The following is a 122,767-nucleotide window of genomic DNA, read 5'->3' as shown; positions in this document are numbered from 1 at the left end:
TTCCCAAAATGTCTCAGTTAATGGTAGTCTCGAGAGTTTGTAATGCGAACTTGGTTTCAACTACTGCAATCCTATGTACATTTTTGGTAAAACGACGACATCTTTCAGTTAGAACCTTTTACTAACAATGTTGTGGTCTATTTCATTCCATAATCATTGTCTTGTAAACGGTATAATCTTCTCTGTGAATCCTCAATAATTTGACCTCCTCATTCAATGTAGCTTGATTCTGGAGAATGAAGGGTGAAGGTAGTCAAAGCTTTTTAGCTTGACAGCTTGATCCACATCTTTCCTTCCGTAAAAAATCCATCATATTGTAATTGTTGGGAGAATAGATGTCCACCGCGGCACTGGACATAGACGAGGACAACGAAACCAATAAAGTCTCTGCTTTTGAATGTTCCTAGGAACAGTTTTCCCTGTTCCCGCATAAAAGGCTTAGTCATGTAATCTCTTCTCGGTCAGCTCGATGACTTGACCTATTTGGCTTACGTAATCAGATCTTCCATCTTCGTGTCCTATGCAAGCGCACTTACATAAATAATATGGGTAGGTTGCTTTCCTAGCCCTACGTTTCAGCAGTCTAGATAACTCCTACAATCCGTACAAATCTTCTTGTGAATATTAACGTAAGCAAGCCAATAGCATAGCATGCTTCCTTCTACAAAAATAAAAACGGAATTATTTTGTCTTCAGAAGACAATAGCTAGGCGCGAATCTATCAGAGGTTGAGAATGTAAACGGAAAACTGATTCACAAGATTTAAGGGAAAGAAAAATAATCTGAACGGGAAATCAGCACAATTTTGCAGGAATGTAACTCAAGAAATACTAATTAACACATCTTTCCATCGAGCGTCTTCTGTAGTAGTTAGCATTGGAGGCACCTTCAAAGGCAGCTTAGGCACTCTCTATCTGAGCTTCCAAGTGCATTTAATTGAGTTCTAAACATCGTTTTCAACAAATTTTGTTTGAACTGTAGTTTTCCTTCCAAACATCTGTAATTTTTGGGTCTTGTCACAGCCGACTACGATTACGTTTCCTTTAGAAAATCAGTGTTGAGAGAAGGAACTCCTTCCTTCAGCCCTATACCCAACTTCGCTCTCGTGTCAAGTCATTCAACGAATGAAGGTGTGTCTGGTCTGCTCCGACACCAACGCTCAACACCATTATGGTACTATATGCTGCCCGTAAGTTTCCTTACAACAAACAAATAAAACAGTTTTTGTAGAATAATTCAGAAATGAATTTTTTTTCTAAAATAGACAGCTAAAACTACATCTAAAACATTTCAAGTGTCAACTACTGTCGATTTTTTCTGATATATTTCAGAAGTTGCAAAGGATTTTTCCGACGTGTTTATCTCTCTGCAAAAAATCTCGAATGCTATACGGGAAACTGTTGTAAGATAACAAAAGGTACACTATCGGATTATTTACAAATAATCTCATTACATTTGACAGCTTATTCATTTATCCTTCATCCAAAGGACTTTTCCGACATGTTTATCTCTCTTCAACAAAAACGTCTGGTAGCGGGTGTAGCGCAGTCGGTTGGAGGTTCCGCTGTCTGCACGATCGATCGGAGGTTCGAATCCGTTCTAGTGCTCACCAAGCTTTTCATCTCTCCGGGGTCGATAAATCGGTACCAGACTTATCTGGGGGGATAAAAGCACTGGTTTGACCTATCTGCAGGCCCCTGCAAGTCATTGCATAGCCAGTTAAAGATTCCTAAACCTCAAACGATTATGAATTGAAGTAAACGTGGTGGCGCATCCCAAACGGCTTGATTAATGCCAGACACTTTATCCTTTTTATTTACACTTGACAGCTACTGTGGCCAATGGTTGCAGAACAATGTGCGTTATACACGTGCTCAAGAATTCCATAAAAACTTAGTACGTCTAGTGGAGAATAAATAAGCTCAAGATATTACTTAGAAGTCATGCATGTTCAAGTTGCGAATGTCTAGAAATCATTTCATTTCATAAAGGGCAAACGTCTAAATCCACAGCGTTGATCAATCCCCAAGGGAGTACGCCAACGCGTTCGACTGGAATTCGGAATCGTTTTAGGTTTTGTGAATCCGTATCTAGCCTACATAGTGACTTTCAAGGAGAAACCATTGTGTCAAATCAGTATTTTTATCCTCTCAGGCAAGGTTGGTGCCAATTTATTGACGTTGAAAGGATGAATGGTTTGATCGGCACTAGGACGGTTCCTAGCAATCGATCGTGCAGTACCCGCTGAACCTCCTCCCGACTGCGCTACACCCGCCCATATTTACATTTATCATAGGTAAAACAATTTGTTGATGTGTTCTGTCTATTGCTCACGTCCACGCACGTACGTGCAAGTTTTCCCCGTTTATTAATCGATTAAAGTCGTTGCCCATGTTCGACTGTCTTTGAATCTCGGCATGTTGAAACGAAGTTTTTTATTGATTTCCTTGAGCTGTAGCCAAGATTGGTATTGATCGCCTTTATGAATGAGATAAGTACTAGTCAATGTGTTGCTGTTTGAGTTTGCCTACCGTTTGGATGCTTTCGGTAGGGTGATGAGGCGCTTGAGGGGATAAATCACTAATGGCTTTGAACTTTCCAGGCTCTGACGAAGGCGATAACGCCGAAACGTTAGCCGTTGTTTAATAAAGGCGATCAATACCAATCTTGGCTACAGCTCAAGGAAATCAATAAAAAACTTCGATTAAAGTCGTTTCTATGAGAATTTCCCGTTTGCCACGCTGATTTCGTTTACTAATGGGCATGGATTCTATAGTTCCAAAGACAGGGGCGGAACGTAAGTAAAAAGCAACAATAAATTAAATAATTAAACAAAGAGCAACGATAAAGAATCGCCAACGCTTTCTACAAATGAAATCAGCTAGCAGTTTTTTCCCACGACGTAGACGAACTACTCAGTTCAAAAAGTCTTCCAATCAATCAATATGCTTTGCATATTAAAAGCAGCATACCACGCATCTGAGGTGGTGCGAATTTCAGGTGGAATATCCAAATATGGGGTCGTAGATTACTGAGACGGGGTGGTTCCGCTCATCTCTCCCTACATCACTGCAAACAGCCGCCTCCAGAATGCTGTTTTGTACGACACCATCCATTGCAACGCTTCACCCTTTGCGCCGCCTCCGCCCTGCGATTCGTCGAAAATCAATTCGGACTGCTCCTGATAGGCAGTAAGGGACGCTGCGCGTGCAAGGGTGGCGCGCTGCAATAGAAGGCATCGTACAAAACAGCACACAGAGGCCGGCTGCTTGCAGTGATTCAGGGAGAGATGAGCGGAACCACCCCAGTATCCATAATCTACGACCCTGAGTACGGATACTCCACCTGAAATCCGTACTACCCCAGATTCGTGGTATGCTGCTTTAATCATAACTTGTTTGCCGTGGCTTCATTGTGATTTGGGGGTTACTAATGTTCAGATCTCCGTTGTTATCCAGAAAAAGAGAAAGAAACGTGGACGTATGAAAGAGGAAAACAACACAAACTAATAGAATCCTTTTAAGCTTCACGAAACGCATGCCGAGCGTGTCGTTACAAGAAATGCGTGCAAGTGGGAATGAATCCGAACGGTACCGTAATTCATCATTCAATCGTGGTTTTTAAGCTGCTAACGTTCTTTTTATCTCAGAAATACGTGGACGAGCGGATAATTCATCGCCTAATGCTCTTCCAGAAGTGGATGATGACATCGCCCCTTGCTCTTCTTCATCTAACGGACAAGTCTATCTAAGACTTAACGTAAAAGAAAAACAATCTTGAGAAACGAAGAAGAGTGAAAAGAGTTTCTTTTTCCAGGTAGAAAATGCAGTTTCTTTGCCGAGTGAATTTTCTGTGCTTGACGAGGCCGAGCAGCTGGTCAACCTCTATATGAATCTCGATAGGTCGGTAGGTTTTTTAGCAGAATGAAGAGAAAATTTCGATCTAGACTGACGTATGACGTGATATTATATTAAGTCTATGGAGAGGATTAAACACTATTTTAAAATGCTCATAATAATTGAATTTGTTGCTTTTTTGTTTTCTGTTTGTTGAAGAAAACTATGTTGTCAATTTCTTTTTGTCGAGATGTGGCAACGGTACTCAAATCCCATAGAGTTAGCCTTCTTGGATTCCGGGACTTTCCTCTCCGGGACCGTCACCCCAGCGTGCTGCGCGTTGACGTAGTAGCAGGGAAGTTCGTTCGATTACTTGTTGACACTGACTTGAACCAACGAACAACCGCAACTGCTGCAGTTCGAACATAATCCGGATGTACAACATTGTTGGAGGTAGTTACTTTGGTAAGACAAGGCGCAGTGGCAAGACATTTTTGCTCAATTTCGCCATCGATGATACCCAGTCTATGTCCTGTCGATGTCATCTCTGTATCGTTTCTCGACTGATCTCGAGTACGCCGACGACGTTGTAGTATTCGTAATAGTAGGAAGCATGACAAGTTCAACTTGTCGTCGATCTTGATATTGGTAGCCTTACACGATCCCATTGGCTACGCTCTACCGTGCCGCTATACACCCATACGTCGATAAATGCTGATCAGAGAGAATAATATAAGACTTCCATGGATTTTGGCTTATGGTTATTGTCGTTACTTACTATTAGTAGTGTCCAGTTTCGCTAACACCATTGATCTACTACTACCTAAGTGGACTTTAATATGGTTCACCGACGTTGTTTTCTAGCATACTGTTTGTTGAGTCCAACATACCTCGAAACTAACAATGTTGGGATCTCTCCACGAAGTAATAAGGTTTGGAGTGCAGATCACGAGTGTAACCGTTACGACATCCCAACCTCCTCCAAGAGTCTTGAAAAACGGCATGGGAAATGACGTTTTTCTGTGGATTCTTCCGGCGAAGCACCTTATGTGCCATCCTCGTACACGAGCCGGTTCCTTCAGGAACATATTCATGGGTTTTACCTGGATAAACTACTAGCACTACTACTATCATTGATTTTTGTCTACTCGCTCACGGAAGTGGTGCGTGGTCAAGGATGGCTCCTTATGAGGTGGGCAGTAGGAAGAATGAAAAGCATAGAAAGCCCTGTATGAGCATGATTACGCTCAAACTCGTTGTCTACACACTTAAAAGCAGCATACCACGAATCTGGGGTGGCACGGATTTCAGGTGGAGTATCCGTACTCAGGGTCGTAGATTATGGATACTGGGGTGGTTCCGCTCATCTCTCCCTGAATCACCGCAAGTAGCCGGCGCCTGAGTGCTGTTTTGTACAATGCCTTCTATTGCAGCGCGCCACCCTTGCACGCGTAGCGTCCCTTACTGCCTATCGGGGCAGTTCGAATTGATTTTCGACGAATAGCAGGGCGGAGGCGGCGCAAGGGGTGGAGCGTTGCAATAGATGGGGTCGTACAAAACAGCATTCTGGAGGCGGCTGTTTGCAGTGATGCAGGGAGAGATGAGCGGAACCACCCCAGCCTCCATAATCTACGACCCCGTATATGGACTTGGCACCACCTCAGATTCATGGGGTGATGCCTTTAAATCAATCTACTCCTGAAGAGATTCCAAAGTCTTCAACCACTGTGGTATGTGGTTTTCAAGTCACATCTTGCTGACTGGCTGATACTTTGGCGAGTTAAAACACGCATGTCTTTGATTTTTCTAGACTCTAGAGAAGAAGAAGACCCTGAGAAGATGGCCGTAACTAAGTTCAATAGCTATTTTCGTCCTGTGATCAGAAATTACTATATATTATTATATTACAAATATATTTATGATAACTCAGTTCGAGGTTGAATAAGAAAAATTAAAAGCGGACTTTAGGGAGAAAACCAATTCTAGTAATTGCTGCGCGAAAAAAAATTTTGGTTGAAAGTATAAATCACAAAAACAGCCAAGTGGTTGTTAACGTCTCAGCTTTCGGAGAATTCTGTTTTCCAGGTTTTGTGAAAGTACGTCTGTGAATTCGCCCGATGTGACTACAACTGAAGAGGATGCCCTAATCACGCTTATGCTTGATTCAACAGTCAGAGAACTCATCGAAAAGACATGTCCTCAATGCCCTAGATTTGCGGTAAGCATTTCATACTTACAAAATTTCCTTCTCGTAAGGATCTTAACTGAATATGATAAATATGCGTGTACTTTTATAATAATTATCCATCAGATTCATAATCATCGTTGGATGATTTTATAACGTGTGAGAGATGAATAGAAATAAGTGTCTATCACATATGAAGGACGGAATCAACCACAAAAATTCTCAACGATCTCACATATGCGAGCAGAAATGAAGTGCAGTCAGTTGTGTTGCAAATAAATTCGATCAAGTCGGGCCTTTACATTCAAAAACAGATCTTCCTGCAGTTGTTTTGGATAATTGGTGATTTCGAATGGACCGAATGTTGCCAGCCTGGGTAGGACTTTTGCTTTCCACAGGTTGTCCGTGTAGCGATAGTGCCTATAATTCTTTCACTTTGTCATTATGCTATGTAGTCAAATATTGTAATTCTTAATAATAGTGGTTTCATTTTGCCTGAAAGAATGTCAATAAACAAAGCAGTTGTTGAATTGACAGGACACAAAACCGTAGAAGTTTACCCCCTCCCTCTACTTCTAATAGTGTCCGTGTTCCTGAGCTGGAGAAGCTTAAACAGAGATGAGATGTGGTTATTGAGTGCCGAATAAGCCTCGTACAATGGAAAGCTATTCTCCTGCCCGTGTGTATGCCCAACGCATCGAAATCTGCGTTCCTCTATCCAAGACGTTTCACAAGCCATTGCGATGGGGTAGATAAATGCTCAGTAATAAATGTGAAGTCAAGATCGTTAACACCCTTTATCACGGCTGATGTTTCGGCGTCGTCGCCATCGTCAGAATATGTAGAACCAGAACTTTTGTTACATATCCTTTCAAACGCGTCATCTAGAACAAGTTATTATCCATTATATCCGGAGCGAAGAACCAAAAGAGCTCTAAATTGTTGTACTCGCTCCAGTAATTGAGTCTGTCGTGATATTAGCGGACCATCGTGTGATAATATCGCTCTAGTAATGGTTTTTGGGATGCGATGTCGTATACCAAAACCTGGAGAGGTCTTGCTAAACGGTCAGCTGTTGGTCTTCTTCACATCTATTACAAACAAGTTGCAGACAATGTGGCAAAATTCAAGGAACGTCGAAGTTACACGTTGAACTATGACCGCCATAGTTGACATACAGTGGAGCGAAAACGCTGGCTTCACCTGCCACCTTGGTGGAATGTCACTGGATGACGCTAATTTCCTAACTTGTTACTGCTGTTCCATCCTTATCCAGTCGCTCCTGCTCAAGTGCACCTTCCCAATCCTGTGCACACCTTCCCCCTTGATTTTTAATTGATTGAAGTGCATGAGATTATTGTGCTAGCCAGTTTTCTCATGGCACTCATTCATATACGATCACATAACAGGGAAGCTTCGAAGATCATGCCTTCTTCATAGCTCGTTTTCTATCTGGACTCATTAGACTCCTGGAAATCGAGAAACCTCCACAACTTACTAGATTAGTTCAATCGGGAAATGCATGTTATAATTTTATTGTTTCTTCGTTCTCGCAGTTCAGGCTTTGCATCTCACTTCTTCTCCTCAAAATAGCATGGCATTACTCGAGAGTTACGCGGTTGTCTGAGCGCTTGATGGATCGGTCCTGTGACCACATGGACGATACAATGATGGATTGGAGTTTGTCACAAAATGGAATCCTTGAGTTTATTCCTTCAGAGTTGGAGTATACTCGAGTGGATCCATACCGATCTTGTTGAAAAATTTCTGATTCCTTGTACTTTCATGAACTGACTCTGCTTGCAAAAATATATTATCCCCATACAAATGCTGGTGGCTTCGGAATGTTAATCACCCACCAAGAGGAGACAACATCGTCGAATATAGATTTAGAAGGTAGCCTTTTGGTGTTACTGCTTGTCCGAGGATACTAAACATGGCTATTTTGTCCTACATGGGATGTCAAAACTTGGAAATATCCACGGAAATTGTTGGAAATCTGTTCAAAATATGTTGTATGCTGAGACTCTTGAGACTTCTCAAGAAATACATCGATCAACCCAGGAAATACTGGCGGTTCAGTTGTAGATTTATTGTCGCAGAAAGACGGCCACACGCTACCAACAAATGACTGTCGGTATCAAGCTAAAAGTTAGAACAGAAGGGCCACTCGCAAATACTACTTGAGTGGCAGTGAGGACGACTGGCTATCATCGCGGAGATAACGACGTCTTTATCATTCCAGAATAACGAATGTAACTTTAAAGGCAGCACACCATGAATCTGAGATGATGCGAATTCCAGGTGGAGTATCCGTATACGGGTCGTAGATTATGGAGATGAGGGTGGTTCCGCTCATCTCTCCCTGCATCACTGCAAACAACCGCCTCCAGAATTATGTTTTGTACGACGCCATCTGTTGCAACGCTCCACCCCTTGCGCCGCCTCCGCCCTGCGATTCGTCGAAAATCAATTCGGACTGCCCCGATAGGCAGTAAGGGACGCTGCGCGTGCAAGGGTGGCGCGCTGCAATAGAAAGCATCGTACAAAGCGGCATTCAGGGGCCGGCTGCTTGCAGTGATTCAGGGAGAGATGAGCGGAACCACCCCTGTCTCCATAATCTACGACCCTGTATACGGATACTCCACCTGAAGTCCGTACCACCCCAGATTCGTGGTATGCTGCCTTTAAATACATGTTATCATAGACGTCATGCACAGAAACGGTAAACTCGCTAACCGAATTATTACTTCATTGCGGGGTGCCTCTAAACCGACGTAACCAGGAAAGTAAACCTTCACATTATGTACCCATTGAAGTAGAACCTGAAACCTTCTTTATCTAATTTGTTATGCCTCGTTCTCATTATACATATAAATTCACCCTTGTAGGATCCAGTATGCACTTGGTATAATACCCTAAAGGTGTCGCTGATGTGTTGCGAAACACAAGTGTTGGCAAATTTTTACTAAGTGTTTTTGTCCCCTTAAATAGTTCTGTTTATTGCAAGTAGCGTGATTCTAAGCGCTGGATAACTCTTTCAAAATTACCTCATAGTTATCAGGAGGCTTTCTTGTTCGCAGTACAAATCGAGGGGTAAACTTTATCATACCAATATTGTTCTTTTCACCCATTTTCTTTCTAAATTGTTAGATATGAAACAAATTTAACAATCTTTCATTGGAAGAAGTTTTTTCTTTGTTAGGAGAGAATGGACGAACTATGCTTTCCAATTATGGCACGTACAATACGTAGTCAACAAGCCTAATTTTCCCCAGAGGAATTATTCTTTCATCCAAATCGCCAAAAATAGAATAACGAGAGTGATGGCGACTACGTTGCAGGCAGTCCTGGAAAATTTCCAACTTTTTCGTGGAAGTAAAACATATTAGATGGTTCCCTTTTTGAAATTCATACATTTCATTTTCCTTTCTCTTAGTTGCTTCTTTAAGTGAATTACCTGTACGGATACATGCTGCCAATCCTCTGGCAGTCGATCTTCTTCCTGACGAAAATACACTACTTCTGCTTCTCCGTTTTCCACGTAGTCATTAACAAGCTGAATTTTAAAAAATTTAAAATTGTAGCGCAATCCTTAAATGTCTGAAGAAATTCTGTGAGCTGAGGTCCAGTTGTTCTTTAATCAATTTCAAAGAAGGCGGCTGCTGGAAAGAGGGTCTCGTTTGTCCCATAGGTCCACAGTGTTTCTGCCCAGGACTGGCGGCAGAAATCGTCTACGCGAAGCATGATGGGTTTATGCTTAATAATCTCTCGCAGACGCCATACTCGGGACCAATCTGCAGCGAAATAAAATACTTGGTGTTTTCATTGAAACATTAGCTGCCATCCAAGTTATGCATAATGTTTCCTGAGACAACCAAAAAGATTGTCCCAGGGAAAATTTCCAGGCATAACCTGGACTATTACTCATTGAAGTTGGCTTCAGGAGAATTTTAAACACGAATAACTATGACGTATTTCTTCTAATGATACCTTTTGTGAGTATTGGTCAATATCTTTAATATAGAAATAAAAATGTTCTACTCCTTGCAGTTTATAGTGCTCGACTAATTCAGCTAACAGCAACCATTTGCTCTGGTTTCCATACAGTGCTGCGAGACATAATGACAGAGTATACTGAGGTTCTAGAAAGATAGAATTTATAAGCACCGTCTTGGAGCAGCTGACAAGCACACGTATATTTGAGATGCAGCGATCTCTAGAAATAAAAAATTGTAAGATACCTACTAGCAGAGATCCTGTCTATGATGCGCGCTGCAACAGTTATCGCCTGTTCTTTTTCTTCGCTGACAGTCATGTATTCGGCCCGAAGATGTCTACAACAATGTACAGCAAACTCCGGAAAAACTATTGATGCAACCGGTTCGGTGAGCTCCTTCATGTGTCGATCGAAATATCGACAGTAAACTTTTTCTCTGAAAAACCTTCTACAAGAGAAAAATTTTTAATGACCAATTCAATACAGGTCGCAGTGACCTACCCGTACCATCCGTCTGCTTCAATGGTCACTACGGAATAATTAGGGTACGCATAAGCAGCCACGACAGACAACCTGTTTCTTTTGAAGAACTGATTGCCGGTATTGATGGCTACATGATGCCGCATCAACTCGTAAAAGGGTACACACGTAGAGATGTTTTCAGGCAGGGAATTTCTGGTGCAGCCGGCTAAATCTATATGACGAACAAATGGTAGGAAAAGGAGGAGTGAGTGAAATATCTACGGGTCGAAATGCAGCTTGATTCCAAATCTTTACCTATACGTGATACGTTGGTCGAATCATTTAAAGGAGTGCCGGTAAACAATCCGAAGAATATACTGCACACAAGAAAAGCGCAAAATAGAGAGCAGTAGAGGTGCTTCTGTGCTTGGTAACTCTGCAAAAAAAGTGATAAGAAGTAGAAAGTTAAGGCTGAAGGTTGCTATGCGATGGAAAGCGCTAACTTGGGAATCGATTTCTTGTAGTAGTTGATGACGATGTTCTGGATTGAGAACCACAGACATATCGAGCAGCCTTAACTTAGACACTTTACGCACAGTAGTGATTTATCGCACCAACTTGTAAACTTAAATTATTGGTTGTATCTCACGGCAGGTCCAGACATTTGCGTTGTGTGCAATAACAAGCTATATAGCCATGAAGAGACAAAGAAGCATGAAGCACGGTGCAGTTGCGAAAGCGGCTGCGCTCGAAGCGACGCCATGCAAATAGCGGCTAGGATTGAAGTGGGAACATTGTGATGTGTAGCGATGAACGGTGCTATCAAGAGTCACCTTTTGATCCAGAGCACCACGTTTTATCGCAACGCTTCCAGCGCAGTCACAACTGCACCTGGCACCAAGTTTCAGGTTGTTTTAAAACGACCACAGCTCCTGATCCTTTAGTCCTTCATCAGACACAAAATACCGCATTATCAGCCTATGATTCGAGAATACGGGCTAAGAATGCAAGAAGCTTATGTTAAATCCGGCCTACATTAGGGTTCAACCATACCAAATCTTGTCATTAGATTTAATGAGATGCTAGTGTATTAGTGATATTTAAATTAGTTTTTCTTATTAGCATATTATCGGAAGTGATTCCGATTATTACTTTTCTGATGAAGAAATCGGCGAGAAAACTTCTAGAAAGAACTAGTAACACAAACTGTTAGAATTCAAACCAGTCCAATGCGCTTTAGCATTGTAGGTGACTGTGTACATCTCCGCAGGTTTTGCTGCAGTCGGAAGGTTTTAACATTTATCTCCGAGGAGATCTCACGGGAAACATTAGAACCTCAATTAAAGATTAGATTATGAGAAAGAGATCTAACTAAAGATACGCGTTTTGTAAAACCAAAGAAGGAGAAGGCGTGGAAACGGTGTTTGCTTCTACGGGGTCCATTAGAACCCTTTCGCACGCTCAGTTTTCTTCAGAATTCTCTTCATTGGCTGTCAACGAGACTTCATTGATTTTCAACCGCTCGTTCGTGGACGAGGCGAGCGCATAAGGGAAGAGCGTCCTCACGTACCTCATAGAAACAAAGGCTGCTTTCCAGGCAGTTTTCAGGACGAATAGGGGGAATTGAGCGTGTTCCCACTCATACTAGTGATCTACACCCCGAACCATACCTTTCCGTGGAACGATCCCAACATCGTCGATTTCGTGGTATGCCTGGGATATTCTCGATCACTCATTTATGTGAGGATAATCAAACAAGGAGTGCTTCCCTGTGAAATAGACGGGTGAGAGATGCGATATGAATTTGCGTGGTAAATGTCAGCCTCATTCGACAATTATCAGATAAACACTGTTGGCTGTCAGTCTAGTGTTTGTCATAACCTAAATGTAATCAACAGAAGATAATCGGCTGATTCAAGAAAGCATTTGATTCATTTTCTGAAGTGACTTACATTTAAAGTAAATATTTCTTAGCAGTTTTAGAGAATATTCCATGGTTCACAACATATTGTGTAAAAGTTCTCATAGCTCTGCTTTGAAAGACAGTTCAACGAAACTGTCTTTCAAAGCAGAGCATTCATGCATGTAGTGCTTTTCCAATTTCTTGCATTGTCCACATCATTAGTTCGATGTTGCGCACTCGGTAAGAGGTTCCGTTGTGGCTGCACGATCGATGGGAGGTTCGAATCCACCCTGGTGCCCATCAAACCTTTCATCCCCTAGGGGTCGATAAATTGCCGCCAGACTTGTCTGGGAGGATAAAAACACTGATTTGACCCATCTTCTGACCCCTGCTAGTGTGAGGCTGTAAGCCCGTTTATAAACATCAAACGAAGTCTGAATTGATTTCGACTCACCGTCTAGTGTGTATTTCCTCTTCAACGCCACTTAGCCTTCTCATAGAAATGCGCCGTGGCTGCTGTCCTTTGGATTATCTATATTTTCCTTTTTGTGTGTTTTTTCTTCGATTCATATGTCTCCACGTCCTGCCTTTGATTCTTTTTCTGTTCTTCACCTCTTTAAATCTGTATCCGCTAAAAATGTGTAAAAAGTAATAGCAGAGAACGTCTCATCTCTTACTCTACAATGGCTTATGAAAATATTCTCAGGGATCCTTTATGCCATCGAAATGGCTGTTGAACTTTCTACCTTTTTGACACTTTTACCCTACAGTACGTTTACAGTATCTTTTCTCAAAACGTGAAATTTTACAGGCCAAATACTTGGAAAACTGTGTAGGACCTTAAGATACTATTGCAGAGAAGTTGGAAGCCGTCCGCGTTCCTTGATACGTATAGCTTTCGAAGGAGTTGGGCTCGAGACGTCGTACATCTATTGGATTGGGCCAATCACTTTCCTCCATTCAAGAAGCTCTCACCAGAAGATAGAGTGAGTGTGAAAAAATAGAAATTTTGAAGGCATATTTGTGTCCTGCAACTCTCCGCTTCTCTCAGTTAGGAGCAAATGAGTTAGGAACAATCAGTAAGGTATCGAGCGACAGAGACATTACATTTGCCAGCTCAAGAAAATCAGTTAAAAACTACGTATTCATTTCTATGTACATTTTTTATTTTGGAAGAGAAACCTGAGAGAAAGTGCAGATAACATTCTGCTCAGTAAGATAAGAGAGATCTTGCCGGGTGTGAAAGAGTTCAATATTCCCAAAAGAATGAAAATTCTAGAAGAACCAAAGTTCGAATCAGTTCCGTCGCTTTGGATTGACGTAGTCACATCGTTCTTTAAGGAAATTTGCAAATAATCCGTAAAAAATCGTAAGTATCGTAATCTGCTCCGGAAAAAAGTGATCCATGCTTTTGAAGTGGCTCACCTCCTAGTTCGAAGCCAGTGAGAACTTCTCTAAGCAGTCTTCCAAATACTTGCTTGATTTGTTCTGCTGCTATACATTTAAGGAGGAATGGGATGACACTGTGAGAAATTGTAAGAACAGATCATTCCAAAGAAAAACGATGTCTGTAGTCTCGGACTTTGTTCCAAGAAATCTTATCATTTTTCTCCAAATGTTACATATTACAGTGTTCACTATTTATTGAGTGAATGACAAGATTTTACGCGGGCTCGATTTTTTTTCTTTGGGATGTGAACACAATCAACTACGGAAATAATAGGAATGTGTGCGACGGTAGAAAAGAAGATTGTAAATTTTCAAGAACTTTTCAAGATAATGATAGTGAACGATAATCTCATGGAAATATGAGCCTTCATGCTACTTCTTACCGTACACTTTACGTTTATTTTACATATGACATTTTGTAAAAAAAAAAGAAAAGCAGAAATAATGGGGTGGGAAACAAGATGCCGTGCGCGAAAAAACGACGAAATGAGCAAAACTTTGAACGGAATCCGATATCATCGTGAGAATCCATGATGAAGTAATTCCTGATTTTATTAGTCAATTTCTATCCAGGGACTGCAAGGAGCGATTAGTATCATTTCCCAGAGTTTAATAGTATAGCCCGAAAGGATAAACATTGTATTTCTGAATCACAGAGAACCTCTAAAACCTTCCTTTACTTTTGAATCATGATTTGAGATCAGAATTGGTCTGATCGCTTTTCTTCGCAGGACTCGGAGAGTTTCTGGGATTGATGATTATCACATGGCCTCCATAGTTAAAGGCATCACCCCACGAATCTGAGGTGGTGCAGATTTCAGGTGGAGTATTCGTATACTGGATGGGAGACTACGAAGAGAGGGGTGATTCCGTCCATTTCTTCCTAATTGCCGTAAAAAACGGCCCGAAAGATACAGCTTCAGGCGTTTTGGCGCACTATTTTCCACGGGGAGTTCGACTGGAGCGCGGCAGCCTTGTGCGGCGCCGCATCTTCCGGGCCGTTTTTTACGGCAATTAGGAAGAAATGGATGGAATCACCTCCTCTCCATAGTCTTTCATCCCGAATACTCCACCTGAAATCTGCACCACCTCATATTCGTGGGGTGATGCGTTTAAAGCGGATTTCAGGTGGAGTACTCGTATACGGGATAGTAGATTATGGAGAGGGGTGTGACTCCGTCCATTTCTTCCTAATTGCCGTAAAAAACGGCCCGGAAGATGCGGCGCCACACAGGGCTGGCGCGCTCCAATCGAACTCGTTGTAGAAAATAGTGCGCTGGAACGCTCAAAGCCGTATCTTCCAGGCTGTTTTTTTACGGCAATTAAGAAGAAATGAACGGAAACACCCTCCTCCCCATAATCTACGACCACGTATACGAATACTCCACCGGAAATCCGCGTACCACTCCAGGTAGGGTGATGCCTTTAATCACATTGTTGTTCGTAAATGTGTAAACGGAGCAGGCAAGGAACAAATAGCTTAATATAAACTACAAAAATATTAATAATAGTATGCAAATACATTATTTAATACAATAAAAAAACTTTAATTGCTTGGTTGCTTTATGAGTCCGCTAACACCTCCCTTGAGTACTGAAAGCTTAGTGGGAGTGAGAATCTTCTTGGAAATAATCAGGTAGTCTGAGCCAGCTCTGTTAGCGAAAGGATATTGCTTTACTGACGATCTATTGGTGGTGAAGCTAACTTTGAATATCGCACCACATGTTGTCGATTTTTGATTAAAGAAGGAATCAGTGATTTTAAGGCTACACTAGTAATAGAGGATTTTATGAACTATGGTAAGATCATCTCTCCTTCGCCCTAAGGTAAGAGGCTCTAAATCAAACCAATCAATCACCATCAGACTGATCAACCATTCAGTCTACTCCTGGATGATCTTTTTTTGGATTGTTTGTACAACTATGTGACTGTCAAGATGTCATAGTAGAAAAAGTTTTGCAGGTAAAGCTATTCGTCGGCAGATTCACTCAATTTTCGTTGTTCACGAAGTGTTATCGGACATATCGTGAGAGCTGCAGCGGATTGTTGCTGGGATGCGGTAATGTGTTTCCGTACGAACAAGATGCTAGAGTTAGAGTTGAAGACGAATAGTGAGTTCTTGCTTTTCCTCGGCTTGAAACCACGAACGGTTGTCTTACTTTCTTCTTGTGATTCACGTCTAGAAAAACCTAACTCGATACGTTTCTTTTTCTAATAGAAGTGTACTTGTTATAGACGCAAACAGCACAGATCAGAATAAGCGTTCTAATTCGGAAGAATTCTGGATATATAGACCCTATTCTTTGTGTTATTTACCCCGTAATGCAGTGGAGATAGGCTATAGGAGGCCGCAAAGTGAAAAAGTATAGGTGCAGTTTTGAAGATGGTGACCACAGTTGGTTGCTAGGGATAATTACCGTCTCCCATGCTCTAGAATTGAAATCAAAGCACTAAAAAAACTGATGCATACTGACTAGGGGGTGCGTGTAACGAGGGTCCCGGCGGAATTTCGAGCATGCCCCGGTTATGCCTCTTCTGACTCTGCTTACCTCCCGCTAATCATGCGCTGGATCACCGGCTAGGATATAATTCACCGTCTGTTAAGTTGTTTTGGAGAATTAGACACATCCGCTGCAATTTTGTGATGTGATGTGAACTTATAATCGTACCAGAAGCAAGAGAAGTCCTCACGTGAAAAACGAGATAAGGATGTATCTAATAGTTTCAAACTACGTATGTAAAAATTTCCGTTAAAACGGAACATTCCAGCTTTCAAAAGTAACAGTAATGTAATACAGCAATGTTGTCATTGAAAATGAAGCACCTGAAAGGAAACTTTGCCGACGATGTACATCGTAGTGTAGTCATATGAGACTGAACATAATTCTCAAATTGTAAAAAAAAACGAGCGCCATGAGTGCAAACCATGTGTAAGAAGCCATTTTATGCGGGAGATTTTTGCAAGATAATTTTTTTCTAACTTACTCGGCGACTTCTTATTATATCATAGCCTTGCGCAGTTATTCGCAACTTTGCCGAAGCGTTTAGTCTTTGTACACAGCTCTGCCCATCCTTTTTGATCCACAACAAAGGTACGGACAAAAGCAATCCATTCATCATTGCTCCAGAAGCTGCGAGACTTGCTCTCTTGCGTGAATTGCCTATCAACCGGTAGTGACCGTGTTCTTTCAAGTAGACAGCGTCCGGAAGTTCAACGTAGCGGAACAGACAGTTATTGCTAAAGACTCCATGCTTTTTCTAGTTATTTTACCTGCTTAAACGCATCACCCCACGAATCTGAGGTGGTACGGATTTCAGGTAGAGTATTCGTATACGGGATAGTAGATTATGGGAAGGAGGGTGATTTCCTCCATCATCGAACTCTTTGTAGAAAATAGTGCGCCGGAACGCTCGAAGCCGTATCTTCCGGAAGTTCAACGTAGCGGGCCGTTTTCTACGGCAATTAGGAAGAAATGAATGGAATCACTATCCTCCCCATGATTTACAGCCCCGTATACGAATAATCCACCGGAAATCCGTACCACTCCAGATTCGTGGGGTGATGTCTTTAAGTCGGGCTTTTGTGGTGTGCTTAACGGCGGCACCATTCCACAGTATCTGGATAACTTCCGTCGTATAATTGTGCAATTGTTTGATTGTATATAGCATCCTACATAGTAGACACAGTTGGTCCAGTATCACAGATATGCCATTAGAACTCTAATCTATACAGGCATAGCACTGGGGCGGTGGCGTACACTAAGAAACGATGTGTTCGACGAAAGACGAGGCTTTGAATTTTTTTCTTTAACTATTAGAATATTCCAAAAGTTCCTGAAAGCAGTGGTTGATATTTTCATCATTGCGTCCGTGTTTCTGCTCAGTCACAGTTTTCCAGTGATGTTTCTTACTTTCTTTATTTTTTTTCTTAAGTGATTTTTTAAAATATTAATTATGTTCCGTGGATTTTTATGCAAAATTTTCACGTAGACGTGATACGAACATACTTTTGACGAGACTGTTGACGAGAAATACATCTGATAAAATAGTTTATTTTCGAATATGAAGACGATTTCATCATTTCATGTATCATTTCTGAATACTTTTTACTATCAATTATTTTTGAAAATTTTCATCTGTCCTTATCATTACCATTTTTAGTCTACGAAGGCTATTTTCACGGGTATGCGATGCACTCTTCGCAGAAATCATCTTTCCGATGGCTCATCTACGCTTAACCGATTCGACTTATGTGCTTATGAAGGCGAACATCTTTCTTTTCGAAGGTGAATTTATATGCTCATATTGCGACGAACTGATCTCTGTATGGATAACGGTTTTGTCTAATTAATGTCCTCTTGGATTTTCCTAAGCCATGATTTTGTTGAGAATTTGCTCTGTTTGGTCTAAAGATAGCTCTGATCCGACGGAGCACTATGAAAGACTTTTGAATTCATCCTAAATCTTTCTCACTACTAAAATTAAATGATTTCTGAAGGCTCAGTCCGCATATTCTACAATTCTCAATCTACATGGACAGAAATGAAACCTCCTGGTTTCCTGCTATCCCCAGTGGAGAAGAAAAATTCTTGTAGACGTTTCTAGGCTTCACCTATAGCAGCATGTCCCCGGAAGCGAGGTCTATTATGGCACAAGAGAAGAACAAGCATCGGGCGGCTCTTCTAGCTTACCTCAATTCAAAAAAGGATGCGTTTGATGACAAATTAAATCAGATTGTTCAGATACAGCATATTATGACCAGTATCGAGGTGAGGAACTTTAAAGGTATTCAAAAACAAAACCGATACTCCCATTCGTTATTCTTTTCAGGCAATCTCAAACTTTATGGATAAAGAAATTCAATTTTTGGGAGTATTTGGGATTCTAGAAATGGATCGAGTGCTGATAAAAGAATGTCATGTGGATAAATATAAATTCGAATTTGCGTTTCTATAAATAATATGTTGAAGACATTGAGAATTGCATGTAAGTACTAGACTATCGAATAAATTATTTCAAAAAAGTGCGTTTACAAACAAATTAATTAACTAATGGGAAGTGAGTTGGAAAAAATTCTTTCAAATAGAAGAAATTAAAAACTGCAAAATGAAAAAAGGTATTACAAACCAGGTGAAAATTTGAATGGATTCTAAGTTTATCTGAGATAAATTGAGAGGTTTTTGAAAAAAAAATAAGAGACCGGCCAAAAGGACTTATTCAGTCTGAGAATATCCATCAAGTAAAGTGACTTTTGCCCATATTCGACTGTCTTTGAATCTTGGCATGTTGAAACGTAGTTTTCAATTGATTTTCTTGAGCTGTAGCCAAGATTGGTATTGGTCGTCTTTATTAAACAACAGCTAACGTTGTCGCCTTCGTGAGAGTCTGGAAAAATCAAAGCCATTAGTGATTTATCCTCTCATGTGCCTCATCACCCTACAGAAAGCATCCAAACGGTAGGAAAACTCAAACAGCAACACATCAGCTAGTGCTCACTTCATTTTCTCGATCTGGTTACACAACGACCACCACGTACCACAATTACGAGTGACAAAGGTTTTTTTAGGGACCCAAAACCGCAAGGAGACAATACCATCATCCTGTTATTTTCTCGCAGCCGCTCACCCACGGGACATCGGTGCGAGGGGGCTTGTAAAGATTAGTCACGAAAAAAAAAAATAAATAATATTTTTTTCTACACCTCAAAAAAATTTATTTAAAGTGACTTTTATTATTACCCGAGTTTATTCTCACTGAAAACATACATAGAAAATCTTTGTAGATGTTCCCATGATATTAAATCACCAGGATTAACTGGATAGCAAATCTTTTTCCCTTGCTTTCAGGCACTTCCTTGAAAGTGATGTCCATGAGCAACTATAGGCTGATTTTGTTTAAAAAATCGCGATGAATTAAAACAAAAATTTATGCAGTTTACAATTTATACATATGATACAAGAGTTGAGTTTGAAAAAAAAGTTTACTCATTGATCGGGTACAACTGTTTTCAAATGCAATAGTAACGTATTGTTAGGAAATGTAACATAGTTAATGAAGATTGGAAAAAATTGAAAAAAAAATGAAAAGAAAGTTCGTATGGCAAGAGGAAATCGAAGTGTAATGATATGCGGCAAATAAAAAATATCATAAAACAAATGAAATGAACAATAATAAAAACAATAAATAATAAATATCTCTGCTTTTCTCATATACTTATGGATACTTGATGTTTGAAATTATATGTGTTTTAAGCTACACCTGGACGCAGAAAATACTCAGTATTGAGGAAAATTGCAAACAACATCTTAGTCACGGAAAGAGAGACACATTCAGGATCATTGTTTGTATAAGACCTTATCAAAACTGCAATATTCTGATATTGAAACAAAAAAAAATCAAATAAATTATATTTTTCTGAATGAACGAAGGAAATGCAATTAAGACTAAACATTTTTCTACCAACTGTAACATCAGAAATGGGCAATTTTTACCTAAAAAAAATCATTTCAACTCGTCTTTTGGTTATTTTTGGAGCGAATGAAATGAAGTAACTACTGAGAAAAAAAAAACCAAAGAAGAAATTCTCCATATACAAACAAAAAGATAAACAATAGCACCTTCCAGGATAACTAGCGATGTGACAAAGGGAAATCACCAGGCCTCTCCCAGGCCGATCCCGTGGCCCTTTCGAGATTCTTGAGCGGGTGAACGTGGATGCGTTCAGCCGTGCGCACGATCCTTCAGCTCAATGTCACCGTTCACTTTCTCCTTCCCCACCTCCTCTCCTTCCTTATTTTTCACTGGTTCCACATGACGAACGCTGAAATTACACAACATATCACATAAAAGTGTTTTCATAGTTATTTTTTCTTATTCTTAGGCATTCTTTTTCTTTGTTCCTCACAAAAAGCGGCTTGTCCTCAAAGCTTTGACATATTTTATGAATACCAAAAAGTTCAACCTTCAGACAGCAGTACACTTCACAGAAACGGGAAGACATCCATATCTGTTTCCCTTTTCAACCGCAAATGACGGCCTAGTGAAGACAGAATCATAAAAAGCTAGAAAATGTTCCTGTACTAATGCATTTCTTCTTTTTCATGTATTTTTTTTCATCTCCAGTGATGAGTCCAGGAGGCGATGGATACTGCGGAGATATTGTAGGATGAAGAGAGGTAGGTGATTTTTTGCTCTTAGTGGATAAAAATGAGAAAATGAAGCAACTTTTTGACCGGAACTGGAAACCATCGCAGTTCTCACATGCAATAAATTGCAGATGGTTGTTTAACCGTCGAGACAAGCGGCACTTTGCCCAAGTATTCATTTTCAATGCAGAATCGTTCAAAATTTATAAATACGTGTGTAGCCTGCACATTGTTGCAGAAGCCAGCGAACCTATAAAGTCAGTTTTCTTATTCTCCCAGACAAGTCTGGTACCAATTTGTCGACCTCGGCAGAATGACGGGCTTGGTTGGCAGCAGGACGGAGTCGAAACTCCGATCGAACAGGCAAGCACAACGGAACCCTATGCCGACTCATCCCATCAGAATAAAGGATAAAGGATAAAGTGTCTGGCGTTGATCAATCCGCATATCAATCCGTTAATCAGTCAATCAATAGAAATACAAGACTTTGCGCTCCATACTACTTCTTACTCTACGCTTTACTTTTATTTTACATATTATATAAAGGATAAAGGATAAAGTTTTTGGCGTTAACAAATCCACGTGGGATGCGCCACCACGTTCGCTTCAATTCAGAATCTTTAGAGGTTCACAAACGTGTAACTGGCCTCTACAATGACTTGCGGGGGCTAGCCGATGTGTCAAGTCAGTGTTTTTCTCCTCCCAGACAAGTCTGGTACCAATTTATCGACTCCGGAGGGATGAAAGGCTTGGTGAGCACTGGGGCGGATTCGATCCTTCGATCGATCGTGCAGACAACGGAACCTCTTGCCGACTGCGCTACATCCGCCCTTCTATCAGAATAAAGTTTATAAAGCTTTATCCGGGTTTATTCGGAAGTCCTACTGGGTTATACTTCACCAAGAGTGGACCTATATCGACATCACTCTGAGATCAGCACACTTGTTTATTTTTGGGTGATTTTTGGGAGCAAATTAGCTTTTCTGGATAGCACAGAAGCGCTTACCTGAAGCACACCTTGTACCGGATATCAAAGAATGCACAACCATGGAAGCAAATGTTCAAGAAAACTCCGCAATACTCACAGATTGCAAATACGTCATAGGCTGTAATTTATACAGTACGCAAAATATCAAGAAAAGAATAAGCACTTATAAAAACATAACACTCACCCCATGTAATACATTTTTTCCAATACAAAATGAAAGCACCCACTAGGACCGGAGCTGACAGAACGTAAAGGGATGTGAAAATAATTTTCAGATAATAAGAAAGCCGACCCTGAAGTGAAAAAAGTGGTTTTTTAAGTACTTAAAATCTGAGAGGAGGGAAATTCACGAACGTAAGGGTTTATGTAGTAGAGTGAGTGGGCATGGCAGAAAATATTGGAGAACATATGGGCGATGCCGCAGAAGCCGAAGATGTAGAAGAAAATGACGTGCATCTCTGAAATGTGACAGTGTAAGAGTTCAAGAAGTGTTCAGGAGCAATTATCTAATCTCTGGCATAGGATTAACGTTGCAGGATCCATAAAATTATATTGACATTAATAATTATACATCTTTCAGTAGATGAGAACATTTTTAGTTGTAATATTTTTGAATAAGCACTCAAAGTAGTATAATGGTAGCGACTTCAACAATGTTATAGATTTAAACGGTACAAATAATTTCTTTAAGTTGCTTAAAGGCATCACCACACGAATCTGAGGTGGTACGGATTTCAGGTGGAGCATTCGTATACGAGATGATTCTTAATAGTCGCCGTAAAAAACGGCCCCCGAAGATACGGCTTCGAGCGCTCCGGTGCGCTATTTTCTACAACGAGTTCGATTGGAGCGCGCCAGCCTTGTGCACGCGCCGCATCTTCCGGATCGTTTTTTTACGGCAATTAGGAAGAAATGGACGGAATCACCCCTTCTTCATAATCTACTAGCCCTTACAAGAATACTCCATCTGAAATCTGCACCATCTCAGATTCGTGGGGTGATGCCTTTAATAATTTAGTCGCTAGTTACATCCTGAATGCTGAGTATTTCTACATAGTCTTAATTTTTAAATTTATTATTTACACTTCGAATAAATCAGCAGAAAAGTACTGTACAGTTGGTGTCTTTCTCTGCTACAGCTTTTAGCCCGAGGTGATCGATCCTGTTCAATGATAACGAACAAATCCACGAAAAACCCACGTATGTTCTCCCTTTCTCCAACGATAGAAAGCGCTGAGAGAAAGACCAGTTCAGCTAGTCCAATATAGAAATAGCCGTATCTTGCGAGTTCATAGAGTCGAGTGTGAGTGTAGTGGATATTCCGCAATCGTTTATATCGCGAAACTGTAATTGGAAGTTATTTCCGTGCAAATAATATTATTTGAGAGTGATTTGTGCTTACTTACAGCCTGTGACAAGTTCGATTACTCTTATAGGCACGTGAAAGAGGAGGAACAACTGCCAGAACGTTCTTTCTACGGACAAATTGATGATACGAGAAAGAGAAGGTAAACGAGCTCGCTGAAAATGAACACTGAAGACGAATCAATCAATTATTGTTTATTTCTCTGGAAAATTCTAGGAAACTTACACCACATTGCCAGTTATAGTTGCTGATCTCGTCATTGTGAAATATCAACGCGATAGCGATAGCTGAAACGGAACCGACCAATGGTGGAATGAATCCGGCGAAGAACACCTCGACTGCGTTAAACCTGAATAGTTGTAGTGAAATCCTAGCGAAAAAAAAAACACCGAGCCGAGAGGTTCTGACCTCAATATCTCAGTGATTCTTTTCCCGTCCTTCTCGTAGGTCTCGAAAAGTCCTTTGGCATTCAGTGGAGGTGTTGGTGACTTTTCTGTTTCACCTTTTTCTTCCTTTGACATATTTTATACTGTGTCCCAAGAAGTGCTAAAATAACAAATACATGGAACATTAACCAAAGATTAATAGCAGCACGGACTGTACGCGCAAACATCCAGGTAAAAGAGGAAAAATAGATTTTCCATAGAAACATGGCACTAAGCAGCACTCAGATATCTATTTGTAACTTCTAATTAATTTCTCGGATGAGATTTATGCATAAAAAATCAACTCTCGAAAAAAAGAAAACAAAGAAGAAAAAAAAAAGAACAGATTTTTAAATAGTAAGCAAAATGTGCCAAACGTCCCACCCTCACTGAAATATGTACATTAAAATATTCCTTTCGTGCCTTCAAATAAGGAAGCGAACGTAAAGCTGAAAAAAAAACTTGACGCTAAAAAGTTGGAGGAGAAAATTCGCCATAAGCTGATACGAACAATGTACTGAAAATCCTGAAAACTGCTTAATCAGAGCGACGAAAGAGTGTTTTCGTGAGAAGAAAAAGTGATGATGACGAGGTTTCAATGATTTTTTTTACGTTGGAGGAGGTAATGCACTCGTACCTTTGCCGCTGATGGCTGCTGGAACAAATCGTCTTAATGAATTTGTTATAAAAAAAACCCGCTAGCTGAACTGACGGCTAGCGCAGCGCAGTGGTAAAAGGTTTGAAGCGGAACTATACCAACCACGTTTTCATCCGTTCGGAGACGATGAATTGGCAAAAAATTTCTCTCAAAATGGTGGAACACCTACTTGATACATAGTCAGGTCAAAGCGGCATGAAACTCGGTGGATTCGCGCAAGCGGCTGCGCTCGAAGCGATGCGATGGAATCTAGAATAGGAACCATCGCAAACTGCAACGATGAATGGTGCTAGAGAGGGTTCCTCATCGATCCGTGCCGCTGCGCTCCACCGCACCGCTTCCAGCGCAGCCGCTTACACAACTGCACAGTGCCTCATGTCGTTTTTACCCGACTATATCTACTGCACTAAAATTCACTTTATGGGTTGCATAGGCGAACCTAAGTTCGATTCTGAGTTGAACGCGTAGAAACACCGCAAAGGGATTGGTTAACGGGTCCAGCATCTTCTTATTAAAACTTCTAACTAAACCTCTAGAGATCAGATAAAAATTTTGCGGATAACCAACATTTACTTAGATAGTTACATGTAGATATCTGAGTACTTATTTTTCACACTTCGAAAAAAATTTCAGAAAACGCCTTTTTCCTGACGGCTCAGGTAGAAGCTAGGTGGTTCTAGACGCTTTCTAGCCAAAAGTATTTAAGGTCCCATACTTTTTATTGACCTCTATTGGATTAAAGGTCAGTAAGAATTAGGAAATGGAAACATATTCTACTGGTGCTGCTCATTTGAGAAATCTATAACGAAAAAAAAACAACTTAGCCAGAAAGAAGTGGTATGCTCTTTTAAAAGATTGGAACAATTGTAAATCATTCTTAAGATTGCTCGGATTCAGGGATACACATCCCTACAGCACATCATAATGTAATTAAAACTTGGAAAATCTACTCTTTAACAGGTTGTTCCTCTAACCTCAATCATAACCATAATCACTAAGGATTCTAAGACCAGAATCCCTTGTTTACCACCGTCAGTGAAAGATACAATGTATGGAAAACGATCTTCAAATTATTAAGCAGTTAGCCATTATAAGAAGGGTAAAATCTCCTGCGTATCAATCCACTTGGGATCTGACAACGCCTTTTACTGGAATACGCAATCTTGGAGAGATTCTAGAACGCATTTGGGCGTATAAAATGGCTTTCAGAGACCAGTCGATGTATCACGCCAGCGTTTTTATCCTATCAGACAAATCTGACAACAATTTATGGAACCCAGAGGGATGGTCGGCACTAGGGCGGTTTCGAACCACGAACCTTGCGACCACAGTGGACCTCTTACCGACTGCGCCACATCCGCCCTTATAATTTCAGCTCAATTATAGAACTTAACAGCGAAAAATCAACAGTAGATATGCAGGGGAACGAAGAAAGACATCTTTCTAGAAGTGAGCAAGACAAAAAAAAATTTGAAAAAACATGAAGATGTGACTCAAGTAGTTTTTACGGAAATGGATGTCGAGAATAAAAAAAGACAGTACGAAGCGATCGAAACAATTTTACGCGAGGATCTTTGGATATTGCGAGAAAATTCCTGCATATGTAGGATGTAGAAGCCTCAAGAATGAGTGCAATGTGTGTGTTCCACCATTTCTCCGATAAATGTCTCCATTTGCAAACTTCTTTTTCCCCGAAAACCACAATCGGCGCTGCGTTGTCATGAAAAAGCAGTGCTGGACCTTGCAAAAACGCTTCTCAGCGATCGGAGGGGAAAATGCCTGGCTCGCAACGTTTGAAAGGTGGAAAAAGTTGAATGTGTTAGGATTTGCAGCAATTTCTTGACAAACCAAACGTGGATTATTCATTAATCGTAGCAAACCATATAAAAGGGGTTCCAGCAAAAATTTACAATAAATGAAACTTTTTTAAAATTGATTTGCTTGAGTTGTAGCCAAGAGTGGTATTGAAATAAATGAAACGTTAGCACAATTTTAAGCGAATGCTAGTTAAACTAATCCTTTCTATCGGTAATATAATTATAATAAACTAATAATAATAACTATAATTTAGAAATGGCAAATATGAGCGTTGAAAACAGTTAATGTTTCCATCTGACTCATCCTCAATTTTCTGACAAGTCTGGATAATCGCATATCGTTGACACACTCAAATCTCTCGTCTTCCGCTCTTTCTCCTGTATGTGGGTGCATTCGCCGTAATTAGTTCCGTAAGATGTAGATTTTTCAAGGAAATAATTGTGGTGGTTCATCTAAAACCAGTGAAAATGATCACATGTCATTTCTGCATGAAGGATACGGTTGCGCAGAAAGTTAAACTCTCGTTAACTTCTCCAAAAATGCTCAGTGTTTTGGCAGAATATATGGTGGATTTCAGTCTGAAATCAGTCAGTCTGAAAGCGAAAAAGAGGCGGGGACGACGGGGCGGTCTTTTTGTAAACCCAGCGCTATTCTACTGTGATAAAATGAAAAAAAGGAAGAATAGCAGAAATAAGTACTGAAAAGCTCTACTAGAAATGTCTAGAAAAGAAAATCATGAAATGACAAGGTGTAAAAAGGAATCTAGTGATTTTTGATTTCATTCCGTTTAAGGATCTAATCACAGATACTTCTCTTCGTAAAAGTCATCTCACCAATGTATAAAAAGAAAACACCTTCCGTGGATAATTTTTAGACATACACTGAATGAAAGCAATTTTAGCGCAGGTTGAAGCAGCATAGCTAAAGTAAAAAATATATGACATATTTAGCTCTTGGGAGAAGTGAAATACACCGCAAACCACAAAAGAATTGGGTCAAAAGGAGGGACGCAATGACTCTCGCCGATCACAACTTCAGGTGTAACATGCAAATAAGGCCTACATTCAAGGATTGATTGATATTGAAAGGATTTCGACCACGGAAAAAATAGCAACACAAAAAAAAGAAGCTCATGCTGAAAGCCTGCGAAGAAATAGCTGAGGATATACTACATAAAATTTTGAGGCGAAAGAGGGTGTTGTAGAGGAATTCACAGAAACACAGAGATTTTACTTAGACATGAAGCACGCTTGTTTCCACATTCTCCATATTTTCCATATGTTTCCATATTTTCATTTTTATAGTGGCAGTAAAGCTTGTTGAAGAATTTCTAAACGAATATCGAAATATTCGAACGAATATCGGAATAAATGTCGACGGAATCCATTACGACTAAGGGAACAGGCCCCACTTATACATTTAACGGTGATTGTGGAATGTACCATGAAGGATATAGAAGTACAAGGGCACTTCGGAGTGTCCATAAAAATGTATCCTGTTCGGTCTCATCTAAACACGAGCACCGAATTAGCCGAGCGTTTCGTCGCTCGAGAGCGTCTAACACAACCCGATCCACAAGTCTTTTGGATGAGGCTGTGTGTTCGCACGAAAATGTCATTGTTTGAAGAGAAATTAGTTGAGATAGAAGCCGTAATGTCACATAAATGTGACCGCAACTTTCTGACTTTTTTCATGGATCATTTGAATAGAAGTAGTAGTGCAAATCGAAAGTAGAGCTGAAAGAAAGCAAAATTATGGTTCGTCTTTACTTTGAACCTTTGTTGAAAGGAACTGCAAGAATTTACTAAAACAACCAATAAAACTGTGGTCAGGGAGAAATCAAGAGCCTTCTTTAAGTGTTTACAAAATTCTTCCTTTGACCCCGTGCAAGAGTTTGGAAAGGCCTCGACGAATTAAAACATTAAATCGATTTCTGGACATTTGTTAGGTATTTTATACAAAATATATACATGTAAAACTTATTCAGAAAGTTTCAAAACGAACCAGTAATAATAGAAGTAAAAAACCTCTTGATAGAAAGGACACAATTAATTTTTACTTTCAAGATATTGTGTAGCCTCGAAGAATTTAGGAATCTATGGTACTAAATTAAAAAATTTGGCAAAAATCAAATTAGTATGAAAAACCAAAAACACTATCTTGTAGAGAAAGAAATGCTCCATCATGAAACAATTTGTTATATGACGTCAAAGTTTTTTTTTTCTGGGCGCTAGAATAAATTTAGAAAAAAACGCTATTATTTCAACTAGATACAAGAAATGTCATGTCTATGATTCTAATATTTCTAATTCCAAAATTTTTATTACTCATTACGTCACGTGATTCCCTTCCAGTTCGGAAAATATGGTCAGAACAGTTAGGAGATATGTTCTGGTGGAGATAGACAAAAATGTTGCCCACTTGATCTACTTAATTTACAGAATCAGAGTGGGAGCAATTTGGCTGCTACATGTACAGTCGGTCGGATGCGAAGGAAGAAGAATCGATCTGGGCTGGCTTTAACGATCTGAGTATTCTCGGGCTGAAACAGGAATCCGTCGCATGAAGATACTCTGGATTGCTTTTCTATGACGCTTCTGAACAGTTTCAACGATAATTTGGGCGGTCACAAAGGTATTATGTGAACTAATTAGCTATAAAGAAGCTAAGAAACTTCCTAACTTTCGCCTTGTGGTTGAATGTCAACCCTCGACTCCCATTTACTGCAGTATGTTAAGACTTTTCTGTTTAAGAACTGATTTGAAAAAAAAATCCAAGCTTTCTTATGGATCAGCTGATTTCTTATGGATCAACTAATTTCTTAGAGAACAGTGTAAGCGCTAAAGGCAATCGCTAACTGTTCTACGTACAGTCAGAAGATCTTTTCAGAACACAACAATTGTCCCGTTTTGGGGATCATCAACATCTTCTTTTTCAAAGATGGAAAAAAGAAACAATAAGAAAATAGCAATAGTCCGAGGATCGCATATTATCGAGGTACACCTGCGAGGCAAAAAAAGTGACGGTGAATAACCGTACGGCTCCGTCGGCCACCGTAGCCCGCTCTTAACTACTCATAAAAGGGAGATTTCGGAACAATGTATAGAACAGTGAAAACCTTTCCTCAGGATCTGTCCGACATACCGTTAAGAACAGATGAGAAGGAAAAGAAATTCCGCTAAACATTCGTAAAAAAAGATAATAATTTTAACATAACATAGCCTGCGGTCACAATTGGAAAAGTGTTCAAGAAGTCCAATTTCCAAATTTTATCTATACATCAAAAAAATGTTGAAGGCAACTATAACAACCATGAAAAGCTGTGGTTTAATTTGTTTTCTTGCTGAAATGTGCTCTTCCGATTAATTATAGATTGTAAAAATGCGGTTCAACCTTACTTTGAACCTTTCTTGTAAGAAAAAAATTTACCAAAACAGCCCATAAAATCACAATTAAGACTAATATGTCAAGATTTTGCGACACTTTTATTTCCCATATCTTTTTTTTTACTAATTCTTTTTCCGGTAATTCGGCTGCCTAAGAACAAAATTGAAGGATCACCGAAGGAGAGTAAGAACTGCCACCGTATTCTTGAAAAAGTATCCATTAGAATTATCACGATGTCCGAAATTGTATAGATTTTTGTTCGGCTCAAGCATCCGTATCTCTACTGTAAGTTATTTTGTGGACAGCTGCGACTCGAAGAAAAGTGTAACGAAAAGAGGAACAACGGGAATATTTGAGAATGAAAGTGACAAAAATAAAAAAATAACGAGAAACTACATAATGTTCGAAGAGGAGTGACTATTGAAAGTTAGATTCTGTTTCCTCGAAATCCATACAAAGTCGAAGTAGCTACAACAGAATTGCATGTCTTATTTTCTTAATTTGAAGAGTTTCTTTCTGATGAATGAGCAGTTCCGATTCAGCCATCCATAAAAAATGAAGAAAGCCACATCTACGAGTTACTAGCAAGAATACGGCCAACATTTTCACTAAAAAAAATGATGCTCCGAATTAATTGCAGCCAAAAGTGTAGTTCTTGAGAAAAAATAACTGGTGGAAATTGGATCTGGGAATTGATTTTAAAAAAATAAAAGAAAAATATTGACAAAGAATATATCTTCTATTTGTAAGGGCTTTTTGAGATGCTGAGCAGAGATGGAAACCATCAACTTCCAAGCATCCTAGAGATACTGAAAGTCGATTTCGAAGAAAATATCATTTGATAAAAAATCTACGAATAGTAGTTATAATGATGGAGATTTCTATCCAAACTTTTTTTTTCTGGATGAAGAGCAAATGTGTCATCAGAAAGAAGTCCCAGGTAGAAGAACAAAGAAGTTTTGTTCGAAAAAAAAGATCAAATAAAAGTCGATTGTGGGAGATTTTTGCTCGAATTTGCACGAAATCAAGTGTCGAAATTATGCACGAATTGAAAATATTCTCCACAGAAATTTTGTGATCAAGGCTTTCATTATTTTCTTTTCACAAAAAGCATTCGAGAATCCATGGGGATAGGAAACGTTCCCGTTGAAGTGGATAACCACAATCCCGATATCCAAAGGGAACAAGAATAGTCATCGGACGATTGGATAGCTATCGATACGGATGTCGCAAACAGAAATGGACTCCTCCCGGTGAGAGATAGAAACGATGAGAGGATCCTTATTTAGCCATCTTTTTTAGGACACTGTAAAGGTTAAAGTGACTATAAATAAACATTTATTAAAGCTCTATCTATTGATATTTATTATATAATTTTGTTTAAACTTATTTAAGCGTCTAATTCCGATTCTTTAATTCTATTTATTATATTTAATTTTGACTGCTATATGAGCGACTGTATAGGCTCCCTTGTATCTTTTTAGGACACCATGCACCCAAAGTTTCAAAAAAAAAACAATAGAAAAGAAAAAAAGAAGGTTAGATAGGAGAAAACAGAGTCAACTCTAACGACCAACTCATAACGAACACCAAAAAAAAACCGTATGGAATTTTTTTTCGATATTAATGAAATACTAATGACTTTATCCTTTAATTAGATATGTGAAATTAAATAGGTTTCACTCTAATAGAAACAACTACCGGACGTTCACAGTGAACGTTTTCAAGTAGCTAAACCAATATACCTTATTATCCAGACATTTGTGGACACAGTAAGAAGTAAATCATCCACTCTAATGTATAGATGTATATACTCATCTTTATAAGATGTTTTATCCCGACAACAAAAAAAAACGCACAACCCTTAAACCATGAGACAAATAAATGTGCATAAAAAACCCGATGAAGGTATTTATTAATGAGCTCCACATCCAAGAAACAAGACCTTTTCCTGATTTAATCACCTGCTTGGTGAAATTTTATTTCATAGCTGAGTAAGGGAAATTGTGCAGATAATCCCTACGTATAAAATTCCTCACGTTATTATCGATCACAAAAATGACCGAAAGTTTCACTGAGATTTCCAAACGTAAATCGGAGAGGTGTCCTATTCATTGTGAATAATTCTAGATTGCTGGATTCTGTTCAGTCAGTGCGCGAAACAGGAGTAATGCATGATAAAAACGTCACGACATTGGCACCGTAGATAAAATTCATGTAAAATCTTTTTTCAGTTCAGTCTCGTTTTTCCAGATTTCTGCCAATTCCGAACTTTTAACAGAAGACAACCTTATATTTATGAGCCTAGTCTGATCGTTTGGAATAAACGCTATAAAGAAAAGTAAGTGACGATGTTGGGGTCTCTGTATACAAAATTAGAGTTAAGGATGTAGAGCATATGTAGGAGTTAAAAGTTAAAAGTTCGGAATTGGCAGAAATTTGAAAAACTGACAAGATTTCACATGAATTTTTTCTATGCTGCCAATGTCGTGAGTTTTTATTATGTCTTACTCCTGTTTCTTGCATTTACTGAACAGAATCCAGCAATTTCATGCGCAATGAATGGGTAGCGCAGCCGCACTTAATTATTAATTAGTTGAATTGTCCGGAAAACCGGAGTGGGAACGACGAATATTCCTACGAAGTACGTGAAAACGAACTACCGTTGTGCACGCGTTGCATCCACGAGCGAGCGGTTGAAAATCATTGTCGAGTCTTCTCGACAGCCTATTCGAGTAAAAGCAATGAATAGGCCGCTGAGGTAAACGTAATGTGTACAAGTGTAGCACGTTCTAACGTACCTCATGGGAACTGAGCCGGTTCTCACGGCGTTTTTGAGGACGATTTGAAGGGATTGAGCGTCGTCGCGCTCATACTCGTAATCTACATCCAGAATTCAACATTTGCATACAGAGACATCAAAATCGTCAGTTTCGTGATATGCCGCCTTTGAAGTTCCGATCGGTTATGCTTCCTTGGGCAGTGATCCTTGCGCCAACATCTTCCATTCACAGGTAACAACGTTCAAAACCCTATTTGGTTTTCAAGGCATCTTAGCATCAAAGGAGACTCACTAGCTCTGTTTAAAATCGCTTCAGGTAACCACACAGAAAAGATTATCGAAATTTTCACGTCTAAAACTTTTATTCCGAGCAGCAGCTACTGCAAAGTGCAAAGTTTTTGCAGAGATTTTCAACAGAAATTCAAGCAGCATATAATAAATACGCTGTTGCTATAATATATGATTGGCAGACAAAAAAAAATGTAGTTAATCCCAACATTCATTTTGTACGGAGATAAGAAAAACGGGAAAAAGAAGATAAAACAATAGGAATAACCGAGAAGGTACTGCGCTGAAATTAACGCCCGACGCCTCCATTCAGTGAAGAGAGAAATCAATTAAAATCTCACCACCCACAGTGGAACCCAGAAGCATTTTGTTAACATTGATGCACACTAATTTTGTTGATCCCAGCTTATCAAGGAAAATGTGCTATGTGCTCTAATAGCATGCCTACGAGGTTTTTAGATGGAACCTTTATTTGCCTCATTCTTCGGATTTTTCGCCGTTTTCAGAGGCCTTAATAGAGGTTGATTGGAGCAATGCTACGCTTATTCCATATTGGAACATTATGTAAGATCATTTTCAATGTATATGGGGTCTGTTCTAGCTACTTTGAACGAAACACTGACTCAGGGTAGTGTGGTACTTGACGGGATTACTCCAATCAACCTCTATTTAGGCCTCTGAAGACATCGAAAAAGCTGAAACGTCAGGCAAATAAAAAAAAATAAAAGGCAAATAAAAGTTCCACGTAAATACCTCGTAGGCAAACTATTAGAAAACATAGACGGAAAATGCTGAGGTTTCAAGACAACAGAACTTTCGAACTACTCTTATGTGTGTTGTTGCGGAAGAGTGGACTACCTCCTGATTTTGAGTAGGTTCACAAAATCGGGAGATCCTTCATACACACACTAACAAAAAAAAAAGAGGAAAGAAAATAAGGAAGTTTTTTTTTGCGGAAAACAGTATTGTTTGTGTTTCTAGATACCGAACCTAATTTTTTTTTTTGCTCTGAGAGCGTTACGAAAATAAAGAAACAGGAACTCTTCAACGGATAGTAGGATCAAATATTCGGCCGGTGGACATCATACCAATCAAATGATGATGATGATCAAGTAGATGTTACCTTTGATGTTTAGGAAGCTTGGATATTTTTGTTTCGCTCTGCGACTTCAACAACGTTAAGTATCCGTAAAAAAACGATCACATAGCAACTGAGCGATTTCAAAATGTTACAGTATTGCAACTCTACACAATAAAATCAGTGTTGTTGATTGCATATACAGTGAATTCGAAAAATTGATTGATCGATTGAAAAATTGATAGAGAAAAATCAATTGTAAAAGAGCAATTTAACCAATAAGAACTTTGCGTAGAATTCAACCAATAAGAACTATGAATAGACATAATTTAAAATGAAATTTTATAGCTATTTTAGGCACATATGGTAGATATTGATTGCAGAATACGATCAGGCGTCACGCATGGATCATTGTGTGGTGAGTTCTTGCGGCTATGCAGTGGATTGAATCGGCGAAGAGAGACAATCCGAACGGAAGCAGGGAAACAAGCGCCTGCGCGATCGCTCCACGAACCTTTTCCGAATCTGGGACGCGACCTATTCGCTTTCTATTTACACGTCGGGATTAGCAACGGAATTTTGCGGAGGAGAAATCCGACACATCAATGCAATCTTCTTTTGTCACTTCTCACTTCTTGACGCCCCCTCTAGCTGGATATCGGAAGTTCAGTTCATCGCTAACTATGTTAAAGGCGTAGCACCACGAATCTGGGGTGGCACGGACTTCATGTGGAGAGTTCCTATACGGGGTCGTGGATTATGGAGAGGAGGAAGATCCTGCTCATTTCAGTCTGTCAGCCTTGTGCACCCGCCGCATCTTTCGTACCATTGTTTTACGGCAATTAGGGGGAAGTGGACGAAATCACCCTTCTCTTCATAATCTACGACTCCGTAAAGGCATAAACCACCTAAAACCCGCACCATCCTAGATTTGTGGAGTGATGCCTTTAAATCAATAATGTCCATGTTCGCATGCCTCTGAATATTGGCATGTTGAATACGTAGCTTTTTTGTTGATTTGCTTGAACCAATAGCTAAGATATTTGGTATTATTCTATAATGATAATCTTTCTTTATTAACAGCTTACGTTTCGGTGATATTACCTATTATTAAAGTAGTATTAAGATTTTATTAAAGCGTCTGGCGTTAATCAAACCTGCTTGGGATGCGCCCCCGCGTTCACTTCAATTCAGAATCGCTTGAGGTTCAGGAACGTGTAACTGGCCTACACAATCACTTGCGGTGGCTAGCCGATGCGTCAAGTCAGTGTTTTTATCCTCATAGACAAGTCTGGTACCAATTTATCGACCCCGAAGAGATGAGAGGCTTGTTGAGCACTATGGCGGATTCGAACCTCCGATCGATCGTGCAGGTAGCGGAACCTCGTACCGCTACACCACACCCACCCATCCTTACCTTGGTAAGGACCATAGAAGAATCAAAGCCATCAGTAATTTATCCTCTCAAGCGCCTCATTTCTCCACCTTTACCTTGTTTATAGAAAATAATTCGTTAACTCTGACAGATGCGGAAACGATTATTCGCCTTGAACAATTACAAATTTTTGAAATCATTTCTCAAAAATGCAAAAGCTTTTATACTCCATGTTGCTTGCTTTAAAGGCATCACCTCACGAAACTGTGGTGGTGCTGATTTCAGGTGGAGAATTCCTATGCGGGGTCGTAGATTATGGAGAGGAGGATGATTCCGAATGCGCTCCAATCGAACTCGTTGTAGAGAATAGCGCCCGGAACGTTGTAGAGAATAGCGCCGGGAACGCTCGAAGTCGCATCTTTCGGACCGTTTTTTTTTGCGCCAGTTAGGAAGGAATAGACGGATTCACCCTCCTCTCCATGCCTTGCTTTGATGCCTTTAAACAAGCAACCGATTATTTGTTCTAACAAGGTTAGCGTGCAATTGCGCTACATTGACTGTAACTACAAACAGTACTTCTTACAATCATTAATTGTTGCTACAGATGATTATTAGAACAAAATTATTATATTATTATTTTATTATCGTTGGTGACTTTAATTCCTTACCTTCTCAGTTGGTATGATAATGATTTCGCGGCGTTTTCGAAATATTTCCCGTTCCTCCTATATTTCCTATAGTCCGAGGAAAAACTGCAAATGTTACGTTTTGTGCTGTTGAAGCGTGGAATCCATTGTGGACGAAATTTGATGGATTCGTCCATCATATTAGTTTTTGACATTCATAACGTTTTTTTTCCTCTCATTATCTTCCTCAAAAATTCAAGTGTCGTTTTGTAACCATTTGCTCCATACGAACCTGTAAACTATTTCCTCCCGTGAATTCGTATGGTTATGTTAGGGCCTTCGGGACATCCTATGCTGGAATTAAAGCAGTCACAAGTTTTAGACTCTGAGCTGCAGAAGTATAACTGAAAACGTAAACGTTTTTGAGGTGACAACTACTCAAATCAAATTAAGTAGTGCCCGCTTTATAATTAAGCAAACGCTCTTCAAAAATTCCATGACTCCCATTCAAAACAAGGCACTGAATTTTGATCGAAAGGAAAAAAAAACTGGGGAAAAATTTTCCCAATTATTTCTGCTCTGTTGCATTGAAAATTTCCACCAGCGAATGAGATCGATTGCACCGAATTAATTCTGTTTTACAATAAGGTGAAATCTTGTCAAAATTAATGCGAGTGACACTCGCTCCCTGTGTTTATCATTAAAAGAAGGAAAAACATCTCCAAAGTTACTGGTTCACAAGAAAAAATCCGTTTTAAAATATTTAGAAGCCGCTCCTAAATTTTCTTTGCTTTCATTTTCGAGAGCTCACCTCAAGCACCGATACAAATATGAGAACTGTGGGGATGTAATTAAGTAAGCAATAATTAATGTAACAACAGCGCACCATATGTTTAAACTGGATCTAATACGGATTCTCTCCAGTTTATCATCACTTACCGCTGCTCTATGTTCCCAGCAATAAATAATTTCTCGATACCGCTCCTCTATTACTTTTAGGACAAATAACAATTTAAAAAGTGGTATTCTACCTTTTACAATGATTAAGAGCAAGGATATGGTCTTTTTTATTTTCCTTCTATAACTTCTCCTCCTATCCACGCCATCAATTCGTGAAAAAACAGGAGTCACGGTGATCAAAGTGTCATTCGCAAGTTGCAATTTCGTTTTATGAGGTTTGAACTAGAAAATGAGCGATAACGGAGCAGTGTGGATGGGTGGGGCAAAAGAAAATGACAACTATGATCCATACCTTCTAACACATAGGGCAAAACGACATGAAGCACGGTGCAGTTGTGAAAGCGGCTGCTCTCGAAGCGGCGCGGTGGGGCTAGCGGTTGAAATCGGGGTGGGACCATCGCAAACAGCAGCGAAGAATAGTGCTAGCAAGGGTTCTCCCTCGATCCTAACATCTAATTGCGTAAGCGATTGGATCTAGGAATATATCCGGGGAAAAACGTAGCTGGGGGGAGGGGGTGCACTCAGTGGCATCCTTGTTTCTGGACGTTCCAACTTACTTTTTTCTCTTACTAACTTTAGCTTATATGTCATAGATTCTCTAGGACTGATGCTTAAGTCTTAGGGCTCGACTGATTTAATTATTTATTTCGAGAAATAAAGGCGCCAATGAGTGCTTCGACCCAACTACATTTCACCCTATAATCTACATCTCGAACTCTCTATTTTTTCACTATGTTTTCTCATTACGTCAGTCTCGTGCTACGCTGTCATTAAGCGTAAAGAACAAACTTAATAAATTGTGCTAGCATTACCGTGGCAACCTTAACAATGAACACGGCCGTAGGAGTGAAACGTAGTCGTACCTCATGTACCGTAAAGCTCTGGTAGGTTAAGTGTGTTCCCAGTATTGTACAAAGAGCAAGCCTGGCTACAGCTTGAGACGATGCAGGAGAAGATGGAAGAACTACTACTGTCACGGATATCCTACGGATTGGGATTCAGCAACGAGAATGAGCGAGTGACAAGCGTTGTTATGCTGTGGTGGTAAGTATTTATTAGTTTTTTTTGGCTACTTCAACAACTTTTTTTTTTTCGAAAATCTGCGTGGTTCCATCTCCCGTCTTTTGCGCGTACGATTATTAAGAGTTAAAGGATAAAGTTTCTGGCGTTAATCAATCAACTTGGGATGCGCCCCCACCTTCACTTCAATTCAGAATCATTTGAGGTTTACGAACGTGTAACTGGCCTATACAATGACTTGCGGTGGCTAGTCAATTCATGTCAAGTCAGTGTTCTTGCCCTCCCAGACAAGTCCGGTACCAATTTATCGACTCCGGAGGAATGAAAGGCTTGGTGAGCACTAAGGCGGACTCGAACCTCCGATCGATCGTGCAGGGAGCGGAACCTCTAACCGCTACACCACATCCGCCCTGAATGACCATCAACCTTTGAATAATCCTAATTTTTTGCAGCAGATCGATCCCCATACATTTGAAGTGATTTATTATTATGTTCATAAACAAAAATAACCGTAGCAGATAGATGATCTTAAAAAACGCGAAATTCAATGCAACAATTACGACCATTGTAGCCTTTCCTCCCGGGGAAATCCTTGCTTACATCTAGAAATTTAGTGAATTTACGTCCAGCACTTACAACTTGTCTGTACTCGCATTACGATAGACTCCACTCCTTAATATCAGTCATTTTTTCCATCAGAGATAGGAATTTAAGACCCTGGGAGCGATTGGCGCGCTCCAATGCTACAGTAATCGTGTCTTTTCCTTTAAATCGTACTATTTCTTACTTTTCATTTTGATATGTCTCATTGTTTGAGCAGCAACCATCATTATTTCGTACTCGTGCTAATTAAACCTCTTGAAGAGACTTCCGCATTTATTGATCAGATTCAGCACCATTTCAGATGGAGCGAGATGTTGATCAATCATCTTTGGAAGTGGATGCAACGTATGATCGGTTCAGTATGCAGTTCAATAGTACAGCACTTGTCTCAGGAGAAGAGACCGCGGATCCATATAACTCTAATTTGAGCAAAAAGCCAGGTAAGATCTTGTCGATTCGTTTTTTCCTACTTTATTATTTATGTAATATATTATTGATATCGTTGGTTTTATTATTTTCATGTTAATTTATTGATATCTTTGGTTATCTTCGAAGAAATCGTTTGTGACTTTGTTGTGATCCATTCTTTTCTTTTATATCCAGCTTGGAGCGGTGTAGCGCCGATATCTAGCTTGAGTACAGTTGTAGATTTGTTCATGTACTTCACTCCCGATCTACGTACAAGGGTGGTTAGAGGGAGCTAGACCAAATTTCTCAATTTCTTAAGGTTTGAGCCATCCGGGACTAATTCCTGTGTCGTTTCACACAGAAGAACGAATATGCATCAATTATATCTAAGTTATCAATTCATAAATTAAATAGGTGAATGGTCTTCGAAAAAAAAAAATCGAAGTCAGACAACCTGCTTTATTGGCTAAGGATTCTTAAATGGAAATCCGTTAGAATTCAGATAACTGAACCCTTACATATCTTTAGATCTAGATTTAGATTTCTTTAGATCTTTAGCTAAACGTAACCCAATGTCCTTCTTCAGAGGCTTTTAGTGGCTGACCTAGAGTTCAATTGTAATGAATTAATAAAAATGGATTTGCTTCGTAAATTTTTCTTGCAAAAATTGCGTTAGGATTTAATTGCGTATGTTAGTGTTATGTTCACGTTTTACATCTTAAATTCTATCCATTGTTGAGGTCATTGGGGCCTTAGCTCTCTGAATTGTTTATTGAGTAACATTAAGCGTCTTCGTGATTCTTAGCAGGTGTTGTTCAGACCTGAAACTATCGCCAATCCTCAATGACAGTGATAGAAGGACGGTGTATAGTAGGCGTATGGCGCAATACAAATCTCGTGGCGAAAGTCCTCTCGTCAGATATGATCCACCACACCCGCTTAGCGATATTTCCGAGATTTGTGCGGAAAAGGTGAGTTATTTTGGATTTTTTCGCTTGTGTCTCTCATGATTCTTCTGTTAGTGTTAGTTTTTCTGATTGTTCTTCTCTGTAGAGTGGTGAGTCATCGTCGTTATCTCGTTCCACTGACCAGGCGGGCATTTCGAACAAGGAGAACGAACCGCACGGTACTTCAACTCCAGAAAGGTTAATTTTGTAGGATCTGATTTCTCTGTCACTTAACCTAAGATCGCATTAGAACGTATTCACATGTGGTCTAGTTGCGCTCGAAGTAGAGGGGTGGGACCTTCGCTCAACTGCTCAGTACGATTGGAGGTAGCAAGGGTCCCATCGCGAGGAAACATGGGACACGTTATATGTTCTCGTTAATGTCAAATTTAGTGGTAGTAAATATGTTATTTCCAGAAATGCAAGTTTAGCACCTCATTCACGATCAACTAACTCATTTGAAAGTCGTATTCTCGAAACCCTACACACAAACACCTTCAGTCCGAGCGTATTTGCTGTTACGGAAACTCCCCAATCTCCTGAGGTATTTATACCGTTGCTGGTCTGCTTGACAGAATTTATTTTTTGACTGAGAACCACTTCACGTTTGTTTAAGGAATTCAAATGGTCCATAGAAGAACTCTCGATTCTGAAACCAGTTCACATCACACAAGAAGAGATTGCTCAAAGCTCCTATTCCCCGTACGTTTTCCAAGTGATTATCCAGCTATTCTATTTGTCCAATTCTAGTTCTGTTTTTATCTAAGCTTATCCTTCATTGCCATTTCTTATCAGACATTCTTAAATTGTTTTAGGGATCCCGAGACCGAAGCTAAGATACAGTCAATACTTGATGAGTACTGGCGTAATAATACATGCCATATCCCGTCGCCTGATGTTGTCGTGAAGGTATTTCAGACGTTTTATCGAATACTGGTGTGCGAAACAACTGAAGTAGGAAAACTGACAGGATGGAAACCGAACAGTGCTTTAAAGAGCCTGAAACGAAGCCTAGTTGACGATAACACTTACGCTTCGTTTAACTTAAAATCACCCTTAGCTAGATAAACGTTACCCATCGTAGCTGTGTTTCTGTTTCCATACACAGGTGACAAAATTGGGCTTTTGATGCAATTCACAAACGATCACTCTGTTTTGGGGAATAGGTTATTCTATCTCTACCATGCTGTTTTGTTGTGCCCGTTTAGACAACCACTTATCCCAGACATTTTGAACTTTTTGCATTTCCCATAGGATCAAAACCATAGTATTCCGTGAATTCTCAAAACTACCCACCCTACTCGTAAAGAAAACTATCATAGCTTGAGAGTGGCCTAGGTCATTGGCAAATTTATGCAAAGAGGATATGAGCTCTTGCAGGTGCGTTCCATTGATTGAACTGAATGTCAGAAAATAGATAGGTCGTTGATATGCTCAGTCTTGAATGAATGCTGTTTCATACAATATCGATCCAATTAGAGAGGCTTTGTTAGATCAGCGCTTAATTTTTTTTTAAACCATTGTGAAGAAGCTGACATTGTAAGGTTTTTTGACTAATCATCAGTGAATTCGGAATGAAAAATGCATGTTCTTTCGAATGATTGATAATTCCTACATTTTTTGATTTGTTTCGACATTCTGTCCCTTTAGACAAAATTTTCACGCTTAGTATCTATTTCTGTTTTTTTTTTCTTGCCTTCGCGATCTTATAGAAGTTGTTCAGAATCCGATGCTACAAGGAGCACCGGAAACTCCGCTTTGCGATGCCGTACGGCTCCAAGCAGCATTGCGAGTAAAGTACTCAACGTCTTCTCCAAAGGCTCGGCCTAATCTGGCTTCAATTTCTCGCCGTAATAGTTTCGTTCAATCATACCGCAGCAAAGGCTCGCAAACAGAAGTCACGATAGATCCTTCCGCTGATGTTGATTTCTCCAAGCTTCTAGGTATTTCTTGATAGATACTCCGCATTTCTCTTCATTATTCCGTGCAATAACTTGGGTTTCCCGTATTCGCTATAAACAAGGGGAATTCGCGGAATGCGGTTACTGTGCAAACTGAATGATTCAGGTTTGTCATGTATCTATAGCAGTGCTGATGACTGTGATGATGAGTCAGTTTTTAACGCGACTGCATCAAGTGTGGGATCATTACGACGAAGGCTGTTCATTGGCGATCACGACGCATCCCATGTGGATGATATCGACGAGGATCTGGTTTGTAACCTCATCTGTCTTTCGCTTTTTTTCTCGATTACAAAAACGTTCGGTTTCAGTTCGTTAAATTTCCTGTAAGTTTCCGAGACAGAAATTGATCTAGTAACGTCGTTGTGCTCTTGTTTGTTTATAGCAACGAAAGCAAGTGATTTGCTCGGAAATTTGCCTGTTTTTCTAATGTTTGACTGAATTAACGACATATGATTAGTTTCGGGAAAAGTTGCGGGAAAACTCGTACAACTTAGTCCGTTTATATTCGATCCTTTTTTCTTAAAGAATGCCTCTTGCGCGCAGTTCGATGACATGGAGAACACTCAAAATATAGTTCGATTCGACTTGGATGGTCTGGGAAATGGTTTTGATAGATTAATAGACATCGAGCTCTCTCCTATCAAGGCATCGCCTCCATGTTGATTCTGAAGATGAGCTGAGTCCTCAAGTTTTAATTCTGAACTTTTACCCTTTGTGTGAGTTGGGGTTTTGCTTGTACTTGTTCCAGTTCTCATATTTTTACAAATGCGAATACAATTGTGTCCGAACTCAAGCTACTGTCGTTTTTTAAACGTTAAATTGTGGAATTTGTTTTGATGTGGGAATGTAACCTATCTTTGAAATAGTCGCTATTATTCCTCTTTTCTCCACCTGGTCTCTAAACAGAGACCTGTACGGGAGTCTCTTTCCTTGGCAAAGGAACCACGTAGGCGAGTTCGGACACAACATCAACTACTTATTCTGCTATTCATATTTCACATGTGAACATCACGTATTTCAAATGTATTAATGTGATTATGCCTTATTTTTTCGCCTAAGCTTTTAGGTAGAAATTCACTTTTTGTAAACAGTGTTCAACGGTGATGTTATGCAAACTTACTATGAGGGTACTTGTGCGTTGCATTGACTCGTTTCGATTTCTGTGATTCAATAGTTACGTCATTCTTGTCTTGTTTAACTATAAGATGACCATTGCATTACCTCTTAGTTTCTAAACTCAGGTCAGAAAGATATTGCATTTGCTCCGTCTTGATGTACCGTACTAGATATTTGTTTTCTTCTATCCTGTAAAATATTGCAGAGATATCCATATCTGTATTACTTGTTTTGTCACTATCTTGGTATTTTACGGGTATAGGACTGTTCTTTTTGATATCCATCCTTTCTGCATGTGAATAATTTAGGTTACCATCTGTTAAAATTACCATCTGATGGTATTTTTTCCAGCAGATCACAATATAATACTTGAACAACTTTCAAATATGGAAGGGGTTTGTTAAGCCTCTGGTGTTGATCGCTTTTAGCCATTATACAACTTTTCTATTGGTAAATTTTGGTTGTATATTGTTCTGTATGTGATCAATGTTTCATTCTAATGAAATGATGCCTTTCTTTGTTTGTTTCCTTCGAATACTGTGAAAGTGCGTTTGTATATCTGTTTTGATATTTTTTGTCTCCTCATATTCGAGGTGATTTTTTTTTTTTTGAAGAGTATGGATGTAGAACAATAAGTATGATAGAATGGAATTGTAGATGAAGCTTCTCACGCACAACTTTCTGTCATCGAGATTTTTAAAAAATGTGAACAATGGATATCCGCTTATTCTTCGAGCGAACCAAAAAGCCAACAAGGAAGTAGAGTTCAACGAAAAGTTTGTGCTGAATATGATGCCCAAGGTCTTAATATTTATCGTAACAACTTGAGAGAGACGTTCCGTTCCAATTCGGCAATTCAGGTTGACTACGCTTCTTTATACAATGCTGCGCTGTCAATTGGTGAGGCTGGAAACATGCCAGAGTCATTGCCTGAGGACTGGGAGACTAACGTTCCCGTACTGATGGAGGTTGGTTTTGGTTGTTTCTAGTGATCTATGTTTCACAAATTACGCTGCTTATATAAATCCAGGGGCTTGTTTTGCTTCTTCTCACAGAATTGTTGTTTTGTCATCGCGCACTTACAACACTGTCATATAATGAGTAGAAATGTAAAAAGGCATTCAGACAGTTTTTAAGTGGTGGTTGTGGAAGGATGGACACTTCTTTTCTGTTTGACTTTGTTCTGCTGTTCATATTTCACATGTAAGCATCACGTATCTCAGGAATCTTGGTAAACTGCTAAAAAGTGTTTGATAAGCTTCATCCTTGTATTCACCATTATTTTAAGTACCTTCACTTGTCTAACAACAAGCAGTTTCTTGCTCTTTAGCCCTAGGTAGATAGACATTGGCTGCAAGAATTCTCTGGAAGGCAGCATAATACGAAATTGATGATGTAGGGAACTCCCAACGAAAAATTAAAGTGGGTGGTTTTAAATTCACGAATGTGGAAAACATCACGCTCTAATTGTCCTGAAATGTTGTGCACAAAGCGGCTTTGTCCACCGGAATTTTCTGCAAGACACCTAACAACGTGTGATTTGAGCTAGCGGCTGAATGATGAGTTGCTGACGTAGTCCCTTCTGCTTGTACTCGCTGCACGTAAACCTCATATGTTGTTAGGTGCGTGCCCGAGAATTTGTTTGACAAACCCGTTCCTGACGCCATTTTTCGGGACAATTAAGGAAAATTTAGCGTGATTGGGCCTGTACTCGTCATCTGCACCCCTGACTCTATTTTTTCGTGGCGTAAAAATCAACGTGGAAATTGCTTTAGTTTCTACTAGGCACGTTAGGACGCGCTTCTACACGTTCCAGTCCCCTCGGCAGCCTATTCATTTGTCGAACTTGAATAGGCTGCTGAGAAAACAACGCCGATCTTCGAGCGTTCGCACATGGATGTGGCGAGTGTGCAACTGAAGTTGTCGTAAAGAACGACGTCTTTCACGCCATTTCTTACGACGGTTAGGAGAAGATGAGCGGAACCACGTTGGATTCCGCAACCTACCAAAACTGCGCTTTTGCTGTGGGTTCTGTACCACATCAAAATCGTGATACGCTGCCTTTAATTTCCACACTTTTATCCCATGCATCTTGGGCCCTCAACTACTTATACGTTTCGTTTGTTAATACCTAAAGTATAAGAGTTCCCTCACAGTAAATCCTAAATTATCCTCCGCATCTGTTAGTTTAATCATTAAGATGCTTTCTCTGTAAGAAATAAAACGAGCACATCGAGAAAAACAAAATGAACACTCATGTCATTAGGTAGTTTACTTATTTTTTAGGCACGCATACCCTTAACAATTTCGTAGTTTTTTAATCATACATTGGTGATCATTAGTCCACGTATACACCATGAATGCCTATCACATTGCTTCTTCTTTCTGACAGTGTTACGAATTCCAGGACAGCGTATTTATTTGGTGGAAAATTGAACAGTTTTTGCTTCATGAAATACCTCAGGGCCCGGAATAAGTGGTAGTCTGATGTGGACAGGCCTGGGGAATAGAATGGGTGGAGGGCTGCTTCCCAATCTAGAACCTCAAATTGTCTGTGAGTGCCCAAAGCGACATGCAGCTGTGTGTCGCCGTGGGAAATCTGAGTGGTGGCCTCGCGGAGCTGCCGCGTGTATACTTTGGCGTTGACCGTCTGTTTGTCGGACAGCAGCTCCCATAACAGAATTCCCCTCGAGTTCCAGATGCAGTAGAGGAGAACGTTCCGTTGGTGCTGTTTCGGTTGTTGTTGCTACGGCTGCTGAACCCTTTGGGGTACCGAGTAGTCACACCGACTGTTTTTGTCGTAGAGGACTCAGCTCCCGTCTCCTGTGATGACATCCTGCAGAAACTCCAATCGGCGCTGAGGATGCAGTATTGGCCGACAGATGCTCACCAGACATGAGTGTGGGTGCCAATCTGGACCGAACCTCCCACTACTCTAGACGTCTAGGTGTACCTCGATGGTACGTTTAGCAACGCTGAGGTGTGCAGCCATCGTCCGCGTCGTGACGTTTTGGAATCGCCCCAAGAGGATGCGCAAGTTATCGTCGATGTTAGCGCGTGGATGTCTCGTGTGTGGCAAGTCATGGAAGAAGAAGTTTTTCTCGTTAAAGCGGCGGAACTAGTCGTTGATTGTAATACGTGTAATGGTGCCCTCAGCCAGCGCCTTGTCAATGTTTGCGGGTGCTTGACGTGCCTTAAGGGGTTGCTTCCACTCGTGGAAGAAATCCACTCGGAAATGACGTCCATCCATTTGCACTGGAACGATGGCACAAGAAAAACACGGTATTCTTAGATTGTGTTAGGAAGCTTCTAGAACCATCTAGCTTTACCTGAGACCGCAGGAAAAAGGACAACACTCAGGCGAAGTAGTGTGAGTTGTCAAGAGGGCATCATTCTCACACTGAACCAGTGTGATATCTTGCTGCACTGCCCAGTATCCACACATGACTTCTAATCTTGTTGTTAGAACTTCGTTTTACCTTTAAACCAGGTGTTTCCCACAGTCATTTTCGTTAATGACTACGAGTTAGTTAGTTACAGCTACGAAAAATTACATAACTCTGTAAAAAAAGGAGAAATTTGGGTTTAATTTGAGCTTTGTGGTGTTTGCAGCAATAAACTCACTGTTGGATGAAAGTATAAGTTGTCTTAGGATGACAAGTAAAACACGATAAAAACAGTCTTTCTTAATCTGCTACCGGAAAATAGACTGTTGCATTTGTTGGTGACGGGTGGATGAGAAAATCTTTGGAAAAAAAACATTTTCCGTGGAGTTTAGTTTCTATGGCTGGATTCAGTTAGTAATTGTGCAACAGATACTTAGAGCTGTACTTCTGCAATTGATTCAGTACTGCTTTTAGTTGCATCGTGTCATGCTTTGTGTTGAGATCATCGATGGTGAACTGGAGTGTCCCGATACGGGACGAAAATTCCCCATCAAAGATGGGATTCCTAACTTATTGGTTAGTGAAAATGAAGTTTGAACAAAGATGTTAATGTTGTTCTGTAACATATGGTTAATTCTTCTGGAAATGTATTCCTTTTGATTTTTGCAGTTTTGCTTTACGAGAAATTTTTGCTACTAAGAAGAAAATATTTGATGCTGAAATCTTGCTATACATTTTCCCCTCCCAATATTATTGTGATTGTGCTTGTTCACTGTTATTTTTGTTTTCTTTGTTTTCTTTTTTGCTGTCTTGAGCATAAAATCTTTCCATATTATAAGATTCTGCTAGAAGTGTAGACTTCTGGATAAGAGCATATATTAAATGAAACATGGGGTCGTAGAAGGAGCTGCTTAGAGTGGTTAAAGCTCGTTAAGAGAAAAGCGAAAACGAGTAGCGCCCGAGAATGTGCTTCATTAGGCCAAAAGAATCATTCTCTTCCCCATATAAGGGATAGGTCTTAGTTTGCACGTCGTCTCAGCTAACTTTCACGTTGTGAAGCAAAAAATTTCTCACTTTCCTATGCTAGAGCGGTCCACATACCAGTACCGTTGTGGTATTGTTGCTTGTTATGAGATGTTCAACATAATTAATAATACCTAACATCACTTTCCCTTCTTTTTCTTCGTTAGTCATCGACTATTGATATTCATATGTAATATATGCGGCATTGAGAGGAATCTTTCATGTTTCGATTTCCTCATCATACAGCTCAGATTCCTTCCAGAGGTACAGTGAACATTTTGATTTCCACATAACATATTGGAGTGAACGTACAGTCGCCGAAGAACGTGTCACGTGAACATATTCTCGATGGATCCAGACGTTGATAAACATCATTTTTGTGCCGTCGATGGGACGGTGACCGTAACTTCTTCCACCAGTTTTTTCCTCCTGTTCTTTAGCAGTTTTTCATCCTTTCTTTATGTAATAATTACTGTGCTTTTGCATAATTAGGATTAGCTTATAGTCGTAACAAAATCGTTTTTTGTTAGCTTCTGTCCATAGCGTCCTTTCAGTTGTCATTCCATCTATGGAGATTAGTGAAAAGAGAGGGATCCCACCTCTGTCGAGGAAGCAGTGGACAGGTTGACAACACATCCGTCGGTGACAGCACTGGACTACTACTATCATGTTCTTGATATTTGGGGCTAACATTAAAGCAGTTTCATCGATTTAATTCAAAATGATACACCATTAATTTATAACTTCGGAAGAAAATAAAATAAGTGAATGTGAGATTTATAATCTAAACACTTTTCAATGCGTCCTCCTGGAGGTCAAGAATTTACTGCGTTTTCATCGTTTTTGTCGGTGATCTTTTTCTGATGTAGGCCTTGTAAAAGAATTCAGCGAAGAGGTAAAGATAACTGAGGTACATGAGGCCACCGATTGACAGTACGTTCCAGCTGAAATTTGGTGTTTTTTTTTTTCTTTGCAATGCTCGACTTTGTAGAAGAGGGGTTCGGAAAAAAACCCTGCTAATATCATTAGTGAAAGCGCATTTACCTCACAGCACAGTCTGGAATCTGATTGTACGTTTTGATGATGACAAGATGTGAGAAAATATAGCATCCAATGACGAATTGTACAATCTGTATGGTTGTGATGAACTTTGCCACCGGTGACGGTGTTTGAATCTTCAAAGCACGCACTCCAAAGTAGCTACAATAGATATATGTATGTGATAGCAGTAGTGAGCCTGGATGTCACGATAATGAGTAACTCACAAGTACATTATTGTATGAACGATGAGGTTAAGAGCAAGAGACCAACGGGCCCAGGCTTGATGTTCTGAGTAGGTAATGGCGGCATACACGAATGTGAGGGCATGATGATACCAATGCATGAATATGACTGGTCTTCTCCTGTAATTAATTTGCTGGTTACATGAAGATCGGAGAAAAAAGGAATGCTGGATTATTATTTGCAATCCATGGTCGGCGCCGAACATGTTCAAGCGGGGAAACGCGACGCGTGCGTGACGCATGCGGTTTCTTTGCGTAGCACATGATCTCCAGTTCCTCTACTACGTTTCAGTCAAAGTCTCGTTAAATACATTTAGCGCCTAGTAGCCAAACTAGTAGCTTCATGGAATAAGTGTTTATGACAAAATAAGAATTTCAATTTATTTATTTATTTATTTATTTATTTGTTTATTTATTTATTTATTTATTTATTTATTTATTCACATACACGAATGGTGTATGTGAACAAATAAACTAAAAAAGAAAAAGGAAAACACATTTGTCTATGTCAAAACACTCAGGGAAAAATCGGCAAACTCATTGTCAGTGGGGCCTGGTGCAGTCTTTATCGTGTATATGTATATGTATATGTATTTTCATGTATATATATATATATATTCGCGTATTTTTATTTATTTTTTTGCTGTATTTTTTGTGTATATATAGAACCTTCGAGTTTTTACAGAGTCCACCTGTGCGTTGGCAACTGGTATGAATTAAATATCTTTTTAAAACCACCAAAGCAGGTTCTTCAAAACTGCAGAATTTTCTTTTATTTTGAATGCAGCAGAAAATATTAATATGAAGATGAAATTTACTGAACCCATCTAAAAGTCCACAATGCTCGTACAAGCAAAGAATTCTGAGGTAGCGCCGTTCCTGCTTAGAAATACAGTGGAGAATTTTTCATAACTTCAACACTTGCGTTCAAAAATAAACCGATCAAATTTTCTTTGTGCTTGTTAATACGATCGCGAGGATATTCACTGGGAAACTTGAGCTATTTCAGTATATTTTAGATATAGTGAAAAATGGCTGATTATCATTACAGTCAGATTAGATGTACATAATAAATGGGAAAAAACTCATTTTTAGGTGCTGCTTTAATTAACTGCCCAAGAAATTACGAAAAAAAATTCGAATAAGGACATGAGTTTAGTATCATTATGGTTCTCCTCCTATCCTCTGCTCGGTTTCCCTTCAACATCAGTGACTTCCCATTCGAAAATTAACGTAGAAGGAAAGAGAAATAGAAAGATGGTGGACGTCATTTGTCATTATCAGTTTTTTTTTTTGTTTACAACAGAAGCAAAGTAGTTTCACTCTTGAAGTTGGGTTTCTTTTTCGAACTAATGTGTTATATATGTTTTCCGGCTCCTTCCTCTTTTTTTATCTCATGAAAAAAAATCTCAGTTGTGTCTGCGAACAATACATGTACCTGTGAGTAAGAGTACTAAACTCGTATCAGAATCTGTGGTTGAAAAACGCAATTATGCTGCGATCAGTGATGAGAATGTTTTTCATGCCCAAGGTCGGAATTGTAACTAACTTCCGTATGTTCGACAAAAATTGCAAATATGTCATGCGGACTACATTGCAATTACAGTCAGTAAAGATAATTTATAGTCGGATCAAAACGAAATGAAGCACGCCGCATAGGTGGTTATTGCGAACTGTAGCTGTAGATGGTGCTAGCAAAAGTCCCAAAAGGAGTTTTGATGATTCAAGAGGATTCGATTGCATTCGACTTAATCATCGGGTGTGCTCTAGCCATTTTCTCAACAACAAAAAAAGTGCTTCTCACCTCAAGACCAGGAACATGGTGTCTCCAAGTTCTGGAGCCTTAGACATAACGAAAGCCCAACCCCAAAAACCAGTTGAAGGATTCGTGTAGTAATCATGATTGTAGCAATATGTACCTGAAACAAGCATTAAATCTTTGGTATTTGATACAGTTGTGAAATTTATGATGTTTACAGAAATTTCAATTTGGTAAAATCGTTTGGACCCTTTGGACTCATCTCTCAAAAGCTGTTCGTTCAATAGATTCATTTTTGTTCGTAGAGAATCGATCGACTCATCAGTGACACAACTCATATTAATTTACGAGAAGTCAGACGGTCTGCTGACTGGAGTTCCACCTTTGGACACCATGCGAGAAAAAAAAGAAGAAAGATTGCATCACTACGTTATCAGCTTCCATACTGTTCTAGGACTGTGAATGTGAAAAAGATGCTTGATGGAGGAACAAAATAAAGTACGCAACATGGTTCCCAGAGGCGTCGTCAATTATTCAGTTTACGCACAGTGAGGCCTGTCATGTGGGAAGATGACTACAGGCACTGTCACAGGGAAAGGGCACTTGAGGGAACTTGCTGCAAAAAAAAAGAAAAGAAGAAAGAACATGAGTGGTACACGTACTATGGTCTTAAAAAAATTGAAAAAGAAACCCTAACCATTTTAAAATTAGCTATGGCTATTCCGGATTTTTTTACGTCGATGACGTCCATACAAGTATTGGTACGTCACATTTAATATTTTCATATATAGTTTGATGGAGATCATGCTATGATAATATGATATATGTGCGAATGGGCCGCATGTATGATTCTGATTGCTATATGCTTGCAATAGGCCCCCTTTTACCAAACGTAGTTAGTTAAGTAACCAGTTTTACAGCTCGTACATGGTCAGAGGTTTGACTATATACTCTGACCATGTACGAGCTGTAAAACTTGCACAGTTATATGGCGGAGCTTCCCCAGATGTTGCAGAAAGGTGCTGTGGTCCTGCACCCTGCCAAAGAATTACCCAAATATAGTAGGGCCGAAACGAAATGAAACACGGTGTATAGTGGGGTCAAAACGACATGAAGCACGTACGTACTATGCGGGTTCTCTAGAGGCGCTTTGGTGGAACGTAGCGACTGGAAGCGTGGTGAAACCCTTGCTGGCGCCACCAGGCCACTGATTAAGTAAGTAGATATGTGCATCGTTCAAAATCTCACGCCATCCATGAGTCGCTGATCCTTTGTTGCAACAAAAAAAAACCGTCTAATCAATTGATCAGCATTCGAGGAGATATTTGATGTTGAATTCTTCCCGATAGCAGGGAAATTTTAGGGTGTGGTTCACGAGAAAGAAAAAAAAAGTGAGAATTGGTACAAAAATTCGCACATAATCAGCGATCAGAAGGTGACGGAGATTCCGAGGTATCAGTTTTTACGACAAAGCAACTCTTTTCATCAGTGGTTTAGTATAGGATGTAATTTTAAAGTGGTGTAAAAGAAGCGGAATTAAAAAAAAAATCAGCTTTTTGGAGGCAGTTGTTGTGGCATTGATTCTGTGCTGCTATTTTATTGCTTCACTTATCCAACTCACAGGTGTAAGCGGACGCTTTGTAGGATAAACTGATGCCTGAGAATCCCCTATTTCCTCTGATTTCTCAATTTGCACTGTTTTTATAGCTTTGAATTGTGTTCTTTGTAAACTATGTCTTGAGGTATCCTTAATAAGGTCACTGTACCGAGATTTTCTCCGAACGCCAGCTTTAAGTAGGTCCATTGCATTTTTTAACGGGGATATTTCCGCAGGTTTTCAGATCCATCGCGTTTTTTTTTTAATGGATGTTTACATGATTTTCTTAGATCGGAATCTCTTGCTCAAAATAGATCACTCACCTATGAAACCATCCTTGCGATAAACTTGGAATAATTCTGGAATCAACTTGTAGGCAGCTACGGCAGAGAACAATGAAAACATGAAATTCCATGCAGCTAATACACCGTCCAATTCAAACGGTTTCCTATTTCGCATAAATTTTTGTCCAAGATAAATTGCTAACAAATATGCAACAGTAATCTGAAAATATTGAGTAAACAATTGAAAATAAATAAACAATAATTGAGTTGCAAACGAATGGGAAAAACTCCTGGAATTCTTACTTTATATGAGGTTGGCACATAATGAGTCATAAACGCATCTGTTTTTTCAAGATCCCATGATCCTAACAACACATCGGACAAGCCCACTGTTTGAGACATTTCTGAAATCTGTAATTATCTGTTTATTTCTCATTGCATTTCTCTTCCTCGTTCGTTTATTTACGCGATCAAAAGCGGACCAAACTGAACTATAAACGCTCAAAATGTGAAAGATGCATCATGGTAAACGTATACATAACTATAACATACATAACTGAACTATAAACGCTCAAAATGTGAAAGATGCATCATGGTAAACGTATACATAAAGCAATGGTTAATGTCATAAGCGTACTGGCACGAAATCAACCAATTGTGATCGGTAGGACTCACGTATACTGTGAGTATATGAGTACAGTGTTTACTGTATGTGCTTGCGAGATGATTATGAATTAGAGATCAGGTGGAAGAAATTTTTCTACTTTAATGAAGTGAGACCGGCCGGAAACAAAGGGTATATTCCTTGATAGCAACGATAGGGTGAGAAGGGCGAAACCGCGATTATATAAGACGAGACATCACGCCATGCCGTATGAGTTTCTTAGGCGCTTGCTGTGATACGTTATCGCCCGGGAGTAAAGGTCGTTTCGTTCGATTTGTTTTTAATCGAGATTTCGTCATGGATTTTCTACCGTTCCAACATTTTCACGGACTTTGTACTGTTGATAATCGTTGAAACTACAAAAATATTTCTGCTTTTTGTGAGCTAGACACCAAATGTCTATCGTTAATCGTTGTCGCGGCGGTCCCAAGAATTGAGAACCTATGTGGTGACCATACGAAAATCAACCGCGCACTAAATCCGATGCCAAACGAACGAATCGTCTCTGACGTCACTAATGAAGCGGTCAGCGTGTTTGCGTGGATGAAGTGCACGGATATCTGATCCTTAAAACATGGTAAACAAATCGTAGCAATAGAAATAATAAAAGCAACGGAAGATTAAACCAGTAGTTCATTTTACAACAAGAGTCTGATCAATGCGCGGCGTCGTATCTTTTTCATGTTTTTCAAACGGCTGAAAGATATTCGAGACGTTCCGATCATACGCTTTTTTCAGGAAACTTCTTTTTCTCTCTCTCTTCCATTATCTTTTCAAATGTACGCTAAGAGAAATAGAAGGTAGTGGATGCTTCCCTGTGATGGAATTCAATTCAGGATTACCCGATATGTTAGAGGCGCCACCCCACGAATCTGAGATGGTGCGGATTTCAAGTGGAGTATTTGTATACGGGTTAGTAGATTATGGAGATGGGGTGTGATTCCGTCCACTGCTTCCTAATTGCCGTAAAAAAATGGCCGGAAGATGCGGCGCCGCACAAGGCTGGCGCGCTCCAGTCGCGCTTCCTGGAGAAAATGTTGCGCCAGAACGCCTGAAGCCGTATGTCCCGGGCCGTTTTTTACGGCAATTAAGAAGAAATGGACGGAATCACCCCCTCTCCATAATCTACTATCCCGTATACGAATACTCCACCTGAAATCCGTACCACCTCAGATTTGTGGAGTTATGCCTTTAAGTCTCTTTCCTCTAGGGCAAGTCTGCTACCTATGATCGACCCCGAAGGGATGAAGACCTTGGACTGGTATTGGGGAGGCTCCGAACCATCGTTCGTGCAGTTGTGGCCGAAGCTCTTACCAGCGGCGCTACACCCACCACTGCGATAATATTTCCAGAAAACGACAGTAGTTGAATCGCAGTGAACGACAGGAACCGACTACTAAAGAGAGCACAGATGATGCTCTATGCATGGACCATGGGAGAAAGTCGGAATGGAAAATACCATTAAAATCTAATTGTTATTGTTTTGCTTTGTTTTTCTGTGATGAAACAGCAGTTACTTCCCGAATAGCATAATAGCTTACGGGTCGTACTTCGCGAGAAATGCGAAAATGCAAAACATCCTTACTGTTCTTGGGAGGAGAGGCCTAAGGATGGTTCTCGGTGTATTCGACCATAGCACCAACAAGGTTGAGGAAATGAAACCGCCTGAAGTGGGCTTCGTTGCTGCCACAAGTTCAAATAGCAAATATGTTTGATAATCTCATCCCCAGTCTACTTTTACGCATTTTCATTCCGGTTATCCTGTTGTACTTAAAGGCTGTCAAGATGAGTTAACTTAATCCCTTAGTCCTGGATTTGTAGAGGACGTTACACTAAAATCTAAAAGATTGTTTCTAGAAACTCCCTGATTACTAGGAAGAGCGCAACATTGAAAATTTCTTCAAACGTTGCTTTTAGGAGAATTCCACTAAATTACAGTCCATTTCTTTCTTAATACATGCTGAGGCACAACGGAACATGGTCGAAGGCTGTCATGAATCGGCGTACGTATGAACATCCTCTAAACAACGGAACAAAACGGCAGCTGGCACGATTATGATAAGCAGTTTATGTCGGAGCATTGTAATATTTTTGCGTACGTAATGGAGCGGACTGGATTTTTTTTCCCTGAAAATCAATCTACGAATATGAGGAATGTAAACACATCATTTTTGAATGATCTCGTTCAGATTATACCATTTTCCGATAAGTATATTGTTTCAGGAGTAGTTCTCCCCCCCCCCCCCAAAAAAAAAAAAAGGCATTTGTGTTTAAGCACGTGGAACAATTCATAATTACATAAGTAGTTCTATTTACATATATGCTGTTATGCGAAAAAAAGTTCAGATATCCCAAGAACAAGAAAAAAGGATAATACAGAAATATCGTCACTGAATACAGTCATATGCGAGAGAGCAAAATAACACTTTAGTCCCATGTCCCACAAGAATCCATGAGTGCGCTGTCGTCAGCGTGTTAAAGTTCGATATGGTTATCGATATGGATATCAGGAATTTCCATTCAATGATAATGATGGTAGATCTCATTCGCCTAGGAATCAATATCGAATACCTGAATCAGGTGACAGCGACCCATGTTTGGTTATGGTGAGGTGGAAGGAAGAGGAAGTATGTATGTTTACCAAACAGAAAAAAGGCGTGAGTTGAGGTAGACAAGTCGCGACTAGGCAGTTGAAGATATCCTTACTGTACGTAAGGATGAAGCAATGTTGTGTCTCTTCAGTCCCACTTTTGTAAAACAGCGTTCCATTCACAGACTTAGAACTTCTGATAAACTTGTTCTTAGCTGTTTTATGAAACATCACACCAAGTTTCAAGCCAAAAAAAAATTATCTCGATGATGTGTTGTATGGACCTGGACCGCAAACAATTCCACGTAGCCTATTTCTTTCGTATACAATTTCGGCACAGTGAACGCGCTTGTATTTTCGCGGCATCTTATCAAGATGACTGCCAACGAAGGGTTTTTTCAAGATGACCGCCCAGTGCTGACATTTCTGCTTTTGCGGCGCCTATTGAGTGCTCTTTGATCCTTTGCAGGCTAATTTACCCCTCGCACCAATACAATGACTAATTTATTTTTACTGTTTTATTTCCCTCCTGTCCAAACTCGAAATTGATTCCCTGTTCCTGTTATGTCATATTTACTTATATTAGCTTATTTACTTGTATTAGCCTCATATCCCGCACGACGGTCCACTGTCTCTTCATTTCCAAGCCTTCCATATGGACTTGAAGAAGATCATACTCTCTACAAGGTCACTGTTGGCAATGTCAACATCTAAATTGACTCCAGAAGAACCCCTGAAGAGCTCTATATTGGGACCTGCGGCCCACAATGGATTGAGCAGGGAGAGAGGCTTGCTGGGTTTCTCATGGAGACTAGGACCACGCATTGCAGACCACAGTTTCGGAAGCTTTTCTTTTTATTGCGGGAGTGGCAGTTGCCCCTGGAGGGTGTCATGATGGAAAGTGAAGAGAAAAAGAGATCTAGCGCATCATCGTTAGTAAGGGGCTAGCACTCGCTTTTGTATCAGCATTGTATAGTGGATTGACTCATAACTTCTTTCGAGAAAGATTTCCCTTCACATGGAAAGGAAAGTTTCAAAGTTGACAACGATTTGATCGTCACCGAAGAGGATCTTTTTGTTTCCGGTCTGCTTTTGGGAAGATGCAACGATGGACAACCTTGCCGATAGGTAAAATATACCGTTGGTAGTAACGTTCGTAAAGCACGACCTCCTGAAGAAAACGGGCAGTTTTAAGAGTATCAAGGTATGCATGCCTCCGGAAACTCTAGAGTTGGTAAATTGGCGTGGAGTCACACGAAATGGAAACAACCACGGACTCACATTCGTTATTGCCAGGAAAAAGGATGTACACATTTTGCACAGAAGAGCATTCGTGCGTTGCAAACTTGTAAAATAGAAATCAGCATCTTTAGGAATGCAGTTGGCAACAGTACAACTGCAGGATCGAAGAAGGAGACTGAGAAGGTCATTCAGGATTTCGACTCTGATCTCTTTGTTGCTCCGTGTGCTTGCCTCTTCACCATCTGGAGGAAGAGGAACAAATTATCTCAGAGGTCCTCCCTCCCAAAGTCTGACATGTCATCAAGTCGGTGAAGAATCCTACTTCACCAACTCTCGAGAGGATCAAGTCTGAGCATTTGGAGGACATACGGATATCAAGATACTAGTAGGACTTTTCGCTCGCTGCCTTTTGGAAAAAGACAATCATGAGTGTTTTGTTCCAAATGTAGAACAAGGGTTTCGAAAAGGGTTCAGCGCGATTGAACCGCACACACCTTTTTGAAACTCATAGAAATGAAACGCGAATACAAGACGCCGCTGTGTCTTCATTCCTTCGACTTGAAGAACGCCTTCGACTCAGGTGACACAATCTCATTCTAAGTATTTATTTACACTCTAGAGAACGTAGTTCAGGGATTGGAATGGTATGGCATAGAAGTGGAAGTTGATGGCTGGCAATTGCGCAATCTTCTAAGTAATGACATCGTTTCGCTGATGACATCGTTTGGACAACATCAAGCAGTAGTCAAGCTGAACTACTGCTAACGGAATTCGATGAAACGTGTAAGAAAAACCATCTCCAGCTGAAAACGGACAATACGATATGCATAAGAAACAAATGGACTTCCGATGCCCCATTCATGTTCAAGAGATCGAATATATCCGCATGCTCCAGCCTTTTATATCTAGCTCATGAACCTGACCTGACCGGCAGAAGAAAACAAACGGTTCGGGGAGCAGGAAAGAAAATATGGAGAAATAGGAGAAAATGCAAAGCTCCTTGTACACCCCTTTAACATCGCTGTTTTTTCTGCTCTAACTTACGCTTCACAAATTCGGGCGTTTCGCAAAAAGGAGGAAAATGTGGTCAGCGTTATAAAACGCTCAATGGAAAAAGTGATGCTAGGTGTATGCCACTTTACGCAAGTGAAAGAAGCCATTCGAAGTTCAGTACCACTTCAACATTATCAGAAACGGTGGCGTAAATGCCAAAGAAAGTAAAATTGAGTGGGCCGGACACGCGATGCATTTGAGCAACCATTCTCCAAAGCTTTGAGCTGTGAGTGCATCTGGATGCAACGTTGTGTCAAACTGAATAGAGAAGGAACGCCGACCCGATGGTTAGACTTCTTTACGAAATATTTTAGTAAAAAAATTGTGATACTCTCGGAAAAGCGAAGCCACTTAGCGGTCCTCAGACTGCATCCAGACAAATGCAAGTACTACTGGGATCCGCTCGAGCGAATCGACATGCAACGGTAGCACAACGCACTAGCGTCTTTATTAGTTTTACTAACAGAGCGATTTAGGCTTTTTAGTAGACCAGTCTGAACGTCACGATGGAGCCGGACTTCAGACTTTTTGTGGTATTCGTTTCGCTCCCTATCGCTTATCAATGAAAAATAATAGCAGGGCATTTCCTATAAAATTAAAATTCTGTTTTTCTAACAACGCTATCTTGCTCTTTTTTCATTATAATCAAAGGCGAAAGATTTAATAATTTTTTTTTTTCTAAACGTATGTCTTACATCTGAAGAATATTCAAACTTCAGCATAACAATATAAGGTAGGTACAACTTGAAAGCATTACTCGAAGTATGGGTATACCTCCTGAATTCCCCCAACAGTTATCATAGAATGATGTTTTTCAACATAAAATGACGTGAACGTCATCGTATTGATAAAGATAACGTCCCATGTCGTATCATGTAAACTTCTGGCTACTATTCAAGCAGGGTCTGACCAACGTGATGAAGGAAACGTACGATGGAATAGACACACGGTGGAGTACAATGAGGTGGAACGCAACACATGCAGTTTCTACGGCTACGAAATGGTCCGCAGCGTCTCATTTACCTTCAGCGACATGCATGTGAAGTTACTGCACGACTACTACTGCACCGCGGCGCAGCAATCCGCCGCCGTGGGACCCGTCGCAGCCCATTTTATACCTTTCTGGCATCGGGGCACGCACTCGACACCGCGGGACCCGTGGCAACCCCTTTCAGCGCTCTACAATGCTGGGGCATCAATTCAACGCCGATGGAACTGTCGCACTCCCATTTTGGAATTTCGTTTCACAATACACCCACACACCCACACATATCGTTATTATTTAGCATGGTATTATTGAATGCTGGGAAAGTTGAGGAGTATGAATAGTATGATATATAATAATGCAAGATAATATGAACAGTAACGCCATAGCATGCTAAAAACAGCATACCGCGAATATGACGTGATGAGGAAGTCTTAAGGAAAGGCTAAAGATAAAGTTGTAAATTGTTGGATCTGCGGTGGTTCCGTTCATCTACCCCTAATTGTCGTCACAATGATTCTCAGTGATTCTCATTACGTAGACGGCAAGCTGCAGCGTAGCTGTTTCAAAGTACAACGACATCGGGAAGCATATTTATTTTGGACTTCACAGAGTCCTTGATACCATCACAATTTGGAAGTCTTTTCGCGAGCTAGCTGTTCCGCAATGCGTTGCGCAGCTGCGTCTACTTTCTTAAGAAGACGCAATTAAAACCTCAGCTTTTTTAATGCTTAACGTACATACACGGATAAAAAGAAACATAACAGGAGAACATTAAAAAAAAACTGTAATACATCAAATAAAGTTTTTTTTAGAAACGCAGCAATATTTTCAATGAGTCAGAGCAGTGCAAGTGAGGTTTAGCGGAGGTGCAGTTCGAAAGTGCTCGTATCGGCCGATCATTGACGTCGGGTAACAAATGTTTGGTCTCGCGGTCGTATCATTTCAGAGAGTAAACCTCTCACAACGAGAAAAATCAAAAGAGCAAATGTTTCGGATCAAACAATCACAGGTGAACTCACATTCCATGGAGTTATGGCTGCTTAAAGATGAATACTTAGTTCTGAGTAAAAAATTAGAAGATGCGGAGGTAGAAATTTAGTATACAAGTCGTTTTTTTATTTTCAACTTGCAAGATTTCGATGGTGCGCACAAAATGCAGAAAGGAAAGGGTGAATGCGAGCGTGTGAGTCATCCATTTTAAAGTTCAAGGCAAACGAATAGCTCGGCGGGAGGATTTTTTTTTGTTTTATAAACGACAGCGCGTATTCTGAGCTAAAGAAAGTATTTTTGAGGAGAGCTGGGCCGGATAGGAAGTTAGACTTTCCAGAAAGTAACATACATAGATGTCAAATAAGAAGTTCTGCTTTCGAGAAACATTACAAGGATAAACAATTCTTTCACTTTCAATTCCAGATTAACAATAGATTCAATTCATGTTTTCTTGTTGAGCCAACGAAGTTCTGACGGAAATTAATTGATGACCCAACGTTTCGACAATTTAATTTTTATCAACGGCTTGAAAATGTCCTATCGCTTCTGATACTGTGACATAAAGAGATCGACGTCCTCCTCTCTCCTTACAAAGCATCAATATCATTCCAACCACACCCTATACAGAAGAGAGAAACAGGAGAATAAACTCACCAAACTCATAACTAAAGCGTAACTAGAAATTCACCCATGCGAATGAAATCTACACAATGTGCGGTATCCTTAAGTACTGGTGTTTGGACAGTGTTAAGGATCTGCATGTGAGACATCCTTACAACTGAGAAAGTATGTGAACGATATAAAATCATCAGTAATAGGTGAGCAGTCACTTTGTTTTATAACCGTTTCTATCATTTTTCTAGGAAATTATTGGACAGTATTGTATGGACAATGGAGTATATCCAATAATTCTAGAAAATGTGGGTCAGCCATAAATATTATGGTCTTTTCAGCTGTAAAAATTAAAGTCTGAGGTGGAGGGGGAGAATAGAATGGGTCACTAAAAGTGTGCAAGAAATATGGGAGAGGCTTGTAAAAAATGAAGATGGTATACATTTCAGATTGAAATCGTTTTATTTATCATAGCTTTGGAAAATAAAAGAGGGATGGAATGCTGTAGTATTTATGGAAACCAACACTTACTGTATTAATTATACGCGGCGGAGAACATTGTTAACAGGAATGATTGTACCAGTATCCTAGTTCCTTTTTTATTTTCCATAATCCTCTTTCAATCCATCATGATGTTTTTTTTGTATACAGCAACCATAAATTAGGGCTTTCATTTGGATAAAACCAAAACTAGTTCCAAGTTTGACTGGTTGAAAGTTCTGTGGAGATTGAAAAATTCCGAAGAGAATGAAAAAAATGTGTTTCAAGTGCTGCTATTCAAGGAAATGCATGCATCTTTGAGGGAAAAAAGAAGTTAGCAGCGCTTGATGCAATCTTCCACGTCTATGGCACACTTGACCTTGTCTGAATTCTTTGGACTTCGCAGCGTCGTGCGGTACGTAATCTAATTTACTTTGATCTATAAGTCTTTGGACTTTGAACGATGAAGCTAAAAATTTGTTCACCACCATTAAAACCAGAGGATTGTGCCCTGTTATTAAAGGCATCAACCCACGGATCTGAGGTGGTATCTGAGGTAGATTTCGGGTGGAGTATTCGTATACAATATAGTAGATTATGGAGAGAAATGTGATTCCGTCCATTTCTTCCTAGTTGCCGTAAAAAACGGCCCGGAAGATGCAGTACCGCACAGGGCTGGCGCGCTCCAATCGAACTCCTTGTAGAAAATAGTGCGCCGGAACGCTCGAAGCCGTATCTTCCGGGCCGTTTTCTACGGCAATTAAGAAGAAATGAACCGGAATCACACTCCTTCCCATAATCTACGACCCCGTATACGAATACTCCACCGGAAATGCATACCACTCCACATTCGTGGGGTGATGCCTTTAAGTAACGACAACGGATATATTCAGTTCCTATTGAAGTGTGTCGTGACCGTAACCCACGATACAGGAAAAGAAGGCGGAGCCCTGAAACACCATATATTCAAGCAAGCCGAAACTCTATGAAACAATAGCTCTTCTCATTCTCATTGTTTCTGATCGATGCGTCTGTAGGTATTAAATGGTTGTATGGAAGAGGGTCGAAGCAACTCGCAAGTAAAAACAGTGCTCCAAACATACATAGCTACTGAAGTTTCACTCACTTTCAGATGTATCACGTATTTTTTTTCTGGAAGTGTTGAGTTGAGCTACAGACTGCTACAATACTCTCTTGACGACTTCTTAGTTCCTGTACAGTTGTCAATAGAGCTTGCTACTTGTTGAGGGCGGGTGTAGTGTAGCGGTTAAAGGTTCCGCTTCCTGCACGATCGATCGGAGGTTCGAATACACACTAGGGCTCACCAAGCATTTCATCCCTCTGGGGTCGAAGAATTGGTACCAGACTTGTCTGGGAGGATAAAAACACTGACTTGGCACATCGGTCAGCCACTGCAAGTCATTGTATGGGCCAGATACACGTTCGTAAAACCTCAAACGATTCTGAATTTAAGTGAAAGTGGGGGTGGATCCCAAGCGGATTGATTAACGCCAGAAACTTTATCCTTTTATTTGAACGTCTGATCTGTAGGAAATAGTTGAATAACCAATTTAATGGTATCTCTTCTTCAAGAAAGGTAGATTCCACTCCAAATCCATCAGAGGACACATATCGTCTTGAATTTCAAGTTGTGAAATCAACATCAGTATGGTACGGAACGGTCGGATATTTATCATCTGATTGTCTTCGGATTATCACATTTTCCGCTCGATGCAATACGTTCTGGCAGAGCAAAAGTCCAACAACTTTGATAATGTGCTCATCCGGACGGGCAACTTCCTTAACTCGCAGTCGGCTCAGTTCTACAAGGAAGCCATGCACTCTCTATCTGGACGTATTTGACGTACTGTTTTTGATAATTGTGGAAAATATGATATAGAATAAAATGTTGTCACTGTTTTTGTGTGAAACTTTGAAATTATCGTGGGAAGGCGCATTTCCGCCATTTCGGACGTCCTAATAGATGGGACGAGGATCTGTACGTTGGTCGCAGAGAATTGGACTGTTTTTAATTGCACTTATCAGTAGTGGGGAGTTTTCTAGTCCTATTCCGGCACAGTGCCAACCCTCTCATCCCTTTGGGGTCGATAAATTGTCTGCGAGGTAAAAAACACTGAATTGACACATCGGCTAGTCCTCGAAAGTCATTGTAACGCTTTTTCACCTTTTCAAACCTCAAACGAAGTCTCTGTCGAAGTCGGACGAATAATCCACGTACGGTTGATCAACAACCGTGCACTTTATCCCTTTTTATTCCTTATTTCGACACATTAGCACTTTTTGAAAAATAAAACAACGTTGGGGACATGTGTCACCCAGCACCAGACCAATATCCGTAACGAACTTGTGAAGATTAACCGCACGTCGGGTGGCACGTCCACTAAATTAGGGTCGCGTATACAAGTTTGGTTGCTTCCTGTACGTAGTATCCTTGCTTATACTGAATGCAATAACGGAATAGGCAGGAGCAAACAAACAATAAAACCTTTTTAGTCTGCTTCTCTGGGATTTTGCAGTAATTTGAGTAAGTATTAAAGTATCACCCCACGAATATGGGGTGATGCGGGTCTCAGGTGGGTTACACCTATACGGTGTCGCAGATTATGGAGAGAGGGGTGATTCCGTCTATTTCTTCCCAATTGCCGTAAAAAACGGCCCGGAAGATGCGGCTTTGAGCGTCCCGACGCGCTACTTTCTTTTAACGAGTTCGATTGGAGCGCGCCAGCCTTTTGAACGCGCTGCATCTTCCGGGCCGTTTTTTACGGCAATTAGGAAGAAATGGACGGAATCACCCTCCTCTCCATAATCTACGACCCCGTATAGAAACTCTCCACCGGAAATCCGTACCACTCCAGATTCGTGGAGCGATGCCTTAAGTCATATCTTGCGGGATGACGAGGCGTTTTAAGGGGTAAATTTACACGGAGATGCCTTTGATTTTCCATGCCGAAACGTTAGCCGGAATAAAGATCGATAACAATCCTGGTTTCGCTCAGGAAAAAGTCGTACACAAAACCTACGCTGTTCCATGACGGAAGCAGGAAACAGTTACAAAATCCTCTTGTTGAAATTTTATTTTTTTTAGTACCGAAAATGCATATTTTAATAGGCATGTGTACATTGCGATCAACATTACTTCATTCACTAATATCATTTAAGTGCACTACGGTCCCAATTTACAATTTATAGAATATATGGCTATGAATTCGAGAATTGGTAGCAGAAATGACAAAATCAGGTACGATAGACGTTATCTCAGAAGTGAATCAGAGAAGAATTAATGAAAATGTTTGAGTTAATGAAAAGTTAAAGAATCCATGAAGTTAATGATTTGATCATTCTACTTACTATGGAAATACACTCTGTGTACAGAAATAACACAAAATTTAATTTAGATTATCAAAAGTGGATATATCGAATGGAATAGGTTTAATCAGTACTAAACATCTACGTAAGTGAGCTGAACGAGTACGAGTCTCTGAGGTAAACTATGTACGATAAGTGCAAGATGCCTCACGTACGTTCCATGAATCCAGAGTTTATTTTGGAGAAGAAGAAAGTTTACAACGTTCACTTCGATAGAGTCTACTTCTATTCTATTTACTACATCACTAGCTCTCGATGAATGTTGTAATAGGTTTGAATTTTTTTCCAACAAAAAAAAAATGGAGGAAGTGCAACGAATATTGCATAAATGCAAATGTACAAGCCAGATAAGAAGGTAATTTGAGTTGTACGGTAGCGCTAATACCATGACTGGCCGACGTTAAACCAAGCCTTCACATAAAAATGTTCAGGCGACTGCACGAATGTGATCGTTCCATCGGATGTTGGAGAGGAACTATTGCTACTGGAGTAGCCGGAGTGGTGTGCAGGGTCGGTCTGAAAAAAAAATGTTTTCCGGCAACTATTGATATTTTGATTGATTTATGGAAGGGAGCGCCGAAGGACCGAACGAACTGACCACATAGCGCTGATTTGTGACCGACCGGTCTTCTGGATAAGGAGCGAAGGTTAGCGTAGAACCTTCATGCTCTTCTAGTCAGCTGCTAACGACACTGGACGGGCTGCATGAGGCGGAATGGCTGAAAAAGAAAGGGTTGAGAGAGAATTTTATGAGAACTTGAGCAAACTCATGGATCTGAACACATTAATTGATGTCGCATGTGTTCAACAGCGTGATCGCTACGCGTCTGCCGCAACGCGTCCTGTCTCTTCTGGTTGACACAAACTCTCTTCCCGGCGCCCCTATCCGAGATCGTATATCACGCTGTATAAAGGAAGATAAGAGCTTACATAAGGTACGAATCTTCAGTTTTTCCTTCTTCGAAGATGTCTCCGAACAACTGCACGAGAAGCGGATTCAGTTCGTACGGAAGAGCAAATGTATGACGCATCTTTTGATGTTCCACCACCTCCGTAGATAGCATCTGTAAAGAAGTATTCATTTTAAATTCGAGAAAAAAAAATCGATCGATATATTCGTTTCCACCTCCCCGGTAAAGATTTGTTGTCCTAGAATAATAGCGAAAGAGTCATTAAAGAGGAAACCGACTTGTCTAGGATGTAAAACAGCGCTTTAAAAAAAATTAAAACGATACTTGCATTGATTACAGAGGAGGAATTCTCCTATCATTAAGAAGAAAATAATTGTAAGAAAGAATAAAAATAATAATAAGAAAGAAATAATTGTTGGATATTATTAACTATACAGTGGTAATTTAGTCGTATTTCGTTGGAATTTGCCGCAAACTGCGAATACTTTTCCGATAATTCCGTAAAGAAGAACTTTGTAACATTGCTGAACGATGTATGCTGAATTGGTTAAGCGGCTGCGCTCAAAGCGGCGCGGTAGAGCGTAGCGGTTGGGATCGTGTAAGGATCCTCGTTACCGCCACCCATCCCTGCAGTTCGCCATGGTCCCACATTGATTCCAACCGCTGTCCCCACCGCACTCCTTCGCAGCCGCAGCCGCTTACGCAATTTCTTGTGGTTCATGTCGTTTTGACCCAACTTTAATTATATAATATTAATACTAATTATATAATATAATTTTAATACCATTACTAATTATATGATGCTAATTATTTGCCTCAAGCAATTAAGTTTTCGGAATATTTCTAAACGTACATAAAGCTGCGGTAGCAGCAATAGGATCTTCGCGAGACGACCAGCTGCTTTCGTTGGTTCGCAGACGTCCGCACAGTGTTGGTATAGAGCAGAGTGCACGCGGTCGCGCAATGCACTCACAGCCGACTCAGCACTGCTGGATAATCCAGGCGCATCTGGAAGAAAAAATCCCTCTGATCTAAATCCACAGAACGGAAGTGACACGATTACCGTAGGGAACCGATGGGGATTGCGGTAGACAGAAAAATCACCCTTGACATTGCGGGTACATTATTTTCCATTTAGGAACCTCTGATTTTCTTTGTAATATAGCGTAAACGGTTACGGCAGGAAGAGGAGTCGTTCAAAATCAGGGTTTACGTTATTGTACATAATTATTCGGTGTGGATTACAATTTACGATCAAGAGATCGAGGTTAAGAGAAGGACCAGTCTATCTGTTTAAGACAGACACACGACAAAGGAACGCAGCACGTAAGCTGCGAATTTTTGTAGGATTCTGGCGCCTTCTACGTACGACAGAGCGGTGATTCTGCGGAGGAAAAGGATTTTTTACCTACCGGCTACCGTGTTGCTATTTTCACCTGCAATTCCAAAGTGTCGTTCTTTTAGAACTTCACGGGATATTATTGTTTATGGTAGAAACTTTACGGAAAAATAATCGCCTCCGGAGGGTAATCAGATGAATTACTAGTAGTTAGTTGTAATTTCTGCAAAATTTGAAAACCGTACATCGTGTGACTGCAACGTTTTATGCGAGTCAAAGAAAGAAAGAGACTCCGAGATATTTCTAGAACTTTTACAACTGCCCTTTTAAGACTCCATATAAGTTTTTTTTTCCCGCGGTACTCCAAAAACTTGCCAGATTTTGCGGTGGAACGATAAACACGGAGGAATGTCATAAAATGTTTGACAACTTCCACTTTTTTTGTGTGCAACGATTGCCGTACGAAGTTTATTGCGCCATAAAAAGAACCAATGGTTTTTATGCGATTTTGTTTAGGTGATTTCTAGGCGCATCATACGGTTGGTGATTTCGAATTGGCGCACGGAATTTCAGTTTGATGTTTCTCTCCTTCACCGACATCGTTAGTCTGTCGATGCTGGATACTGACATTGAAGAGGCTGTGAATTGAAGTTAAGGAGTGGGGCGAGCTCATGTCAACTTAGTAACTGTAGACAATGAAAAAAATAAGGTAAATATGATACGAGAATAAGGAAAATGTGCATGTATTTTTTGCGGTAACATTTGTCGTACTAACGAAAATGACCACATGAGAAATAACTATTGGGAAACATAATGGCCCCACTAGAACTAATATTTATGTAAAAATTTAGCTTAACCGACAATTTAATATAGTTCTTTGTGCGGACAATTCTTTTCAGATAAGGCGCAAAGGTCGTAAACAGTGATGAGACAGATTTTTTTAGTTGACGAAGCCGTTTTCTCTACAGGAATTTTTAAACGACTAGTTTTCCCACTTTTTTTCAGCCTTTTAAGCCTTGCAAGACATGTACGCCTCACCACGATCAAAAAAGTTCAGGACAGTGATTATGGGGATTCTTTAATTGTCCTGAGCAGAGAATGCTGTCACGGACCCAAATTTGCAAATAGAACAGGACTTTGTGGACCCAGAAATTGAGAATGAGAATGACCAGAGGTATCAATTCACTTGACGAAACACCTCTTTACACCCGCCTATATAATGAGATAAGCGGAAGGAATCAAATTCACAGCGATTGCTCCCACTGTAGTTTGGTACTCAATGGTGTAAAAAGTTGCTTAGTCGGATAGACTAGCGCCTCATAGTAACTTTCCTCTACGTGCATCCCGAACTCTAGTCACTGCTAGGGAGATTGAAAATTCCCGCAAACACCTCTTCTGAATCGCCAAAAAAAAACCGAATACTGGAGGTAATGTAGTAACGGGTGCACCATTGTGTCCCACAATAAACAACGCCGTAATCTGATGTTTATCCGATGATATTTCATGATTCACTGCCGACTGTTGCCCGTGAATCATCAAAATCATTTTTTAAAACATTTTTTTCACTCCGTCTTTATACCTGAAAAGTGAAGGAGTTGAATGTTGCTCACCTATGTTCATCACTAGCAGTGCTTTCAGAAGTACCAGCTCTTTCGGTGACAGCTGCAGTTGCTTCAGATGACGTGTTGTCCACTGGAGCAATCCACGAATTGTGTTTGCAGTTAAGAAGCTGAAATGAGCAGAAAAATGAATTACTGTCGAAAATAGTCGAATGAGACGTAGCGGTACCAATTCCGTGGCAGCTGCGCATCGGCGCGTAGGTACGTGTTGTTGGGCAGGGGTAGGACGTGCAGTGCTGCACACCTTGGCGTGCTCAGCGTAGCAACTGCACAAGACCGCGCACCGAGCTCCAGAAGAGTCAACGGTACGCAGCACGCTCGCAACAATGCGATCTGTAATAAGTAGTGTTTCCTGTGTGAAATACTGCGAACCTAATGGGTCCCATATATTTTCGCGCAGGAAACAAGAATAAATACAAGAGGAATACATGGAGTTAAGTGCACGTCTCCGGAGCAGGTGTTACTTGCTGTGTCAGTCGCCTGGATGAACTGATAGCGACGAACCCGCTCATCATACTACTGTAGGTCTGGGTTGCCACCTTCGGCTCGGAAGAAAGCAAAGCCAAGAGAAAATAAGAATTGTTACTTTGGAAGAAGAAACAACAAGGGGGGTTCGATGAAAAAACTTCTTCTTTACCAGTCAAAGGAAAAGTAGACTGATAAACTAATTTTTAAGAAAAACTAACTGAACCAATGATACTAAAATGTGGGAAAATCAAAATATAAACCTGAGGGTTGCAAATGGTCACTAATCCAGGAACTCCGAGAAGAAACGTGAAAGGTCTAATTTTAATATTGTAAAATTGTTTAAGTAATAAATTCTCGAAAATTTTGTTCTACTTCTTGACAATCTGCAGAAAAAAATCTGAAAAAATGAAAATGAAAACTCGAAAATGAAAATCTTGACTAAAATATTTTTTTCCGACTTTTTTGGTCTCCCTTTGGTTTACGTGAAAAAAAATGAAATATTTCAAGAGATTCAATAGATATTATGGAGGCTGGAGTGTGAAACTTGGGAGAACTCAATATCGTGCTCTTCAGGATTCCAGTAACACACCTTATCAGTGTTGCTGATGGCGTCTTCCATGTCCGCCACCTGCCTTGTCCAGTCGATTGCCCATGTGAGTAGACGTCGTTCGCTTTCGGCACAAGCGACTTCATCCGCATGTGTGCATGCTCGAAAGCTCATCTGTAAACAAACAAGTAAACAAGTCTTTTAAAGACTGAAACATTAAAGAGGTCGTTTCGAACTATAATTTTACATGCTTCCTGTACATTTCCATCCTTAAGCATTAATTTTATTTACGACTTTCTGGAGTTCATCGACTTCTGAAACAACAACTTCCAACGGTCGATTCATGGGAGACCCAAAACACATTTCTGGGTATAAATACGACTGCGATCTCACTCAATTTCCTGTATTAATTCAGGAAAAGTCTTGTGGAACACTGCTGATTGCACCCCTGCCCTAACGATGCAACTTATTACGGGTGATGGAGCGATAGGGATTGGCGATGCGTCTGCGATTTTTAGGTGGACCAGCTTCTCCTATACATTATTATTACTTGTTATTATTATTTATTATATATTACGATTTGTTATATTAAGAAGTAGTCGGTCGGGTTGGTCGCACTCTATCGCGTAACATGTTGTATCGTAGAGGGCATGGTGCAAGCGGTGAGTATTCTCTTTACGTTTTTTCTGGTTTGCTTCGCGCAATATAGCGTGGTACTGCCCATAGTATGTAGTGAACTACACCCTTATCCTTATCTATTCCTGGGAGAAATCCCATCCTTGAAAGTGATGAGGGGAAATATTTAAGATTCCGTGAGGTACTTACTTATAAAAGTTAGGTATGTAAAGGTATATTTGCTTTTTTTTTTCGGCTCTCTTACTAATAAAAATTCTCTACCAATCTAGATGGGACCTTTTCAGAGCCGGAATTAGTACTTTGTATACTTTTATGCATTGTTATACCTCTGTACGGTCACCATCGAGTATGTCAGGCTCATCCATCACCATCGGCAGTGAGACGTAACTACGGCTCATCGACATTTTACCGTTTCCGTCACTTGCTGTTTTGTCGATAAGCATCAGTGATGATGTTAACAAACGATGATCCATACGTTGTTGTTTGATGGCAGGCTAAAAAAAAGAGCAAGTCCGCCACGCTGGATTTCCTAAAAAAACAATTTAAAAAGGAAAAGGATAAATTTGTGGCAAAATAAATAAATAACGGATGCCTCACGTTCACATCAATTCAGATCATTTATAAAAGTTTTTTTACCCTTTACAATGACTTGCGGTGGCTAGCCGACGTGCCAATTGCCGATGAGACATTTAAATATCTCACAAAAATATCAGATATTTATTTTCACAAATATTTTTTTGACGTCTAGGGAAATTCACGTGGTGGATTTGTGAAAATAAATATCAGGACGTGGATTTCCTTAGACGTCAAAGAAATATTTGTAAAAGTACGTAAATATCTGATGTTTAACTTTTAACTTATCAATTTATTGACATACTCAAAAAGTAACGTTAAAAAAACGTTTCGTATGAAGCGAATGTTTTAAAAAACTTTGACTTTCAAAATTTCAAAATTACATTAAGGCAATAATGTTTATTTCTGTGTTGTATTTGTTTTTGTCTTGTTTATTTTCCGTCTCATTCATTCATTCTATGTTTCATTTATTTTTATATTTCTGTTCATATTTATTTGGGAATTGCTCAATTTATAGAATTTTGACTACCACATATTTGTTCAGTAACACAGTTTCTTTGGCCATGACGTGTTGGAACCCTTCGAACGCAGTGATTAATTAATTAATTAATTAAAATTAAGTAAGTAAGCGACTATGTTACCGACCTTACACCATGTGTACAAAAAAAAATGCGTAGAATCGTCTGCTTCAGATCCAAATTTTAGACTGCTGTAGGAGAAGTGAAAATCAGTTCTTCACTCTTTCTGAGTGCAATTCTTGTTGGAACAGTATAACATTATTGATTTCTGTGCTGTCCGCTATTTCTTGTTTGTTTACTAAGAATGTTTATAGCCTAGCGACGTCTTGGATAGAAGCGACAACAAGGAAATAAGTTTTACTTACATACGAGTGGAAAATGCCGGAAAGAAATGAAGCTTGGACTGCAATAAATGCGAGGCGTTGAAAAGACTGAGAAACGATAAGAAGAGGGCGCGAAAACATTTCTAGCTCAGACGCTTCCTTGTTTATTCCTTATTTATTTCCTTGTTTATTCATCCGTCAACCTCTGCCTATATTTTAGTTTTCAAGGCAATCCTACTATTGTTGACAAATTACAAAGGCGATGTATAGATATGCGAAATATAAGCAAATGAAACCCTTGAAATGTTCTTTTTTTCATTTTTTCTCACCTAAGTTGTTCTCGTTCTAGGATTCTAATAAAATTTTCGTTCTTCAAAGTTTCACTTCATCTATGTTGTGTTAAACTCCTAATTAAACGGGTGTTTACTTTATTTCTGGGTAAATAAGGAAGTAAACAAGCGCTCAATTTTAATGATATGGTAAATTTATTCGGATTGGGTATACGGTCTGTTGTCAACCATGGCGCTAATCGCATTTATTTATTTGCATATTTCGAAAAATGCATCCATGGAAAGGAGCGAAAAAAAACCCAGGACCAACCCCCTACACCGTCTATGATTTCCAGAACAAGAATAAAGTAATTTTCTTAGATGTTTTTTTGTGAAGTTTTAGATCATTCTTATGGAAAACGAGAGGACCTCACATAATGCTTTTAACGTCATTTTTTCATTTCAAAAATGTATAAACTATTATAGAAAGAGTAAAAATGCTTACCGTTTCGATATTTTCCTGATTCTCATCAAAATCATCACTATCCGCTTCACTACGTTTTCTTTTCAGGACCTTCTCGTTCTTTTTATCCATTCGAACAGCTGCAAGAATATTTTATTGTAAATGCTTTAGATTGTACCTCCCTTTTACGGTACATCTATTACTTCCTTAATTTTTGTAAAGAAATACGCGATTTTGTTTTATCGATTTTCTTTTGCACAAAAAAGATTATTTTTCTGCACAAAAAAAATCGAACTGTTATTGATCTTTGGTATTGCTGAAATTGTGGCCGCCGGGAATTTTATCATTGATGCGGCCGGAATAATATTTTCAATTCTACCACGCGGACGGCGTGTCGTTAATCCACCGTAACCCCCGACGCGCAAAGGTCATACGATCGTAATTGTAGCATCGACGTCGGAAGTTCCGTAAATGCGTTGCGTAAATGAAAGTGAAACGGATAAAAATACTCTTCCGATTCGTTTAATGATCGTATTGAATAGCTAGGTACCAAATTCTTTGTTGTTTGGTGTACTCAGCGAAAATCCTAGAATAAATTTTCAAAAAATCTCCCAAAGGAGACACACCTTCAAGTTTCATTCCAGATTTCAGGCAACGATTGAAGCGACAGTATCGACAAGCATTTCGGCCAGCTGTAAACTAAAATCATTAGGTTGCAAGCTGTATATTATGCAAAGAAATCAAATAAATAAATAATAAATAAAATTAATAATGACAATAAAATAAATACCAAATAACTCAATAAGCAACTATTAATACAATAATCAAGAACCTAATAGTGATCGTCATTAGAAAAAATGAAAAAGATCGTCATTTGAAAATGTAAATTTATTTTTTTACTTTTTAATTTTAAAAATTTGACTTTTAAATTGTTTTTATAATTTCAAATTTTTAAAAATTTCTTATTTGAAGTGTATTTATTTGAATTTAGAACTTTTAAACCGTTTTTCTTCCTCATTAGTCCCTGCGACATTTTTTAAAATGTATTCCTACTAAATGTATTCCTACTAGGTGATCCCTCTGTTTAATCGTTCTTAAAGGCATCACCCCACGAATCTCTGATTTGAGTTGAGTATTCGGGATTGGAGACTAGGGGGGGGAGGTGATTGTCCATTTCTTCTAGTTCCCAAAAAACGGCCCGGAAGATGCGGCGCCGCACAAGACCGGCGCGCTCCAATCGAACCTCTTGTACAAAATGGTGCGCCAAAACGAATGAAGCCGTATCTTCCGGGCCGTTTTTACAGCAATTAGGAAGAAAGGACGGAATCCCCCTTCTCCGTGTCTCCCATCCCGTATACGAGTTCTTAACTCACAAGGGAATTTGAGTGCATCGGCAACAAATCCATCAATCTCTCAATATTTCCACTTGATATTTTCGTTATTTGAAAAGAATAAAGTATTCTTAATTTATTAGGATGAACATCTATGAATCTACTATCTGGCCACCCTGGCAGCCTGTTTCAGCATTTTCACTGCATTGTCCTAATTGTAATGGCTGAATTATGCAAACAAACTTTTAATTCTCCCAAAATCTCATCATTAATAAATTTCTGGTTCGTAATGATGGAACGAAAGGGTAACACCAACAGGATTCACACATGATCATGTAAGAACTGCTCAAAAATGACGGATTGCTCCACCAATTTCCAATTTTTTTTTGTAACCAGTCGTTGTGAGGTGAACAGGTTTCCAGACTGGAACACTAAAACATTACATTTGCTACACTGTGTGAAGTGTAACAACGTTCAAATACGGAACATATGAAGTGTAAAAACAAATAACGAGGGAACAACGGGTGAAATGGGTTTATTTTTACATGACGATGAAGGAAAACATGTTCTATTAACAGTATCTAAGTATGAATAAAAAAAGAAAAAGCGTGAGACTAAAATGATTTTCCTCAATTGCGCCTCACATTTATGACCGATCACTTTCAGTTCCCATTGAAAATGCTTGGGAATCAAATCGAAATTTGACAGATAAAAATGATAGTTCCTGCCTGGATCGCAGGTTTATGGAGTTTATGGTACAAAAAATAAGAGTGGGACCGTATTTTAAGCAGAAATATGTGAATTTCCTTTTTTCCGTCTGTACAAGTAAATGTAAAATATATTAAGGTACAGAAAAGAAACTTCTTAATCCTTCTATTGTCGCTAGTTCTTATAAGAAAACCCATGTGAATTTTCCTTGAGAAAAGACATGAGGCAAAATATTTTTTGTGAGATACGGTATGTTATTTGTACTTCGGGAAAATAATTTGTTTCGTGTTCGTTTTACACTAACTTTGCTCTGATATACAGTATACCAAAGCAGAGGTGTTCTCGTCAACATGAATAAACATCACTACTACTTATTTAAAATCTTAAAAATCAAAAAAAAGTCGTTAGTAATAGGTGTTGCGAGAAACGTTTGAGTTCATTACTTTTTCGCTTCGATTCTCCCAAAGAACAGTATGGTAGGGGCCAAGAAAAATAGTAGAAAAACACTTGGAACCGGCTAACCTGTTGAGATGGAGCATCGTCCCTCGAAACGGCACGAATAGGTGAGACCGCTTTTGACGGTTCTCCAGAAGAAGCATTTGCATCCATGACACGCTGCGACACCGTAGTAGAGATGAGAGCAGGCTCGATCTCCACACACCACGCACTGAATGAAGCGCTTATGTCAGAGCAACTGGCTGAGCACTTGGCCGACGACGACGCTCACCAGGGCTCCGACGGTGGCCTTGCCGTGCGTCGGCAGACCGATCGGCGGCTCCGGCGGGTAAGCGACATTAGCACGTTGTTTCGGGTTTGGCTGAGCATCGGCGGACATTTTTTTTACGAGTTGTTGTGTATTTTGTAACTTACACACAAACACACAATCTAACAGCGATTCAGCTGATAGGGGTTGTCAGACTCCACCTTAAATAAACTCATATCGAAATGACGGCAAGCAACGCTTTTTGGAGCTATGAGCGCGCAGGGTTTGAACGGAGGGTGAACGGGCGAACAATACGTCATGAATAGAGCAGTTATCTATTTTACAGTTGTGAGAACAAGTAAAAACTACGAAGCAAACGTGAGCAGAGTCAGAGTGGTGATTAAACTGAGACACACAGTGTGGACAGAAGCGATAGCGGTGATTGTTTTCTGTCATTGACGTGCGAAACCGGATCGCACGTTAACGATAAAAAAAGTCGATGAACTATGGAAGAACGATGACTCGGTTCAACCTTTTAAAGCAAGTTTCGAAATAAAACGATCCGCAAAAGGTTCAGAACCGTTTTGATTGGCGTTAAAGTAGGAGAGAGAAAGAGATAAAACGGTTCTCCGTCAGAGATCAGTGAAATATGGTTCTCATAGTAATTGATTCGTTCTCCTGGACGTGATAAGGACGAGGGTATGTTCTGCGTAAAGGAATCCGGAGCAGATCAGATTGATCAATTACAATTGGGGAAAAATAAGGCGATCAAATTCATACGAGATGAGAACCACAAAGTTATTTATTTACCACAAATTTACCGTTATTTATTTACAATTTTTTATTGATTTACCCACAAAGTTATTTACCAAGTCTACATAATTGAGATTATCGTCGGAAAATTCACTACTAGGGTTAACTGTAACCATCGCTCAACGGGCACAAATCGGGAAAACATTGCTTTTTTTGGATATTTTATTCAAATGTTGAAAGTTAGAAATACTGTAAGGCTCCAGGAATTCCGGATGACCAATTAACTAGAAATACGTGCCGGAATTGCTCTAAAGAGTATGAGATGAATTCTCAGCTTAGATTCGAAAGCTTCCAGGAAATAGTATAACCATGACAAAATGAGTTAGGGATGATTGGAAAAAATATAGGTTCAAAAAATGTAAAACAAAATTATATGAACTGGACTAGATGAACAAAAGCAGAATGATAACGAAAGCAGTTCAAAATAGATATTCCGAACAAATAATAAAAAGTTCCCATATCCCAATTCATCAGAAAATTTCCAGGATACATAAGTGCTTAGATGGCTCTCATTCCGAACACCACCGGGCAGGTCGCATCGCTCTACGGAATTAGGAGCGCTTTAGTGGGATTCAGGGAACCGCACGGACTCATCCATCAATACGGGTACGGAAAACAAGCTGATTTGCGTGAAAGACTGGAGAGCAAAGGTCATCGGTGGAACGAATTCCGCTAAATAATTCCAGTAATCCTACAGTAGCAACATCTTCCACGAACAGATAACGTGAGATAACGTTGGACAGCACGAGTTTATTTGCACGAAATGTACCGATAAGAGAGGAATGTGGTGTGAGTCCAGCTGATCATTTTCACATTGTGGAAATCTAAAGAGCTTACGAGTTACGAATTAGGGGAATTCCACAGTTTTTATCGATTCGAGAAATTGGAAAACTTTATGGATAAAGTGGTGCAGTGTCGGAAAGTAGTACGGGACCGAATTGTGGGTGTTGTGGGTTGGTATCAGCACTGCGAACCCCATGCGCGAACGGATAGAAATGCGGCCGAAATCGATTGTATCGATAAAGGAGGTCTGGTATTGCGTAGTGTAATGAAATCGTTTGAAATAAACGTTATTTTGGACAAATTTCCAAGAATAAACATCGAACTAACGAAAATACAACTTACAACCTTCAGCAGAGAAATTTAGCACGCATAACTTGCTTTAGAAGGTGGTACTACAAATTTGAATCAGAAATGAGTTCCACTAATTATTATGGAAAACAGAAAGAAGTAATAACCATGGTTTCTAACCTATGAAAAAGAATTTGAGGTAACCGAGAACCGTTTTCCAGACTCACCGATATTCCTTAATTAGAATTCGCTCTATCTATCAATCCATTTGACAAATAACAAAGCATTCACGGAAAAAAAACTTAGATTAGACAGAAAAAAAACCCAAAGAAAAAAGAGAAAGACAAAGACAACCTTAGACTAAGTGCTTAGTACTGTAGTTGACCTTGGAAACGTTTGTAGATTTTAAAACATTTGAAACAATTAGTGTTACAGAAGTAATTATGTAGTTTGTGAAGTTTTTTTTTTAATCAGCGTGCCTTCGAGGTTTTTAGATGAAATTAGTTTATTACTCTAACTTTTTGGACTTTAGAAATCACTATAGCAGATTTGAATCAGAGGATGGTGGTTAACAATTACAGAAATTAGAAATAGGAAATGGAAAATACAGTAATATTCTGCTCGGACGGTTATGAATTTCCACAATTCGCCGTGTTTGGTGGTGGTGGGCGGAGCCGTGTTGGTGCGCTGCTGTCAGCGGAAACGCGTATGGATACTGCCTTTCAATTTTGATTCGTGTAAACATCGGACATGTACTGTACGGGAATTCAACAACAACACGTTCAAAAAAACAGTACATACATAGGATGTTGACGTAGCTAGTTTATGTAGCTGTATTTGCACGAAAAAATCCCAAATAATCATAGATAGGGTTTTTTTTTGTTGACTTTTTTGAGCTGTGCACCCAGGATTGGCATCGATGCTTTTGTGGCAGGAGAGTGACCTGCCAACACAGCACATATTATGCGCTGAAGCGCTAACGTTGTTGTGTAAAACACAGGCGGAATTCCATTGAGTTCTCTTCCATCCTGTTTTTTTTTGTTTTATGGCACACCTGTATGTGTTTCCAAATAAATAAATAAATAAATAACAGCTCCCGTTTTGACGTTATCGCATTCGTCAACCTTTGTCGCCATCATTTGCTAAATCTGGCCACGAAATAGGCCACCACATAGCTGTTTGTTGAAAATCGAAGCTATAATTATGTATCTGTTATTAATTATTTCTAAGATAAAGGAAAAAGGATAAAGTCCCTGACGTTATTCAATCCGCTTGGGATGCACCACTACGTTCACGTCAATTCAGAGTCCTTCGAGATTTACGCGCATCTGACGTATGCAATGATTTGAGTAGGCTAACCGATGTATCAAGTCAATGTTTTTATCTCCAGACAAGTCTGGCACCAATTTATCAGACGGATGAGAGTCTTGGTTGGCATTAGAGCGGATTCGAACCTTCAAGGTTGCAAAGTTGCACCTGCAAAGTTAGCGCAACGGCTTACCGAATGCGCTATAATGACGTTTTCTTTTGAATTTAAAATTTTTCCCAGAAAAAACCTTTAGCGTTATGTAACGTGTTATTTGAAAGAATAAGCATTTCTTTCTCTACGTGATGGGATTTGTTTTCGTTTTTATGCTGATTTGACTACTGTTAGATTACTATTATATTCTACACAGTCATATGATCCAGACCGATTGATGCATCCGCTCGGTGTTTTGTCCTCCCAGACAAGTCTGGTACCAATTCATTGAAATCCCGGAAGGATGAAAACGTTTCTGGTTTTTCTTTTGGTTTGGCTTTGAATCATCAACCGCACTAAGAACGTATCCGTTAAAATTAAAAACTGGTAGTGTTGAGGTGTTAATTCACAGTTTTTTTTTGACATGAGACAACAGACATGAGCCGTCTGCTCATGTCTGTTGTCTGTCTGTCTGAGTAACAAATTGCCGTCTCTTATGGCCGAGCAAAAATTTTGAATAAAATTTATCTTTTCTTTTTTGTCAACGAGGTTTTGGAGGAACTTCATTTCTTGCCTTGTCCAAGGACCAATCTCACCAACTAGGGGCCGGTGAATCACCATATCCCTACAAATTCGAAAGGGAAATAAATGATTCAGGGGAAAATAAATGATTCTGATTTTCGCAGATTGTTTGCAGTTGAAGGGGCGGTGTAGCGCAGTTGGTAAGAGGTTCTGATGTAGTTGCACAATCGATCGGAGGTTCGAGTCTTCCTGGTACCATCTAAGCCGTTCACCCCTACGGGTCGGTGAATTGGTACCAGACTGGGTAGGGGGGTAAAGGTAAAAGGGTAAAAACACTGACTTGACACATCGGCTAGTCCCCGCAAGTCATTGTAGAGGGCAGTTACACGTTCGTAAACTTCAAACGATTTTGAATTGAGGTGAATCGGTGGATCCTAAGCGGATTGATTACCGCCAGACACTCTATTTACTTTATTCTTCACCCAGTACATTTGGTAACAGTTCTGGGGTGAGCATTAGAAGAAAACTCGGCTAATCCATACACTTCTCTCTAGGCAGAAAGCAGGAAGGAGTTTATAATGCGTTTCTCAAAATCATCTCATTCTCATCTCGTGAAATATAAGTTCAAAAACAGTATTTGAAAGCTTAATGTGTAAATGGAGATTTCTATTCGAAAAATTTTTATTTCGGGATTATTGTCCTTAATTAGTCGTTAATTAATTGATTAACTAGAACCAAAAAAAACATCTGAATAAAATCTTCTGATTCCAAATGACCAAATAAATCGACTTTTTTATATTTTTCTCCTACACCTGTTTCATGATTTTGATATTATTTAGCCCAATCCAACGCTCAAAACAATCTTTTGATTTCTTTCTTTTTTCATTTTCTGGTTTTTTAATAAGCAATCACAAATTTTTCCTTACACTAAGTGAGATAAATATTGGATAAGGAAGATCTAAACCGAGGTATGCGCTCGGAGAAATGCGGAACTGTGCAGAGGATTAGAAGTATCGCGGAAGAAAAAAAGTCTGAAGATGCGCCTGAATGCGCCGCTGCTTTTAAATAGTTTTTCATGCCGCTGCGCAGGATATAAACCGAGTCGTTTAACCCATAGTCCGTACAACCAAACCACGAGATCGGCATGTACATAAAATCACGTCATTTTTATCGCCTACAACGTTTTGGTACAAGGCCGCGACCCATCCTGTAAGGCACGGATTTCGGGATAGCTTTTCGATGAAAGATCCAAACCATATCAGTGTTCGCCGGACAGTTTATGTCTTTTAGTTTATGTCTGTCTGGGTTTATTATCTTAGTTCAGATGGGTTGAGCATCTTATGGATACCGTACCTAGAACGAGCTTATTTTAAAATCTGGAAATTTCTTTGATATTATATTTTGGTATTTCGTTAATGGGGCGGGTTTAGTGTAGCGGTTAGAGGTTCCGCTGCCTGTACAATCGATCGGAGGTTCGAACCGCCCTAGTGTCAACCAAGCCTTTCACCCCTTCGTGGTCGATAAATTGGTACCAGACTTGTCTGGGAGAATAAAAACACTGATTTGACACCCCCGCAAGAGCCGCCGCAAGTCAATGTATGGGCCAGTTACATGTCCGTAAACCTCCAACCATTCTGAATTGAAGCGAACGTGGTGGCGCATCCCAAGCGGATTGATTAACGCTAGACACTTGATCCTTTATCCTTTATTTCGTTGTGAAATCCATAAGGTGAAGTGAAGAAAAAAACAACTAACGTTATTTCTGTGGGGTTTAGTGCTTTTCATATATTTTAGTCTCTAGAGTTGAAAGAGAAATACTTCATTTTCAGAATTAGTAACTCGTTTTCCTCACAATCCAGCAGTTACCGGAAAAGCTTTTGTCCTCACACGAACGGGATCTAACTTCTCTTCTTCATCGAGATGTAGTCAGCTTAAGATGAAAAGTCATACATCACGATATGGGGCTGTGGTGGTGAAGGTGTAGCGCAGTCGGTAAGAGGTTCGGGTGGGAACGATCGGTAGTTTGAAACCGCCCCAGTGTCAACCAAGCTCTTCATCCTCCGGGGTCGACAAATTCGTGAGAGAACTGTCTGGGAAGATAAAAACACTGATTTGATACATGATACTTAGTCCACGTTATATAATTAGATTGTAACCATACAAGGTTCAGAGAAGTTGTAGGCAAGTGTTTGCAACGATGGAGGAGGCTCTAATACTCTACTCCGGTAATTAAGATATGTAACTATAGTTTACGGACAGTTTGTTAGTTTTTCCTTCCATCCTTTTTGTTACATGTCTTTACCTTCTTCGAAACAAGAGGAGTGTAGCGTGTTTCACTACGAAATGGACTGTCTGGATCAACGGCCAGACTATTTGGACTCAGTGGCGGACGTCGTCATCCAGAAAAAGACAGAGGTTTATGAGAAGAGCGGCTTCACCAAACTGTAGCCTACGTTCTATCCATCTACTAATAGAAGCAGATTTTGTTTTAACCGTTCCTTCTCTACCAGCCCTTGGTGTTGGATAAATACAAATGACTAGTTTTCTTAGCGAAAAAAAGCTTGTTGTTCTATAGCAACATAACCGTGGATTTCATGAATATGCATTGTTTTGTGCCCATTTCTAGTTCTTATTTCCCTTACCTAAACTAAATTTGAGTAAACGATACTCCGGTCATCATTTGCACAGGGCAAAAAATTTGACAGTTTTTTCACGATCCGAAAGTTGCTGGACGGAGCTTCTATGCGACAAAATTGAGACCAAAATGCTTCTGAAATGCTGTTCGAAGGTGAAACGGCGAGGTTGGGCTCCTCACACTTCACACTGACGTGTACTCTTCTGCGCACTCTGTAAGACTGAGTCAAATTTAGGCCGCTACCAACCCAGTAGAAGGGGGAAATGAAATGTAATAAAAATTTCGACGTTAGCTTGTAATGGATGACAATTTTTTGCTCATAATTGATTTTCATGGTTATCTGTCCTTGAATAGCATTTTTACTTTTTGATAGAAGTTAAGGTAGCTTCCTAATTGTCCGTTATAGTCGAGTCAAAACGACATGAGGCACGGCGAATTTGCGTACGCGCTCGAAACGGCGCGGTGGAGGCAGCAGTTGAAACCGAGGTCGGATCAGCGGAAACTGCAGCGATGGATGGTCCCAGCGAGTGTTCCAGCACGCTCTCAACGGCTACCTCCTCGAGAGAAGCCGCGCACGCAATTGCACCGTGTTTCATGTCGTTTTGATCCTAATATAAATCACATGGAATCAACATGAAAATTTTGATCGAATAACTGCCAAAAATCCTACCTCCTTAATATCGTGATGGACATCTTCACGAAATCAGTCCACCTGTTAAATTTATAATTTTGTCCTTAAATATCAATGTAATTGAGTGGTTGAATGCCTATCCTTAGAGATAAATAAGGAGACTAATGTATCAGTTCACCCAACGAAGCAACTCCTTACACCTGTACAAATAAAAAAAAAGAGTGCGGCAAAAGGGCGATTTATAGATAGGGATTCGTCTGAGAAGTTACTTTTTACATCTGTGCAGCGAGTGAGTCGATCCACGTTACACTTTTTCGTTCCGTGACTCGCACATGTGCTCATTCGTCTGGTAAACTGACCAACCTCACGTTGCTGATAAATCAACCTAGTAGATCGACTTCGCATAAAATTATGGCAGTATTGACAAAACTTCGAGTTCAAAATCCGCATTTTCCCTCTTATTTCTTGATTTTTAGTTAAGTCTATATGTTCTGGCCTTTAGCAGAATAAATATAGTCGGGTCAAAACGACATGAAGCACGCTGCAGTTGCGTAGGTGGTTGGAACTACAGCAGTGAACGGTGATGGCAGGGTTCTCACTCGATCCTAACCCCGGCGCTCCACCGCACCGCTTCGAGCGCAACTTCTTGCGCAGCTGTATCGTGCTTCGTTTTGACACTACTATTTAGTGTACTATACAGTTTATAGTAGTGAATGTATAGTGTACTATATAGTTTTGACATGACCTGAATCACGAGTGTAGTTGCGGTGCATTTGCGTACGCGATCCAAACGGCGCGCTGGAGGCAGCAGTTCGAACCGAGTTGGGACCATCGCGGACTGCAGCGATGGGTGGTGCCAACAAGGGTTTCACCACACTCCAAGACGCTATGCCCACCGAAGCGCCACAAGAGAAGCCGCGCACTTGCTTCAGATGGTCTTGACCTTACAATGTGTAGTCATCTAGGATCATATTTTTGGCTACATTCTCGTTAAACGGAAAGTATGGACAAATTAAAGATTTGAAAATCCTCCCAGCCTCAAAATTAATAAGTGTGAAGCAAAACATGCAGTAGTACTCCAGTAAATCTCACGAAACAATGCTAATGTGTAGGTGAATGCCAATCGATTTTGCTTGTCTCCAATTTGCGTAATACGCTCCTTCCAGGGGAGCAGAGCTACGGAAAAAAGGAGCAGGAAAATATTTGAAAAACAAGGGCCACGTCGAATAAAGAGTATCTGCAACGTGTATCTCTGTATAATCACGAACAATTTCGCTCAGCAACCATTGTTCAGTGTAAATTCCAAGTATGGAAGGGGGACCGTGAACGACGAGATGTGAAACATTCTTCCAGTTCCAGACGAGTGCGGAAAATTAGTCCATGGCGAGGTGCCTAGTAAGCACCGCTAAGCCAGCACTAAAACTACCTAAGTTTCAAATGTCGATCAAATGTCGACTGTTTTTCTCTTATTGGTTTCAGGAAGCGTGTCTTACAGGTAATGACAATTTCATTCCTTCAACACTGATCTTTCTTTGTAGTTGTGTTTATTATTCACAATATTTATTCGTAAGTTTCGTATATGTAGTCGGATGTGATAAGTTTGATGTGATTCAGAGCAGATTAAAGACGACCTGTATCTGTGGAAACGGACTACCCCGGTATGCTGTTTCATATGACGGCTTATGTTGCAATGCGCAACGTTTGCGCTCCGCCCAACCCCGCCCCGCTTGCAATTCGTCGAAAACCATCCGGACGAATCGCAGGCGGGGGGCGGCGCAAGGGTGGCGCGCTGCAGTTGAGGACGTCGTAAGAAACAGCGTTCCGGGGATGTCGGTTTCCACTGATACAGGGAGAAATAGACGGAATCATCCCCTCTAAATAATCTACGTCCCCTGAAATCCTGAATATACTCCACCTGAAATCCGCACCACGTAAGATTCGTGGGGTGATGCCTTTAAACACATCTGATCTCGAGTAAGCCTGCTGTGCTGTAGTGCAGTAGTGTAGAAGTGCATAGTTGCTAACTTTTCAAGGGAGTTAATATTCAAAGTTGGAAGGAGTCTCCTTAAAAAGCACACAGTTCAGTCCACTGCGGGACTACTAGTAAATGATGGAATTTATTGTCAGGAATGCATTTGTTACATCTCATATATAGGATATTAGATCTTACTCGCAGATTCGAAGATTCTGTTTGATGTACAAATCTTAAAGAATGCAATGATTTATTGGAATGATGTAGAAGTAGATATATTTTTATACAACTGTGAAGTGGAAATCTGTTTATCCTCTCGACCCGCAATCACCAAATCCACATGAAACTCCGGCTCTCATTCCCATGCGTGGCGGAAAGTTCCAGTAGACCTAAAATTTTGAATAATAAGTACATAAATGAACACTCGTTAACCTTTGGTTTAGTCAAAATCAGAAACTGGTTCTGGACTGATTGCAAAACTACTTATTGGTTGAAAAGTGAGAACTAATATCTTGTCAGAATTGGTCTTCAAGGAAAAAGTTGCGTCCTCAGCCGAATTATGATCGCGAAGATGTCTGGGGGTGGAGAGCGAGGAGATTGAGAGGGCGTTGGAGGGCATAGCGTGGTGGGACGTGGAAGAAGGAGTGCTGTTCTCAACACTGCCAATCAAGTCACCATTAAAAATTAAAATTAAAAATTAAATTAAAAATTTCACATTTGGAGGAAGAACACCTTAGCGCTTTGCTGAAGCGACATGTGCTACAAGTACCTGAAATCGACATAAACCGCGGTCAGCGTAGAGCCGCAGACTGAGTCGAAGTCTGGCGGAAAAGATGGGACTGGCGTGGAATTCTTGAGATCTCCTTTTCCGTCTGAGATTCGTGTGATGACGAAGATAATAGGTTTAATGTTAATCCCCTACACAAGAAGTTATCCGTCACCGAACCCAAAGAACTGCCGATGAATATCACAACATAAACTGCAAGATCTTGGAAAAGATCACATTGGCTCATGAAAAATCAGGAAAAAGCGAAAAGTGATGAAAAAACCTCCATTCGTTCTACCCGTAAATGATTGTCGTTATTAAGGTGTTCGTTGTACAAGAGGTATGGTGGAAATGTGGCGGGACAAAGTACAAATCCAGTTAACTTCACCAACTTTTTTTGAATCTCCTCATTTTCTTCTCAACGCGATTCAAAGCCACGTACCAAGTAAGTTCGGCATGTGTCACCGTTCTGCAATTGCTGCAGTTTAAACATTAAGCAGATGTACAGCAATGTTCGAGGTAATAACTGGAGCAGGACAGGGGACTGTGGGACAAGATTTCATCTTCAGTTTTGTCATTGATTACATCATACGAGGTACAGTCGACTAGTGCCCTACCTAGCACGTCTTAGGAAAATCAAAATGCGCTTGACCTTTTTTGAGTACGTCAACAATGTTGTTAAATTCGCGGAGAGCAGTACGAACTTTCAACACGTCGACAACCTTGTATCGAAGTTAGCTGCAGCCTATGGGTAACGCCTGATAAATTTAAGCAGACATGGATCCCGAAGAAATCTTTGGAAGGCATCACAGTAGATGGGAAAGCGATCGAACTCGTGGGTAAGTTTTGTTAACTGAGCTGTATGCTAGGGAACAACGGGATATACAACTATGTACTTGGACCTGTTCCACATCTAACTCCTTGAACAAGTGTTGGTTCAGCTCGTGTAGCCAACAAAGCAAGCTGCAACCTTCATTATTTTCTATCATGATTGCCGATCTGAGACCTGGAAAGCGCCGTCTTCGGTGATGGCGAAGATCGACTGCACAGAAAGAAGGCTGTTCAGATGGCGCATGGCTTTTTTTGACTAGAATATGCCCAATGAAGTTCTTTACGCTGAATGGAATGTGATGTACCGGTGAATGACACGCAGAAAGCATTAACGTCTTGCATTGCCGTCGAATGTAGCCACAGAGAATCGTCTCCACGTCTTTTTTCACATTATGAGGAGATAGCAACGTGTGCCGAGAAGTCTCAGGGTTCAAGTTGGAAAATAAAGCTTTCTGGAAAAGGAACAATCAGGCGAGATGTCAGGTTGTGCAGCAGAAGAGATTGCGACGAATGGATTGACCACGTGCAACGCTTCCTGAAGATCGACAAAGTTGGGCAGAATCATGCTCGAGAACGACTCACATCGGCAAGGATGCGGACAATCGTTTTATGCGATATTATCATACCGCCGATCAAGTCAGGATCAGTCATGCAAAGCGGTTGTTTTCCCCGGAATTTCCAAATCTCTTTCAAAAGTCCGAAATGATTCTTCACAATTCTGAATATTTCTGACACTTCTATGTGTTCTGTTGTCACAATCTGTTTATTGCATAAAAAGCGCTGATAGGAATTGTTAAAAAAAAATTTGTTCTGAACTCACCAAGTAATCGAGCATTCCCATTCCTTCTATAAACGCGGATGTCTGCCCGACCGGTTTGACACCGGGGCCTGGAGCTTCTTTATACGCTTTCAAAACGGTAGGCTTCAAGTTGCAGAATAATCCTGTGATGTGAAGCGTGTAGTTCTGGCCTTCTCTTGTGAAAGTGTAGCTGAAAAAATGAGCAGCAACTTCTAGGATGGGTACAGGGATTATCGATAGGGCGCATTGCGAAGTTACCTTATCGGGATGGGTGAAATTTTTTTGTTATTATCAAGGTTTACAGGCTCTAATTTTACTACATACTTCTAATATAGAAAAATAAAGCAAACACACATATTTGAGCTTAAATCTGGAGATCGATTTCATCCTGACCAATGCCAATATTCAATTTTTTTAATCACTGAATAGGGAACTACGTAGTAAACTCTTTATCGATTAGTTTCTGGCGTAGCCAGGAATGGCGCTGATCTTTTGCTGCGTATTCCACATGGCGAGATTCAAGGACATTCGGACATGGGCACTATGTAGTAAACATCCTTCATAAGCACTCATCGAAAGGGTATCTAAAAACTTATTTAGGAGGGTCTGATGGCAGAACCGCTTCACTCAAAATCACGGTGCGATTTAAAAATCAAATCACTCATTTAACAAACATTAGATGGAATGTGTCTAATAAAAGTATTTAAAAATGGGCGGATGTAGCGCAGTCGGTAAGAGTTACCGCTGTGTCTGCACGATCAATCGATGGTTCAAAACCTAGCGATAATCAAGCAACTTGTATCTCTCCGGGATCGATAAATTTGTACCAGACTTATCTGGGAGGGTAAATACATTGATTTGATAGAAAGGTTAATCCCCGCAGGTCAGTGTTTGCAGGACATGTTTTCGCAAACCTCAAACAATTTTGAATTGAAGTGAACGCGATCGCGCATCCCAAGCAGAACGATTAATGCCACACACTTTATCTTGTAGCCTTTATATTGAAAAAAAGCTTTCCTATTTCTCTTTGCGGTATTTGCTCTTTTTCATCCGGAAGATTAAGTATTTCTCAGAAAAGGTTAAAGAACAAAAAAAATTGTAGAAACTAAACTCTCACTTACACTGGGCTAGTCGTTTCATTGTGAAAAGTGAACTGGGCCCACATCGGATGATGAGTTTCAGAGATGACTTTGGTTTTCAAATCGCATGCGGAAACTGTCGAAAACACCAGCAGCATGAGCGTGATTATCATCCTTAAACAACTTGAATTACAAAGATCCTTAATCCTTAAATCCTTAAACAACCGCTTTCGAGTTCTACAGCAATGAAATAGATCTTCATGTAGTTTTAGAACTAAAAATTTATTTAAATTAAAAGAACGAAAAAAGAGAAAAAGCGAACACCTACTTCGGCGATGCGTGTTTTTTAGCGTAGTACAACACTAAGGGTGTTTGGATCGGATCGTAAAGATTCGCCATTTTTAGGTCAACGCACAGTGGTGATAACAGCAGGCAACCTTCATCTCAACACGCTCCTGTGTTGAGGATGAAGGTTATTAGCCGTGTTGCCTTGATTGTAGTAGTCCTCCTGCATGGCTGACGTTCGCTTCTATTTCAGAAAAAAGAAAAAACTTCGATTTGATGCCAGGAAAGCTAGAATTGGGGCAAAATCCAACGTGTTAGTGCTAGTGATTGATTTTGGGACATTATACTATTGATTGGGCAGTTCTATGAGACATATACAGCGAAGAAACTGTTGTTAAACATTGGGACAATAATAAAAGAAGATAATGTGATAAAATAATATGAGATAATAATAACAAATAATATAGATAATAATAACAAACAGATATAGATAATAATAACAAATGATAACAAGATAATATAGGATATTATCCACAAGAAGTTGCAGTGCTTGCTGGAATGTAAAAAGCTTTGGACCCAGTGAACATTGATAGAAAGCCAACTAATTTAGGAAAGTTTTTTCTGTAACTTAACCTAACTTATGTAGTATTATTGTACAGCGTTCTTCTTAGTTATTCTATTTATTACTTATTTTTTCCTTATCGTTTTTCATTAAATTCCTGTCAAAAACAGCTTGTTCAACTCTCCAGCACTTACCAACCGCTTATTCAATCAAACGCATTAATCACACGTTCACCCGATAATGGCTTTCATGGTCCCCTAATCCCGATACGTTTTCGTAAATCTGTACGTTCATTGCTGCTTCACTGCTGTCCTATTGTCGCGTGAGAACAGAGAAGGATCCATGTCTTTGAACTGGTGTGCATGCTGAATTCTTCATCATTCTATTCTGATGTAGGACCTATTAAAAAAACTTATAGACTTTTCTAAAAAAGGCGATACTCACGTCGTTGTTCCGAATCTGGGAATCACTTACAAAAAAGTCGAGGATTTCAAATTATGTAAAAAGAGAGGCTCGCACTGCTGACTGTCAAACAGTTCTCGCTATGTTTTTCTATGTGTTTTACGTTCCCGTGCTTCTCAACATCTTTGGTCAGGATGTAATCATTAATCATTATGATTTGCCAAGCGAACAAAATTCATAGTTATTGCAATATTTAACAGCATATGTTTGAGAATGAAGCATAAAATATAATTTACTATCCACTGAATTGAGAATAATTTGGTAGCGTTTTTTTCGGATTTTACTTTAAATGAAAAAATGTGCAACATGTTAATCAACGACATACCTCCATTGTTTAGTGTGTGTGTTCTGTGCTTCATTCGAAGCCCCCTTACCACACCACAAATCCCACGAGAACCTACAGCAGCCTTGCCACATCGGTTAGATGCAAGAAGGAGGTTAAGTCAAAAATGTTCTGTCAAAAATGTTTAGCCCATCCACATTAAAGTTTGATACGAAAAAGTAGGATTAAAAAGCTAGGGCTAGCTAGAGCAAGAAGTTCTATCAACGCGTAACATCCCTGCTTTTTTAGTCATCGATGGTGGTATTCTGGTAGGATGGCAAAATTCTGGTTGTGAAGTTACTGTACAGCTCTCAAAGAGTAGGAACGCAGTAGTTGTCCAACACCTCCACGACCGCTTTGTCTCAACTGAGTTGCAGGCCTTCTTGAAATCGATGATGGTGAGACATAGCGGCATCTTCCACTCTCGCAATACCAATTATGAGTTTCGAAAACTGCGAACGTGGTCAATCGTTTTAAGTTCTCTTTAAAACCCAGCTTGCTCTCATGGTTGTCCTTCATCTAACTTCTTCAAACGTGTTAAGGACACTCACTCACTCACTTCCACTCTTGCACAGAGACTATCGATGACGTATACTAAGCAGATTTACTTGTAGATGTAATGTGGATCCCCCTTCTTATACAACATCACAGTCTTGCTGATCTTCCATTGCTTACGAATCTTGCATCACAACAGATAACGAGTGAAGAGCCTCGCCAATGTGTTGATGAGGACTGGTAATTCAGATGTTCAGACTTGATTCTGTTGGGACCGGGTTTGGCCAATTTCTGAAACTGAACGACATATACGACTGCTGTGGCCGCCTTGCCTGTAGAAAATATCTCATAGCAAATCGGCGTAAAGGTGAGGAGGGGACGATCGTTCATTGCCGTGGAGCGACTGAACCAGTAATTGTCTCCAACGGGAGACAGTATCTCGACTAACAGTTGTTGATTTATATTGCATATTTCAAAATTTAAATAATGTTTTCACACGAGTAGCAGAAAAAGCCGCAAAGTTCGCAGGGAGGAGTCCTAGAACTTTCATTAACTAGGATCTCTTCGCTGCGCTAGCCGTTTTTTGGGAGGATACCACATTTACAACATAGGCGACAGATACGCTCGTTACGTCGTTGAACATCTTCACGACTGCTTGAAGAAGGCTCAGAGTTTTTTTTTATCACCAAGAGATCAATGTCTTCAGAGACTATTAAGCTAATATGCCAGCGTGGAGCTACACGAGTAGGAGCCGCATGCAACTAGGAACTATCCGGAACCTAAATGGAACAACAACTGAGGTATCATCGGGAGGAGAATGGAGAAAACTATTCACAAATTCTATTTTGATCTCTTCGACAGACATGTAAACTTGCTTCCTTACTATCTGAGGTGAACGGACGTGTCACTCCAGACGTTCTCCTTTTCGAGGTACTACATGCTATCATTTTCAAAAGAAATTGTATGGCTACGTGTCTAAACGGCATAAGATTTGGACATCTGAAGAATCCCCCTCAGTCCTTATTAACACACTGGTAAGACTCTTCACACGTTACCTGTCGGAATGCAAGGTTCCTAAGCAATGGAAAACCAGCAAGACTGTATTGTTGTATGAGTCTTTTTTGTTATTTTATTATTTTAAAAAACCTACTGATACATTTGAACCTAAGAAGTTACTTATTGTTATTTGTTGCTTAATAGGTTTGTCTTAGCTGAAATTCCGTATTGTACTATGCAGCTTGGCAATTCTGCGTTTTCTAAAATACCAACTGAATTCAAATTCATTACCTAAATTCATTACCAACATTATACAGAACAGCTGTGGAAAGGAATTCTACTATTATCCCTGACGGTTATCTTAGGGTCAACGGTTCGTCACTCTTCGCCATATATACACCTGAATGGTTCAAAGCCCTCCTTGACAGTGACCATTTGCCACCTTAAAGACAGCGTATCACGAGTTTGACGTGGTGCGGAATCCAGTGTGGTTCCGCTCACCTTTCCCTAATCGTCGTAAAAAAGGGAGGATGCCGTTTTTTACGACGATTCCGGTAGCAATGCACTACCGTTGCCCACGCAGTGCATCCAAGTGCGAAGATCAATTTTATCTTCTCGCCAGCCTACTCAAGTGAGACAGAAGGCAATATGCTACCGAGAGAATCGGACCGTATACAATGAAGCGCGTTCTAACGTACCGTCCGTAAGCGGACGCTGTTCCCACGCTGTTTTTTTTACGACAATTAAGAAAGGATGACTTGCTACCCGAAGTCTACGTTTTCGGTGTGTCCCGCACCACGTCAAAATCGTAATACGCTGTCTTTAATCGATAGTCGTCCACATTTCAGTGATGTCCTCGAAATAGCATTCAAATTAACAATAGGGAGAAATAACGTATGTGTCACTTTATTTGCAATACCTTCTATGGTTTGTGAAAGTATGTTACTTTTTCTCTGCTGCCATGCTTCTACATAGGGTTCTCATACTCCTCAGCATCCTGATTTTGTCTGTCATCCCTTTCAGAGCGGATTTTCGACTTTGCGGATACTTTACATATTGAGTTGGCAGAAGCGGACAAGATGTACGGCTGAAAAGCGTTTAGGGAGATTTTTGTTTCATTTTCTTATCTACATCTTTTATGTGCCAATTTTTTATTATTTTATTTTATCTTATATCATATATATTTATTTTATATTTTACTTATTATACTCACAGTTTTTGTCATGTTCTTCAAGAAGTATCATGTTTATTACATTACTAGATAGTTTTCCTTCATGTTAAGTGTTAGGGATCATGTCCTGATTCTCTTCCGTCTAGAGTTCGTCTCCCATATCCACAATTTCCATACAGCATTTTCTACTTCCTCCGAGAAAAAAAAACCATCTCCAATCTACGAGGGCTTTTGTTGAATTCCAAGTAAAAGCTTAGCTCAGTGTGCTCATTTGTACTTTTTATATCCTCTTTACAAACGGAGACTCTTCTTCATTTTCTCATTCATTTCTATCTCCTTCTATTCCGTTTATTTGATATTTTACACTTTTCTTCAAACAAAAATTGCGAGGTATCTCACTAGTTTTCTAGAAGCGCTCGTCGTATTTGATCTCAGGGTTTTCGTTGTGGAAGTAATAATTCTTCTTCAATTTTTTTACACGAGTATTGCAAAGTCTTACTTGGAAATTTATACAAGTATCGAATTAGCACCCTCACAAACGAAAGCGAGCTCTTTCAAAGCATTAATTTGTTAATAAGGTGTGAAAAGTGCTATTAAGACAATTTTATTTCATTAAGTTTCTACTCAACGGCAATCGTAAAATATAAAACACCTAACTAATACAATAACAAGTCATGTTTCTTGAACAACGTGAGAACTAGCCGCACACACGTTTGGGTGTGCTTTGAGCTATTCGGTGGCACCTACCCTTGTTAAACCCCGCTTTGAAAGTGGGTCACATACACACACAGAGTAGAAACTTATAAGAGAGAGAATAAAATTACGGAATTATGCCAATCAGAATAGGGATGGCGCAAGACAGCAAAAAAAAGAACGAGAACGAATCGCACAGGGATTCTCGAGAACATTACTGCGAAATTTCAGTAGGATAAACGGAAAGACAAGGCTATCACGAGAGCCACAACCATGACGAGCTACTCGAATAAATATTTGAGAATTTCGTGACGGGACTATGTACATGGGAAAGTGGTGATAAAGTTAGAATTCTGAACTGAGCAACTATCTTAACCAGCGCTGGCTCAACTACGATGCTGAGCCGGTCAAAGTGAATTTGAACCTCGTGAGCAATGAGTTAACATCGAGTGAGCAGGAATCGAAGTCCGGATCGGGCTTCGGACGGACCACATGTCAGTTAGGAAGACGTCATTCCGGCTGTATTCTTCGATTGCGGGTTATATATCTGTCCACGGGACCGTATGCTACCAGACCCTGAATTGTGAACGATTAATTGTCGAATTATTTGCCTTCACGAATTATCCGGAATTATCCATCGCTTTTACACTTATTTTACGAGTTCCGCTAGGGAAGTTACTCTTTTTTTTAAACGTTTCTCTTTTCAACGTCGACATAGTTTCGTGTAGCAAATAGTGCTTCCTTTCGAAGAATCACAGAAATCTCAGTACGGTCTTGTTTAGTCTCGAAAACACATCACAATGGGCTTTTGTTTACCGTCTATCATATATTCTTAAACATATTTATTTTTTTTAAAATAGACTTCAGTTATATTTCAAAAGTCAGCAAATGTAAATAATTTTTGCAGTAAATTGCAATGTAGTGCAACCTGAATCTCTGGACACTCTAAAAACTCTCGGAGACGGTTTTGCAAACTACTCGTTGACCTAGTACCTCTCTCTCATTCAAGCATCCGTAAAGGTGCTCACGATCAGTAAATCCCTCATTTCCTCACTGTACGAGGTTCCATACTCACGTCTTCTCTATGTCGCTAGCTATGAAACACCATGACCCAGCTCAATATCCCCTAATCGTCCCAAGAAAATGGGAACCGCATTAATTCGTACGAAGGTACGTTAGAACGCCCCACCAGTCTACACGCTCCGGTTACCTCAGCAGCTTAGTCATTGCTTTTACATTAATAGGCTGCTCAGGATGACTCATTAATTCTAGAATTTTCTCGCTCGTGGATGTGGCGTGTCGCGAACGGGTGGTGCGCTGCAACTGATTTCGCAGGAAAGAATGCCGCCTTTTTTCCCTCGGTTTTTTTACGACAGTTAGAGGAAGATGAGCGGAGACACCGTCGTTTCCGTAATCCGCAACCCGAACTCTACGTTTTCCATGAGGTTTCCGTATCATCTCAACCCAGGGACACGCGAAACGCGGCCCTTAAAGGCATCACCCCACGAATTTGAGGTGGTACGGGTTTCAGGTGGAGTATTCGTATACGGGATCATAGATTATGGAGAGAAGGGTGATTCCGTTCATTCCTTCCTAATTGGCGTAAAAAACGGCCTGGAAGATACGGCTTCGAGCGTTCCGGAGCTCTACTTTCTACAAGGAGTACGATTGGAGCGCGCCAGCCTTGTGCGCGCGTCGCATCTTCTGGGCCGTTTTTTTACGGCAATTAGGAAGAAATGGACGGAATCACCCCCTTTCCATAATCTACTATGCCGTATACGAATACTCCACCTGAAATCCGTACCACCTCAGATTCGTGGGGTGATGCCTTTAAACTAGCCAATCTGACTCTAGTCTATATGGTAACAAGAGAAAGCTAAAGGAACGCTATAATTCCAGAAATCAATCCTTTGTTGTTTCTGCACATGGGACAGCTATAATGGACTACTGATTAGTTCTTATGGTGAAATTAGTCAAGTTCCAGAAGAGTTCTATTCCCCTTCTCTAGTAACGATAAACTTGAGCGGGAACAGCGATCGCAAAAGTCGCTCAAGTGAGAAGGAGGATACGGTCGGCGCCAAATATGTCCAGTCGAGTGCACGCGCGACACGTATGAAGAAATGCACATTCGCTGTACGCTTTACACACATTTTCCCTTTACTCCGCTCTTTTCTTATCAGAAGGGCATCGCGTTTATGCGGTTGAACAAATTTGGTAACAACTTTACAGTAGTAGAGAAGGCGATGGAGCGGTAGAACGTAACTGATATCGTACAGTCTACAGTCCTTCTACAAGAGCGAAAGTGATGTTTTGCACCTTTCCTTTTCTGATTCCTAGGAATTCTCAGTGAACTTGGAAAAACGGAACCAATTTTCGGCTTGAGAACCCCGCTACGCGTTGAACGACCAGTTTATTCCTGCGCTACTGCCTTTACGATTTCGAACTCGAATTACAACGTATTATAAAACTGGCGAGAATAGGTGGTGTAGAGGAAATCTAAAAATAAAATAGTACTCTCTACTCTCGATACTGTTAAAGCCAAAAATTTCATTTATAAGCTAAGATTTCGTTCATAGTTTCGTGCAGTAATGAATAAGGCCTACGATCATTAAAGGCGACCATTAAAGGCATCACCCCACGAATCTGAGGTGATACGGATTTCAGGTGAAGTATTCGTATACGGCATACTAGATTATGGAGAGGGGGTGATTCCGTCCATTTCTTCCTAATTCCCGTAAAAAACGGCACGAAAGATGTGGCGGCGCACAAGGCTGGCGCGCTCCAGTCGAACTCGTAGAAAATACTGCGCCAGAACGCCCGAAGTCGTATCTTCCGGGCCGTTTTTTACGGCAATTAGGAAGAAATGGACGGAATCACCCTTCTCCTCATAATCTACGATCCCGTATACGAATACTCCAACTGAAATCCGTACCACCTCAGATTCGTGGGGTGATGCCTTTGACGGAAACTACAACTCTCGCTTTTTCCGAGAATAGCTATTGGAAATAATTTCATGTTTTTGGGATGATGGAACAGAGAGAGGTGCTTAACTTTGAAAATTGAACTAATAAGTAGTTTTTAGAGAGCGAACCTCGTGAGAAGAACTTTTAATGGCTAAAATTTTCGAATAGTCGAATCTTTCAGATTTCTTTGGATAAAATGAGAATTGTTATTCCTGTTTTTTTTTAACTAAAGAAAGTGTAAATTTGAGAAAAAAAAGGACAAATATATAACACTTTGCCTCCCATCCATTTTACTTTTTGATTTTCTTATGTACCGATGTTTGAGTATTATAGAGAGGATGAAAATCACATGATTTGAGTTGTGCTGACAGTTAGTTTTTAGTGCACAACGTATCGAAGCAAGCTACTTTTCTACGGCTTACTACTCGGCTAAATGGTGCGGACAACCACGAACTCTTTTGCTGTTCGAGCTCTCTGGCGATCCTCAAGCGTCGATAGCTAGCTCGTAGTCGATCGGCTGTCGATGTGGTAAGTGAATTCGGGTGTGAACTGTCGTTGACGGATTGGAAAGCCTTCACCACTCGGATCTGTAAGAAGCGCAGTGCAAGCATGCTTCACCACAGTGTTATGTGTGACCTCGTCACGATAGTTCGCTTTGAGGATAGCCGATAATCACTACATAAATTATTGAAATATTCTGTGAGTGCCAAATGTGCATACTGAATTGATTTGAATCGAATTGAGTGAGCAGTTGATAAGTATCAGTGTGTGTATCTTAAAATGTGCAACGTTTACCTGCGTTTGAAGCCTAGTGAGGCCAAGAAGCCAAAGCATTTGACCTGGCCGTTTTTCAGGGATTCCGTCTGGCTTCGGTGCGGCGGAAGAAGACGACGGTACATCATATTCGCCAGACAGCATGATTGACGTCGGTTTCACTTCACCTTTACCGAATCGGAATGATTTCGGCAGGATTGAAGACGGGATCGTGGTTATGATCTGAGGCAAACTTATGTGAGGAACCGAAAAAACCGAAAGTGAGAAGGGGCTAACTTCCTTGAAGTCATTTTTGCTTCAATCATCGATTAAACCAAAAGGTGACGATGTTACAGTATGGTGAGACGAGAAGAATACACCAGCCACCTTTTAATAGTCTAACCGATGACTGATTATTTATGCAGTGGTTTTCTTCTGCAGAAAAAAAGAACTAAACTCAAAAAATTATCTACCCGGTAAAAAATTGAAAATAAAACACTAAAGTCCTCATTCTACTTGGCATAACTTAAAATGCTCTAAGTGATTGGTTCGCAAAGTCTACTTCTAACAAAATTCAAGGCAGTGCATTGTGCATTTGTGTAGGTGAAGGCAAAAAAATTTTCCTTTTGAAATTTATGTTGCATTTTTATTTTTTTTATATAGCAGAAGAAAAAGCGGAAATGTGTACTTTTCGCGTAATTACATTTTCTTTGCAATTTTTCTCTACCTTATATAAATGAACTCGTTGACCTGATTAGACTAACCTGTCCCCAAATGAGCTCTCCAAGACCGCATGCAATACAGACTGCCCATTGAACAGTGTTTAATGGAGCTGTAGAGAACCAATGACCACCGAACTGCACAATTAACACTTGTGAAATTAGCGTCGTTATCCAGATAATACAGAAGATAGGATTCGAGAAGAGCCCCTTAATCATAGTATTGATTGAGTGGAAATGGCTAACATGGATATCTTTCTCTTCTATTTTCATTTTCGTGGATTTGCAAATATTTAAAGTTGCTGACAGCGGCTGTGGTTGTTCAGTCTGATTCATATTTTTTTGAACAAACCGCAGTTAATATTTCTTTTAAAGTCACTCAAAAAAAAATTACAGGCGTATCAATTCGTTTGGGATGCGCCAAAGCGTTTTCCTGGAATTCGTAATCGATGAGGTTTTTGAACGCGTTTTGGCCTATACAATGACGTCAGCCGATGACCAGGTCAGTGTTTTTATCCCCTGGTAACAACTTATCAACCCCGGAAGGATGAAAGGCTTGGTTTGCACTAGCGCGGTTTCGAACCATCGACCGTGTGGCTACAACGGAACTCTAACCGACTGCGCCAAACCCACCCTAACCTTTCTTTTTTCGCAAACAAATTCAAATCGTTAGGTGTTTGCTGAGATAATTCAGCATTTGATTTTCTAAATCCAATAGAGATATTAAATCGAAGTGTTGAAACATCGCAAATGGTGGGGATGGTACAAGTTCATAAATAAGAGTGGAAATCCAGTGTAACCTGATTTTGAGGGGCAACTATTAACTAAGGGAGAAAAAGGATAAAATTCACGGCTTTGGGCAATCTCTATGGGGATACGTCTTCGCGTACGACTTCACTTCAGAATCGTAGGGGTCTACGAACACGTCTTGGCCCACACAATGACTTGCGAGCCGACATGTCGAATCACCGTTCTTATCCTCCCAGACATGTCTGGTGCCTATTCGTGAACCCAGCAAACATGATCGACTTGATTGGCAGTTGGGCGGTTTCGAACTATCGATCGTGTAGTCGCAACCTAACCTCTTACCAACTGCGCCACACCAACCATTCTGTTAGCTATCGAACTAAACACTACATACGTACATAAACTTGGGAAAGCACTCACTTTGAAGACATTCCTTTCGCCATGAATCTTTCTCGCATTGATCTCATTGCAAAGTGTCATAAGCACAAAAGCGTTAAAAATAATAGTGAAATGTGCGCTGGGAGGAGATCCAAGAGGTGCATTACGGCCGGACGGAGTGTCCGGGATGAATTTGTCGCCTGAATGATAAAGTAGTATAGTATATAGCCCAGCGGATTTGAAATGAACTGGAAATCAAGAAAATGACTTTACGGATTCAACACTTCCAAACAAATCCAATAAAAATATCCAACTAGTGGAAATAATTGGATACAGTACCCCAAAACATGATTCCGAAGAGAATGACGAGTTGATATACGGCATGGCCGACGATGTTCTTAACCATTGTCCGAGATATCAGCGATTTTGTACGGCCGTAGGGTTTCCTGAGAATTTCGTTAGTTCTACATACATATGTTGCTTCAATACCGAATAATGTATCGAATTAATTTTCAAAAAGATGATTTATTTTATTATTCATTTTTATTGTTACTCAGTATTTTTGTTCTATTTTTTATTTTTATTCTTATTTATTTCATTTTATATCGCAAGTATAAGTTATTTAGGAAATAGATTAAAGCAGTTTGACGATAATCGAAAAAAATTATTGCAACATTACAAAAATACAAACAAATCTACAGGATACCGTACCTTTCCAAAAGATCCTCAGTAGGCATTTCTGTAGCCAAAGCGAGTGAAGCGAGTGTATCCATAATAAGATTCACCCACAACATTTGTACGGCCTTAAGTAGGATCATCATTACTGTGTTCTACGCAACCACTACAAAAAAAAGTTCGTTACGACCTTTAACGGAGAATCGCTAATAGCGCACGCTCCGATGAACGCAATCGTAACCGCAACAACGTTTACTGTAAGTTGGAATTGCAAGAATTTAGAGATCGAATCGTAAACGTTCCTTCCCCACATAACGGCCTTAAAAACACGAATTATTCGGGATAAACGCATTCATAAATCCCGTAAAATTACTTTGACAATAGAAGTAAAGTTATCGTCAGTAAGAATAATGTCAGACGCCTCCTTAGCCACATCGGTACCGGCAATACCCTTAAAAGAACACGTATAGCTGGAATAATCCGGAAAAATGTAAAGAAAAATGCAACTGACCATAGCGAATCCGACGTCAGCCTTCTTAAGCGCAGGAGCATCGTTAGTTCCGTCACCTGTTACGGCAACGACCTCTCTGAAATCTTCTAATGAGTGAGGGTCCCGAAAAACATCGGATACGATTTACAGTACCTGTTTTTCGACACTTTGCTATCTATTATACCCTTTACTAGAACGTATTTATCGGACGGTTGAGCACGTGCCAAAACTCGTAGGCGTGGCCAAATTGCGTCCAACTTTGCTTGACTGACTTTCCCGTTCTCATCACGGATTCTGAACAAGGGAATTATCGGATCTTGAAACATCCCACGAAATAACGAAAACAAAAACAATTTTCTAAGTTAAGCTAACCTAGCATTAAAATCTTTGCCTTCGAGAGCCAAGAAATCAGCTCCAGGCTTCAGGATCCCGCAAGATGTGGCAATGGATCTAGCGGTGTTGATATTGTCACCGGTAACCATACGTACAGTGATTCCAGCTCTTTGACATTTCTCGATAGCAGCCGGTACCTCAAACAAAGAAAAATAAACCTAATTATTTTTGTCAACAAACATTTCTGGAGCGTAATTATGCGAATATCGGCTTTGCTTACGTTTGAATGAGGAAAGAGGAGAACGATGAATTGAAAGTACTTAAAAACGGGAGGATAATGAAAAGTATGAGTTTCGAAGAGAAAAACTATCTTTTTTTTCGCCATTTTCTAACCGTTCGAAAGATTGTCTCATAATTAACATTCCAGAGAGTAGGATTCAAGATATGTGATTAAAAATATTATATAATAAGATATTTAAGATTCAAAATAACGCTCGTATGGAGCAATTTAAACTTAATTTTCTTGTAAACAAGAACAAGAAGTCAAAGAAGATGTGAAACTAATATTTTTCAAAAATTTGTCCCATTGTAGGCAGAAATATTCCTTTCTTTCGTGTGAGAACGCCTCAAAAAATGGTATGGATCTCAATATCCCATAAATGACTGGCTAGAAAGATGCTCACCTCTGGTCGTACTGGATCTTGGATACCCATAATGGCGATCGCAGTCATACCGTTACGAATGGTTTCCTCATCATCCCAATCAATTTCTCCTGTGTATTCAACCTAAACATGACGGGGTACTGTATCCGAGTCGTCATCTCATAGTTCCTCTTTTTTCCTAGCTTTGCCAGTATTCTCTTTCATCAGCAGGCGCGATTTATAGTCGGCGTTGAAAACGTTCAACCGGGTGACAGCGACGCGTCGGCCGCAACTCGTTTGACCCACATACTCCCTTCTCACTGCACTCTCCCCGAGTCAGAGGTGCATCGCTCTCCCTCTGTTGAACGGATTCGATGCCGACTAAATGAGTGAATATTGACCTCATTCTCCTCGGTCTTTGAACCAGCCGGGACCATATCCTTATAGGCCAAACCAATCGTTCTCAGACCATCCGAAGCCATCGGTTCGATCACTTCCTTTGTCAGTTCTGCCACTTGCGTGGCGGCAAATCGCTCAATTGCTCCATCGCTTCCAAGAATGTAAGAGCACCTTAAAGAATATATGGATGATCAAGGACACTCAGTGGCGAAGCTTTTTTTTACTATTTTTCTTACGATTTTTTCACCTACTTTGACTTATTATTTGTGATCGATTCTGATTTATGTGGTTGATTATTGATTTATTTGATTGAAAGTCGAGTGCGCGTAGTTTTAGGCTAGCTACTACTCCAGATCTACGTATAGAGATTGCTAAGATAAGGTCCCAAAAAGAAAAGCTCTGCTCACCTGGATAAAATGATCTCCGAAGCACCCTTGGCGTAGATTCGATAACCACCATTCGGACGTTCAACGACGGTCATCATGGATTTTCGTGAGGAATTGAAGGTGTACACCTGGAATCGAACAGGTGCGTTTTACAGTTACAGTTTCCCTACAGTTTCATCAGAATTCAGACCTTGAACAGAGTTTCTTCCGGATGTTTGGAACGGATATCGTCATAGCTTTTATTCAAATCAAGTACGAATCCAAGCAGCGCACATTCCGTTTTGTTACCGACCTAGAATAACCCTTTTTTTATTTGTTTATTTACTAATACGTATGGTATATGTAAACAATAATTGAATAATAAATAACAAAAATGATTTTCTCGGAAGAAGGCGTTGTCAGAAAGTGTAAGAGGAGGAAGAAACGAGACAAGTAAAATGTATTTGAAGTGTAGTAACATTTAATATAAAAGAGTCATACATTTTAACGAAGAAGAAATTCTCTGATTTAGAAGACTCGCACATTTCGACAAAGATAAGAGAATTCCGTTGCCACCAACGCAAAAAGAATTTTTGTAAGGTTCTGGATGAGAAATATCCGTAATCGCTCATATTTTTCAACCACGAACCTGTTGTCGTTGTTCACCAGCTTTTGCCGGTGGAATCACTTGTGAATTATAACCTGAGTTGATCGCAATTCCTTCCAACAACAATTCACGAGTTTTCTTATTAAGTAGATCATAAGAAGGAGGTTGTGTCTTGTAGAAACTTCCTGAATAGAATATCATCATTTCTGGAATGACGGACAGCTTCGAGAATCAAGGAACTAACCATTGATGTACTGTTGTACACAAGTCATTCGATTAGTTGTAAGCGTTCCGGTCTTATCCGAACAAATTGCCGTGGCGTTACCCATCGTTTCGCAAGCATCCAAATGTCGTACAAGGTTGTTGTCCTTCATCATCTGGAAATTGAAAAATCTTTGAATAAATTCTAAAACCCTAACCTACAGATCCCCTAAAAAAGTTTTTCTTCTCGGATAGCGATCGGCAATCGCCAACTGATTTGCAAAGGATTTCCATGGATAATCGTCGGGGATAACATACCCCATGGCAACAGCTCGAAAAAACACGAGAATCAATTCAGACGGATGAATAAGGAGGCGAACAGCTCGAGCAGCTTATTCTCTTACGGAAATCACTGGCGAAATTTCATCTCGTCTTCTCGTAGGTGTGTTCTTTGCACCGAAAAAATTCCCTAATTAACTTCCTCAGCTTTCGATATTGAATCAGGCAAGAGAATCCCATGTATGGATCCGTATTATGCGCGCTTAGACTCTTCCACACAAGACCACCCGTGGCGGCGCGAACTGGTGCTGTCATTATTTTCATCTTTCAGTTTTTTTTTCGAGCCAATAGGAGCATTCACGCCGGTCTAAATGCTCTTCGCAATTTAGCCGGAACTTTTCTGGATGCCTGAGGTTCATTTGCTGATTCATTCGCGGAAACCTACTAACTAATCAACAAGGAAGTGTAAAGAAAAGAAATTCCGCAAGTACATTATGGCATTGTTCTTATTTCCTATGGGAATAACAGGAAAGAAATGTATTTCCGGAAGTGCGGCAAATCCCACTAACTAGTAATTTTGTCGTTTGAACAAAAAGACTTTTTATTCCAAGAAATAATAGGGGAAGGTGACAACAAACCTTGCCTAGCTCATAGCCTTTAGCTCAACAAAAAATAGCAGCTACCCTCTAGTCCACACAAACGAATTAAAATCATCGCAATTATTTGAATTTTCCGCAAATAACTGGATAGTAGGCACATTTGAGGAGCAAAGAAGTGCAACAAGAAGAAATACCAAAGTAATAATAGGATAGAAAGGCTAGAGCTGACCTTTTTCACTGAATACGTGAGTGCTAATGTGATGGCCAACGGTAGACCTTCGGGTACAGCAATCACAAGCACAGTGACACCGATAATTATGAAATTTACGAAGTAGGAGAGGTCCGAAGTCTGGAAAAAAAACGAGAAATTTAACCATAAAATGAATTATATTACTATTATTATTAGAACCGAAAAACCCTTGTGACTGGTAGTTGTGGTACGTGGTGGTTTGTTGCGTTACCAAGTCTAGCTAATGAGGTAACCACTAGCGTTGCCGTTTGAGTTTGCCTACCGTTTGGATGGTTTCAGTAGGGTGATAAGGCGCTTGACAGGATAAATCACTAATGGTTTTGGATTTTTCCAGGCCCCGACGAAGGCGAAAACTCCGAAACGTTAGCTATTAATAAACGTGAATACCAATCTTGGCCACTGCTCAAACAAATAAGTAAAAAGGCTACGTATTATCAGAACTATTATTTTGTTCGTCAACTCCGTATCGATATTTTTTTAGTAAAAAAAAGCGTAGTAATTCGAAAAAGCATTATGTGTTCAACTGAGTCAACTCATTTCGAGAACGACTTTGATGGAAAGAGAAAGAGTTTCTGTCTGGCGCGGAAGCACTATGCGTTGCGACAGACGCGTCGCGCACACCCAGTTGAACATATTTTGCGCCGACTATATACATGAAACGTTTGGCTACGACTATGAAGTTATTAGAAACTTGCTCAATCGGAGCAGAAAAGTGTATAAAACGTAACGTTTCCTGATCTACCTTGAAAGATTCCTGATTGATGGCGTAGTGAGTGATACAATGTCGAATAATAAGGATGAGTACGGTGGCAGCGGCAACAATAGAACCTTAAAAGAAAAATACTGGGTCTTGTCCACCTTTCAACAGAAAAGTTGTCGAAAATCCACGAAACCTACCTATGTACCCGATTTGAATGGCTAGATTAGAAAGTTTTGCTTGAAGGACGGATTTTCCCTTAGTTTCGTCCTCAATAGGAACAGCTGCCTCTTCCTCTTTCCTCTTCTCTCCATTTGATAAACCGTTGGCAACGGTTAATGTAGCTGGATGACCTGGAAGGCATCGTTACGGTAAACAGAATGAAAAGGATGAGGATCTAACTCTTACCGTTCCCGTTCATCTCGACTTTATTCGATTTGTCCTCTTTTTTCTCCTCTTTGGTTGCACCAAGCAAACTCATTATGATACCGGTTTGACTGTTCAGACCAACGGCGGTGATCACGAATCTGATAATATATGAATCTGACATTTGATCACTATATCATTTTATTAATTAAAACTTAATTAACTTTCAGAAGGCCCTTTCGAGAAAAGTTTCAGGATAACGAAAGAAATATATGTATGTACATGTACATTGGTATGCCTCACTCAAACGAAGGTGAAACAGAACCGGACGCAAGTGCTGGACCATAAGAATGGAGGAAAAACTGGAGACGCAAATAATTTGGAAGAGGAATTGTGGAAAATTTTGTTATTTTTGCAATTTTCTTCAGAAAAAATGGGGTAAGCAACAAGGCGAATCTCGCCATTGAAATATTTATGTAAGCTTAATTAATTGATATCCGCAAAAAAAAACCGTATATAAAAATATAATATTCAAATAAAATACAAAAAATATACAAATGTATCGAAATAATAAGCGAATGCCTACGGATTCCTTATTTCCTTATTTTTTCCTTCGAAACCTTCAAAACCTTTATCAGTGTCTGCATTAGGATATTTTTTGATAGAGCGCCTTTCACTTTACTATTTATTGAAAGTGCATAATTTTCTATTTTTCTTCTATTTGTCCTCTCCACGTAACTTGCGTTGTGATTACGTTCGATAGAAAAAGATGCGGAAGTTCGTTCGAGAAAGAGTGCAGCTGTAAAAAAATCTCACCGTCCGCTGCCCTCCATTGCGTGTGTTCCGGAGAGAAGTACAGGATCATGATCAAAACTTTTTCTTATTAAATCCGATTCACCAGTCAAAGAGGATTCATCGATTTTCAGATCATTCGATTGTATGAGAATACCATCGGCAGGCAAGAGATCTCCTAAAACAGAATCCGTCTACCACTTAAAAGGTAAAAAAGTTTTTGACGTCGTCGTCGTTTATTTCTTCAAAATTAGAATTTTTTGTAGAGGAGAGTTATGTGCTAAAGAACCCGCTGCGCACAATGGAGGGCTTATACTTAAACCTTATGCCTTGCTTAAGTAACATTACTCGGAGTACAGTCAACTTCAACGGTGGTGTTTGGTGAGGTTTCTGACGTTGAGTGTTCCCAGAAATAAAAAACTGTTTTCTGTGGAAATTGCACGTATCACATGAAAAATCTGAAATATTGCCTATGATCTCAAGGATTAGAATCATTAAGAACATTTAAGATATCAGTTTACCCAACGTTGCAACTTTTTACACGTAATAGGACGACAAAATGAAATCAAATGAAGTGGACTATTCAATGAAGCAGATTGCTTTATTTTATTACTAACTTAGACCTGCGACATGAGCGAAATACGTATCACAAGTTTCTATTTCGTAATTACAATGGGTGTAAAGAGTTGTGTCGTTGGGTAAACTGATACTTCAAGGTGGGCGTTGGTGATTGTCTTATTTCGATATTTATAGGGAACGTGTCGATGCAATTCTTACTATACTTACTACTCAAACCCTATTAATTAATGGAAAAAAATCCAACACCGGATACAACTCCGAACGATGTCTTTCATCGAACGCTTGGGTGTGTAGACCACTCTATCTATTCCAGGACAAACATCTTACTAAACTTAACCTAGGAATACAAATCTAACAGCTTTTTCTTATAGACTTTTGAGGGCTTTTTTTCTGTTCACTTGCGCCGTAACCCTATTACAGTATGTAATTCGAAGGGATATCACTGAATTAGTGACAAGGCACAGCAGATCAACTCCAACGAACTCGAAATACTGACCGTATTTGACTCGAGCGACATCACCAACAACTAAGTCGTTGACAACCACATCAATCGGCTGACCGGCACGAATCACCGAAAATTTGTGCTCGGTTTCAATTTTCGATTGGAGACCTGGAATTCTCGATTTGGTATAACATCTAAGCGGTGATTGAGAAAATGAGCAGATACCTCGGAACTGCCTCTCTTTCGACCAATCATTGAGGGCAGTGACGAGAACGACGACAATAACAGCAAAGAGAATCGCAGCTCCTTCTATCCATCCAGCTTCTTTCTCGGAATCGTCATGACCTGAAATTAGTGCAATGCGTTATTATATAGATATAGATTTATTCATATATTTTGTCATTTTGATATTTATTAGGTTTTTTAAAGGTGTTTTTCATCCATAAAATAGATCAAAACGAACAGTGACAGTTTTTATCGGTCTCGGAAAAAGAAATAGACAGCATAATTAAAGCCCATAATAATTTCTACTCATAGCAGTACCTGATAGTTCCACACTTGTATTCCTGGTAATACTGATACATAACCTTACAAGTAACAAATAAATAGGTAAATAATGAATAGGTAATAAATAATAAACAATAAAACAATGATAGATATTAAATAAATATTAATAATAAAACAATAATAAAAAATAATAATTAAATAATAAATATTGCTAAATCCGCAATTTCATTGGCAAGAAAAAGAGGAAAATTGCAGTCTCCTATTTGTAACTAGTAATTTTACAGATGAATTTTAGTAGTTAATGAGCGATTTTATCTTAAAATGTGAAGCAAAGTTTTTTTTTCTAGAAGAACTTGTGTAGAGCGGAAATATTCAAAGCAAAGAGGTCACTGAAAAAACTGAAAAAATGCATAAAAGAAAATTTGAGAGTAAAAAGTTTTCCTTGAGAACCATACGTACCTTTACTCTCCTTTTTTTGACATATAGCATCAAACAATTACTACAAGTAATAGTACATAGCCCTACAACTCTGTGAATCCTCTGTTATGAAAATTTTTCTTGCAAAAATGTCGAAAACAAGAGGAAAAATTAGGGAAATTATTCACTATCATGTTCTTATTTGTTCATTATTCTTATTCATTATTTAGGAAATTTAATTAGAACAAGAAATGTTTGCTTCAACCAGTGCAGACATGTGGGAATTCGACAGAAAAAAATAAATAGAAGCACAGTTTTCCGTTTTTCCTGTGAGATAAACAGTTTCATATCATCTAATCTCATCGCAATAGGTACATACTTTCACATACTCATTCAAAGATCACAAATGTGTGTTGATTCCAGAGATATCGAAGAATTACAGAAATCTTCCGGATGAAGTTTTTTGTGGAACTTTACATGAGTTTCTTTTACAGCAGTCTGCACATTCTTTGTTCCAACCACATCTTTGTATTGGCGGAATACGCAAAGTGTATTGGCGGACAAAAAAAAATCAAAACTTGATTGCTTTTCCATCCGAGTAAGGGAATCCTTCCGGAAAGGACGTTGCCCATTGTTTGATCTATTGGTGATCAATAGTAATACAATGATTGAACTTTTCTAAGGTATCCCATTATCTTAGGAAAGACTTTTCCACACTACATATCCTGAATGTTTCAAGGATAAAATCGTGACTTTGCTTTTCAGGTTTTAATTTAAGCGAATAAAAGTGATATTAGATGAGTTCTCTTGAGAAAACGTTTGGATACATTTTGGAAAAAATTTTGGATACATTTTAATTTTGGAACAACTCCCTTGGTATTGGAAAGAAGAAATAAATCTATGTCGAGAAGTGGTTTAGTGGATTGCATTCGCATAAACATCCGCGTCTATCTGATACATATACAAAATATATAAACATTCAAATAAATATTAATAATAATCAATTGTTAATGATTAATCAACAAATATATGTGTTTATAAAATATATTTATACTTATATTTATGTTTATATATTTGTTGCTTAGTGCTGCTAAACAAATATTTATATATTATATATAGAAACGTGACTAAGCGACAAAATGTTTTTTCTTTGTCTTCTTAAAGTAAACAAAATGACAGTACACAATCATAGACGGTGTGGAGGTGGTGATTCATTGCACGCTGAGTTGATTTTAACTCACTAAATTTAAAATGAATCTATAGTCGATGGTGAATATGTTTACCCTGGTGGTCGCTATGCGAATTCGATTGAAACAGCTTTATAGCTCACATATATAAAACAGTGCTATAAGCTACATTAGATCAAGATTTTCCAGAAAAAAAAATCATTCCACTATCTATAGCAGTAGAAAAGCTGCTGGGAAATACTCAACACTCTTTTATGTGCAGAAAATCATTTTTTTTTTCTTGAAATTTTCTTTTTAAGTTTTCTTTTTTCTTTTTTAGGTCTCGGATAGAGCTATTGTTTACCGTGAAAATCATGCACCTGATGAACTTATCAGTAAAAAAATTCTGTGAATCCATGGCGAAGAGAATAGAGAGAGTTTTTTCGGTACTATAATGGATTTTTTCTTAATACTCAGAAAGTCTTCATTTTCTTCTTGAAAGTTTCTTTTTAAGTTTTCTTTTTTCTTTTTTAGGTCTCAGATAAGTTATTATTTACCCTAAAATTCATGCACCTGACAAATTTATCAGTGAAAAATTGAGCAATTCTTGCATTAAATCACATAAACATCTTCTTTTTGAAATTCTAATACTCCAGTCGGGGCCAGTCGAGGATAAAATCCCCCCCCCCCCCTCCTACTCCAATCAGATTAAGGAAGGAAGGAGGAAGCAGTAGAAAATTAAATGTTTGGTCGAACTCACCGCCTCCTGCTCCATCTGGTGGCTTATAAAATGATAATCCAAGTGAAACCAACGCGGATACGAGTAGAATAACTAACGTAATATCCTAAAATTCAAAATTACAGTATTTATCTGTTTTTCCAGGGCATTTGCAGTAAATACCGCCGTACCTGAAGTGCCTCCCATGCTAACCGAAAGAACGATTTCGACGGTGCGGGTGGGATCTCATTCTTTCCAAAAACATGCTGTCTTTGTGACAACAGCGCTTTTTCATTCGGTAGACCATTTATAGGGTCCGTTTTTAGTTTCGCACAAAGACCTTCGACACTACCGTAGTCGCTGATTACCTGAACGAGATGAAAAAAATGAGCGTTTCAAAGCGGGAATTTTAAGCAAGAATTTTTTCATCTAGAGCGGAGAGTTTTTTTTTTTGTCGTTGCAGAGATTATCGTTTTTTTTCTCTCATATGAATTGATGTGTAAACTGCAGACAAGAGTGCTTTCAGTGAACTTTTTGAAAATGACAGGTTTAGCGAATAATTGCTTTTATGCGGTTCGCCACCGACTAGGAAAAAAACCCATCCTAGCTTTTAGCAACGTTTAAATTGTTGTAAATTGGCGCGTAGCACTAAAGGACCGTAAACAATCAACAGTATCTATCTTTTATCTACTGCCGCTAGGTAAGAAGCGATATTATGATCTTAAGATAGCAATATTTTTTCTAGGATATTAAGTGCATATTGGGAAAACAAATCAAACTCTGTCATTCTATAAACTCTCTGGAACTGTGAAATACCCTCCAAGAGCTGGTAAAGTCGAATCCGTTTGGTTATCCTGACTTACATTCTTTATTTTCTATTTACTTATTTATTTTCTTTCTACTTGCTTCACTTCAATAATCATTTGAGACTATGAGAACGTGCGTATGTCATTTATAACTGTGAAAAAACGGGTAAGAAAACTTCTGAAAGGGTTTCTTTTCCGTTTTTTCTGGGATGTTAAATGCGTAATGGGAAAACAAATCAAACTCTCCCCTTCTAGTAGTAATTGGATGTCAAAAGTCAAAAAGAACGAGCGTCATTGTCGCTTCCGCGGTCGTCGTCGGTCTATGCGGTCATAGATTTTTGTTCCCCACAATCGTTACACTCATACCATAACCACAATCACAACCGAAGGTCACACATATCGCGAAAAAGATGCGTTCAAACAGTTGCGTGCTAATATCTGCTAATAATTGCAAAGGAATCAGTTCTCGACAGAGTTTTTCCGAAGAGTTGAGAAATTTGAGCAGTTGTGTTTTTTTAGGAGTGTTAAGTTTTGAAAAAAATCCAGGGTTTTTTTGCTAATATTCTTGAGAAAAAACTAAAGTATATTTAATTAAAAAACCAAGCAATAGTACGTGCTTTTTGAGGAGTATTTTTCTTTTTTCAAAAAAAAAATTCATGGTTTTTTGTCAATATTCTTTAGTAAAAACTAAAGCATTTATCAAACGTTTATTCCATTCAATTCATTTATTTAACAATTTGATTGTGGGCGTGCAGGTGAAACAGGTTACGCGCTGATATCGACTCTCATATTCGAGTTAACAATCGATCGTTCAGGATGATCGCAAACAAGGTCGATCACTAGCTGTATGTGTATCATTCATACGAAAAAAAAGAAACACGATGCGATGAGAATAGGAAAAAGAACATTTCCCGCCAATTCTATTGGAATTACGAGAAAAAGAAAATATCCAGCACTTATCCAGAAAAAAGAAACCCAAGCACTTTTTTTTTGTGAAAAACGTAAAGCTGAGAGTATCTTGAAAAAAAAAGCTTTTTTACTTCATTTTTTTCCCAGTCATTACACCAGAGGACCCCATAAATTCTATTTTTTTTCCCAACTATTCCCCTTCCACAAATGTGTCAAATTCATGGATTTTGATAGACTTCCAAACCTATATATCAATTCAGCACTTAAGGTTAATGCGCTATCGACATACGGTCCGGTTCAATGGCTCTGAATGAACGATTACAAAAAAAAAAACAATAGTGGTGATCTGTTCTCTTTATAGAAATTCATTCGATTCGAACGCCAGACACATTCCAAAACCGGAAATGTTCTCGTGAACGTAAGGTTCAGAAGTGCAAGAGTGGAACACCTTTTGACGCCTTAACCGCCTTCCTGATACCGTATACGCACCCTATGGGAATTATGTGCATTTGTATGTGCATAGAACACAAACCTTCTCTAAGGCTTCTCCACCGCGAAGCTCCATGAGCGCTCGCAGCTCAGCCAGTGTACATCCATACTCCTGGTCAATGCTGGTCGGCATGGTTACCCACCCACTGAAAAAATAAAAAGGAAAAATCTTCTTTTTTTTTCGTTTGTGTATGTCTGTGAATATACAAAAGCGATTGTGTTAGTGAACGATGAGACGAATCGGCGAATCAATCGAGAAGATTCAATGGAAAACAACGCGATTTCCAGCGTTTCTTTTTATACACGCTGTAAAAGATGGTGAACTGAAGGCGGAGTTGTGATATTCTGAGGTTAAGTTCGTCATCAAATTCCCCCCGACCCGAAATGACGTGCGTGAATGGAGATGGTGGGGCCCAGTCAGGCCGTGAAATGTTAAGTTGATAGTGGAAAACACTGTGTGTGTGTGCTGCGCCTAAACCGGCCGTCGATGAGAGATGGCGAAGGAAAACGACGTCGGCATGCTACGTATTCGCATTCTATTCTCAACTCAACAACAACATAAATACAGAATTCGAATTAATGACGGTAAGAGAAGTAACATAAAAGAATGCCACCATTTTGGTAATGATTTCTGGGGTAAGACTATTTACTACGGTAATAGTAGATTTTTCACCAGTACTTGTTGAAATCTAGAGAATTTACGGAATTTCACTGAGAATCGTATAAGAATATGGCTTGGTGGATATTAAACGAGAGGAAAAAAAGATGATGTGTCAAGCTGAGCAAACAGAAAGAAGTGATACGGTCGGATACGAAGACTTAATGTGAAAAATCATTCATCTTACAAGTTTTTTTTTCGTTTCACTTTGTTTTTTTTTTCGTTTTCTTCGACTAAGTCGCAAATATTTAGCGAATTTGTTACGACACTATCCGTAAGAGAATAACTTACCGAAAGTAAAGAAAAAACATTCGGTGGGAGATAATATGTAGGAGTTTTGAAAGAGGAGGAGGAGAGGAAAACAAGCAAAATGAAGAATGGAGGAAAAATGAAGAAAATAGATCTTCTAAAAGCAGAAACTGGATCTAAAAGGGATCAATATTGACAATGTTGCCTTTTCCAGGTCTGAAATTCCTTTTCCTATCATCTATGAATCGGAATGTTTAAACGTTTCTTCTACTTCACGAACAGGTTAAGAAGAATAGGACAAATGATTCTTGGTGCTGCTAACAACATCAGTCGAACCTCTATTTAGAGTTTTTACACACTAAACTGCCTATTCATGCGTTATTGCGCCGTTATTTGCTTTAGAAGGAAAACGGAATGATTGACAATGTCACCCACCTTGAAGAATTGAGAGAAGAAGATTAATATTCATAGAATTACGGGCTTCTTCTTAATTATTATTTCATCTCTTTGAATTCTTAATGTGATCTTAATCAATTTATTTATACCATTCCTATTTATTTTAATTTTTATTCATTATTGCTTATTGTTATAATATTTAGTTTATGAGCTTGACATATTGATTGATTGAGAAATCTCTGACCAGATACGATGAGCTGTCAGAGCTGCTATTGAAACACTATCATCTTTATCGATATGGAGTGAAGATGGGAAGATTCTCCTGAATTTCCGGATACTGTGACAGGAATGTCGCTAATGCTTGAAAGTCAACTAATGTATGTGCATACTATACATCAATGATCTTGTGAATACAGTAATTATCCTGGCAGAAAAAAGATATGTATTTCTTTCCGTGGATTATTTATCTGATGCGAAGCAAATTTGCGCCTGTTAATGAAAAAAAAGAAGAAAAAAACGATATATGCGACTTTTTTCTGCTTTCCGTTGAAATGGTTGTAGTTTGAATTCGGATGCAAGGGAAATTTTTGAGACGAATGGTTTTTGGAGGGACGTAGTTTTTTAACGGAAATTGATCAGTTCCTCAGCGTGTTGGTCAAAAAGTGAAACTGAACGCAAATATCCAGGCAATGCTTATTTGAACTAGACATAAATTAGTGGAAATCAGAATTAAAAGCTTTTGTAGGTGGGAAAGAGGAGGGTGGTCTCTTGCTGTTCCACGCATGGATTCATATATGGATTTTTGCTGATACTAATTGCAAATCTCTACACAAAATCAATTTTGTACCTGGAGCGTGACTAATGAACATGAATGCCCTGCAATATTCTATTGGTGCAAATCAGTGCAAAAATTGTCGAAAAAAATTTTAAAAAATCAAAATTTATCCCTAACAGATGCTCCAGGTCTGAAAGACAGAGGATATTCTCTTTTTGGGAAATCACACCTGACTTACCTGGTCCCCTCAAGAAGGTGAATGTCCGTCTATCTACCAAGGATTCGGTCGATAAAAAATCCATGTACAGTTTGCGGTTAATCCCAACATCGTAAGGATTCCTTACGATATTATTATTTTTATTGCAAATTGGTGCCCTTCATAGAAATCTTTCAAATACCTATTAATCTCAAGGAAGTAAGGATTCCAACAGATTCATTTCGTTTATAATATTAGATTAGTTACTTTTTTTTTTCTTCATAATATAGAGTTAACTACCTAGAAAATTTCCAAGCATCGTTGCAGGATTCAATTCTTTCGAAGTCAGCTTCTCGGATTATCTAAGCAACGGGAACTGTTTCAAAAAATTCGTAAATTTATCTGTTTTTAAATTTATTTTGTATTATTTTTCTATAAATTTTATTTATTTATTTTTAGATTTATTTATTAATTTATATTTTGGAGTTATGTCTTTGATGATCTACTTGATTTCTAGGTGTATTCCTAGGATGAAAATAAAAGACAAAGAGAAAGAAGAAGTGAGCAGGGGAAAAAACTGCTACGGCGAAAAAAATTCTGTGAACAGAGAAAAAACGTTAGATGAACGGCATCCTTAATGTGTGAAGATGTGTTTCTCAAAGAGTCGGCGACGGGATATTCAATGTAGCCGTGCGTCGGCTTAGCAGAAGAGGCTGTCGCATCGACGCCGATGAAAGCCCGATTAGCGCAAACGACGAAAATCAACGGGATTATCGCTGCTGTGCATTGCCGTGGCAGCAGCGACTGTGCGGATGTGTGGATGTGTGAATGGAGATGCCCTGAAAGGCAAGGTATCCACCAGCGAAAAGTGCACTGTCCTCAGCATAGAGATTCCCTAAATTAAAGGATAAAAGGATAAAGTGTCTGGCGTTAATCAATCCGCTTGGAATCCGCCCCCACGTTCATTTCAATTCAGAATCGTTTGAGGTTTACGAACGTGTACCTGGCCCATACAATGACTTGCGGTGGCTATCCGACGTGTCAAGTCAGTGTTTTTATCCTCCAGACAAGTCTGGTACCAATTTATCGACCCCGAAGGGATGAAGGGCTTGGTGAGCACTAAGGCGGATTCGAACCTCCGATCGATCGTACAGGCAGCGGAACCTCTAACCGCTACACTACACCCGCCCCTTCCTGGATAAATGCTGGATATTTTCTTTTCCTATTAATTCCAATAGAATTCTGTAAATGAAATTTAATTTGAACTTATTTTTTTTTAACTTTTTTAATACTCCTAGGAGTGTATAGCGTAGTTGGTAGCTGATTCAGCCGTGTCTACACGATCGATCGAAGGTTCAAATCCGCCCCAGTGCCAACCAAGCCTTTCATTCCTTCCGGGTCCGGATAAATTGATACCAGACTTGTCTAGGAGGATGAAAATATTGACCGCATACACTGGCCATACTCCACATGCCATTTTATAAGCCAGACACACGTTCACAAACTCAAACCCCATTCTGAATTAAAGTCGAACGCGAATCCCCATAGGGGATTCATTAACGCCGTGCACTTTATCCTTTATCCTTATTCCCAAGAGAAGATGCTTGATGGATTCAGTAGATGGAAGCCTAGGAGCAAAAACTATGAAAAATCTTAGTCATATTTATTTTTTTCCAGCGTTAAGCAATGCGTGGGAATTTCCTCAGCAAAAGCCGGATTTCGCCGAAAGCCTCTGCGGTCACGTTGTTAGGTCGGCGCAAATCTCTAGGAAGTTATGGGGAATTTTCTGGAAAAAAAGCGATTTCTATATTAATTTGCATTAATTTTTGGAGAATTTTTCAAGATGTCCTATAAGAAAGAGATTTTAAGAACGACGAACGTTCAAGTTCGTAAGGTGAAACACTTTCCACGTGAAATTCACGTGTTGTGTGGGAAGAGATTAGATGAGAAAATTCTTATCTCGAAATGTTCTTAGGTAAAGCGATTTGAACTTTGAAAATAATTTCCATGAGATTTACGAGCGTGAAATAAAAATAACCAAGCACGATATTGGGATGCCGGATGAGAAGGAAAAAGTGGATAACTGTGTCGATGAACGGGTAAATGAGTATGTACTTAGTTTTTAAAAATTCCTGGAGCCAAAAAATTCGATGTTAAGTTAATTTCATACAGAATACTAGATTGTGTATTCTCTTCTGAGCATTTGAGCAGTTTTTGAAATCCATCAAGTCGTTGAAATGACTTGATGGATGGGTGGAAAAGTCAAAAAAAGAACTTAGCTTCGTAAAAAAGAAACACTGGGAGACTGTAGTCGAATCACGTCTTCTCAAATGACACATCAGAAAAAAATCCAGAAATGTGGATTTTGACATGTATGTACTTCATATGAGGAAAAGCTCAGTTGTTATATATGGCGATCTTGAAAAACCATGAAAGGATAGGCGAAAGAAAAGGAATTATAATTCATATTCAATAAAGGATTCGAGGAATTGTAATCTAATTGATGGAAGATTGCTTTTACAACTGAAATGTTCATTAAAAATGCGTAAAATTTTGAAATGTGGGAAGATGCACAGAATTTACAACAAATAATGCTCGCGTAATTTCCAAAACAGTGATAATTTTACCACTATATGTGTATGTGTGCATAAAAAGACTGAGGGAGAGGGAGAAACTGTGAGACTATGAAGATGAGGGTTTTGGAATGAATGGAGTATACGAACTGGTCCTTGAACGACATCGCTACGGTGGTGTTGGAAAAAACGCAGCGCACAAAGAAATATGCTAACTGATCAGATCCGGTAGAAGGGAATTGTACAGGTACGTGTACGGATTTTACTCGATTTGTTCGATACAAGCCATCTGAATGGCTGAGAGGTATCAAAGAGGGAAACATGAATGAGGTAACCTTTGGATGACCTCAAGATGACCTCAAGATGAGTTTAAGGTTAAGGACCTTGATCTTTTAGATAATTTTAACCACAACATGTTGATTATATAAAGTCTAAACAAGTAAAGTTTACTGATTCATTGCCAGATACTCATGAAGAATCTGACGACGACGACGACAATTTGGAAAATGTGGCGCACATTCCCCCCAGCTCCTCCGGAGGTGAGCAAAGCCATATTCCGCTGAAATGGGCGGATCTGCAGTTTGTTATCCGAATATGCGGCTGAACGTCGGTACCAAGAAAAGCAGATTAAAGCGATAAAATATGATCAAAACATGTGGATGAATTATTTATGGATAAAAAATAGAACCGTAAAAATCCAAGGAGGAAAAAATAGAGTAATAAGAAAGGGGGAAAATAACGATAAAACGCTCTTCCAGGTTGGAAGTGCTACTGATTTCTTCTCCTACGCTATTATACTACTAAATGTGCATAATCGTTATTTCTTCATCTTCTTCCCACAAGTGATGGTGTTTTAAGAAAGTCTCCTGCTTATTTATTTATTGTTATTTATTTATTACGCTCACTGGCATATCAAAAAGGAAGTGGCAAGGGTAAATACGAAAAAAAAATACATTAAACAAATACTGAAAAGACAGAAAAAGAAAAATAACCAACAAGATGAGAACCGTGTAAAATTCTTCCTTAGCTAACTCAGTATTCAAATCCATCCAGACCCGGAAAAAAAGTTAGGAATAGAAGAGTTGTGGAGTTACCCATTAGGTACTTGTGAACATAAATGCACTTAACAAATAAATAAGCTAAAAAACATTATTTGAATTACAAAAGTTAGCTACAACATACATAGACTCCCAGCTTATGGTAGGTAAGTTTAAATTTTGCATTACGGTATTAAAAAGCCGAATTTTTAAAGCTGCATGGGATACAAAAAATGTACAAAGGAGTTTATGGGAAGTGTTGTGGAAGAGAAGTGCATATTTATGATTTGAAAATTATTATTATTATTTATTATTATTATTTTTATAGTGACTAAAAGATTTCAAAAATAAATGTTTCACTGCTCTGCTTCCGCTTGCTTTCCACACAGAACAAGTATGTGATTTTAATTACACTTTAAAAAATAATTTAATTTCGACTACACTTTAAATGGGGAGGAGAGAGAGGATGGAAATCCGTTGAATAAACTGGAAAAATCGATGGATTACATCATAAAGCGTATCTACATTCACATTGATATGAGGTACAAATTTATGGAAGGCTGTGGATTTCCAGTACACAAAAGACCCATCATCAGTTTGTGAAAAATTGTTTTAAATCAGGCATAATGTGAAAAAAGATATTTGTGCAAATAAAACAGACACATTAAATCCCTTGCAATGCACATTCACATTATGAAGCTTTCAGGAAAGATTTCCGGTTGTTGTAGAACATAGAATCAGTCCTTCCGATTAGAAAAACGTCATTTAATTCCGATAACGTGATGGAGGATTGTTGACGCGATTAGAGCGGTTCTCTGCTAGTTGAGCATATGTTTTTCAATCTTCTGAATATTATAAAGCTAACACGAAGAATTTTAGAGGAGCCGGAAGAGAGAGAGAGATGAGGATGAGGAGAGAGGAACAGAGAAGGCGGAAGGATTTGTAGGTAGGAAGTTTTTTTTTCACGAGCATCAAAGGTAATACGAATCGAATCAAATGGGTCGATGTCTGCTGCGGTTGAGTTCGCAATGTACGCGGGATAACCGGAAATCGATGGAATAATTGTCGAATGCAATCACTCGGGAGATCATTTCCAGAGTAATGGAAAACAGATGGGCAACGATCTCAAAATCTCGAAAGTAGCCAGATCTACACCTTTCACATTCCTTAGCTCATTTCTCTAAACGTTTTATTTTTATTTCTATTTTTTTTTTGATAGAGGAAAGAAGGTGGAGGAAACGAAGGGGAAATGAAGCAGAATCGAATTAATCGTGAGTGGAAATGCAGCTCCTAATTTTCATGAACTCAATCGTCCTGATTTCCGCAATAATCATTAGAGGACTACAAAAAAGAACGAAGTTATTCAAGAACAAAAGTACACAGATCCGAGTCGAATGGGCGACGGGAACAATGCGTATAAAATCGAATTACGCATGGAAATCCACCGATAGCACGGCAGCAACAGCAGTGAAAGAGAAGTTTGGACCGATAGTTTTGCCAGTACGTCAACGAAATAATAGATCGTACTCTAGAAAAGGAAAAGAAAAGAAAGAAAAGGGCTGAAGAAGAAAAGTGCGACAAATTATAAGCTCGACTTCATTACAATCTTATACGATCATTAGCAATACATTCAACACTTTTTTATTCTGTAGAGAAGAGTGAGATAAGCCGTTGAGAAAACAGAAATAGAAACTAATAATGAAAAAAAAGGATTTCCGGAGAGATGCGGTGAAAAAGAACAGGAAAAGTGCCGTAAACAAGGCGATAACACTACTCACTAATCCAGGAGATACGCGACGCACAATAAAAGAGATCCACTGGACTTTTTCAAGTACTGCTCCGAACAAATTCCCACTAATACATATACGGTAGTGAAGGCACCACTGAACCAATAGTAAAGGTGGCAATTTTCGTTGAATGCGGCAATAGGTTTGAAATTGCATTTTCCTAAACGAGTCCGACGAAGTTTGCATAGGAAAAATTTGATTTGTGAATGTGAATGTGGACAGAGTTATGCAAATTCGACTACCATCACGAGCACATTCAATCCGTCAACAACTTTGCCCCCCGCCAACTCTTCCAGGCCAGTCGTAGAGTAGTAGGCAGGAGGAAAGAATGGCGACCACACACACACACAAACACATGGACGTGGATAAATCGCTAGGATTTGCTCTCCAGAATTCCGAGAGTCGAGGGCCCCCCGCCGGCGGCAGTTCATTTCTCAACGTCGTCGTCGTCGTCTTCGTGGTTTGTCTCTCTCGGAAACATCGTTGATCATCATCATCAACAACATCAGCATGGAATGAGGGCGGATTGTCATAGCAACAACATATTGCCTGTATATGTATGTGATGCGTGTATATGTATATATGAACAATTTCATATGGTGTAAAATTTTCATTCTATTCACAAATCACTAACAACATGTACTTATAACAAAGAAAAAGCTAATGAATTTACATATACTTCTTCGCAGGACCTCAAAGATCACACCGGAAGACTGTTATGATTCAGTGATTTGTTTGTTTACTTACGTTCTCTTCACTATATTATGAAACATTTCCGACATTTCTCTTCTTTTTTTTCCTGTTGTACGATTGTAGAGGAATGAGATGAGTAATAGGGTGAGTAAGATGAATGCAGAAATGAATAGTTCTGGTTTTACTGATAACGACTATACTATTGACACGTTATCGACACAAAAAAAAAACATTAAAACACCGAAAAAAAACATTGAAGGGCAACTCGACGACGTTCGAAACAAAACAAATCGTTAGATTCGAAGCGTCGAAGCGATTATTTCGAAGGTCGATTTCATAAAAATACACATTAACCTTTGAAAAACATTATAAACTAACCATTAACCTATGGAAAAAAAAAGATTTTTCAGCTGTGTTTGGTATTTTGCGCGGGAAATCGTGGGAAAAAAAGAAATCAAATGGTACGAACGGTTGCAGCGATGCCCTCTAAAAGTACATACACAGACAATATGCTTATTACAGTAATACACATTGATTCACGTAGCGATTGTGACCAAGTTGCCTGAGTGCTTAGCTTAGCCTCACACTATTGCTCCGTGTGATCCCGCTCCTGGAAATTCGATCCGATCGTCTAAATTTCTGCTGAAGCTGGACACGAACATCGTAGACCAAGACTGAAACCCGATCCAGGGCATATACGGTGTGAAAAAGCTCCCATCGAAACTCTAACGTCGAAAAAAAAGGCACCTCCCAAAAAAAAAAACAATTCTCCATTTTTTTGCGAAAAGAAAAACTTTTCGGCGCTTTTCCATGACCGGAAGGGAACTTAAAAACGTATGCAATCCAGAATGCAACGGCCGGCTCCCGCTGTGTTTCTCGTGCAAAATTGAGAAAATTGAATCTTTTTTCGTTTTCAAAGCACATGTCTGTCCATTACGGAACAGCACTAACTGACACTGTAGATACAATTATTCATGTTCTATGGACACAAATTGGATTCAGGACAAAATGTCTTCTCGACATTCTCAGGAGAATTATAAAAACTAAAATTGGCTACGTTAGCAGTAGCTTTGGAAAGCGACGACCGACGATTTCTTGCAAGAGGAGTCCGAAAAGGAGAATTGAGGTAGCGGAGAAAATAATTTCCCTCGGCCTATTCGCTATTCAGATGCTGAAAAGCCGTTGAGCAGCAAAAATTGACGATTCAAGCGGGGCCCCGTACCCGCGAACGCTCGTAAGCGAGCAGAGAATTTTTGTGAAACAAAATTCCTCCCTATCGATGAGTAAGGTGCTGAGTAAGGCGTCGATTGATTAGGCTAACAGAAAAGTTCGGCATCCTTGGCCCAAAGGTGGTGGATTGAAGGAGTGGAGTTCTCTCGGCAGTCTCACAATTTTCTCCGCTCCGAGTGAAGATTAGATATTACGGGCTTTAGATATGAAGGGTATTAAATCCGAGGAGATTTATCCACTTCTTAGCCACGTATCGCTTACATCTTCGCCTAAGGGAATGCGCTCCATAATTTCTTGTGCCGGAAGGAAAAGCGGAATGGGGAAGCGAGGATGTTTTGACTTCTGAATAATAAGTAGGAGTGACTAATTTAATTGTGATGAGACTAATTAGAAGAAAGACTATTTGTTGGACCTACGACCATTTCTTAAACCATAAAGATCAAACCTTTGTTAGCTTTTGGGGAACATTTCTCGCGTAAACAACGCCGCTTTATTCTTCTACAACGTACCAATTGATCCTAATCCTTTTCCGAACACATTCAGATGACCTGAATGCCTCCGAAAAAGCCATAATCCTTCAGAAAAACGTTTCTCGTTCTCTATTTCAGGTCCAATTGATCATCGCTTCAGTAAAATAAACAAATATAAAAGAATGAGTGAGTATGTTTCTCGTTGCACGACTTAGAAAGCGAAAGAGGTCGAAAAACAAGGAATGACTCAACCATTCAAAAAGAAAGTCAGTCGTTCACGACTCATAGGAGCCATTTAGCGACACATACTCGCCTCAAATGAACGAAAATATCCAGGGAGTGGCATGGAAATCGATGTGTTTTTAGAAAGAGGCTGAAAGCTGCCATATGTAGAGAATTTCCCTCCACCTCCAAAGAGCATAGAAGCTCTTCGTGGATCCACTTAAAAGCTACGGTGGATAATTGTGTCGTTTTCCGGGAATTATTGCCGGAGATTTCCAGCATTTTCTCAATGGAATGGTGCAAAGAAATTCCCAACGAAAACTCTCTCACAAATCAAATGCGGAATGAGGAAAGAGTTGATGTCCTGCTCTGAGATTCTCTGCCATTATTTGTTTGAATAACGGGGATGGGAGGAGGCGGAATTTATGCAAGGAGCGGTGGTGAGCGAGAGCATTTTCCCATGATTCCATGCATTCCATACTCGAAGAAATGCGATGCCGCGCTCGACATGCGCCACTCACATGACGCCTGAGTTAAGTTTACGAGAGAAAAGATAAATTTTCACTTTCTGACAAGTGCAACCACAATATTCGGATGATCTCCTACAAAACATATCTTCTAAGAAAAATTTTACTGGCAGATTTTTTTAAAACAAGCGATCAGTTTCCGCTCGAGACTATTTCCTGGAAAAGAAACCGAGCTAATTAGTCGCTCATCATCTCAGAAAGCAACCACATCAACGTCTGCCGCTTTCAAGACTCAGAGGCGAAAAAAAAAACTCGCACCGATTAGACGATTGCACCTCATATACTGAGGAGAGTAAAATAATACAAATCAAATCTATAGTGTTCAGCGAAGACGAGCGAAAAGTGATCTACGTGCAATTTTTTTTTGAAGGAAAATGACTACCACAATCGAAAATTCCTCTTTAGGGTGTCCTGAGTTTTTGGTACATAAGAGTACACAAATATGTTCAGAGATGGTCGAAATGGTCTGTAAGAACTCCAACAAGGTATTTTGAGAGTATCCTCAATAATTATTCTTAAGAAACACAGTAAAAAAAAACTACTGATAGATTAGGTGCACGTGAGAAGAAAAGCGCACGGCACCTAGAAAAAAAAAAGATTTGAATGGAATGCAAAAACAGATGACTGTACAAAAAGGGCAGTCATCCTCAAAAATAATAACAGGGTGAGGACAGTGGGGCAGCGGTGAGAGATAATGTTGACTCCACTTCTGATTTTCACCATCTTGGAATTCGAAAGGGGTTTTGTTCCGGCAGATGCTGGAGGGTAAAAAGAGACAATCAACAGAGGTAGCCTTAATCCAGGTTTTAGTTCAGATCCAGTTTTTGGAGTAACAGTTTTTGGAGTCCGAGACCGTGGCACGATAGCCATCTGAGCCCTAACGTTAATTGTCAGGTTTAAAGGCTCAGAATTATTCAGAGGATATTTAGAGGGTCGTTGGACAAGCTGGACTAAGAGTATCTTTTCCTAACTAGTCAGACGTAGCACTAAATCTTTGCATATATTTTTTCAAACTTTCGATTTTAAATCTTTATGTTAGTTTTTCGAGAAGTTGGAAACCTACAAGGTAAACCAAAGCCAATCTTTACATGGAGCAACTCCAGAATCTCGATATGCAAGATAAAGTACGCGAAAAATGCCGAAAATGCGAAACCAAACGCGAAAAATGCGCAAGTCCCAGTGCTGCATAATGACCCGAGACCTCACGAGACCTAAACACGGCAGAGGTGACGCAGTAATTTCTGGAACCCTTTGGCTGGGAGACCGTGGCACAGGGTCCTCCGCACGCACGGATCGGACCTTAACTTTAGACTAACACCTGTTCTGGGACCTAAAGAAGCAGCCGCGCAAAGAAAAAAAAAACCTCTAGGATACACTCAACGGCTTTATATCGTCGCAGCCCTTCTCTTTCTGGAAGAAGGCCATTGAGACTTGACCCATTAGGTGGCTTCATGTTGCTGATAATGACAATATTTACATTGTTGATCCTTGATTTGTACTAATGAAATAAAAGAAAAATTTCAAAGACTTTGGTTGGAAGAAAGATATGCAAGGAACTACCTATAGAC

At 39.6% G+C, this 122,767-nt stretch overlaps 10 protein-coding genes across 17 annotated transcripts; 4 read left to right on the top strand and 6 right to left on the bottom strand.

Annotated features, from left to right (window-relative positions):
- Window positions 1–3,537: 3,537 nt before the first annotated feature.
- RB195_000739 (uncharacterized protein) lies at window positions 3,538–7,648 on the top strand (the record flags this gene model as incomplete). Of its 2 annotated transcripts, none has more annotated exons than XM_064197235.1 (5): window positions 3,538–3,571; window positions 3,626–3,759; window positions 3,817–3,902; window positions 5,922–6,054; window positions 7,583–7,648. In XM_064197235.1, the coding sequence occupies 5 exons, from the start codon at window positions 3,538–3,540 to the stop codon at window positions 7,646–7,648; spliced, it is 453 nt and encodes a 150-aa protein (XP_064053116.1). The 2 variants fall into 2 exon arrangements, with proteins under 2 accessions (XP_064053116.1, XP_013296757.2); XM_013441303.2 differs by lacking the exons at window positions 3,538–3,571; window positions 7,583–7,648 and adding exons at window positions 3,578–3,590; window positions 6,420–6,476 and having other exon boundaries at window positions 3,650–3,759.
- On the bottom strand, window positions 6,736–12,478 carry RB195_000738 (uncharacterized protein; the record flags this gene model as incomplete). Of its 2 annotated transcripts, none has more annotated exons than XM_064197234.1 (12): window positions 6,736–6,905; window positions 7,881–7,951; window positions 8,761–8,846; window positions 8,905–9,006; window positions 9,072–9,162; window positions 9,268–9,371; window positions 9,482–9,580; window positions 10,015–10,166; window positions 10,270–10,358; window positions 10,862–10,919; window positions 10,987–11,056; window positions 12,154–12,177. In XM_064197234.1, the coding sequence occupies 12 exons, from the start codon at window positions 12,175–12,177 to the stop codon at window positions 6,736–6,738; spliced, it is 1,116 nt and encodes a 371-aa protein (XP_064053115.1). The 2 variants fall into 2 exon arrangements, with proteins under 2 accessions (XP_064053115.1, XP_064053114.1); XM_064197233.1 differs by lacking the exons at window positions 6,736–6,905; window positions 7,881–7,951 and adding exons at window positions 10,523–10,715; window positions 12,436–12,478 and having other exon boundaries at window positions 8,709–8,846; window positions 10,270–10,457; window positions 10,799–10,919; window positions 12,154–12,214.
- A 3,153-nt stretch (window positions 12,479–15,631) lies between these two features.
- On the top strand, window positions 15,632–18,791 carry RB195_000737 (uncharacterized protein; the record flags this gene model as incomplete). The annotated part of the gene is made up of 5 exons (XM_064197232.1): window positions 15,632–15,661; window positions 15,798–15,946; window positions 17,997–18,121; window positions 18,441–18,604; window positions 18,666–18,791. 5 exons carry the CDS (start codon window positions 15,632–15,634, stop codon window positions 18,789–18,791), a joined length of 594 nt encoding a protein of 197 aa, XP_064053113.1.
- A 1,764-nt stretch (window positions 18,792–20,555) lies between these two features.
- Window positions 20,556–23,855, bottom strand: RB195_000736 (uncharacterized protein; the record flags this gene model as incomplete). 2 transcript variants are annotated; one of them, XM_064197230.1, is made up of 8 exons in its annotated part: window positions 20,556–20,655; window positions 21,987–22,086; window positions 22,153–22,261; window positions 22,323–22,426; window positions 23,169–23,312; window positions 23,375–23,489; window positions 23,560–23,683; window positions 23,743–23,855. In XM_064197230.1, the coding sequence occupies 8 exons, from the start codon at window positions 23,853–23,855 to the stop codon at window positions 20,556–20,558; spliced, it is 909 nt and encodes a 302-aa protein (XP_064053111.1). The 2 variants fall into 2 exon arrangements, with proteins under 2 accessions (XP_064053111.1, XP_064053112.1); XM_064197231.1 differs by lacking the exons at window positions 22,153–22,261; window positions 22,323–22,426.
- A 14,696-nt stretch (window positions 23,856–38,551) lies between these two features.
- RB195_000735 (uncharacterized protein) lies at window positions 38,552–42,336 on the top strand (the record flags this gene model as incomplete). 2 transcript variants are annotated; one of them, XM_064197229.1, is made up of 10 exons in its annotated part: window positions 38,552–38,587; window positions 38,656–38,794; window positions 39,582–39,733; window positions 39,816–39,907; window positions 40,127–40,253; window positions 40,326–40,411; window positions 40,525–40,618; window positions 41,433–41,652; window positions 41,777–41,922; window positions 42,199–42,336. In XM_064197229.1, the coding sequence occupies 10 exons, from the start codon at window positions 38,552–38,554 to the stop codon at window positions 42,334–42,336; spliced, it is 1,230 nt and encodes a 409-aa protein (XP_064053109.1). The 2 variants fall into 2 exon arrangements, with proteins under 2 accessions (XP_064053109.1, XP_064053110.1); XM_064197228.1 differs by lacking the exon at window positions 38,552–38,587.
- Window positions 42,337–43,446: 1,110 nt separating this feature from the next.
- On the top strand, window positions 43,447–46,772 carry RB195_000734 (uncharacterized protein; the record flags this gene model as incomplete). The annotated part of the gene is made up of 3 exons (XM_064197227.1): window positions 43,447–43,590; window positions 43,650–43,757; window positions 46,650–46,772. The coding sequence occupies 3 exons, from the start codon at window positions 43,447–43,449 to the stop codon at window positions 46,770–46,772; spliced, it is 375 nt and encodes a 124-aa protein (XP_064053108.1).
- Window positions 46,773–48,021: 1,249 nt separating this feature from the next.
- On the bottom strand, window positions 48,022–52,523 carry RB195_000733 (uncharacterized protein; the record flags this gene model as incomplete). Its single annotated transcript, XM_013441308.2, has 6 exons — window positions 48,022–48,142; window positions 48,243–48,398; window positions 48,464–48,601; window positions 50,286–50,400; window positions 52,161–52,341; window positions 52,425–52,523. The coding sequence occupies 6 exons, from the start codon at window positions 52,521–52,523 to the stop codon at window positions 48,022–48,024; spliced, it is 810 nt and encodes a 269-aa protein (XP_013296762.2).
- Window positions 52,524–64,505: 11,982 nt separating this feature from the next.
- RB195_000732 (uncharacterized protein) lies at window positions 64,506–74,667 on the bottom strand (the record flags this gene model as incomplete). 3 transcript variants are annotated; one of them, XM_064197225.1, is made up of 13 exons in its annotated part: window positions 64,506–64,643; window positions 64,726–64,757; window positions 64,821–64,846; window positions 65,058–65,191; window positions 65,892–66,046; window positions 67,988–68,106; window positions 68,166–68,329; window positions 69,054–69,185; window positions 69,974–70,141; window positions 71,836–71,933; window positions 72,420–72,485; window positions 74,355–74,499; window positions 74,560–74,667. In XM_064197225.1, the coding sequence occupies 13 exons, from the start codon at window positions 74,665–74,667 to the stop codon at window positions 64,506–64,508; spliced, it is 1,485 nt and encodes a 494-aa protein (XP_064053105.1). The 3 variants fall into 3 exon arrangements, with proteins under 3 accessions (XP_064053105.1, XP_064053106.1, XP_064053107.1); XM_064197224.1 differs by having other exon boundaries at window positions 72,420–72,492; window positions 74,560–74,657; XM_064197226.1 differs by having other exon boundaries at window positions 72,420–72,492; window positions 74,560–74,627.
- A 9,279-nt stretch (window positions 74,668–83,946) lies between these two features.
- On the bottom strand, window positions 83,947–87,512 carry RB195_000731 (uncharacterized protein; the record flags this gene model as incomplete). Of its 2 annotated transcripts, XM_064197223.1 has the most annotated exons (4): window positions 83,947–84,027; window positions 86,056–86,224; window positions 87,156–87,287; window positions 87,442–87,512. In XM_064197223.1, 4 exons carry the CDS (start codon window positions 87,510–87,512, stop codon window positions 83,947–83,949), a joined length of 453 nt encoding a protein of 150 aa, XP_064053103.1. The 2 variants fall into 2 exon arrangements, with proteins under 2 accessions (XP_064053103.1, XP_064053104.1); XM_064197222.1 differs by lacking the exon at window positions 87,442–87,512 and having other exon boundaries at window positions 87,156–87,286.
- A 5,086-nt stretch (window positions 87,513–92,598) lies between these two features.
- RB195_000730 (uncharacterized protein) lies at window positions 92,599–110,519 on the bottom strand (the record flags this gene model as incomplete). Its single annotated transcript, XM_013441311.2, has 28 exons — window positions 92,599–92,675; window positions 95,517–95,649; window positions 95,858–96,058; window positions 96,580–96,744; window positions 97,702–97,859; window positions 97,999–98,105; window positions 98,371–98,462; window positions 98,525–98,653; window positions 98,708–98,785; window positions 98,846–98,921; window positions 98,978–99,118; window positions 99,197–99,354; window positions 99,841–99,942; window positions 100,200–100,368; window positions 100,605–100,711; window positions 100,774–100,875; window positions 101,212–101,354; window positions 101,414–101,546; window positions 102,478–102,597; window positions 103,241–103,326; window positions 103,396–103,548; window positions 103,604–103,722; window positions 104,378–104,531; window positions 105,429–105,542; window positions 105,600–105,719; window positions 108,225–108,309; window positions 108,374–108,550; window positions 110,430–110,519. The coding sequence occupies 28 exons, from the start codon at window positions 110,517–110,519 to the stop codon at window positions 92,599–92,601; spliced, it is 3,489 nt and encodes a 1,162-aa protein (XP_013296765.2).
- Between the last annotated feature and the right edge of the window lie 12,248 nt (window positions 110,520–122,767).

The sequence above is a fragment of the Necator americanus genome, chromosome IV (genome assembly GCF_031761385.1).
Source record: "Necator americanus strain Aroian chromosome IV, whole genome shotgun sequence".
Classification (NCBI taxonomy): domain Eukaryota; kingdom Metazoa; phylum Nematoda; class Chromadorea; order Rhabditida; family Ancylostomatidae; genus Necator; species Necator americanus.
Note: the sequence above shows the minus strand (reverse complement) of the source record. Positions and strands in the feature narration are given on the sequence as shown.